The sequence below is a fragment of the Girardinichthys multiradiatus genome, chromosome 8 (assembly GCF_021462225.1).
Source record: "Girardinichthys multiradiatus isolate DD_20200921_A chromosome 8, DD_fGirMul_XY1, whole genome shotgun sequence".
NCBI lineage: Eukaryota > Metazoa > Chordata > Actinopteri > Cyprinodontiformes > Goodeidae > Girardinichthys > Girardinichthys multiradiatus.
In genome coordinates, this window is record NC_061801.1 from 26,062,330 (window position 1) to 26,206,508 (window position 144,179).

Consider the following 144,179-nt stretch of genomic DNA (forward strand, 5'->3'; position numbering starts at 1 on the left):
CCACATGTAGCCTGTTAGAGCAGTGTCTGTTACTCCTGCTGCAGTAGTAGCCAGTATAACTGCAGCTGTAGTTGATGAAACCATGATTGTAGAATATATTGGAATTCTTTCACAATTTTAAAGGGAAAGTAATGTAAAAATCTGTTTTGTTGAGGCTACGTTTAAACAGAAGCCAAAAAATACAAGAGGTATTAAGTAAATAAATAAATAAATAAATAGCTTGTCTACAGGCCAACCTGTGTTAAGAGGGTTGCTGAGACTCAGCAGTGCAAACTTGAATATGGGACTGAACAGAAATCAATTAATGTAAACTAGAGGTATAATATGAGATTTATTGCTATCCAGTAATTAAACTAGATCCGTTGCTGCCATGTTGTTGCTTGGCTAACAAGCAGAGGGTGCAACCAGCCATTGTGTAAGTCTGACTGCAGGTAGGCAGGAGAACATTCTGAAAAGAAAAAAAAAACAACAAAAAAACTGTTTTAATAGCAAGTTCTCCAATATTCATTTAGAGACAACAAACACATTGATAAAAGATGTTTTTAAACGTGGAATACGACAGCATGAAAAACCAGAAGCGACTGCTTTGACCGGAAGATCGTCAGCTGCGTGCTTTCCAGAAAGCTAAAAAGGAAGCCATATGAAGGAAATGGCGCACCAAGAGTCGCGGATCAATAACGAGCTTTAATATATCTCAGACGCTGCATCAAACATATTACTTACTGACCCGCGATCGGAGGAGTCGCATTTAATAAAGAGGCGTAGAGATAATAGGCGACGTTATCTTAAAGGAGGAACGACTTTACTACGTGTACACGTGTAAATTCACACCGATCAAGGAACACGGCCCCCCTTCTGTTCGTGAGGCTCTAACACTGTAACCTACAGTGAGGGACATCGTGTAGGCTTTAACTTGTGACCGCCATACTTGCTGCTGTCGATAAAATAAATTTTCGTTGTCCAAGTTAATTTTAGACGGGTTGTTTTTTTTTTTCCGTATAAGGGGGATGTAACCGGATGTGAGTCAGTATGGGCTACTCCAGTTGCAGATGCTGTACCACCATCGTCTCAGTGGATCTTCTACATCTTGACCCAATTTAATGTTCTACCAAGAGAGTCTCAAATATGAAATATGTGTTAATATATATATACACATATTGCTAATGTTGGTCTCGAGAAAAGTCACTTTTGTCTAAAACTGTCCGTTAATACGGAATTTTATGTAAAGGTATACGCCCCGCATCCTATTTCTGGTTAAAAAAATGTAATTTCGTTAGCTAAAAATGTATATATTTAGCTTGCAATAAGCGAATTACTTTACCCCGTTAACAACTAGCTTGTTTATAATGACAACATAGTTCGAGCGGTCCTTAGCTAGAGGCTAACATCGACAGTTGGTATACATAGCTTAAACAAAGTGTCGTGCCAATAAACCAAAAAAGGTCTTGAAGTGCTGCCAACTGACATTAAAGTAGTAAACTCACCACACGTTACAGCAGTCAGTCCAGAAGAAAATACTTCCTTTTAGCCGGTAAGCTAATTAGCGCGCGCGAACACAAACGGTTACTTGCGATAGCGCGCGCGGGATAATGAAAAAGTGATTATTAAATATCCCTTCAAAAGCTGTAGTTAAAAAAAAAAATTCGCGTCACAAAATATCTTCACAATGCTCAAATAGGATATAAGGTATAATAGGATACGCTTTCAAAATTCCAGAAACGTTTCCGTCTGAATGGAGGTTTCTCTACCGCATGTATGAAACTCGCTCATGCCGGTTCAGCGAGACAACGGGGGTTCCTTTTTTTATTACACCCTTCAGGAAGCTCCGCCCTTTCCAGCTCCTCATTCACGTGATCGGCGCATGTTGCCCTCCCTTCGCCCAGGCAGAGGAGTCTATTTTTCTGTTACAACACAATCAGGGTTGGGTCGTATTTCTTGGTAATTTCGACATTGTGCGGAATACACAGAAAAACACAGGAATTTTTTATAGGAAAAGTTAATCAAATGAACGTATATCTTTTCAACAAAGACCATTCTGCCTGAACTTGTTCTTACAAGGGGTAAAGCAGTAATCCTATGTGTGTGTGTGTGTGTGTGTGTGTGTGTGTGTGTGTGTCTGCCCAGTGGTAGTACATAAGAAATACATTATATGGTTTACAAGTTGCATAAGGTTATGTGTTTATATAGCTTATTCTAATTGAGAGTATCAAATCTTTAAGTTATGTAAGGAAATATCAGAGATTTAGGTACAAAAGTATGATATTGTAGCCTATCAGCATGACAAAACACGTAAACATATTATTTAAAAAGTAGTCACATTTCTTTAAACCTTTTAATAGTTTCTACAAAAGACTTGACACTGTGGTGGAGGTTCACCCTCCAGCAAGACAATGACTTATACATGCAGTCAAAGATAAAATACAATGGTTTAGTTTAAAACATATTAATGTGTTAGAATGGTGCAGTCAAAGCCTAGACCTAAAACAAATGAAAAATCAGTGGCAACCCTGGGAAATTCATGTTCACTATTGCCCTCCATCTAAAATGACCCAACTCAAGCTATTTTACAAGGAAGAACGGGCAAAAATGTAAGTCTCTTAATGTAAAGGGTGCATACACCAAATGACTTTCAGCTGTGATGCTAGGTAATAAAAAATGCAGTCAAGTTCAGTTTATTTTCCTGGTAAGTAAAACGTTTTTCTGTCTAAGGAAACCCTGGCTTAATAGCAGCCATTGCTCCTTTAGTGGCTTTATCTAGGAGAAGAGAAGCACAGCTAAACATATAAGCTCTGAGACAGTTCTATTGGACATGAACTATAGGATGAAAAACAGTACAGTTTTAAAAATGTTATAAAAACTAATAACATAAAAACTTATCATTTTCCTTTCATAGTTACCAGTATCTGCTGTTTTTATTGGTCTATCACATACGATTCCACTAATATACATGACATGAAAAACTCTATAAAAGGCACTGTACTGTAGCTATTTACATAAACATGTCACCACCACAAAATTTAAAATTTAAAGTAAAATAATGAAGAAATGCAAAAACCTTACCGGTAGACTAATTAAAAATTTATATTATGTTTATATTACCATACAAAAGGGTTGAGTATTTTATGATATCAAGGATGTGGTCCTGTTTCTTTTGGTTAGGTCTTTCCTTTTGTCGGCTAAAGCTACATGGAGCCAGAATGTTCTTCATTCAACATGATATAAAAAGCAATGTAAGCCCAAATTATTAAATATAATCAGAACTGGGTTCCAAGATTGTATGAGGCCCTATGCAAAATTGTGATTTGGAGTTCTTCTCGTGGGCACACCACCTCATGAGGGATTGGTGCTATGAGGATCAGGTGGCGGTCAAAGGCGGAGCCCTCAACAACCTGACCCCCGGACATTTACACTGGCTCTGGGGACGTGGAATGTTTCCTCACTGGGGGAAAAGAGCCTAAGCTTGCGTGGGAGGTTGAGAGATCCTGCCGATAAATAGTCGGATTCACCTCCACAAACAGCCGGGGCTCTGGAATCCAGCTTTTCAAGAAAAGCTGGACCGGACCCTCTTCTACTCTGGAGTAACCCGCGAGGAGAGGCAGAAGGCTGGGGTGAGTTTGCTTGTCGGCCCTCAGCTCAGCTGTCTCGCATTGGGGTTTACAACAGAGAATGAAAGGGTTGCATTCCTGAGCCTTCCAGTCGGGACTGTTGTTTTGGACCATAGACCAAGCAGTGGCACAGAGTACCTGGCATTCTTGGTGCTCCTGGGGGGCGGGGGTGCTGAGCAGTGCCCCTCTCTTGGATTCCGTCATACTGCTTGGGGGACTTCAATTCTCATGTGAGTTGCAACAGTGACACTTGGAGGGTGTAACCTAACAGGCACATCTTTGGACTGTGGGAGGAAGCTGGAGTACCCGGCGAGAACCCATGCATGCACGGGGAGAACATGCAAACTCCATGCAGAAAGACCCCCGGCTGGGAATCAAACCCAGGACCTTCTTGCTGCAAGGCAACAGTACTACCAACTGTGCAGCCCTGACCAGTTAGACTAAATTCTGAAAATAAACAAAAAATGAATCACAATCTGTTTTCAACAAAGTATGTAGTGGTGTAGGATGTGCTGTGCATGTCATAATGCAGGAGCAGATAGACAAAGGTGCAGACAGCAACTTTGTAGCTGCATGGTACGTAGAAGTTCAATAATTACAAAACTGATATCTTACAGAAGAGTGAACAGGACATGGAGCATAGGCGATAATATGGGCATGGAACGAGTAGACGAACCGTAGAATCCAGTGAAAAATAAACAGGGGTAAGGAGCATGAGGAATAGAGCAAACTAACAAGAGATCTCAAGAAAGAAACAATAAAAACCAACTAGTATATATATAGGGAGAGAGTGAGAGAATGACAGGACATAGAGGTGAGGGAACCAGGTGAAAATTAGAGAAGAATGAGAAGAATTAAAGCAGGGAGCTGAGTGAGAGAGAATAATAGCAGGGGCAAACAGGGAGGAACACAGCAAAGAAATCTTACAGAATTCATTAAATAAAACAAAGCAGGAGAACACACTAAGCACAAAAGAATGAACTGAGAGATAAACATCTAACAAAATAAGGAAATAGAGTCAAGAGCCGAAACCTAACAGCCATAAATCATGAGAGTGCGCACTTCTGCAATCAGGTGGCTGCACCTGGTATGTCCCCTTATAGATATGTTTGCTCTTTAGTTGATTTGTAAAGCATATGTGTATAATTAAAGGTAAAACAAGTTTTTAAATATCTGTGGTCTACTGTTTTTTAATGTCAAAACCTGGGAATTGTGTTTGTTTGTTTAGTCATGTTACAGAATATTCAGTGCATGTTTTAGGTAATATTGTATTTTAATTAGTTTCTCATAAAACTGTAATGCCAAAAAATTTTGACACAGCAGTAAACAAGGGATAAGTCCTTCCTGAACATTTCATTCTGAGAACTGAAGATAACATTGATGTGTTCTTTTCAGTTTTACTTTGAACTGAATAGTCTTCCCCGAATTTTCTTGCAGGAAGTGGAACGCCTATTTGGGAGACCATCCCTGCAGAGTTCGGGTCTAAACAGGTTACATCTAGACTGTGCCTTCTGCAAAGTCATATATACTTGAAAATCAAGATCCAGCACATAACACGTGAGAAAACAATTATATAATAGGCTAGGTGATTATTTTAATATGCAATAAAACATCATCTCCTTTGCATCATGCTGCAGATATGTCAGATGTTACTCCATCTTTCTGACATTTACAGTGTATTTCAAATAATCCAAAAGTGTTTTTTATCTATGTCATTACTTTAATAAGGACAATAAACGAGTCTGTGCTTCAGCAGATAAAACTCTGGGACAGCCGTTTACAATCGGGTTTCCATAAAAATAAAAAAATAAAAAAGTCAGGTTGAAACAAAACAGCAAAACAGTGTGAGCCGGTGATGTTGTGCACATTACAGAAGACTTGTCACTCATTGAAGTTCATCCAGTCGGAAATGATAACAACATTCACTCTAACAAAAGTTGTATTCTTTGGTCACTGCTGGTTTATGGTCAACAGAGATGCATTATGTTAGATAAAAGCATTGCTCAATAGGTAAAACAAAACACACAGGGCTGATTCATAGTTAAGGGGGAAAAGGTGCTTTGTGTTAGAGCTTTACTATTTGTCTACTTTTCCCATTTTTTAATCAACGTCACACCTTTAGGGATCATGGAAATTTCTGTCTGGGCAAAAGCGAGAGTTGTAATTGTAATTGTTGCCTGGCACCTGAATGGCAGGAGTGGTAATGACACTCTACAACTCGACTTTTACGGTTTTACAATGGAAATTTCCAGAACTTTGTCCATAACCTCTAAAGATATAATTTGTGTCTTCTTTGCCTCCCACTTTACCCAAACATAGCAATTAACAGATTTGAGAAACGTTCTTGTTTACTTTAACTAGAGGTCAGTGAGAAAAGCAAACTTTATGAAAACAAAGACAAAGACTCAGGTTTGTGTTTCTTAACTCTAACCTCACAATCTTATGATGCTGAAATCCACCACAGCTTTTTTGAGTAACAAACACATGATGTCAAGTAACTGTAAGGTCTAAAGACAAAGACAAGTCAGAAAAGTGTGCATTTGTATTCAGCCCCCTTTACTCTGATTACCTAATTAAATACCTAACTTTGTGAAAGACTGGTTTAGAACAAAGCATATTTGTGTGTTTGGAATGGTCTATTCAAAGTTCAGACCTAAAACCAATTAATAATCTGTGGCAAGACTTGAACATTGCTGCTCACAGATGCTCTTTATTCAACCATATTGAGCTTAAACTATTTTACAGGGAAATCCTGGGAGAAAACCTGTTAGAGGCTACAAAAGACTTGAGACTGGGGCAGAAGTACACCATCCAACAGGACGATCTTAAAGACCCTTTGATAGGATGAGTCCAGAACTAAACCCAGATGACAATCTGTGGCAATATAATTAATGTTCGCACACACTCTCCTTCCATTACATGGAGTTAGAGCTATATTACAAAGACAATTGGGCAAAAATATTTAAGTCTGCAAAGTTGGTAGGATAACTTTCTTCCAGCTACACAATAATATGATTATGTGGGTCTAGTGCATAAAATCCCAATAAGATAATTGGACTTATAATTGTAACTAATAAAACAAAACAAAAAAACTTCAGTAATTTTGCCTGGGTCTGTAAATACAGAATAAAGCCACAGTCAGTTTCTTGAGTTGGATCAAATTAATGTGTGCCATCCGAATACGATGAGCTGAATTGCAGGTTATCTACACTGCAGTTTAATTTTTTACTTAAAAATGGCTCTGTGACTTGTTTATTCTGACCTTGGCTGATCTAACTCTCACATTTACTGCGTAAGTGAAACTGCGACCTCTGGCGCACAACATATGGGGTTCCATTTGTGTCAACATTAAGTACATGTAATATGTGCAGATGTATGGAAGCAAATCGTTACCATATTTCAAATGAAAAAGCATTTTCAGAAATGCTTTTTCATTTTAAGAATGTGGCTGCGTTATTTGACCCATAAATAAAATTAGTAATCAATCATCCTATTTGCATTTTCTTCTTCACGACTGCACATTTTATGCCAAAATCAAAAAGAAAACAAAGCAGACTTTGCTTTTTCGTTTTCGTGGTCTGCCCGCAAAGTACTGCCCAGAACTCGAAAACGAAAAAGCATTCCGAGCTGCGGGCGCAGAAGAGTGACGTCAGCAGCCGCTCTTCCTCAGCTCCCTGCTGACCGAGCTACCCATCTTGTTCGGTGGGAGGCGCTGTGCACGTCTGCATTGCATTACATTGCAAACGTGCCGAGAAATTGATTGAATTGCAGCAGGGTCGAGCTCAATTTGTGGCAGTGGCAGGCAGAACTGGTAGTTCCGCCACAGCTCCACAGTTCCGGTGGGGTGGCAGCTTCCACCGGAACTGCCACAGCTTGCCGCACGGTGGCACGGGATTCCGCGAGGATGCCAGAAGGTGCCAGACCGGCCGTAAAAGCTTGCCAATGCGGTTGCCACTCTTTTTGTGGAAGCTGATGCTGATTATCGGCAAATGGGTTGTCATTATTGTTATAGCCTGTTACCTTTACATAATGATTTCATTATTGATTATTATTTAATAAACAGCTTTAGACCCATAACATAAGGTGATTGTATTTACTTGACATGGAAAATAAATAGCACTATGTGTATGTGTGACGTGTTGAAAGGATGACGATTTATTGCACAAACAGCCGGTTTATTATAGAGCATGAGCGGCTATTCTGAATTGTCACTCACAGAAAAATATAAATAAATGCTTAAAAACACGCTGGATGTCTTAGGCCATAAGGCTGCCACAAGGATGCCACAGCCTGCCACCGGAACTACCAGTTCTGCCTGCCACTGCCACAAATTGAGCTCGGCCCTGCTGCAATTCAATCAATTTCTCGGCACGTTTGCAATGTAATGCAATGCAGACGTGCACGGCGCCTCCCACCGAACAAGATGGGTAGCTCGGTCAGCAGGGAGCTGAGGAAGAGCGGCTGCTGACGTCACTCTTCTGCGCCCGCCGCTCGGAATGCTTTTTCGTTTTCGAGTTCTGGGCAGTACTTTGCGGGCAGACCACGAAAACGAAGAAGCAATGTCTGCTTTGTTTTCTTTTTGATTATGGAATAAAATGTGCAGTCATTAAGAAGAAAATGATTGATTACTAATTTTATTTATGGGTCAAATAACGCAGCCACATTCTTAAAATGAAAAAGCATTTCTGGAAATGCTTTTTCATTTTCAAATTTTACATTTCAAATTGAATTCTGGTATCTATTTGCTGGGGCATATTTTAAAAAATAAATCTCAAATGTCTTTTTCTTTTTCATTTTAATTAAGTGAAAGAATGAGCAGTCTTGAAGAAGAAAATTAAAATGCAAATAGGATGATTGATTACTAATTTCATTTACGAGCCAAACAATGCAGCCACATTCTTAAAATGAAAAAGCATTTCTGAAATGCTTTTTCATTTGAAATATGGTAACGATTTGCTTCCATACAGATGCAGTTGGTCTATGTTGTTGCTATGTGTCTTTGGTTGATGTCTATTGTCTTGATGTTTTTGCCACGTGTTGTTGCTGCATGGATATGTCTATGTTGCATATGTGTTTGATGCATATGTCTATGATGCATATGTGTTTGATGCATATGTCTATGTTGCATGTATTTGATGCTTATGTCCATCTTGCATATGTGTTTGATGAATATGTTGCACAAAGGTGTTGCATATGTGTATGTAAAGAGGCCAAACGACTGTACTCTGAGAAGCTCCAAAACCAGTTCTCAGCCAACGACTCTGCGTCTGTCTGGAAAGGGCTCAAGCAAATCACCAACTACAAGCCGAAAGCCCCCCACTCCATCTACGACCGACGCCTCGCCAATGATCTGAACGAGTTCTACTGCCGCTTTGAAAGACAAAGGGACAGTCCTGCAACCATCCCCCATGACACCCCCCAACAGCTGCAGCCACAATCCACCACCCCCACCTCCCCAACCTCAAGAGGGGCCTTGGCACCTCCAACCCCCACCCTGAAGTTCCCCCCTACCAGCCCCCTACCCACGCCGAGGACGGCTCTTTCCATCCAGGAGAGGGACGTCAACAAACGCTTCAGGAGACAGAACCCCCGGAAAGCTGCTAGTCCGGATTCTGTCTCACCAGCCAGCCTGAAGCACTGCGCTGATCAGCTGTCTCCAGTCTTCACAGACATTTTTAACACCTCACTGGAGACATGTCATGTGCCAGCCTGCTTCAAGTCCTCCACCATTGTCCCTGTTCCCAAGAAGCCAAGGACCACAGGGCTTAATGACTTCAGACCCGTCGCCCTGACCTCTGTGGTGATGAAGTCCTTTGAGCGCCTTGTGCTCTCACACCTAAAAGACATCACCGACCCCCTCCTGGACCCCCTGCAGTTTGCCTACAGAGCCAACAGGTCTGTAGATGATGCAGTCAACCTAGCCCTTCACTTCATCCTCCGGCACCTGGACTCCACAGGAACCTATGCCAGGATCCTGTTTGTGGATTTCAGCTCTGCCTTCAAGACCATCGTCCCAGTTCTGCTACAGGAGAAGCTCTCCCAGCTGAGTGTGCCCGACTCCACCTGCAGGTGGATCACTGACTTCCTGTCTGACAGGAAGCAGCGCGTGAGGCTGGGGAAGCACGTCTCTGCCTCCCTGACCATCAGCACTGGTTCCCCCCAAGGCTGTGCTCTCTCTCCTTTGCTCTTCTCCCTGTACACCAACAGCTGCACCTCCAGTCACCAGTCTGTCAAGCTTCTGAAGTTTGCGGACGACACCACCCTGATCGGACTCATCTCTGATGGTGACGAGTCTGCGTACAGATGGGAGGTGGACCATCTGTTGGACTGGTGCAGCCAGAACAACATTGAGCTCAACGCTCTAAAGACAGTGGAGATGGTTGTGGACTTCAGGCAGAACCCAGCCCCACCTGCCCCCATCACCCTCTGTGACTCCACAATTGACACTGTGGAATCTTTCCGCTTCCTGGGAACCATCATCTCCCAGGATCTCAAGTGGGGGCCAAACATCAGCTCCCTCATCAAGAAAGCCCAGCAGAAGATGTTCTTCCTGCGGCAGCTGAAGAAATTCAACCTGCCAAAGACTATGATGGTGCACTTCTACACAGCCATCATTGAGTCCATCCTCACCTCCTCCATCACCATCTGGTACGCCGCTGCTACAGCCAAGGATAAGGGCAGGCTGCAGCATGTCATTCGGTCTGCTGAGAAGATGATTGGCTGTAGTCTACTGTCGCTCCAGGAACTGTACACCTCCAGGACCCTGAAGCGGGCAGGGAAGATTCTGGCTGATCCCTCCCACCCCGGTCACAGACTCTTTGAGACTCTCCCCTCTGGCAGGAGGCTGCCGTCCATCCGGACCAAAACCTCACGCCACAAGAACAGTTTTTTCCCATCTGCCACCAGCCTGGTTAACAAAGCCCAGAAACCACCCTGACACTCTCCCTTTCCCCCACCCCACCCCTTTTTTGCTGACAGGACACCTGTAACCTGCAACTCTATGCGTTACATTAACGCTCAGCATGGACTCCTGCTTTACTTGCACTGCCATACTTGCACAATGATCACCTGCACTGTTGTATTGCTCTTGCATCTTATTCTGCTCTATATTTACTCTCACTCACTTAAAACTGTGCACATATATTTATATTATATTGTAGATATGTTTATACTGTTTAATTTGTACTGTATTGCACCGACTACGCCAAAACAAATTCCTTGTATGTCCAAAAACGTACTTGGCAATAAAGCTTTTCTGATTCTGATTCTGGTTCTGTAGCTGCTGCTGTGGTTATTACTCACTACAATCTTGCCAATTCATTTCCAGTTAACTAGAGTACACCTTGCATTTGTTTTATGACGCTGTTGCCCCCTGTTGTTGGTTGATGTAATTGTTTGCACGTCTGTAACTTCTGTGATCGGTCAGTGTCATTGCTCTCTGCTGTTGGTCCATGCTGTTGGTTGATGTTGTTGGTCCTTGTCGTTGGTCAGTGTTGTTGTTGCCTGTTCCCCTCGTCATTAATAACTGTTGAAGTACGCCATGTCTGATCTATGTATTTAGAAATTACAAAAATATCGTTTTTTCAATATCAGTGGTTTCAAAATCTTTATGTTTTGCCCTCGCTATATTTACTTCAGGCATTAAATAGGCCAGCACAGCGAGAAGATGGCGTTCTGGCGCAAATAGCCTCGGGATAATGATGGAGGGTCATTTTATAGGCCTAAAACTTTTAAATAACACCATAAATAACACCACACAGTGATAATTGCAGCATTAGTCTTCACATTACTGCTGGGACTCAGTAATGGAAATTGGTCTTCTTCATCCTTTCAAAATAAAATTTACTGATCTTTACAAAATTAAAGCCTCAACATTCCTTAGTTGGGGCTTGCCATAGCAATAGAGGGAGAGGAGTGAATGGGCTTGCTTCACTGCCTCCAATGCTATTGCAAAGAGTCACCTATTATTATCCACGTCTAAACTGGATTGTTTATTACGTATATTTATTAGGACCTGCCATGGCAATGCAAGGAGGCATGGAATACAATTGCAAAGCAATAGCAATACAAGTGAAACAAGAACAGATCTACGTGGATGTCTTTGCCTTCCACCCTGAAACCTGATGCAAGCTAAATCTAACAGCCCCTGAACCTGTGGTTCTGGTCGGAGAAGCACGCACCAAGAGGCAGGCCCCGTCTAAATTTCTTCAGAAAGGTTCTAGTTACTTTCTGATATTGTGAATATATTAAAAGGTGTGAATTGGCAAATTGAACTTAGCTGCTGGGCCCACTTTTGACCTCAAATAGCTTAACTGATAATTGCGCATTCCAAATGTGTGTTCAGTTGAAGCCTCTTGATGGAAAAAAACAGATCAAATTTCCTTTGAACATGGTGTGGTTGTAAGTGCCAGAGGTCAGCGGATGGCCCCTGGTGACAGATGTTACATGGTGCAAACAGTAAAAATAACACAATGTCTTATAGGATGTATGTTTTGTAATCCCAAGGAGCTTTTTGGCTTTATTCCCATTGTTATACATATCAAAAAAGACTATTCTTTTCACCTCTGTAGACTTCATTTTTGTCAAAAGTATTCTTCATACATCCATTTTCTTCTGCTTTATCCGGAGTCGGGTTGCGGAGGCAGCAGTCTGAGCAAGGATGCCTAGACGTCCCTCTCCCCAGACACCTCCTCCAGCTCCTCCTGGGGGATCCCGAGATGTTCCCAGACCAACTGAGAGACACAGTCCCTCCAGTGTGTTCTAGGTGAAGAGTATTACAGCAATTTCTAAAACATTACAAGCTACTTTTGTCAAACCTCCAATGGAAATATGAGAAGGTTGGAAATGTGAGCAATAAGCAGTACCCTTTTCTTCTGAAGTAATTTAAGCTATTGGAGTAGTAATAAAACGTAGATTTTCTTATTTTTTTTTTTTTTTTTGGGATGTATCCAAAAGTTTTATCTGAGTTAAGGTAGTTACTTCCCACTGTGGGCTAATCCGAATGTCACAATAAACTTTGTGTTGATGTGTGGTAAAGATGTTTGACTTTTCTGTGCTTTGGCTGAAGATTTATTGCATCTTTTTCTTCTTCATTGATAATACAAAAGTTTAATTTTGTCTATAAAATCATGCCTGTTTTGTTTTACAGGAACAATTTGGATTTAAAATGTACTGTCATATTTAGCTAAATATCACATTGACTGTATTAATCAAAGTGAAGGGGAAATTTACTTTGTGCCTGTCATGACCCCTGGCCCTTATGCTACTCAAACATTTGAATGTATGAAATCAGATCTGATTTAGCCCAAAACTTTGTAGTGACTACCCAGAGCCTCTGATTAAAGACACGAGTGGCATTTTCATAATTTTTAATCTTAGAGTCTTCCAAGGATAACTGTGTATTTTCAATCAATATTAAAATAAGTGGCTTTCATAAAAAACGGGAAGAAAAGGTTAGCATCCATTGGCCTATTAAGCCCCCTAGTGTCAGAATAAATTTGCAATTGGTTGAACTATGATTAAACAATCCAGTGGTCCAGACACTAGATACTGGAGTTAGATTTTAAGCCGGGTCGGGTCCCGCCTTGATGTCACGCAAGACAGTCGGGTCGGATCAGGCTCAAAGTTTAGTCTATTTAGGTGTAGTGGATACAAAATGTGGTTAAACGTAGTATGACATAGAGGACTCGTATTTTAGTTGTTGTCTACTCTTTTGGGAAAAGAGAGGGACAAATAGCACATCTGTCTGCTCTGCCCTGACCTCCACGACACGCACGTCTGGGCAGGACCTGCCCTGGGCCAGTGCTCGCTGTGGAATGAATAAAACCCGACGTGAACAAACATTTTATTAAAGGTATTACTGCTACAGTCAAGTCAGTCCGTGCGGGGCACCACTGCACTCTGAAGGAACGCTCGGTTACACCGCTATCAGTCGGTGGTGGGCACCGCACGGACTGACTGCATCCAGTAGCATTAATAACTTCAATAAAATATTTATCCACAGTGTGTTTCCTTCGGGCTCGCGCCCATAATTAAAGTCAGCTGATCGAGCTCGGTTCGGGCTTTTTACGCCCGTGGGCCCGGCCTGGGTCGGGTCGGGCTGGATTCACTGAGCTCGATCTATACTCCTGAGTACTGCTAATGTGGGCACACATTTATACACATTAACTAGACTGAACTCCATGGTGTTATTTAAAAGTTTTAGGCCTATAAAATGACCCTCCATCATTATCCCGAGGCTATTTGCGCCAGAACGCCACCGTCTTGCTGTGCTGGCCTAGTCAATGCCTGAAGTAAATATAGCGAGGGCAAAATATAAAGATTTTGAAACCACTGATATTGAAAAACCGATATTTTTGTAATATCTAAATACATAGATCAGACATGGCGTACTTCAACAGTTATTAATAACGAGGGGAACAGGCAACAACAACACTGACCAACAGCATGGACCAACAGCAGAGAGCAATGACATTGACCAATCACAGAAGTTACAGACGTGCAAACAACTACATCAACCAACAACAGGGGGCAACAGCGTCATAAATCAAATGCAAGGTGTACTCTAGTTAACTGGAAATGAATTGGCAAGATTGCAGTGAGTAATAACCACAGCAGCAGCTACAGACATACACATATGCAACACCTTTGTGCAACATATTAATCAAACACATATGCAAGATGGACACAAGCATCAAACACATGCAACATAGACATATGCATCATAGACATATGCATCATAGACATATGCATCAAACACATATGCATCATAGACATATGCATCATAGACATATGCATCAAACACATATGCATCATAGACATATCCATGCAGCAACAACACGTGGCAAAAACATCAAGACAATAGACATCAACTAAAGACACATAGCAACAACATAGACCAACAGCATCTGCACATATTACATGTACTTAATGTTGACACAAATGGAACTCCATAAATGGAACCGCATATGATTAGGCCATTCTAACACATGAAAATGCTTTACATTTTGGCTCATCGTGCTGATGAAAGGTGAACCTCTGCCCTTGTCTAAAGTCTTTCGAAGTCTCTAACTGGTTTTCTTTCAGGATTTTCCTGTATTCAGCTCCAACCATCTTCCTCGTGTTTATGGTCAGCTTCCTTGTCTCTGCTGTAGAAAATCATTCCTACAGCTTGATGCGGCTACCACTGGGTTGCATGTGGCTATAATGAGCTCTGGAGGATGTGCAGTTTTAGTTTTCATCCATGTATAACATGTTGCATGTAGGCCAAAAAGTTTAACTTTGGTCCCATGTGACCAGAGCACCTTCTTTCACGTTTGATGTGTTCTCTACCTGATCTATGGTAAACTTCAAATGGAATTTCTCATGGTTTTCTTTCAACAATGACTTTCTTCTTGCTACTCTTCCACAGAGGCCAGATTGGTGGAGTTCCAGGCTAAAAGCTGTTCTTGCCCACCTGAGCGTTGGATCTCCACAGTACTTCCACAGTTACCATAATAGAATTACAGTGACAAAATTAGCTTACAATCGTTACATATTGACATAACAAAATTGTTTTCACAATAAAAAAAAAACTAGCTTTAGATCTTTATAAAGCTGTAATGAGACAAACTAATTATTAACAAATAAGCTTGAAACGCATAATGTAGAAATATTTTGAAATCGTTATTTGACAAAACAAGGCTAACCTGAGAGCTCTTTACAAGATACTGAACTACTTAACAAACTGGAGATTGGAGAAAAAAATTTCTTGACAAAACCAGACTTTTTTTTTTAAATCTGCAGATACTTTAATGAAAATTAACAAATCCGTAATGAGTAACAAACAAGTTTAGGATTACATTATCGCCACAAAATGAAATTAGTACATGACAGTAAAATCTTGAAAACGTATCTTTAATACAAACAACCTTACATCTTGATATCTGAAATAAATGAGATTATGAAAACATGATCTTGGCAAAACAAGCCTGAGGTCTTGTTATCTCTAGATTATGAGAGAAAGAAGCTTTTATTGTAACAAATAAACTGAAGATCTCATTGTTTTGAGAAGATGTAATACAATTTTGACTGTGACAAAACAAGCTTGAGATCTCATCTCAAGATAATGAACTAATCTAATGGTTACTAATACAAAACAAAATATCAAGATTATGAAAATATTATCTTGACAAAACAACCCTGAGGTCTTGTCTCCAGACAAGATGATTGGACTATTATTATCCCTACAAAACGAGCTTTAGGTTTCATTATTTTCATGTTAATTATAAAACTGTAAGATAAGAAGATAAACAATTGATTTAATAATTTCCTAACATTTGGGTATTTAATTAGTGCCACAAAATGCAATGACAGCACATAATAAATAAATAAATAAATAATGAAAATTGAACAATTGTCTGCATGTGTTAGACGCATTTTTTAGAAGCGAATGTTTGCGTGTTTTCCTTCGTTATTCTTTTTGTTGTTTTGATTATGACTATATGGATCAATATGTCTCTAACAAAGTTGAATAAAAACTCTGACCGAACCCTGCAGGGTTATTTAGCACGAGAATGTAAATGTTGCGTAAAGTTTCCGTTAAAATGATCAGTCACACGTATTTTTATTTCAGTTTGTTTTTTTTATTTTTTTGACGAACTTTGCTTTTTGAACGGCGCCACTGGAGGGAACCTTTCACTTCCTCTTTATAGCTAGTCATTTCTGCTTTTCGTAAACACTGATCCTGGATCAGGTTTTACATTTTAGCTTCCGTTTTTGGGTTTTTTTTTAAACCGGGGGTTCGCGGGACAACCTGGGACAAGAAAACTGATCCAGGTTCAGTAAAGGATCTGATAGAGTAAACCTTCTTCTAGGGAAAAGGGACGTACACGCATGCTGGCGCGTAAACTCTTAAGATATAACAGGCATCCATCTGGACCACTTAGAAAAGCCACACGCTGCAAACGTCCGCTTAGGAAGGCGGGCCTTACCAGTGGGCGTGAAAGACACGATAGGAAGAGGTCAAATGAGCTGGGAGAGTTTGGAAAGCGTGAGGCTGTTATCAGAAGAAATAAACAGATTGATGGAGGTCTGGTATAATTATTTACTTTATGTTGCAGGTTTTAAGGTTTCAGTTCGGATATAAAAGTGGCGTCGCAGGGGTTTGTTGCGCAATAGTTGGTAAGCAAGCCTGCTAGCTAATGCTAACGATACATGTAGCGTGCTCGGAAGGATCGACAGCCACACAGTTGCTACCAGAGTAAAGTTATGACCGTTATTAACTGAAACGCTGCTTTTTTATTTACACAGAAATACTCTATAGTGGTTCTTTTCAAGGCGTTAGGTTTGTTTAAAAAAAATAAAAAATTAGCTTGGTATCGTAGCTGCTGCGACGTCCTGCCCCTGGTATTTATCTCTGGGACCTTGCGACACGGTCACAGCTGTCAGTCATGTTTCACTCTGTGCCCCGACGTCCCATCTGCGAGGTCGGAGTGAATACAATGCGGCTCCAGAGCAGCAGGTCGCTATGGCGTGCAGTGGACGAGGGCAGGGAGAAGCTTCAGAGGTTCCCGTGGCTAGGCAGGAACGTCGGCCTGCTGCTGTCCTGGCTCCAGAGAGCAGGTGTTGGGACCTACAGGGCCCCGGGTCTGAAGAAGAAGGGACTGCTGTCCATATTTGCAGACCACTGTGGCTTTGTGACCGGCCAAAGGCTCCGGCGTGCCTTCCAAGTGGGTGAGCTGTACTCCAACCTGTACTCTGAGCGGACCAGGTGGACCCTGGTTGGCAATATTTGGCGCAGATTTCAGAATAAGCACGCCCCCACAGGGAAGCTTGTGGCGGCTCTGGCTGGGGTCTTCATGTGGGAGAGCGAGAAGATTCAGGATGAGGAGATCCGCAGGTGAGAATCCCGTTTTTTACCTCACACATAGGTGTGTGTGTATATATATATATATATATATATATATATATATATATATATATATACATACATATATTAGTGCCGACATTTGGGATAATTAATAGAATTAGACCGACTAGCCAACAGAGAAATATTGTCAAACTAATCAGTCAAGTTAATTTAGGAAAAAATCTTAAAGCAGCAGTCATTTTTCTGGTGCATTTGGCATGATGTTTTCATTGTATAGCCTTCAATAAGAATAGCATTGGATTTGCACAATAGTGTAAAATAAAACGCTGTAACATGACCTGCTTGCTTTTATTTAAAACAGAAAAGCAACTATTAGCTGAGATGATCTAATGTGCTTATAACTGAGGTTATTAAAGTTATCTGTGAAATTTAATTGTTTATCTTGATATTAATACATTGACTATAGCAAAATCTTCAGGAAATATAGTATGTAGTAGTAGTTTTCAGTTGCTTATTGTGCAGAATATTCTGCTTTTTATAGAATAACACAAGTATACCAAGCTGATATTAGCTGCCTAATTAATCAGGCTGTAGTAGAGCTGCACATAATATAAAATCAAAGTTGTCACTGGAGTCCTTGGACAGGTGGGAGGTTATTATATCTCAAGTTTTTGCATTCATGCTGTTGATGCCAACAATATGTTTGGCCTGTGGATGGACTTTTGCTGCCCACACCTGATTTAGATCCTAGTGACCTCAGTGTTATAGCTCACAGTAATGGTGGAGACATCTTCCTCATGGATAAGGGAAGACTGTGGAAACGCATGCAGAGTCCAGCAACAGGTGGAGGAGGGACGGTCCAGCTCTTCCTCTGCCATCTCAATAATAGGACTTTAAACTGAAGGAACTGTATGACAGAAACTTTTTACCAGTTTAAAATTGTAACTTATTGTAACCTTAGTATACATTGATACTTGTAACTGGCCCAGGCCTACTTTCATAAAAACAATAATTGCGTGTGTTGGATTGATTTGTTTGTGATCTGTTGTGCCAGTTATGACTTGTGCACTAATCCTGTGCTGTCGCTGGCATCTCTTTAAAGATGTGGACTCGAGCTGGAGGCCATTGAAGGTGTGAAAGGCCTATGCACACCCTCGGGTAACATGGCCAGACAACAGGAAGGTGACTGGGAAGTTGTGGTGGAGAAGAAGGATTTCAGAGTGTGGAAGAGGCCGATTCCAAACAGCCACCTCTATGAATACAGAGGTCAGCACACTTGCTATCTGACACCAAGTTTCTGTAGCAGAGCAATCCTTGAGTTGGCATTTTTGAACATAAAACCTGCTTTGTTCATGTTTGTAACTGCAGTATTGGGTTCCTACAATGATGTCACACCAAGACAGTTCTTCAATGTACAGGTAAACCCTCATTAATCCCATTATGTTCCACTTAGTCTGTGTCACATTTAAAAGAGCAATTGACTGAAACTACTACTTGGAAGCTGGTAAACAATAACAACGGCATGGCAGTCTGCTTTTACATTGTTACGTGCTGTAAATATTCTTTTACATATTCAAAAAATAATAAATGCTAAGTCTGGAAAAGTGGTGTTCATTTTGGAGAAGTAAGGAAAAAAGACAAGTATGAAAAATGTTTGCATTTCCAGACATAATTCCTCATTCCATAATCTAAAAGAAAAGCATAGGAATTTCTAAAAGTACATTTTACATTGTTTTATATTTAAGTGAAGATAACCCCACAGATAAAGGCACACTAATTCAGAATTTAAAAGGACGGTTTCACTGTGTCTTCGCCCTCTGGAGCCTCTTGGATCAGGGTTTTAAAATGTTTTGGATTCCAGAAAAAATCTGACATTGCAGATCACTAGCTGTGCTTAGAATAATCTCTATTTTATTTATTCTCTATTCTATTGTTTTGCAACTGAACAAGAAAGTTGTTTGGTACGCTTCACATGGTAATATAGCGATGCTGGTGTATTTTGATGGAATAATGTAGTTGCACCTTGTTGAGGACTTTCATAACCCTGTTTCTCTCCCTGTATGTGCAGCACAGAAACATTGTAAACCGTAACTGCTTGAGCTATATTTACTCACACTTTCCCCCAGTTGGACACAGAGTACAGGAAGAAGTGGGATTCATTGGTTATCAAGCTTGAGGTGGTTGAAAGAGATGCCAACACAGGCTCTGAAGTTGTCCACTGGGCGACGCACTTTCCGGTGAGTTTGGTGTTCATGTCGACATGCATGAGGCCTTTAGAGTGTTTGTTCTCTATCAGAAACAAAGATACAATCCCGATTTTCTGTTTAGCAAAAAACATGACCACACTAGTTGTTTCTGTAATATATTTTCTTCAATCTCCCCTCAGTATCCAATGTATTCAAGGGACTATGTTTATGTGCGGCGATATGATGTTGACTTGGAAAATAATATGATGATCTTGGTGTCAAGGTGGGTTTAGTTGTAAATTAGATTTTTATTTTGTAAATTTACAGACGTAAACAAACTAAAGGATGTGTGTATCTCATAACTTATGTGTTATATATGTTGCTGTTTTGGGCAGAGCTGTGCAGCATCCTAGAGTCCCAGAGACTCAGGAATTTGTGAGGGTCCACTCATACCAGTCAAAGATGGTCATTCGCCCCCATAAGTCCTTTGATGAGGTTTGTGACCAGTTTCTAGTTATTCAGATATTTTAAGTTTACAAAAAAGTTTTGTATTGAGTTGGTGTTTTTCTTCACAGAATGGGTTCGATTACTTGCTGACTTACAGTGATGATCCACAGACGGTTTTTCCTCGTTACTGTGTGAGCTGGATGGTGTCAAGTGGTGAGCTCTTTTTTACTGGCCTAAACTTATCATGGTTTGTGCATTTATTTAACTGTTGTTGGCCTTATTCAAACATTCACTTAAATTATACTAAATATAAAACATTCGTTCTGTAAAATTTCTTAAGGGTTCCTACAGTCTTGAAAAGTAGCTTTTACTTTTAGGGGTTTCCAGGATAAGTATGTAGAAAATCAAACAGAGTATTTTCCCAGACTCTTCTCTTTTCTGTTTCCTGAAAATAATTATTTCTAAAAATACTATTTTTAAAAGTATTGTTATTCAGACCGATTAAGCCTAATACCTGTAAGGAAAGGAAAAGAGAACAGTCCCAACCTGCTGATTCAGTTTGATCAAGTTTCCACCATCACCCCCACCCCTGCCAAGATCTCAAGTAGACTCATTATTTTAAGTAACACAACTCAGATTGCCAGCACCCCCTAATATAACTTCTAACTTGATATGATTCTATTAATCCATTGTTGACAAAATATGTTTAAACATAAAAAAATAAAATAAATGGAGACTGAATGTGAAATATGTGAGGTAAGAAAACTGTACAATTGTTATCAAATAAATAATAGAATTACAGTGACAAAATTAGCTTACAATCGTTACATATTGACATAACAAAATTGTTTTCACAATAAAAAAAAACCTAGCTTTAGATCTTTATAAAGCTGTAATGAGACAAACTAATTATTAACAAATAAGCTTGAAACGCATAATGTAGAAATATTTTGAAATCGTTATTTGACAAAACAAGGCTAACCTGAGAGCTCTTTACAAGATACTGAACTACTTAACAAACTGGAGATTGGAGAAAAATATTTCTTGACAAAACCAGACTTTTTTTTTAATCTGCAGATACTTTAATGGAAATTAACAAATCCGTAATGAGTAACAAACAAGTTTAGGATTACATTATCGCCACAAAATGAAATTAGTACATGACAGTAAAATCTTGAAAACGTATCTTTAATACAAACAACCTTACATCTTGATATCTGAAATAAATGAGATTATGAAAACATGATCTTGGCAAAACAAGCCTGAGGTCTTGTTATCTCTAGATTATGAGAGAAAGAAGCTTTTATTGTAACAAATAAACTGAAGATCTCATTGTTTTGAGAAGATGTAATACAATTTTGACTGTGACAAAACAAGCTTGAGATCTCATCTCAAGATAATGAACTAATCTAATGGTTACTAATACAAAACAAAATATCAAGATTATGAAAATATTATCTTGACAAAACAACCCTGAGGTCTTGTCTCCAGACAAGATGATTGGACTATTATTATCCCTACAAAACGAGCTTTAGGTTTCATTATTTTCATGTTAATTATAAAACTGTAAGATAAGAAGATAAACAATTAATTTAATAATTTCCTAACATTTGGGTATTTAATTAGTGCCACAAAATGCAATGACAGCACATTTATACAGTGTTATATCTTCCATGGCTGGCTGTGGCTCGTGTGATTTAAAAATGGGTTTGTGCAACTTTTAAAGCTTTTAATGTTTTGAGAACATTAACACCAAACCCCAAAGATTATTTTGAAAAAGCACCAAATCATATTTTACATTGGTTCTTCTATATCAGAAACGTTCTAAAAATTTTGGAAAATTTGAACTTGGAAAATTTGGGAATTGAAAATCTGGAGAAACCCAATCTATGTTTATCAACTGTTTTTTTGCTTTGTTTGTTCTTTCATTTTTCACATTTCTGGTGACACTTTTTTAGTTGCATATTTATCCTATTTTCCTGAGTAACATTGCTCCTGAACTCCCTGCCAGGTATGCCGGATTTTCTGGAGAAGCTGCATACTGCTGCATTGCGGGCCAAGAACTTGGAGGTTGGGATTCACGACTACACCGGCGTCATCAAATCCAGCGACTCCAACCGTCAGCCGAGCCAGGAGCGCCTAGGTGGAGAAAACACACATACCAGTGGTCCTGGTCACATCTACGCTTGAGATGGTTATCGTCTAGGAGTAAACTTTGGCTTTTAACTTCACTTGAGTCAGAAGCCCTTCAACAAAACCTTTAGGGTACTGGTACAAATTCAGTTTGCAGTCTAATCTGCAGACACATGTCAGTCTGTAGATGCCGTTATGCTGTTTGTGAATGAGACAGCCAGAACACGATGGACGGCATTACTATCCTTGTGGAGACTAAGTATAGACTGATGACGGCGGCAGTTTTGTTAGCCAGCCGATGTTGTGTGTTTGTGTCCTGTCATGGTTTAGCAATGGTGCATCTTCTTGGCTGGATCGGTGAGATCCAGCCACGTTTCCTGTTTGTGATGATGCTATTGATAAAGCACCGTTTCTCCAATTCTTTTTATTATTTTTTTTCAATACTCCATGAATACTTGTTTGACTCAACTTCGACACAGGAGGGTGACTTTGACTGAAGCGTGGTCGACTTTATCACTGAAATGCAAGGCCTTGGCCAAACAAACCCACTGCCTGATAAAGAACTGTAACTGCTGTGGGGAATGCTTTAGAAGAGGTTCCTACATTTCATGGATGAGGAGGATGTTTATTTGCAGCACAATAGGTTTATATGACTGGATAAAAGATCATTACATGTTTAAAAAAAAGGGGGCTTTTCTTTACATTTGGAAAAAACAAGAGTTTGTAGTCATCAAAGTGATTAAAGCTGCCAGCCTTCTGAAGATATTGCGGTCTTTCAGCATTAGAGGCATAGTGTCTTACAATAACCGTATAAATCCTCATTAGCAAAGGTACTAATGTGCTTCTAGCGAGGACGTTGTACAGAAAAACACACAAAGCAGTGCCCAGCGTAGACCGTGCCACTTGAGAACCCGTTTGGATTCGTATTTAAGTTGTCTCATTTCAGATCTTGTTTTTTGTGTTAATCCGTTTAGTTTGTTTGCACCCCTTGAGTTTCAAGCTTTTTTCTTTTACTCTAGATCTAGCACGCATATCATTATTTTTGTGCAAAAAGCTTCATAACGTCCAACTTCTCGGTTTCAATTGATTTTCTTTGTTTTTATCTAAGTCCTACTGAAACACCATGGATGCATTTATAATGAGCTGAATGCAGAATCTATAATGAATGTACAAAGCGAGCCACATGCTGTGGATAGAAACCTTGCCTAAAACTGTTTACAGCCTGTTAAACTGGCACCAACATCCTAACAAACTGGTGTTTAACAAAGCCCTCCATCTTGTACTAAATTGTAATGTTACAATTTGTGTTGTTGATACATCTGTTTCAGTGTCATTATGGTCTGCTCCTTTTTTGTCAAAGACTCCGATCCCAATAACGTTTATGCCACTCCTGTGGTGAAGCATGTTCTGCTTTTTTAAAAAAAAAAAGAATTGGTTGTGTAATATATGAAAAATTTGATGTATGGCAATTGAAATCCTTGTTTCAGATACTGTTTTTCATAGTCAAAACTGAAAATCATAACCCAATAAAACATTTTTGCTATTGTGAAATGTGTGTGAACATTTTTACAGCTTTAAAGCCTGTTTTGTATGTCGCCCCTAATTGTACAATTTTTTTCCTCCTGTTTTTAGTCTATTTTGTGCAAGAAAAGTTGTTTAAATGAACTTCCCGTATGTAACTGAGGAGCTCTTCCTTTAAAAACCCAGGTGGTTTTTGAAAATAACCTCAATTTTAAATCCGACTAACCAGATCAAGTGGACGTCTTTGTGTCTATTTTACCATCTTTAGCTTGAGAGCAGTTTGGATAAGTCATCCTGCCAGAGAAAAGGACGTCCTCCATCGTCTCTGTTAAACCAATGTAGTCCAATCTAATGGGATAATGTCTGTCTGGGTGAAAGGTCAGACGCCTCATGATTTTACTGAAAGCAGGAGCCGAACTGATCGGCTGCTGATAAATAACGTCAAATTCACCCTCCAAAAGTTTTCATACCTTCTACTACATTTAAATGATCATTTCTTTAGTTTAATTATTAAAAACTGAAAGTCAGGAAAGTTTGTTGAAGATAACTGTGTTATTGTTATGAAAAAAATATATTCAAAATTAAGTTGAATACATTTTTGTTTGGATATAATACTTTAAAATAACAGTTTACAACGCAAGTTTAGTTAAAATGATTTGAATAATAAAGAAATTATGTATTGGTCACAAAATGTATCTCAAATTAAATGATTGTCCAATAAAAAAGAGCTGGTATATTATACTTCATTCTGAATTTAATTCAAAAACTATGCACACACACGTTTTATGATTTTGTTATTGCTATACCTGCAAAGTTACAGGAGGGTAAATACAGCTTATGTAAAGAGCAATTAAGGTTTACAAACTGAGCAAGAATGAGTCTGATACCAGAAAATACTAAGAAAAATGTGCAGAGAATGAAGGGTGGGGTTATGCTGCAGCCTAGGAAGTGAATCTGAGGAAGAGTTTGGAGGAGGGTTTGAAAAGAAACACAAAGTTTAATCCTGTTTCAGCGTAATAAATGTATAAAAACATGTAGAATATAGTACATATATCAAACAGCATCATAATATTAAAACTGATTTCCATGCTAAGGCGATGTTTGGACTGTACTCTTCTGGCTAATTATTGTACTGTGCATTAAATTTGATTGGTTATATATGTCACAAAGAGTTATGTGAAATATTTAGATATATTATATACATATTTTGATTAGGTATGGTTAAAGCATGATAAAACAGTTTATAAACATGTATACAGTAATATGAAAAATTCTATTTGTTGTGAGCTTTTTTTGCTTAATATCATTTGTTTCTTATATGTTTTAAATGAAGATTTCATTCATTCACTCATGAAGCAGTCAGGGTAATCATTTTGGGGTCACGAATATTTCAAATCTTCATTCATTGTGCGCACATACAGACATATTTTAATCTATTAATCTCTTTGGAAAGACTTTTTAAAATAAATTTCAAACATTTTTGTACATTTTATCAAGGCAGAACAAAGTATACATTAACATTTAGGAGAATACTTTCTAATTTTCCCATAGCATTTGTTCTGTACACTATAAACGTAAAGTAAAAGTCAGTTCTGACTTGTGCACCGGTGGCTTGTCGAGCAGAAGAAAAGGAGACCATCTTGTATTCATCTGAGTAGCATCTGCATGTGTCCTGTTTTTTGGATCTCTAAAACTGCTGCAGTTTTATTGATTTTCTTTTCTCTTTTTTGATAAAGATATTTTGACAAATCAGACAAGCAAGTCAATTAATAAAGGTAACACAGTTATGATTGAAATCCCTAATGGATAAAGTCGCTGCCTTGGTTCTTAGTCCCCACTTTTGGCTCAGTGTTAGTGTCGTTGGTCAGCAATGTGTTTGAGTAACCGTTGAAATGTTCTCAATTTGACCACCGCTTCCTTTAGAAGAAGAAATAAGAATAACAAGACAGCAAATATAGCTGAGGAATTATAATTCAACAAAGTACATGAAGTTTTAATGATGTAAATTTTTTATTCTGGTAAAAATTGATGATGAACCTTTGAAACACTTCCATGTTACAGATTTATTACAGAATATTTCTCCACAAAACAATCTGCCATAGTGCAAGGGTGGTGATTCATTACTGTAATATTCAAGATGAGTTTTAAACTACAACACAAAATGTGTGTAGTTCTTATTTAGGACACAAAGTAAAAAAGAGAGGGCAAAATATGAATTGCTTATAATAGGACACATAAGGAAAGGAGGAGTCTGGTTTTTACAAATGAAATTTATTGATTCAGTGCACCATTTCTGATTAGACAGCAATGACTGAATTTAAATAAGTAGCTGAGCTCCAAATAGAGCAGAATAATGTAATTTCTTCATCATTGCAGGGATATAAACTGATACTGAACACTATGTTTCAGGTTTGTGCAGCAGTGTTGCATGGTTTGATTTACACATGTGTGACGCATCTGCAGTCCCGACAGGCGACACATTGTTTTTAATGTATGACCTCTACAGACTGAAGTTATTGGGCAGAGTTAAAAGCCACTGAGCACTTACTGTAATTGATTATTTCCAGAAACAGGACATATTGTGGCCACCCAGCTTGTAGATAATGACAGCTTTATCTGAATGAATGCTTGGAGCTGAACGACCCTTGTCACCCTTCTCTCTTCCCCCCTCCCAAAGTTTAGCACTTTATTCTGGTGAAAAGAATCACACACACAGAGCCTTTAGTTTCAATTTATTAGTCACACTTTTACATTTGTATGTGCATTATAAAGTAATACAGAGACAGTTTGATTAAGATCAAAATCAAAAATTTGCAATTATTATCACATCTTCATTCACATTCACCTTAAACAAATGCAGAACTGCAAATGTGCAAAATGTTTTGATACCTTTGCTTGGGAGAAGACTGTAGATTGTGCTCACAAGCCTCCAAGGTGCTTGGCACAACCATGGACAGAGGATGCACTGCATGGTTAGATCAAGCACAATGGAGTCTTGGGCAAAGATAAGAAAAAGCAAGGCATATCGCCCAAGTCTTACTCTGCAGATTGCCGCCAAGGGTCAGGAAAGAATCTTCTATTTAAATGCTAGAAAAGCTTGAAAAACATATTAGATTTTTCATTGTTTTTTAGAAACCTCTTCTGTGAACATAAGAAGCTAAAATCCTGAAAGAAATTCTAGGTAGTGAGTTTTCTTTTGGTACTTATAGAAGAATAGTCCAGTTCAGTTCAGCACTTTGGCTAGGTAATAGTCAAAAAACCCCTACAGTTATAGAGTTAGGGTCCTATCTCGAGGTTTGACTGGCTAAAACCTTTGGTTATACTTAGATTCTGCAGTTAAAAACATCAGCAGAATAATAAAATAAAGATTAGTCATAGGTTGTGCTCACTGCGGAAAAAAAAAGGGCAACACCCCTCCTGCGCACAAACTGCGTCAAACCCCACCCTCTCTCCCTTCTCGCCAAAATGTTAGGGACATGTCTGAACAAAAAGAAATGTGAAAATTCGCCAACAAATTTTTAAAAAATGCTTGAGAAATGCAAAAAATATTCCCATTATAATTTGTGCAACAGGACTAAGATTCACTAGCTTGTAAGTCAACTAGGTATTTCCCCACTGATCAATGCAAACTGAGTTTGGGTGATCTTACTAAGACTCATCGCGTCTCAGAGAGCCCAGACCCTCGAATTTAGCTTGTAATTGACTCTAAAAGAGCTTCGGTGGCCCACTGACCTCAAGAATTATATCAATATCTCTGCACTCCATCTGTGGACATTGACCATCTCCTCAACGCAAAGACACAACCCGTCTTACATCTTTGTCCTAACTTTGTTATCGGCCAGCGAGTGCAATGTCAAGAGTCAAGATACCATCAAGCTAAGGGAGTTGTTTCCCCAAAAGGTTCCTCAATCTTGTTACCTTCTCCTGAGTCTCTTTCAGCTCCCCGGGGGATGTCTTACTCAAATGAGAAATCGTGGTGAGATAATCAACTTAGAGTTCAGGCAACTGAACCACTTTGTGTGATGAAATGATGCCATAATGAATATCAATGCAGCAAGGAAAAACTCGCAATTCGTAGCGACCAAACGGCGTACGAGTTGAAGTGGTTTGTGTGAGAAACGGTGGGTGATAGCGGTGGACGTTTTTCAGGATGAGCATTTTTCATTGATATGACGTAAAGCTGATGGGATGGTTTTAATGTGCTGATGATTATGACACGATTATGCTTTCTTACCTTGCATTTCCAAGTTTTCAGAAGGGTCATTCTGACAGAAACCTTTCAGGAACTGCTACCAAATCATCTATAAACCTTGATTTTGAACATAAATGTTAGAAAAGAAAAACCATATGTTAAATGCCCTTCTTACTGAAGGTCAAAGCAACCACCCTAATCACCTATCCAGGATTCACTCTAAATAAAATTTAACTTTGGATTTTCAAGACAACTTCTTTCCGAGTAACCAACCTTTGTATCGCTTGGCCTCAGGTTGCTGTTTGGTGATGAAGACGTCTGGATGATCTGAGTAGTGTCTTGGGGTCTTCCAGCTTGCTCTACTGGTGAAAGACTGTCCTGACTGCGTCCTCATCAGCCTTCAAGTCCCCATCTCCTGTGCCCCTCCTTCAATCTAGGAGGGGTTGGCGACATTCTCTTGGGATAGGTGCTATGGCAATGAAGACTTGGTCAATCTGGGATTGGATAAGGGGTTGGTGGAGTTTGGGGTAGGTGGGGGTGGCCGGTTCCGCATTTCATAAATATTAATACAGAGTCCGCCCTCTCTAAATGGGTGGATTCTTAATTTTGTTAGAGGGGGAAGTGCTTTATTCACTTAATGGCTTTTATTAGTGCCCAGTCCTCAACTCTTTCATTAGCTAAAGTGCTGCTATAATTTACAGGGGAAAAGGGGGGGTGGGGTACAAATGGTGTCTGGGGAGGGCTGATCCTGCTGTTGCTGGACAGTAGACATCACGTTCAACCACTGCAGCCTTTACTAAAAAGCAGCTGGTTACTTAGATTCAGTCTTGCTAAAATTGCCATTTTTTTGTACATTGACTTTGAAACATCTTGAATCCTTGTTTCTCAACATTGCTTTGCAACAATTAACAAGTATATAACATTTGGAAAATTAGATGGTTTAAAAGTTGGCAAAAACATTCTCGTAAAACAAAGTCTTCTTGCAATTTATTTCCAGAAAATTTTATATTTCACCCTTCTAGTGTGTAAAGATAAATCCGGGCTGCAAATATGCCTCCAATTGCTTTTGTTTGATGCATTGTTCCCCACATAAAAAGTGTTGCTAAGTTTACATAGCCATTCTTGTTTTTAGTTTTTAGCCTTAAAAAGTTCAGACTAAATAATTTTCTTTCAGCGTTATTTGTTTGAATGTATTTATTCATGACCATGTACAGGAACGTTGTTACAAGAGATGCACCACACCAGACTTAGCCACTGGATAATTTCCATCTGAAGACCTTAAGGCAGATAAAACAATTTGTGTAAACAATGTCACTCAATGCGACATGAATGCAAAGTTGAAAATACTACTCATGCTGCTAGTATAAATTCATCACATACATTTACTCATTCTAATTTAGTTTTCCATTTAAACAGCAAATTAAAATTTATTAAAATGTAAAACATAAAAAATATAACAGTAAACTAATATCTGCTGCGTTGCCAGCACTGCTTGCCTTTGCACCCATTGACTTTATCCACAGAAACGTGGCTTCTCCACCCTCCACGGTGCATGCAGCATACCAACAGCAGTCCCTACCAGAGCACCAACGTCTGATAATAAAAGCTTTATTTTGCTCTCTGGAGTTTTGTTACTTGCAAACAGCTTGCATCTGATGACCCCCAGAACGCATCTGAGCGAATGAACTCATTAACCTGAGTGGCCGTACCCAACAGGAGTGGGGAGCAGGACTACCAGTCTGAATAACTGGCTTCATCATCACTGTCACATAAATCACTTGTGCTTTCAAACAAGTTTTTTTTTACTCCCTCTTCAGCCAAAACTGCAATGTTCGCAGTGACAAGAGTTCTTCATTACATTGTAGAGGCTTTAGCCTCAAATTAAATGATTTGATAATTTAAACTATAATACACATAAAAATGGAACAGTATCAGAAGAAATGACACAAATTCATTTATACACTTACATTTTTATTGTACAGCTTTATGTTCTTAATGCAAGCCTTAACCAACATTCAATATGAACTATTAATGGTGTTGTAAAGGTACTGTGGGTTCTCTCAAGTGTGACGCATTGATGTCACTATTTTAACAACACAGCAAACAAGTTGACCACATGACAGAGGTGTTGTAATGGACACATCTGGCGATATTTGCTGAGCCATACAGTGATTCGAGACCTAGTTCACTTTTTCACCAACTGGATAACATCTTCATCTTCCATAACATGGTCCTTCCCCACTTTCTGTGGGTTGTGTTTCACAGACGAGCCCCACACAAGCGCGCTGGAAGAAAAATGAAAACCATTTATTCTTTGCTAAAATCATCAATTTACTACAGAGTGACTAACGTAATGAAATAGCACTATTTAGGTAAAAAATAAAAAAATCCATCTAACTGCATGTGTCACTGTTGACCCATCCACTCCCTTGAGGATGTTAAATGCTCTGAAGCACTAACACACAGAATGATTGATGACTCTGGCTCACCCATTAGGAGATGCTGGTAAAACATCATTCTGTGTACAAAACTAATCACATGTCCTAAAATAACCAGAAAAACACTAATTAAAAAATGGGTTTTATTTAAGTTAGGAATGCACCAACACCATTTTTTTCAGATCTATAATCCAAGTACTCATATTTGAATGTATCAAGAAAACACTACAAATCTGAGTATAACAATTTCTGCAGAGAGTAACTCAGTGCAGCTGCAGGGTGTGGCAAAAGCTATCCAAGTGGGCTGAATCTGCAGGAGTTTTTCAAATTAATTTTAATTTGGATTTTATTTGTCTGAAAAAATAAAAATCAACAGACACCTGCACGGTTTAAGTGATAGTGCTGCTGAAACAACAGAGTGAACAGAAGGTGTACAAATGCAATGCAGGTGAAGAGTTTGATCAAGAGTGCCTGCAACTGCTTTGGATAAATCCTGAAGCTGCTCTGCATGTAAAATGCCTCTGCAGGATCATCATTAATCTAACTGTGCTGTTGTACAGATGCCAGATACTGGGCTGACTCCAGCAGCAATAATATGACTGCTCGAAACTGTGAAGAATAAAACTCCCTTAAAATAAAGGGAGGCAACTGCCACGTGCATTTTGACTTATTTTATTTTAAAATTAATTGTAAAAATATTTTTAAGCTCTGTTTATGTTTACTTTAATTCTATTTTGGGGTTTCAATTATTTATTCTAAGATTATTTATGCTGTTTCAGTTAAATTTTTCATTTTATCTATATTTGCTCATCTAAACCTAAATGCATTTCTAACTTAAATTTGACATTCACACGTTTTATTGTTTTCTTTTTTTATCTTCTGGTGTTTCCTCAATATGATCAAAGGTCCGGTTCCATTTCCCTTTATCACAATATTTTTATTGGAGCACGGTCCAGTTAATATATAGTATAACATAAATGCAAGGCAATGCTCCTTATGATTTGTGTTCATTTACTGAAATACATTTTCAGCTTATCTGAAATATCCACCGTTTCTGAAATTTGTGCTCTCCGGAAAATTCTACAATATTTATGAAACACATAAAATTAGGTGTAAAAATCTGAAGTACTTACTACTTTAATTCCTTGATGAGATTTTTGTGAATCTTTAAGCAGAAATCCTCGACTGAAGTTCGTCCGTCAGGGAGCACAACAGGAGACGTGTAATCAGGTAGCTGGCCTTTGGGTTTGGTGTAGCTGTAAATCAGAACATTATGCTGGTCCGATTTAAAGGCATCAATATGCAAACATTTTATTATGCCTGCTTTAGTCAGAATCACTACAGAAATATTAGCAGAACAAATCAATCCACTCTTACATGCGAACGAGTTTTAAGTAGTCCCACATCTTCTCCAGTAGGTCATCAAAGTTCCAGCGGTGGTGGGCAGAGATTGGGACGCAGTGGGGCACCTTATAGATGACGTCCAGCTCCTCGATGGAGATCTGGTCGATTTTGTTTAGCACGTATATACACGGGATGTAGACCCTGATGAGAAATGATGGGAGCCTGAAAGTACTTGCTTGTGAAATTAAATTTGACCAAATTTCACGAGGGAAAAAAAAGTATGGCTTTACTAACTGCATTCTGCCTTCCACTTAAGACATGAACTGAAGCAGAGTTTAAAGTAATATTTTAGCTAACCGCAAGACATAACACATCACACTGTGTCACTGACAATTTAATAAAGCTGAGCTAAAATGCAAAAGCACAGCAAAACATAAAATGTACAAATCCTCCTTTAGCAGTACCAACTTATTGTTCTCACACACTATGGAGTTACCTGATCCTGCTCTTATTTACAACAATGCTTTAGTTAATTTAGGTTTGCAGGTACTGGTGATATTATATTTCAGGACCACCACAGCTTTTAGAAGTTACTACATTCAATAACCCACTGGAAAACCTTTACTCTTCTTCATTTTAAGAAAATATCTTTAGATTAACCACTTTGGAACACTGTAATAACTGTATCAACCTTTTCTGGCTAAGTTTCATCCTATTTTGCAAATTAGCTCAAAAAGAGCGTGAAGATTTAACACATCAGAGGTTTAAGTGGAACTGCGCTGCTGTAGACATATTGGAGGACATGAGATTTCAGAGAGCAACAAGCCACACCCAGAGAGAAGAACTATAGAGTGCTCGCTTCGGCAGCTTACCGATTTCCCTCCACCACATCGATGAGGTCATCAGCTGTGACGTCGCTCCGCAGGGTGATGTCGGCGTTGTGGATCTTATACTCCGACAGGATGCTCTTAACCGTTTCGGCATCGAGCTCACTCTGTGTACACTGATGACACAGATAAAAAAGACGGGTATTATGGCATGCAGAAAGATGCAGGAAAAAAAAAAACCTTTTAGGCCTTTAAAAAACCTTTTAAAATGTGCACTGATGAATACTTTTTGCCAATGTAAATCATCCATCAAGAGCACCATAAATACCCCTTAAAGCATGACCCAGAGCCAGTGCCTTTTATGATACTAATATTATTGTTTCTCCTATTTATTATAGTGGTGACCCATTTTACATGGTAAATGGTGTTCTTTTATAAAGTTTATTTTAAAATCTTCATACTCCACAGAGTGATTTACTATGCATTCGTTATCTACCATTTCATGCCAACATTCATGAAGGATTTATGACTATATACACCTCATATGTTATATGCAGTGCTTTTTAATAAAGATATATCAAGTTAAAGGATGTTCTTGATGAAAACCTTTAAAAATAGAAAAAAAGCACAAACGCAACCACCCAATTCAGCGACTCAAACTGAGGTGTATGCATGAGATTTTCAGGTCTGTGTCAGTCCTGCAGTGCAGTGTGAGATGTACTGTAGCAGTAAAGTTGATGCCTCCTTTGTCCTTCTTCTTGAAGCCAATGTTTGGCGGTTGCTTGTTAAGTCGGATGCCAAAGCCCTCCAGCTCGTGTTCTATTAGCTTCTTATGAACAAGAGGCTTTAACACATCGAGAACTATCAGGATTAGATTGCAGGTTCGAGCCACTGAGAGAGAAAAGGAGAAAAGAAAAGAACAGTTTGTGCTGTAGATAAGGAAATACTTTTGTGTTTTCAGTGGATCCAGGTAAAAATATGAAACAAAACATCATCGCTTATATTTTGTATTAGTTTTAAACAGCAGAAACAGTTGAGTGTTTGCCAAAGTTCACCCTGATGGCCATTATTAAATGCTACACTCAATTATAGAGGTATGACAAGAAACAATAATAAAACCGAGCTAACAACAGGTCTTGTTTTATAGTATAAATACACACTCTACATGACAGCTAATCCAGGGTTCCTACACATTTTCAAGTCAAATTTTCATATTCTTCCAAACCTAAATTTTCCATTTGTTAATCTATTTTAGCCTACTTTAAAGTCCACTTTGAATTCATGGCAGGAAGTTCTACAGGAATCATGGTTTTAATATGAAATCTACAAAAATCTAAAACTGGAAGGAGAGATGACAGATGGATGGATGGATGGTTGGATACCACTTTTAGACAATAAGATAGATAATAAAGTCTATATTTACTTTTGCTATACTTATTTAGAACTTAAAAATCAGTTATCAACTTTCATACTTTTCCAGACTGCGTAGGAACATAAAACATGCATGTGCATGCATCTAAATCAACATGGGGAAACATAAATGGCAACACAATTATTCTCATGTTTCTTTAAGGTTTTCCACCAATATCAAAAACCCCAACAGTACCTGCGATGACCTGCCTGCCTCTGCCCTTGCCATCCTTGGCTCCCTCAATGATTCCAGGTAGATCCAAAAGCTATAATAAAAGAATTTAAGTAAAGGAAATGTTCAACTCACATGGACTTCTGCATATTTCCCCCGAATGTGAGGAAAGTAGAAATTTTTTGTACCTGAATTTTGGCACCTTTATACCGAATCACTCCAGGCACTGTTGTAAGGGTGGTGAACTCATACGCTGCAACTTCTGAGTACACACCTGCAAGGTTACTTAGCAGGGTGGACTTTCCTACAGATGGAAAACCAACAAAGCCCACTCTTGCGTCACCGGTTTTTGCCACATCAAAACCTGAAAGTCAGAGAAAACATCAACAATTGAGCTAAGGTTTATAAAAATATAACTATATCTTGATGTTTAAAAGGTAAGCAATTTTATACAGAAGAAAACGAGCCCAAATTGCACTAAAACCACAGTATTGAGATGCTACCTTCTCCTGGTCCACCCCCACTGCCTCCTTTTGGCGTGATCAGTTCCCTCCTCAGCTTTGCTAGACGTGCTTTGAGCAGACCCAAGTGGTGAGCTGTGGCCTTGTTCTTCTGCGTCCTGGCCATCTACAGGAAGAGGAGACACCAGTTTGTATATAAACAGTGATCACCATCAAAAGGACGTTTATTATGTCTTGGACCCAAGCACAAAATCCAAAACAATTCACAGAGATGGCTTAAACTGTGCGAGTTATTTCCTGGTATGAGAACTGCAGTTATTTCAGTGGTTTTTTTTCCCATTAAATGCTGCATTACTATAAAGCACCAAGCTGGGAAAAGAGAGGATGAAGGTATACTTATAAAGGATCATGTAAATATGGTCAAATTTTATCAATAAAAGTAAGTGCATTGCAACACATGCTACAACACAGCAACTTTTTTATTATTACAAAACTCAGCTACAAACAGTTCTTTATTCTGGGTTTCTAATAGTTTCACTAAGTTGCGTTAAGGATCAGTATGATTTAAATTTAAGACATAAACTTAAGAAAAAAAAGTAATTTATAGGCCTCTTAAGTAATCTAAATATAAGCATAATCCACATTGAGGTCTGAAGTGCCGATTCTGATTTAGCAGATTTGTTTCTGATTGTAACACATTAAAGAGCTGGATGCCCGAGAACATGTATATATTTCCATCTGTATCCCAGATGAAACATGAAAAAAAAAAAAACAATATTAATATTGTGTGGGCAAAACATGCTGCTTAAAATTGAACAAAATTGTACTGCTGTTAACACACTTAGATTTTTATTATATAATAATCTCAAATTTATAATTTATTTAAAAGAATTTTTTTATTATCAAGAAATAAAAATAACCAATATAATTTAACAAAATAAACAAAAGGTTTAAATTAAAATATGTAACTGTTCGCCAAGAGTTATGCTACCTTGATAGTTGCTATAGTTTAACGTTGCTTATTATCTGTTTTGCATTACTAGACCAATGCAGTCATTTTCACCTCAGTTTACCTGAAGTTAGTTCACATGTAATGATCAATACTGCCTGCAGAGTCTGCTTTCTCAAACATCGACAGTTATTTTTGAATATCAATATCAGTAGTATTGCGCTGCTTAATTTATAATATATCTATAAGTAAAATATATAAATGATCTAGTGAAAAAAGCCGGGTTGCCAAAAACTGTTCTAGGTGCTAGACTATATAGCTGCTAGCGCTAACAGCTACCCGTTAGCTAAAACGTGACTAACTCAACCGTTCTCAACTAGCATTTTTTTTTTACCTTACCTCATTTTCTATCTCCGCTATTTTGGCGAGTATACTCATTATGACTATGTATCCGCTTCACAATTCACTCTAAATAAAATAATTGTAGAAATTTCACAAATTATTTGGCAACGTTTAGCCGTTTAGCATGCACACGCCACAGAAATGCCGCTGTACGACAGTTCACAGAAAATCTCGCGATGTCAAAGACCACAATCGGTTTCGCGCCCGGCGTTTTGACTCACAGGCCACTGCTTCTGGGCTTATCTGTTTCATCATAAAAGGCAACCTAATTTTGGTTAATTTTGGCCATGTAAGCTCTGCATTAGAGCTGCAGCCACTGCTTGCTAATATGTCAAATATATTAACTATCCGTAACAAGTGCTATTTAAAATATTCATCTAACAGCTAACACCTTACTTTTTTCGCCTTATTGTTCATAAGCTTTGCATTACAAGTTCTTCTAGCGGTTTCATTTATAATTTATTGAATTAACAAGGGGGATTGTCCAAAATGCCATTCCATCTCTTATAAGAACAGTATCTCTGTGAAGAATGCTGTACATAGGCCCTCAGAATGCAAAACATTGCCATACTGCTGGTGATGTTTATCTTTGTCTGTCATGATTTGTCTATAATTTTTTGCAGACTCTGACATTTTTCACATTTTGTTTTGCTGAAAACACTAACCTCAATATATTTTATTGAGCTTATATATTATATACATCAGATTGTGTGCAATTAATTTATAGTTTGTGATTCACTTAGTTACTGAAATAAATAAACGTTTTAATAATATTTTAATTTATTGAATGTGACTGTATGTTTGGTATCATTGTCTGCTGGAAGGTCAACATCTGTCTTAATTTTTTTTTTTTTACCTCTAATAGAGTTTCTCTTCAGGATTGCCCTGTGTTTAGCTCCATCCATCTTCTCAACAACTCTGTTCAGCTTGCCTTTCCTTGCGAAGGAATAGCATCCCTGCAACATGATGCTGACCCTTTGACCATTGTGATGGAGTGTTCAAAATGATTACAATGTTAGTTTGATGCCACATATAGTGTCTTGCTTGTAAGCCAAACAAGTTTTGTTACCATCTGACCAGAGGACGTTCTTCCACACGTTTGCTGCATCCCATAACTGACTTCTGTAAACTACAAATGGGACTTCTGACTTCTATTTAAAAATGACTTACTTCTTGCAACTCTGCCATAAAGGCCAGATTTGTATTTGTTAATCTTCAGAGTTACCATGGCCGTCTAGGGTCCCATAGAACAGCTTAATTTAAACTGAGATTTTAAAGACAACCTATTTACTAAAGAGGTGAATTCTGAAGGAAAGTGTTATATAGGGCGTATCAGAGTAAAGGGGTCTTAATGCACATGCACATCAACAAACTTCTAAAACTGTGTATCATTTTCCTTCAATTTCACAATTATGCAGTACTTTGTGTCACATTCAATCCCAATAAAATACAATGAGATTTGTGGCTGATATGTGACAAAATGTGAAAAAGTTCAAGGGGTGTGCATACTTTTTGCAAGGCAGTATATTTGCTACAATGTATTTGCTACAGTATTTATATTACCAGATAAATAGGAGTCCAACATGTTAACGAGGAGACAAAGAGCCCTGAATTAATTCAGAAGAAATTAAATGTGAGTTAAGGTCATGCCACAAAATCCGATGTGGATTTAAGTTCAAACTTTGACTAGGCCACTCAAAAACGTTCATCTGGTTTATTTTGAGCCATTCATAGGTTGACTTGCAGGTGTGCTCAGGATCATTGTCCTCCTGAATAACCCATGTGCAGCTGAGCTAAAGAACCCAAACTGATGGCCACAAATTCTCTGCATTAGTTGTTATGGGTTCTGTTGTGAGCTCCTGGATGAGTCAGTGATGTGGTCTTGAAGTTATTTTGGAAGGTCACTCCTGGGAAGGTTTTCTAGTGTTCCACATTTTTACAATATGTGGATAATGGCTCTGTGGTATGGTGTGATCCCAAAGCCTTAGAAATGGCTTTGTAACCTTTTTTCAGAGTGGCAGATTTCAATAACTTTCTCATCTGTTCTTGAATTTCTTTAGAACCCGGCACGATGTGCTCCTTTTTTTGCAACATCTTGTCTACTTCATGTTATCGGAAATGTTCTATTCATTTTCTTGATTCTACAGGTCAAGATATTTTCACAAAGGGTGCAAGGTTAGTTTGAATAGTTTTGCTTCTTTAATAAAGTACATAAGAAATCGAACAAATTTGTCAGGGGACAAATATTTTTTCATGGCACTGCAAGCATTTAAACATACAATCCATCTTTTTAAGTCGTCCATCATGTCACACACGGAAAAAGAACACAGGGCTATCTAATTGGGTATTTTTTTTATTTGCTTTAAAATTTAAGTTGCATACAACAGAATCTCTTATTGGTTTCTACGTTGTTAATGTTTGTGGACTGCACATCTGGTTGGTTTATATTTGATTGCTGGCTGAGCTGCTGATATTATGAGAGACCATTAGGTCTTCAATGGGGCCCTTTGCTGAAGTTATGCCTAATTAGTTAATTTCTTTCCACCCCTTTATATGTTCTTGAAAAAACTCAGATTATCTCCATCTCAAGATTTCCAACCATATTCCAATTATGCTGTTTCTAACTCTTCACCTTTTTTCCTGTCATTTATTTATTGTAAGAGGTGTGCTTGTAAATATATAAAAATATGTATTTTTTTTTCAGCTTCAAAAGATAGATAGGGTTTACAATTGTTGTTAGGCATATCTCGTTACCCAGCTTGGAAGACGCAGAGCATAAATAACGCAGGAGAGAAGGACAGGAGTTGAGACACAGCAAGACGTGTGGAATTACTTCATTTATGATCATTCAGCGCATTTCTTTAGACATCTACAGGTCTAAGTGAATGCACTTTATCAGGAACAAAAATAACAAAAAAACAAACAAAAAAAAGAAACAAAATGGGGCTTTGTTGGATTAGACAACACTACAAATTGAGAACTGACAACAATAAACCCATGCCCAAACTACTTCTTTTAATGGGTTACACATGTTTAGATCATATGTCAGCCAGGATTGAAATGCATTCATTAAAATTTAAGTGCAAGTACAGATTTTTGATGCATTCAGTTGAGTTGAGGAGTACATTATGTGCAATGTTAACCCCCCTCAAAAATAGTCATTCTACAGGGGGCACTCTGCAAAGGAAAACCACTATAGTTGATGCTGATTTCTAACCTAAAAGATACGTGTTTCTTTCCTCATTTTAAGCTTTTAACGTTATCTCTGAGCGACATTGTGTTGGGAGTGAATTTGACCTGCAATCTAGTGTCACTTGACTATTTCGTCATACCACCAACATGCTTTCTGTCTGGTTTCTCAGTAGTTTCTCAGTTTGCAGCTGAGTCAAGCCAGCAGAAGTGCTAAGTTCATGAGAAGCACTACTTTAGTGCAATAGTTTCACGCCTGGTAATCTTGACATCTAGAGCTGACTTTCTCTGCATAGAGACGGAGTAGAGTTGCTCTCAGAGCCCCGCTCGAGAGGCCTTTTATCACTAAGGGAAGGGCCATTATTTGAGGTCTATCACCAGAGCATGGATAACATCATCTTTTGAGGTAATAAAAATAAGAACAGCATGAAGTTATCTGTTAAAATGCATCGTCCCCAGAAAGTCAGATTCTGTCATCAGAATTTGGATAATGCTTATTGAAACTATAAGGCTTTACAGTAAATGCAACTTGGCCATATGATGGCAAACGTCTTGAGGGGAGGCATTCCCTGTTTGGACTCTAGCTGCTCTCCGAGGAGGTTGGTGGCGCCGTGGAGGATGACCTCCTCCGTGACACCGACTGTGAGCGTTCAGGGCTGTGTTTGTCATAAGGCTGGAGTTGCACCTCCAGGAAGTCCCTGTGCTGCTGGTTGATGACCTGGCTGATGAGTCCAGGAAGAGCTTGCAAGTTAGTCAGTAGGGTTTCCAGCTTTGTTTCCAGCAAGGCAATCCTCTTCTCCATGTCCTCCCCTCTTTCGTTTAGGTCTGACACCATGTCATACATGATGTTCTGTGTCTGCATTGGGAGAGAGGAAACACACTTGATGCAATCAGTCTTTAAATGTTCATTTTTGACTGCTAAAAATCTAGATAAAAAGACATATTTTACATTTATTTAAACATGTAGTGTATGTTCATTCTGTAAAAAAGAGGAAAGAAAAAGTTATTAAAGTAACTTAAAAGTAATTGAAATATATACTTTTAATGGTGCATTTATTTCCAATTTACGGAATGCACTTAAAAATATCTGAAAAAAGTCCATTCGCATAGTTAAAAAAACAAAGTCAAGGCAAGACAGAAAGTAATATTTCAGTTTTTCCACATTGCAAATATGAGATTTCAAGTCTTACATGTCTTCATGTCTTACATTTTTGGTATAAGGAGAAAGCTGAAAAATGTGGAACTCAAATTAAAAAATTGAAAACGAAATGTAATTACTGTCTAATTAAATTACAACAAAGTAAAAAACAAAAAAACAAATGCAGCGGACAAAGATCGAAGTTCGTTTTACTCTTATTATTTTTAGTTTTATCCCATTTATTTTCTTTTAGGAAACCATTGATTACCCTGAACCAAACACCTGGTTCATCTACACCCAGTCATCTATTGGAAAAGCACTTTCTTGATAGATTCCACGCTCTATAATTTATCTAAAGTCATTCAAAACTCAAAGTGCAAAAGTTTAACAGTAACAACTTTTAAATATCTGTCATGGAAGCTGACTTCTGCCCTCACTGAATTTTAAGCAGAGGAAAAATGAATGGAAGCTCGGAGCAGAAACACAAAGGTGTTTTTTTTATTTTATGGTTAGTTACACTGCAAAAGCCGAAATGAAATACATCATATTAACAGATTTCTAATAAACTGAGCTGGATGTATCCCAAAGTAACATTTCACAGTCACACAGCAGCAACATGCCTCACTTCTTGCATTCATCCATTTCCTATACCGGGATAAATGCTGCAGGGTTTGCAGGCGTTAGTGAATTCTTCTAGCTCTCAATAGGTCAGAGGTGAGGCACACCCTGGACAGGTTGCCAATTCTCCACATGGCACCTTGTTCCTTCCAAGTTAAAACCTGTTAATGATGCATATTGCTGAACAATGGTGTTTGTTTTTTGATTTGTGTCAGAACACAAACACTGTAACAAATTCTAACCTAGTCTGTTGAAAACTCTTAACAATAACATGCTTAACCCCTTCATCTCAACATATACAGAAAGTATAACTCTGTGATTTAGAGTTTATTACAGTTAAAGTAACAGAAGCCGACTTTAAACTTAGATGATTAACACAATGCTTAGAAAACTCAACCAATCAGAAATAGTTAGCAGACTCCCTTCACAAAGCTCCACTCCGAATTTTGATCCTACACATAACTACATCACCATCTCCTACAAACCACAACTAGTTAAATGGACAAATCTGGCTCATGTGTTTTAAGGACAGACTTAAAAGTACAGAAAACATAGTACAGTAAAAAATTTAATAATTGGGCAAAGTGTAATGTTTTTCTGCCTTAAAATTCAAGTTTGTCTCTATTTTAAATTGTACCGTTTTAATTTAAAATAGTGCAAACTCCACATGTATTGGTACATTAGGTGAAGATGTGTTGCAAAAGTAATTGAACATATATAAATTCAGCTTTTACAGCAATAGTATAAGATAGAAAATAGAAAAACACTTTACCTTTAGTGCATTTATTTACTGGGTGAATCCCATTCTATAGAACTTAGGTCTGGGGACTGAAATGGCCATGGAAGAGGGTTTATTCTGTATTTGGTGAACCATCTCTGGGCTTATTTGGCCATATGTTTTCAATCAGTAACCTGAATAGGGATCCAAAAATTACCCATTTTTTATTTTCTGGTAGAGTCCACAGATTTTTATTTAAATCTCTATATTTCAAATAGTTCATGATGCTATGCAATCTAACAATGTTCCAAGGGTTTTGGGAGAAACACAGGCCCAGAGCACCACAGATCCTCCACTTTACTTTACAGTGGGCATGAGGTGCTTTTCCAGATATTCATCCTTTGTTTCACATCAGACACACCTGCAGTGTTTGATGCCAAAAAACACAATGAGTTCTTTACTATTGGTTTTGAAGGCCTTACTGTACTCAATTAATTTCTCTGTGCTCATTAAGTGTCAGTTAGTTCTTGCTTTCTTTGTATTTAGTTCTTCTTAGTTTGTTTATTGTTCTTTCACATTAACCGTAGTGTGCTTGTTGTCAGATTTTATTTTAGGTATTGTTATGATAAAACCCAAAGAGAAAACATTAAAAAAGCAGTTTAAGATGCTTTTAAATAGTCAGTCAGTCATTTTCTACTGCTTATTCCATAGTGGGTCGCAGGGGAGCTGGTGCCTATCTCCAGCAGTCTATGGGCAGGAGGCAGGATACACCTGGACAGGTCGCCAGTCCATCGCAGGGAAACATACAAACAACCATGCACGCACTCATACACCTAAGGACAATTTAGAGAGACCAATTAACCTAACAGGCATGTGTTTGGACTGTGGGAGGAAGCCGGAGTACCCGGTGAGAACCCACGCATGCACGGGGAGAACATGCAAACTCCATGCAGAAAGACCCCAGGCTGGGAATCAAACCCAGGACCTTCTTGCTGCAAGGCAACAGTGCTAACAACTGCGCCACCGTGCTTTTAAACAATACAATTCAAATGTTGCTTGAGCTTGATATCCATAACATTGCACAACCCACGAGGGACCATTTTTGTAAAGAGTTAGCATGAAATCATATTGCTGTGCAAAACAAAACATATTAATCATTGACCTTAAGGACGCCGGCAATGTGCCTGCTGATGTTGCCTTCTGCTCTTTTTGCAGTTTGTCCCTCCTGAGCTTTTAGTCTTTTATATTCGTCAGCTGCAGATGTAGAAACTCTTGTCATATTTCACTCTTGCTTTAGGAGTGAAGGTGCCAGAGGGTGGTTTCTGAGGCATTATTCAGTGTTATACTAATAATCTTTGGCAGGCTAAAGGCAAAGTCATCCATCACTTACCATGTCCTCTTCTGGTTTAAGGCAGGGATGGTGGAAAAGGTTGTTTATCTATTCCAGTGTTGACTAAAGACACATTGACACTTGTAAGTCTGTCAACAACAATAATTTCACTTCCATTACATCTATGAATCCATGAATACTTAACATGCAAAGATCTCTGAATGAATCACCAAACACTGTTCTACAAAAGTGTTCATATCCATTAAACTTTTCCAGATATTTTTATCTTACAACCACAACTCAAATGTATTATTATTTGGTTAAATGCAACAGACTAACACAAAGCATTGCATATATTGAAATGTCTGGAAAGGTTATATGATTTTTAAAGGTTTTTACAAATAAAAATCTCAAATGCATGTCATGCTTTTGTATTGAGCCCCCCTCAATCAATGGAACCAACTTGAATATGGCTTTCGGGGTATGATTACAGGTACAAGTATTTTAGGGTATGTCTACCAGTTTTGCATATCTAGAGAATAAAATTTTCCCACTTCTTTGTAAAACAGCAAATGATGTGCTTTGATTTCATTGTAGCGTTGCCTGTATTTTATCCTCCAGTATCAATTCTTTAGCAGCCTCAAACAAGTGTTTACTTTCTGGATCCCCCTGTACTTAGTTTCACCCCTCTACTCATAAACTCTGACCAGCTTTTCTGTCCCTGCTGAAGCAAAGCACAGCATGTTGTCGCCACCAGGGAGATTTGTATTTTAGTCTCTCCAGAGCACTTTCATCCGCATGTTTGGTGTGTGCCCTGCATAACAAACAGGACTCCTTGTGTGCTTCTTTCAACAGGGTTTTCTTCTTGACGCTCTTTCATAAAGGCCATATTTGTGGAGCACACGACCTGTCAAGAGATCCTCCCACTATAGCTGTGGATCTCCGCAGCTCTTCCAGTGCTACAGTGGGTGTCTCGGCTGCTTCACTGATTAATGCTCCCCTTGCCTGCCCTGGTCAGTTTAGGTAGATGAAGGTTTTTACTTGGGCCATGTGCCTTTGGTTTTTGGATAATGGATTGAGCAGTCCTCCATGAAATGCTAAAAGCTTGGGATATTGTATCAGAACCTAGCCCTGTTTTAAATTTCTCCACACCTTTATCCCCGACCTGTCTGCTATGTTCCTTGGTCTTCACGATGCTGTTTGTTTACTAGTGTTCTGAGGAAAATGGAAACCTCTGAGGCCTGAGACCTCTGAGTACAAAGAGAGGGCCTCTATTTCATTAATAGGTAAATTCGAAAGGCAGCTGGTTGAAATGCGTTTTATTTAGGGACTCATGGTACCTAAGGGGTTTTAATACAAATACAGTACAGACCAAAAGTTTGGACACACCTTCTCATTCAAAGAGTTTTCTTTATTTTCATGACTATGAATATTGTAGCTTCACACTGAAGCCATCAAAACTATGAATTAATACATGTGGAATCATATACTGAACAAAAAAGTGTGAAACAACTGAAAATATGTCTTATATTATAGGTTCTTCAAAGTAGCCACCTTTTGCTTTGATTACTGCTCCACACACTCTTGGCATTCTGTTGATGAGCTTCAAGAGGTAGTCACCTGAAATGGTTTTCCAACAGTCTTGAAGGAGTTCCCAGAGATGCTTAGCACTTGTTGGCCCTTTTGCCTTCACTCTGTGGTCCAGCTCACCCCAAACCATCTTGATTGGGTTCAGGTCCGGTGACTGTGGAGGCCAGGTCATCTGGCACAGCACCCCATCACTCTCCTTGGTCAAATAGCCCTTACACAGCCTGGAGGTGTGTTTGGGGTCATTGTCCTGTTGAAAAATAAATGATAGTCCAACTAAACGCAAACAGGATGGAATAGCATGCCACTGCAAGATGCTGTGGTAGCCATGCTGGTTCAGTTTGTCTTCAATTTTGAATAAATCTCCAACAGTGTCACCAGCAAAGCACCCCCACACCATCACACCTCCTCCTCCATGCTTCACGGTGGGAACCAGGCATGTAGAGTCCATCTGTTCACCTCTTCTGTGCCGCACAAAGACACGGTGGTTGGAACCAAAGATCTCAAACTTGGACTCATCAGACCAAAGCACAGATTTCCACTGGTCTAATGTCCATTCCTTGTGTTCTTTAGCCCAAACAAGTCTCTTCTGCTTGTTACCTGTCCTCAGCAGTGGTTTCCTAGCAGCTATTTTACCATGAAGGCCTGATTCACACAGTCTCCTCTTAACAGTTGTTCTAGAGATGTGTCTGCTGCTAGAACTCTGTGTGGCATTGACCTGTTCTCTAATCTGAGCTGCTGTTAACCTGCGATTTCTGAGGCTGGTGACTCGGATGAACTTATCGTCTGCAGCAGAGGTGACTCTTGGTCTTCCTTTCCTGGGGCGGTCCTCATGTGAGCCAGTTTCTTTGTAGCGCTTGATGGTTTTTGCGACTGCACTTGGGGACACTTTCAAAGTTTTCCCAATTGTTCGGACTGAATGACCTTCATTTCTTAAAGTAATGATGGCCACTCATTTTTCTTTACTTAGCTGCTTTTTTCTTGCCATAATACAAATTCTAACAGTCTATTCAGTAGGACTATCAGCTGTGTACTGTATCCACCTCCTGCACAACACAACTGATGGTCCCAACCCCCATTTATAAGGCTTGAAATCCCACTTATTAAACCTGACAGGTCACACCTGTGAAGTGAAAACCATTTCAGGTGACTACCTCTTGAAGCTCATCAACAGAATGCCAAGAGTGTTTGGAGCAGTAATCAAAGCAAAAGGTGGCTACTTTGAAGAACCTAGAATATAAGACATATTTTCAGTTGTTTCACACTTTTTTGTTCAGTATATAATTCCACATGTGTTAATTCATAGTTTTGATGCCTTCAGTGTGAAGCTACAGTATTCATAAATAAAGACAACTCTTTGAATGAGAAGGTGTGTCCAAACGTTTGGTCTGTACTGTACATGCCACACGTTTTAGATTAGTAATTGTCAAAAATGTGGAAAAACATGTATCATTTTCCTTCCACTTCACAATTACGTGCTATGTTATTATTGTCTATACCTTAAAATCAGCAGCTCTATAGCTGTACAGTATAGTACAGAACTGAACCAACTCAGGCCTACCTGTAAATTATGAGAAAAGAAAGAACCAAAATGATTTCAAACAATCTGGCCCAGCAATTTGTGCAGGAGGAAATGTAATTAATACAGCAGCAAAAAAGTCATTAAGGAAGGATTAACTAAAAAGCCACAAGCTGACATCATGAACCCAGAAGGAAAATGAGGTAACCAGAGACTGGATTAGACACACATAACAGAGGCTGTAAAGGCAACAATGAATTAAAGAAATGCATTGTGATCTGATGATTTTTACAGTGCACTGCGGTGGCAATTCATCTTCAAACAGCTGCACATGTTCAGCTAAATCAAACCTTGGAACAAAGAGGTTTCATTGCCCTCTTGTGGTTGTGGCCTCTTATGACAACAGCTCCCCATGCCATCTCCCAAGTCTGACTGCTGTTTTACAGCATGCGGTGATTAGGCGATATTAACAAAAGCTGTCCGTGACATGCTGGCTTGAGCCCAACTTGACTGTGTTGTGCTTTTGAATGTCAAAGTCGTCTCCTTTTCTCTCCTTTTCCCCTCCTGCCTTTATTTCAGGCTGAATCATCAGATCACAGTGCGTCTCCCCTCCCGGGTTAGTGTTTGTGCTGTGTTAGGCTGGCACCCTGCCTGCCTGCTCTCTCCCAGAGGGTTGTCCACTTGTGGTTAGTGACTCTAAGGGCGAACGAAATAAAAAAATTACACTGGATTAAAAAAATTCATATTTCTTGGAGGGCATGTCCTGGGAAAGATATATTAAACTGTAAAATAAAGAGGGGTTATTATTCCATACCCAAACACTCTCAGGTGAGTGCAGCAAAAAGCAGAACATAGATGTGAAGCCTGTCTGTTTATTTGACACCTGTAGACTTTGTCTACAAAAAGACACCAACTCAGTGAGCGAAACAGCATGCATTGATCCCACTCACAGGAGTTAAACAAACCTTATTTTCAGTGTAACATGCTATCTTACCTTAGCAAGGTCCACTAGTGAGTTTGCTTGGTCATTCAGCTTGCGTTGCTCCATTTTAACACTTCTCAATCTGAACACAAGACCATTCAGAACCCGGTAAATCAACGCTGTCAGAAATTTTTAGGTTGTGCACACACAAGGGCATACACACGGAGAGCACTCCTGAGACATGCACAGGATGTGTGTAGAGAATGAAAGGATCAAAGGGAGGGGGAAAAAGGAAGGGAAGGGAGGACAATCTGTTTGGCTGAACTGCATGCAAGTGGGAAGGAGGCCACGGAGGGGGGAGAGCGAGATCAGCTCTGTATCCTTGACCAATGTTTTAACCATACAACAGGGAGGAGGGGATCTCAGAGTGTCTACGTTGTTTAAAAAAGCACTCATGTCCTGGTTGACGTAGGCAATTTGTAAAAAACACAGAGGCCTTCTGTCATTTCTTTCTGAGTAAATCAACACCTTCTATGCTCATGGATGTAAACAGAGGACATGCAGTGTTCTCTATAGGTAATCAAATGCTTTGAGTGTTTGCTCATTTCTACACATTACAGCCACAAACTTTAGCATATTTTCATGGGATTTTATGAGATAAACCAACACAAAGTGGTGCATATTTGTGAAGTGGAGAAAAAAAATATACATAGCTTTTCAGATTTGATCTAACCCCATGAGTTAATATTTGTTTAATCCCCTTTTGCTGCATTTTCAGGTGCAAATTTTTATTGCAGTCCCAAAAGTTAAGGTTTGGTCTGGTCTGACATTTCCTGTGTCACCTACATGACTTTTGGCAAAGAAAAATACAGACTGCTCATAGCTTTATTCAAACAAAGGCTTCTTTTTCTCCTTCTTCTACAATAGGCCATATTTGTGGAGTGCACAGGTATGTGCACCAGTTTGTTCTGTCAATAGACTCTCCTTCCTGAGCTGTGCTTCATGCAGCTCCTCCAGCATTACCAATGACCTCTTAGAGGCCACTGCCTGGCCAGTTTAGGGAGACAGTCATGTCTTGGTAGGCTTGCAGTTGTTACATAATCTTTCCATTATCAGATAATGCACTGAACAGCACTTTCTTAAAAGTTAAAACACTGGAATATTGTTTAATAACCTAATCCTGCTTTAAACCACAATTTAATTATGCTAATAGTGTCCTCAAACAAACATTTGAGGACACTATTGAACAAATTAAACACAGGTCGACTATATTTGCTAATTAAGTGACTTCTGATGGTAGTTGGTAGCATTAGATTTTAATAAGGGGCATCACAATATGGCTGCATGGTAGCGCTGTTGGTAGCACAGTTGCCTTGCAGCGAGAACATCTTGGGTTCTCCCCGTGAATGTGTTGGGTCTCTCCGGGTACTCCGACACCCTCCCACAGTCTAAAAACATGACTGTTGGGTCACTTGGTCTCTCTAAATTGCCTTTAGGTGTGAGTGGGTGTTTGTATGGTTGTTTGTCCTGTGTGTGTCTGTGTTGCTCTGTGATGGACTGGCGACCAGGGTGTATCCCACCTGCACTTCTTTTCAAACCCTTGGTAGTAATTTCCCTTTCCTGAGACTTTTAAATATTAATCAAACTGCAACCTAAGCTATTTTTTACCATAGAAAAAAAAAACAACTTAATAGTAAATAAGTTAATTTATTCACTGCAGACATATTGCCTGAGGATTCAAATTGCCTGTTTATTTAAGCCCCTGAAGTCTCTTTTCACTTATTTTCTCAGGGGGCTCAAAATTTGCAACCTTTACCTGCAGTGTGTCAACTTAACATGGATTCAAGACAAATAATTTCCTCTTTTTGGTCTAAATCATACTCATTTTCTAAACTACAGTAAGCAGACAAACATATTACTTTTTAGATTACAATGTGTCCATGTCTGAAATATTGATTTATTAATCTCTTAATAACTGCAACATTACTGCAGGCTGAGTGACTATTAAGGTGCATGAAACCCAAATGTAAAATAGGAACTACATGGACGAAAAGGTCTTATTATGAGCTAAAATCGGTCCATTCTTTTGCAGTGCAGGTAAATCTTAATGTATTTCTGGTGATAGACCGACGTGCAGCAAATATAATACGTTTGACCAGCAGAGGGTGCCACAGGAGTCATAAAGAAACCTGCAAAGGGGAGTTAAAATCCTCCCAACTGAGTCCAGAAGCATTCATACTGTCGCTTTAATCATTTAAGAAAATAAATTAAATGCAAAAGGAGGTGGTTTCAGTGAGGTTTTAACAAATGTTATTTGTGTTAAATTGAAATATAGATTTCACAGTCATATGGAGAGCTCTAAGAAAAAAGCAGCCTGAGGTCAGAATGAAGAAATTTTAAATTCAGTGTTTTCTTCCCACCTCGGTCAATCAGTCCTCTCAGGGCGTTCTCCTTTCGAACGAGGACTCTAAAGCTGCTTGCTATTCATCAGGGGAAAACGGCTACGGTAAGCTTTTCAACTCCACACTAAATCTTTCAAGGCAATCTCAGTTATTGCTGCTGCCCTGACTCTCTTTATCTGTCATGACCGCCATTTCTGAGCAAAGACATTTGATCAGAATTTCCTATGGAATAAAAACACATTTCTTCACTTGTGTAGATTCGGAACTTAAATCTGAATTGGATGTAATTGTTATGATCATAGATTACAATAAACAATTGTTTGCCAAAACAATCTTTTTTAACAATGCATTTGAAAAGATACACAGACTGTACAAAATGTTTAACTATCTTTCATTTCTTATTTTGCCTCTAAGCAACCAGACATCTCTTAAAAAGGTCTTGATTAGCTGTTCCCCAGTTTTTCCAAAGGTCTTTTTAAAGTTTCTTTTGGACTTCTGCAGTTTTTTCACATATGTTCTGTCCACCCTTCTTACCTGACTCTCCCCATTATGGTGCAGTGTATTTTAAAAATAAGGAACGTTTATTTACAGCATAGTGTCTGAAAGTCATGTCTTTAGGAAATATGAAAAAAAAAACTGGAAAGTCCTCACACGCGACACGAGAGATGCATCACCCATTCTCCTGACCACGCTTTGTTTCAAACTTATGGGTCGTTGGGAATGGGCTTGCTGCTAATGTCATTCTGACTTTTCTGTCAAGCTGTGATTTTTCTGATCACAGCTTGTGATCACAGATTTTTGTGAAACCAAAAATCTCCAAGTGACCAGAATTGGACAATTTTCAGCACTAAATGATGACTGGCCAGTCAGAAAACCAAAAATCAGTTTTCTTTCTATCCAGTGAATGCACAATATCGAAGCATTAGCATCAAGTGTCGCTGACCACAAGCACAGGTGTGGACATCGCTACTGAGAGAAGAAGACTTGAATTTAACTATTTTCAAAATAGGTGAGGTGTCCTTAAAATGAAGTCAAAGAAAGAACAGAAATGTAAGATGCTATTTAAAATTAAATGTTGTTTTACCACATATTGAGACATTTTGAGGCTGTGCGAGAACAAGAGTAAGCGAGACTTTCAGTAGATAACAGGAAGGCTAAACAGAGAACCAAAAGGCTGACTAGTTTTATCTTTTTAAGCTTTCAGCCATTTTTGGTCAATGAAAATGTTGGATTTGGAAACGGCAATTAAAAAAAAAAATTTAAGTTAAAGTAGGATCTAAATTGTCTAAAGAATACAAATAGTTGCAAAAATGCTAGCAGTGATAAATGATAATATAGGAAGGTGAAGATGGCTAAAAACAACTAAGTAATCATTTTGACTTTGCAAATAATAAAATGCTTTTTTTTACTGCGACGACCCTCTGAAGACTTGAAAAATACTTCAAACTTTGTTCTTATATTGTCATATAGTTCTTAAATAGAAAATCGGTATCAGTAGATTTAAAGCTTTACGAAATCTGCTGATTGAAGATCGGCCACAAAATTCTGATCAGTGCATCCCTTAAAGATTCCCTTTAAAATAATTTATTTGCTAAGTCATCTGTTGTGAAGACATAAACTGCTTAGTCTCTTTAGTTTAGGAAGATTTTTATTCCTCAGTGATTCGTATGTCAGAGTTAACTAACTTTAAAAGCAAAACATCCCTCAGAAAGGTATAAAGTCCATCTTCAGAGAAAAAACACAGAATGACCTTCAGAAAGCCTGAAGAGATGTTGATAAAGACCACTTTGGAAGATTTCAAAAAAGCTCAGCTCCTTAAGTAAAACATGCAGTATTATTTTGCACCTGTAAAAAATATGTTCAAAGTTTAAATCTCAAATTTTCTATATTCTCTTTAAACACTGTATATAATTTCCAAAGATGGTGGTCATATGAAGCAGTTATTTAATCATTAGCAGTAGCCTTGGTTTTTATTTGATCCAAGGTGTCTCTGTTGACAGTGTCACGCTGGCGGTCACTGTTGCAAGTCACTTCAACACAAATGAGTTTGACCTTCCCCACAAGTCGCTTTCTGGGTCTTCAGTTCAATAATCTCTGAACTAACAAGCACTCGATATCCTGCTTTCTGCTTTTATTCCCACTTCAACCTTGAGGATGAAAATAGATGGTAATCCCTTAGGTGGGGTAATAGTTGCACACGGACACCCAGCTGCTTTGGCCTAAAACCTGGTGTAAGACATTTGTCTGTATACTGACCATGTCTTATCCAAACGACCTCAGCAGCATTTAGACACTCTCTGCTGCAAACACTCCTAATTACCCTTGCATGACTGATGAATGTCCTTGTTACTGTGCTGTTTAACAGCCTGGGTATATGCCACTGTGTCATCAAACAGAGAAATGGAGGAAAATGCAGCTGCAAATGCCGTAAGAGGAGTAATAATGGTTCCACTCGCCGAAAGATGACCCCCCCCCCCCCCGAAGCCCTGCTCTATATGAGCACGACTGCTCCGCTGCATGTAGCAAGTCTTCAAGGGATTTCATAAATTACAAAACAGCAGATCTGCCTTGATGGGGAGCGCTAGCCATCATCCTTCGGTATGTGAAAGCACAGTTGATTTTGAGTTTAATCAGTGGCTTTCTGATTAAAGGTCAAAGGCTCATCACATCCATGCAGAAATGGAAAGAAAAACACCCTCCTTCACTGATAATTGAAATTCACGTGACATGGATCTGTGGATGTGTTCAGAATATGCAACAAACATCTTAGAAAGATGTATGTCTTTGTGTTTCAATTCTGTTTGCCATCTGAGAAAAGAGATTTTTACTATTAGTCCTGTGCTGCACATTAAATAACACTGATAACTTCATGATTGATTCATATGATGCAAAAGGCATCCGTTTGGAGGCATGAATTTCACTTATCAAATGAGGGAGTGCCATTTTTTAGTAGCATCATCAGGTTCAAGGACAAGCTCTCGTTGGCATGCACACAACAGGTCTCTATCTACATTAAAGGCGAAGACTTACTTTCGAGCTCTATTGCATTGTGTCGACACAAACAGAAAAAAAAGGAAACATGAAGTAGACAGATGAATTTTAATCACATCAGATAAACATATTCAGATGAAAAAAATTATCTGATAGTACAAGTTTGGTTGATCAACTCTTACGGTGTCACCTCAACTCTGAACAGCAATGTTTTACTGATTTACAGATCTGCTCATCATTGACATGAACATTATATTAATTTGAGGCTTTTAATGATGCATTTGAACAGTTCTTTCTCAAAGTCCAATGAATGTACCACATACAACTTCAATGAATTTTAACAAGAATTTTGTGTGAGTTGAATTTATTGTGGGTTTTCTCCAATCTCCACAATGTCAATATTGCATGTACATGCTCAAATATGAACACACACCACCTTTATTTGCTTAATTAGGCTTTTTGTAACCTTCAACAAGGATATTTAAGTTGGTTACTTTCTAGCATGCACAGTATATAAATAACCCCATAGCATGATGCTACTAGCACCATGCCTGTTCTTTGGTTTAAGATTTCAATCTAACAACTCTTCTGCTCAGAATTATTTGGGTTCATTTCAATTGATTTGTCGCCTTGAACAGCCTAATCTTCAGATTTCAAAATCAACAACTCAAAGCTCAACTAAAGGTTTCCTGGACCAAAGTTTTACAGATAGAGAAGACAAAGATTAAGCTGTTTGGTGACAATGACAACAAGTAAGTAAGAACGAGTCATGGCAAGGCTTTCAGACGTAAGGAACACTGAACCAACTGTCAAGCATGGTTACGGCAGCATCATGCTGCGGGACTGTTTTTCTGCAGGTTTTACTGGTGCATTGCAGAAAGTGGGTGCAATAAGGAAGCTTCAGTTTCTTTTAATTTAATTTCCTTTTAACAGCTAGATAGATGAAGCCAGAACAAAACTGGATGTTCCAATCAGCAAATGATCCCAAGCCTTAAAACTGGTTTTGGATTGGATAAGACAGACATACATTAAACATCTGGAAGCTCTTTTCAGGTATCATGCTTTAACAGTGGGTCTAGGGCCACTTGTTAAGGGACATTTCTCCAAACATTAATGTGTGTGTCTGTATGTATTTCAGCCTGGATGTATAACTTTGACCCTGTTTGGGTTAGAAAATATCCATGAAAAATTCAAGCTCATCCATCTGTTTAATCTTTTTAAAAATATTTAATTTGTTGTTTGATTCACTGTTTGTTTCACTTCACTCTGAAAGAGAGCAGTTCAAATAAATTAATAAAAACAAGAAATGTATATGAGATTCATGTCAATAATGACAAGATGTCTACATCCTGAAAACAGAGCCTCTTTTCTTCATGTTTGGACTGTTTTCTGGTTGCTGCAGCTGTGCTCATACTCTAAATCTCATCTTATTTTTCCCTTACAGTACTGATCTTGCTAGTTTTGCAGTAGAGTAAATAAGATCAACCTTCCCTATTGCATTCACGTTCCTAGAAACATTCCTAAGGCAATATGAGACAAAGGCAGTGCCATAAAGCATCTATGGCTCAATTTAGCAGCAGTTTACAGCTCATATTTGTTGCTTTCAGTGATGATAACTTTAGGAAAAAACTGTGATGACAGCCTACTTGATTTGTAGGCATTTTCTACAGAAAATTGTTTGGGTGCTTCTTTTCTATTATATATCTCATTGAAGCCTTTGCATATAATACAAAACATGTACGCTACAAAAATTGCTTCAAACCCCAATACAAGCTTTTGAATCCTCTAAATCAAAACCACAAAGGGGAAAAATATTTAGAAGACAAAGTTGTACCACAACATGCTGAGTACCTGTTTTTAAACTCAGAGCTGGATGCTGTATGTGGCTTTTCCCCACTGGATGTTGTTTATTATAGATTAAGTTACACCTCTTGGCAATTCCCATTACAGGAATTCCTAACCCTAACCCTGGAGAACAGGAGGTGGACGTGAGACACTGTCATCACCGCTGCAAATTGCATGAATATAACATCACAGCCACTGGAGATCAAGAATTAAATAACCAGAAACTTTGTTGATCTGGATGCAGTTTGCAGCAGGACAAATAGCAGTAGGCACTTTGAGTATAACTTTGCCTCCCTGTCTTGTAATAAAGTACCCTAATGTCTTTAAAACACAAATGCATGTTGAAAGAATTCATGGACAAACCCAAGTTGCACACAGGATACTACAGAGTTTATGGTTATAAACACAAGTAGAAGCACAGAAAAAAAACAACAATTGTGCTCACAGAGAATGCTTTTTTAATGTTTAGGCCTATTCTAACAAAATCTCTGTAGGTATTTCTCTTGATAAAGCTCTGCGCTGATTTCCAAGGGCCGCAGATAAAGGACACAAAGCAGAAGTGTCGGTGAGCACTGTAGCGTGAGGAAAAACAACAGTGAGGTGAGGCTAAAATCAATACTGTTTTGGAATAAGTTGGAAGTCCTTGGGGACCTACTAAAGGACTAGCTGACAGGTAGGCGCCTGACCGGCCACCAGAGAAGCAGAAACACCAAGTGTCAACCCTGAAGTCAGCCTGACATCGGCCTCAATGGGAAAGAGATACATGAGAGTCAATCGGACAGCACAGGGCCAGCAAAAGACGAATCAATATCGCTCGGTTTAAACTACAGAATATTTTAAGGGCAACACAGCTTTACCTGTTGAGTTTCTTTCATAATGAGCATTCATACTAATGAAATATAACAGCTGGATTAAATTACATGCATGATCAAAACCAGCACATTAAAACCTTTCTAGCATGCTCTGAGTGAAACATTGTTCTTTGATATGTTTTGCTACAGGTGTCAAACAATTCAGATTTCAGGTTTTGTGGGATATTAAATGAACATCCTGCTGCAAAATAAGTGAGTTTAGGAGCGCAGGACCTACTGGTGAATGGCTTGAAGGAATTTTCTCTGATGCTTCCTGACTCTTGCATGGTCCATCTTCCTCACCAGTTTGGTGTTCTTGTAGATGAGCCACGTCTCCCTGAGAACATTCGCAGCTGTGTTTTTCACCTGCAAACGCAAAAATAAAACAAGGGTTGAAACCAAACAGGGGAGGAACATCTCAGATATTGAGTGAGGAGTGCCAACGTACTCTTTTTGTTAACTGGGTATCCATCATGAAATTGTGAACATGTTTTTCAGCTTTGGTTAATTCCAGTTTCTTCGCCACCACAGCCACCACCAAGGCAGTGCAACCAGCACCCTGAAAGGACACAAATAGACAAGCTGGACTATATCTTTTCACCTTTTGTTGTGGAAAATGAATCTAGAGACCTGAGAACATGTTATGGCAAATACACTCTCCACTGAATTTAGAGGCAGGGCCATTCTATGCCTTCATAAATGCAAATATCTGCTTGTTTCTGCTACAATCAGCCATCTGACTAAGTCAGATACCTTTGTTAAACCAGTTATACTGATAACCCTTGTAACTGCTTTCTCAAGCAGTGTAAATGTTAATCTGTACCATTTCTTTGGGGTGATCAGGTTACTCTCCTGTAAAGAAACGTCCCTTTTTTGTGTGTAAGGCAGACTCTCTCTCACAATCTATGTGTGAAGCAGACACCCTCTGTTAGTAAACCCTAAGCAATCTGAGGACCGGGCACCGAAGCAAGGGACCAAGATCCAAAAAAATCCAAATGATCCTGAGAGAGCCAAAACGCCAGCCCTGGAAGCGATTGACCCCCAAGACCCGACTTCCAACCCTAGCCCGGACCCCAACCAGATGGCCCACTCCTTCTACCAGCCTCCAACCACAGACGGCAAACAGCGAACGGGGGTGTACAAAGACCCCAAGCCTACCTTGGCCCGTTCAAATGTGGTGTTGATGCGTAGGTGTAGAGCACATTTAAATACCTTTGTTTATTTTATAATTGCACTACTGAAATAAACTGGATTAAATTGAATGAGGTATTCTGAGACTTTCCTCCCAGACAAAAAGAAACATATTGAAATTGTGAGAAAATTACACATTTAAAACAACAATAAAAAACACTATAAAGGACATTAGCATCCAGTATACACTGACCATAATGCCCGTCAAGAGGCAGACTCCTTTTCCACAGTATGTGTGTGGGACCATATCCCCATATCCAATAGTCAGAAACGTGATTGAGATCAACCACATGGCTCCAAGAAAATTGCTGGTTATGTCCTGGTTATCATGGTACCTGTAAAGGACAATAACAGGTTTACCTTACACCTAATGTTTTATTTTCACTTTTACCTTTCAAATTTTAAGAGAGATTTAGTGTGTTGGTCTGTCTATGATATATAAATCAGTCTCATCTGGTGCTCAGAGACAGCATGTTTAGTAGTGTTTAGTCTATTTTTATGCCTCCATCAATCTTTGATGCAGTGAAGCACAGCATAACATGACAAACTGATCCAGGCACCTCTCACAAGCTCTCACTGTCCATGCAGCAATGATCCAGAGCGAGATGGTGAAGACCAGCAGCACAGTGCCAGGACAGATGGTCATGAGGGTCTTCATCACAAAGCGAGTGTTGAAGTTAATCTTGTTGAGGGCACCGATGCTGCGGGAGGAGGCATCGGTAAAGAGCTTGCTGTGCAGCAGCATGACCCGAGCGATAAGGTACAGCCTCAGAAACATGGGGATGGACAGAATGATGTCCACGTCTGCGTCTGTCTTGGATGGGATGTAGGAGTATGCCAGGCGCGCCGTCCAGGTGAAGGTGTAGTTCCCTGGAATGGGGTGTATGGCGCACACAAGGATTTCCAGGCATATGAAGAAGATGCGCTCATATGTCATGGCTATCCTCCAGTCATCGGCTGCATTGTCCACCATAAAGAGCTGAAGATAAAGAAGGAAAAATGTGAGTGATGAAGCCTTAAAAGCACCTAACTATTTCAGGTAAACATTAATTTAGAAAAATATCTGGTGGTTGCTGAACTAAAAAGTAACTTAGGTCAATAGCAACAATAATTTCATTTAAGCAAAAGTGTGGAACGTAGGGAATGTTGACAAAAAACATTTGAACATTCAAACCCAATCTCAATTTGTTTTTTCCTGTTTATCTACAAACTAGCAATCGCACTGCAGCACAGCTAGCTGCAACAAGAAGGTAGAAAAGTAGTAGATTTTTACTCAAAGTCGTGGGCTTGTTTAAGACAAGGTTACTGAGTTTTGCCATTACTTTTTAGGCACATACATATTGAAGTGTGTTTAGTAATTTTTTTGTGTTGGTCTTTCTGAGGATGTTGCTTTATTATTGGCTTTTTCAGAATCAGATAAATAACTGATTCTTTTTTTTACGGCACCTATTGTTATTCACCTGGTCAAAACTATCCACTTTAATGTGGCCCGAACTGCAGCACGCACCCCCACAATATATACATCAAAACGTCCGGCTCGGTCCCGGGAGGTGTGCTATTACTTTTCTTGGCGTTTGGAGTTACCATGGCGACGTAATTAACAAAAAACCACCCCTCCCAAAATCCCATAGGAATGAATGGAGTCAGGGGAGGAAGAAATCCTCAAAATTCACTGTTTTGGAGGCTTTGCTGTATCGCCATACTTTCACCTAGAAACACAGTTTAACTTTCAGTTTGTAGAGAAATCCGCGGGCTTTTCAGAAGTGAAAACGGTTTGTTGATAACTGCTACGGTTTCTCTACAATTAGACTCCAAGCGACACAAAGTTTGCCAGAAAATCCCACCCCTAGAGTGGAGATGGCAATTAACTAGAGTGTAGAAACTGAGGATTTTTTTCAGGAAAAATGATTTTTAACTCGCCGTCATGGCCACAAATTTCGCTCTAAAGTCACCATTTTCGGTCAGTTTGTAGGGCCGGGCCTCTGCTTTCACACAATAACTTAAAAATTGTTCTAGGTCTCACGGTTTTCTGTCAAACTCCCTCTCTTTGCTGATTGGCTGATTCATTCCTGCCTCTGTGTCTCACACTCAGACACATACCCACACACACATACATGGATTACTATCTTTCTGAGGACTTTGCATTGACTTCCAGTTTTTAGGCTCATAATGCCATACATAATGATTTTTAAATAGCAAGCAGGTTCTATATAACTAATGGAAGTAACCCAGACCTGAAAGGACAACCATGATATCTTTCTGAGGACTTTGCATTGACTTCCATTGATTTTCATTCATTTCTATATATTAAACCTGACCTGACCCCTAACCCTTTGACCATCTTCATAGGAGGCAAGTACATGGCGGCCATGTTGTGTGGGGAACTTAAACAGCATGTACTGCTGTTCCAACATCCACACAACAGTGATTAACCCTAAAGGGCAATTTCTTTCATCAACCCTCCATGCTTACTAATGATTATTTAAAGCTTATAATAACATACACAATGGTTTTAGAATAGCAAGCATGTTCTATATAACTAATAGAAATAACCCAGACCTGAAAGGACAACCATGCTTGATTTTCAAAATAAGACAAAACATGCTCTACAAAATAAAAGCCTTTAAACAATAGATGATTGCAGGAGTGGGCTTCACAATACTGTTGGAGCTCCCCCAGTGATGGGAATGGGACTATGCTGGTCCTTTGAAACAGGCTTACTGAAACTTCCAAAATAAAAGCCCACACCTTCCATAGTTACTATGGATTTTGTGAGCTGACAAGTGCATAGAAAATAATTTTTAAATAGCAAGCGGGTTCTATTTAACCAATGCAACTAACCCAGACCTGAATGTACAACCATGCTGGACTTTCAAAATAAGAGAAAACATGCTCTACAAAATAAAAGCCTTTAAACAATAGATGATTGCAGGAGTGGGCTTCACACTAATGTTGGATCTCACCCAGTGTTGGAAATGGGACTATGTTGGCCATTTAAAATAAGGCTTACTGAAAATTTCAAAAATAAAAGCCTCAGTCTTCCAGAGTTACGAATAATATTTTAAGCTGATAATAGCATAGAAAATAGCATAGACAATGAATTTCAATAAAAATATCAAGCTCCGGTCCGAGAAGCACGCACCAAGAGGCAGGCCCCGTCTAAATTTCTTCCGAAATTTTCTGGTTGTAATATTACAACCCTACTACAGCTGAAAAAAGGTTGTATTTTAAGTTTGGGTTTCTGGTTTCTGGCACTTTGTAAGTTTGTAGTTGCTTGTATAACAACTTCAACTCTTCTGGGATGGCTGTCCGAAAGGATTAGGAGTGTGTTGATGGTAATTTTTTACCATTCCTCCAGCAGCACATATGTGAGGTCAGACACTGATGTGGAAACAAAAGGCCTGGCTCACATTCTTCTCTCTAATTCATCCAAAAGGTGTTCTATTTGATTAGTTATAAAGTATTTGCACACGAAACTCACTCATCAATGTTTTCATGGACCTTGCTTTATGTCACTGGTGTGCAGTCATGGAAGAGGAAGGGGTCATACCTAAAATGTTCCCGCAGAGATAGGAGTATGAAATGATCCAAAATGTCTGCATACCCTGTAGCATCAAGAGTTCCTTTCACAGGAACTAAGGGCAGAGCGCAACTCCTTATGAGAAGACCATACAATAATTGCCTCTGCACCAAAGTTTACACTTGACACAAAGCATTTAGGAGAATGATGTTCTCCAGGCAACTGCCAAGCTCAGATTGGCCCATTAGCTTGCCAGACAGAGGCATGATTTGTCAGTCCAGAGAACCCAATGGGTTTAGAGTTGAGTAGCGGTGTGTTTTACATAACTTCATCTGACTTTTTTCACTGGTGTAATACTTGGATTCAGCTGCTCGGCCATGGAAACCAATTTAATGATGCTCTCTGTGTACCGTTCATAAGCTAATTTGAAGGCTACATAAAGTCTGGAGGTCTCTAGCTACTGACTCTACAGAAAGTTGCCAACTCCTACACACTATGCACCTCAACATCTGTTGAACCTGCTTTGTGGGTGAGTTGCTGTCATTTCTAATTGCTTCTACTCTGTTATGATAATGACAGTTGACTGTGGAATATTTAGTGGCAAGGAAATGCCACGACTTTATTTATTGTATACCTGAATTCAACAGTTTTGATAGGTCAGTGAATACTTTTGGCAATGTAGCGTACTTTGACATGTACTTAGCCTCATAAAATTAATACTTTTATATCTGTTCCAAGACTGTCATGGGACAAACTTTGTAGAGGTATTGCTTAACCTTTTCCCTACAAATCTACTGCTGCCCCAACATCCAAATCTTCCCTTTAATAGACCAATCCCTTTCCCTCCCTCAGCCCTAAACAGGATAAACTGGTATAGAAGATGGATGGATCCTGGATACGCTTGAAGCTTTGATGAACTTCATGATGTGATCTTTGTATGTTTTGTAAAAACATTGCTTTTTTTAGGGGGAACTAAAATGCCTAGTTCGATTATGTTTTTTTTTTTAAATGAAAAATTTTAATGTAATAAGAAGAACATCTCAGTTAAATATAACTATTGGAAGCTCTGCTTCTTTCCATTGCCAACTCCTTTAAAACAAACTAAAAGCTCTAGCATGAAGCGCTTCATTTGCAGCATGCACTAAACACTTTCTGCCTAAAGGCGTCTTTCTGATTAGAACATCTGCCACCTCCACATCAGCATAAGGTTGTGATCGCCTGGCCGCTCTGACCAGAAGGTAGACAGTTTCACAGGGGAGTGTGAACGGTTTTCAGCAGCTATCATTACTCTTCTCCTCCCTCTATCATACAAGGCAGCTTCATCACATGGTCACCTCTGCTGCTGCAGCTCAAACCTCATCTTCACGTCTTCAATCCAAACTACGGTGATCTTCTGTGAAGGCTTCCATCACCTCCTCTTCCACATGATCCCACATGGTTGAGGACAGACTGTCTCAATCTTCCTCATCTTAGAGAGGTTTCTGTTCGCTGGTTTGGGTTGCAAATTAAGTGCTATCGAGCCTTATTAACTTCCTTTCTCTCACTGTCTCTTCAACACACAACACAGCTGCTCTTGCCCCATCCACTTAATCATATCAAGGTCCTCTGACTGCACCACCCGTCACTAGTGGCAGTAGATATTTAAAAAATATTAGCTGTCAGCAAATATGAGCGTACATTTTAGGCGTCAGTTTTTTTAGCGGTCAGCTTTCTAAAAGAGAAAAGAAAAGAAGAACTGCACCATAACATTATATCAGAAACCTGGCCAATGTGCTTGGTTGTGATATGCACATCCAGTACAAATCTTCTGCTTACAGTGCAAAAGTCGGCTGAACTTTTAGCTCAACCTTAATAAAGCTTTGCAGCCTGTACAAAATGTTTGGCTATAGGATGTGGGGGGAGGGGGAATATTTTGCTTGCTAAAAGCCAGGTGGACTGATTTTTTTGAGTGAGCATGGATCAAATGTAAGGTGTATTCAAGAGCAAATCTTTTCCACCTGTTTTTCTTCTACATTCTCCTGCATATCTGATAAAGCCTACTTGTAATAAAGTTCTAGTAAAATGCAACATATTTCAAACCCGTCTCACTTTAAAATGTGCAGCAACAACTTTTACATTAACACCTGTAAAAAAAAACCTCAGTATTTTGTCTGGACAAATCTTTTTCCCTTACATGTATGTATGTGGATTGCTGTTATGTTTTATCTTTTTCACCATTAGAAAAAGCTTTGTACATTGTTCTTTATTTAAATAAATAAAAACATCTGAGAGTAAAACTTTTTAAAACTTCACTTTAATCAATGCATGTGAGCTGAAAAAAAGAGTGAATAACAAAAGAAGCAAATTTAAAATTCAAGCAAAAAACTTTTTAAATGTGACTAAAAGGTATTTTGATTGAATTACATTTACTCCATGTTCAGTACTTGTAGCTAACATATTTAAAACAAATTTATTTAGTTTATTAATGTAATCATTGATACACCTGTTGGAGCATTTTGTAACCTCTCTTTTTAGGTTTAGGTGTACTTGATTAGGTGTAGGAATAAAATGAAATTAGGGTTTAAATAGAACCCTTCGCAATGTTCAGTAACACAGTGAACTGCGAACGGTTGCAGCTTTATCACATTTTAAAGCACACTTGAGCAAAAACAATTATGTTTTTAATATAAATTCTAAATCTCCATCTTTTTTAGCCTTACCTAAACGTTTTGCACATCTATGCAGCAATGGGGCAGCCCACTTATTTCTGTGGTTCCAGGTAGGGGTGATCAGTATTTGTAATCTAAATGACCACTTCCATCACTTCCAATAAATTTAATTTGTCTAGATGCAAAACCTCCATAATGTTTTGAATAAGTAAGTTATTAAGTTTTATAAATACTTTATCTGCTAAATGTCAAAACACCCTTGGAACATCTGTAGGTTGTTCAAAATGCTGCTTTCAGCCTTCTGATCAAGTCAGAGGTATAACATGTTTTCACATGTATTATATTATCTTTTTTGTACTCGTTGTCTCCCACTATACCCGGAACTGGGTCGTGGGGGCAGCAGACTTAGTAGTATATTATCTTTTTGATTACGTTAATTGTCCCTAATATTCAGCTGAATCAAAGTGGCAGATCGTGACTTGGCATTTAGCTGACAATCTTCCATTTAGTTCACTTTGGGTATTCTTTTTATAGAAGCTTAGAAACGTCCTACTCTTGAAGGGCTAATGGGATCAGTGACCTAGAGGGGAAATTTTGCTTGGATATAAAATAGAATTAATAAAAAAAAAATGTCATATGTCACATTCAAAAGAACTAAAGCTCCTGTTTAATGTGTTCATCTCAAGAACAAAGAAAAGCACACGGAGAATCAATAAAACCATACGCCACCACTTCTTTTGCAGACATAGATGAATGCTCTGCATAGTTTGACACAGTTTTCAAAGACACTCAGAAAACTGCAGCTTTTCAACTGCTTCAGATTAACAGACAGAATTTGGCACAAGCTGCATGCCTGCCTGTCAGTTACACTGCAAAAAGCTTATTTGCCAGAAATATAAAGTCACAACAGGCTGGAACATTATGAACAAAGCAGAGAAAGCAACAATAAACAATAAACACGTCCCTGAGCAAACAGAACAACTGTCCCACAAAGCCTCTGCAGCTCGTTTACATTTATATGAAACCTGCAATGAGTCTCCCTCCAAACCAAGAAAACACACATTAAAAATTCAAGGGTAGTTGTTCATTTCAAATGATTGACACTGAGCTTCTTGAACAGACTGACATCTGTTGGAGAAGTGCGTAACTCTAACCACAGCTTGCCCTTGTTTGGCTTTCCAACTTAGTGTAATGTAGACAATGAAACACAAGCTGGGACTGCACTCGACTACAGTTTCTCACTGAAAGAACTGAGACTCCTCATGCATTTGAGTGTATTGTTTGTACAAAGCACAAGCCACATTTTATTGTACATATTAGCCAACAAACCTGCCCTGTCAAAAGCAATTACGAAGTTTGTTAACCTTAAAACTGCGTAATTAAACATTTAGGGTAAGTTGCATGAGGAAAGCCTACTTGGTTTGTAAAAGCAATTATAGTAATGGATGACCTGAAATACAACACCCCCAAGAGTCCTTTACATCAGATGAGAAAATATGCCCCGTTTGCAGCAGAAGTTATGACAGACAGATAGAGGAAAATGCTAATTACACTGTGTGTGTTATAGAAATTTGCTGAATTATTTAAATGATTTTAAATGAAAACTTTCTTAATTAAATGATAAATTACAGTGTCTTGCAAAGGCCTTCCTACCCTTTGAACCTTTTTTATATTTTGTCACAATACAACCGGAAACTTCAATGTATTTAATTAGGGTTTTATGCAATACAGACCAATTCAAAGTAGCGTATAAATTTGAAATGGAAGAAAAATACATTGTCACCTAAGGAGCGCAATAATCAGAGATGCAACCATGAGGTCCATGGTATCTATGGAGGAGCTGCAAAGATCCACAGCTCAGGTGGGCAAATCTGCACAGGACAGTTATTGGTCATGCACTTCACAGATATGACCCTTATGAAATAGTGGCAAGAAGAAAGCCCTTGTTGAAAAAAACGCCACAGGAAGTTTGTAGTTTGTTTCATCTGGACAGGCATGGCCTCCACAGCAAATATATGTAAGAAGGTGCTCTGGTCAAAAGAGAAACTTTGGCCTGCATGCACAACACTATGCATGAGGAAAACTAACACTGCACACCCCGCTAAACATACTACCTCAACAATGAAACCATGCTGGTGGCAGCATCATGCATTTACTAAAGCTTGGATAGGGATGCTAGTTAGAGTTGAGAATGATGCCAAAAGAAAATCTTTTAAGGACTGCAAAATACTTGAGGCTGGGGGTGGAGGTTCACCTTCAAGCAGGACAACAAACCCGAACATAAAGCATATGCACGTGTTTGTCCGGACCTACTGTATGTTTATTAATAGCTAGCGGAAATCTGATATTTCTTGTCAGTTTTTTGCTTCGATGAGTGAGATTTTAGGACCTCATCAAACAATTGTTAGAGATTTAAAGAGATCAGAAATTAAGCCAAAAATGATCTGACTAGGTTGATTTGGGTCAAATTAAAATAAAGCTGAACCTATCCCTCTCTTTTATTCAAAATGTTAAACAGTCAGTCATTTTCTACCACTTATTCCATAGTGGGTCGTGGGGAAGCTGGTGCCTATCTCCAGCAGTCTATGGGCGAGAGGCAGGATACACCCTGGACAGGTCGCCAGTCCATCGCAGAGCAACACACAAACAACCAAGCACACACTCATAATTTAGAGTGACCAATTAACCTAACAGGCATGTCTTTGGACTGTGGGAGGAAGCCAGAGTACCCGGTGAGAACACACACATGCACGGGGAGAACATGCAAACTCCATGCAGAAAGACCCCTGGCTGGGAATTGAACCCAGGACCTTCTTGCTGCAAGGCAACAGTGCTACCAACTGTACCACCATGCAGCCTAACACTTTTGTTAAAAAGAAATTATAGATAAATCCATAATTCAATACAAATCTTCACAACAGTAGCAATCATAAATCTACTATTTTTCTTTTTTTTACCTAAAAAGGGTTAATAGTTAAGCCCTTCAAAATCCACCAGCTTTAGCAAACTGCATCAAAAAACACAGGTAATGGATTTATTTTCTGATACAACTTGTATAGAAGTGAGGAACAGGATCCTCAGAGTGTGAAGGAACCTGATGGATACTATAAATAATGACATGTTAACATTTTCCCCTTTCCCTAAACCTTCAGTTGAATTGAAGAACATTTTGAAATGTTAGAATGATTCATGGCTACATTCAAATTTGAATTGGTGTGTTGTTAGAGGTTGTTTGCAGAATTTGCAAAATCGTTATTTATGTTTAGATATAACCAGTTGTTCGTTATCAAGTGCAGCAGGTCCCAATGTTGGGGTTGGCGTATAGGACACAAAATACATGTTGATTACGATCTTTATATGCATATTCTGCAGAGATTGACAACAAGAGGGCCAAAACAGTAACATATTGCACAGTGCTTTATGAGAGGTCTGTGTTCTCATTAATGCCTACATTATTTGGCTTTTAGAAATAGTTTATATACTTCAGCCAGAAATAATCAAGTCACAAGTTTATCATTGTTATTCTCAAAGTTTTATAAGCTTATTGATCCAATGAGCTAAATGCAAAATTCATCATGCTATACTGCTGAAAATGAAATACCATCTACCAAGGTTTACATCTGTCATTCAATCTTTCTTTCACAGTGTTTGTGGCTGATTTTTAGACCTCACATATTTGTTAGTATTGTTTTATCATGTATATATATATATATATATGTATATATATATATATATATATATATATATATATATATATATATATATACTGAGAAGACACTTTGCACATCAATGTAAATCATTATTTTCTTTCTTGATCAGTTTCAGGTTTGGTTTAGGCAATAAAACTACTTGATAAAAATGAGGGAAAGGGGAATCTTTTACTATTTTATATTTAATCACAGTGTAAATTGAGAAATTAAGACACCATGTGCTTCTCAGACTCAATGTACTTTGTGTACATATATATTTAGTTGTTGGCGGGGTATCTGATTAAACCATAATGTTGTTGGGTCGTTGCTCTAAACCATACAATAGTTTTATAGCAGTTGTGCATACAGGATGTGCAGTATCCATAGTTTTTTGATGTTGAGTTGTGATGCTGATATTGCCAACATTGTTGATATTTCTGAAGAAAACAACTGTGGCAGTTAGACTTAACTAAAGATACGATAATGTAACAGGTAAAAGAAGTACATCTAAAAAAATCTGAATAATGGGAAAAAGTTATATAATTTTTGTCACTTATTTTAGGAAGCAAAACTCAGACGTTATATAACTTCATTACAGAGAGAAATATTTCAAGCCTTTATTTCTTGTAATTCAGTGTCAAGAAATTTAAATATTTCATAAGATCAATAAAAAAATTTAAACAGAAATGCCAGGCTTCTGAAAAGTATGTTCATTTCCATGCACTAAATACTTGGATGGGGCTCCTTCAGCATGAATTACTGCATCAATGTGGCGTGGCATGGAGGGGATCAACCCGTGGTTCTGCTGAGGTGTAGTGGAAGCACAGGTGGCTTTGATAGTGGCCTTCTGGTCATCTGCAGTCTTGGGTCTGGTGTCTCTCACCTTCTTCTTGACAATACTCCATAGATTCTCTGTGGGGTTCAGGTCAGGCCAGTTTGGTGATCAATCAGGCACAGTAACACCATGGTCATTTAACCAGCTTTTAGTGGTGTGAAGTCTTGCTGGAAAATAAAATCAGCATCTCCATAAAGCTTGTCAGCAGGAGGAAGGAGGAAGTGCTGTAAAATTTCCTAGTCTAGACTGTGGACTGCAGAAACCCTAGTGGACCAACGCCACCAGATGAGATAGTACTCCAAATCACCACTGACTGTGGAAACTTAACACTGAACTTCAAGCAACGTGGATTCTGTGTTCTTCATTCTTCCTCCAGATTCTGGGACCTTGATTTCCAAATGAAATGTAAACTTTACTTTGATCTGAAAAGAAGACGTTGGACCACTGAGCAACAGTCCAGTTCTTCGTCTCCTTAGCCCAGGTAAGATGCTTCTGACATTGTCTCCAGTTTTACCAATCGTACCACTCTGTCCAATAATTTGGCAATGAGAAACCTTTAACAGCCATCAGGGAACAATCCAGGTGATACTGACTGCCAGTATCGAAATACAAGTAGGAATGCTTTCTAAATACTGACATGTTTCAGCTGGTTTCTTGGCTTTCTCTACCTTGCTGCACATCCTTTTCTTCATCTGTTCCATAGTTCCCTGTCTCATGAAAGATTTTTTTACCCAAAACTTAATTTGTTGACTAATGTACTTTGACATTTTTGTATATGTGGATTATGTGGTTTGTTATCAACATCTGATGTGAATTTTGTGTTAATAGCCCCATTAGCAATGTTTAAACAGAGACAAATTTAGACACATTCAATATTTATTTTATCCAATGTATGTGGAAAACACACATGCATAGTAAGTAATATTTACTTATATTCAGTTACCTTTGTACAGACCTTTAAGGCAAGGTGGATACACAATAGTATGATGGGGGTATCAGGTTAGCATTTTTGCATAAAATGCATTAAAGGATGGCAACAGTCATCACATCATATGCCTTAGTTCAGCCTTTTGCTGTTTTTTTCTTTGGTTTTTGGTCCCTAAAATACAGTATAAATAAAGAAATTAATTTGACATTTGCTGAACTTGAAGATAATTCTGGGTTGCAGCATCTTCATTTTACTTGATGCCCTTTCACCATTAATTATCTATAACTTTAATCCTTCACATAATTTGAGTAAGTCATTTTAATTTAATCCCCCATAGGACCGTCATGGCCTGAGAAACTGACCAAATCCAAGTCTTATTTGTTGTGTAAAGTTAGGCATCTTAACACAGGTATCTGTTATTATTGATATTCTTTTAGAGAAATTTTGATGCTGATAAGACAATCTGTTTTGAAAGAAGTAATAAACTTCTGCTGGTCTGGTAGAAATGCTTAAAAACAAAAGGACATCTGGTCACATCATAACTGCAGTGGATGGGCATATTGTGTTAAATCTACCTAGGTGTGCTAAATAAAACTACAAGTCTCCTCTCAACTGACCATAGTGTTAAAAGGTTGTTCTCGCTACATCTACTTCTGTCATATTTCTGTCAGATCAATCTGCTCGCTCACCACTGTGACAGGCGCTGCCCCAGGCTGTCTGTGAAAGGGAACAAAGCAAAATCTGAACTCCGCTGTTACTTTTCAGGTCATGTCAGGTCATCTAAAGAATCTACTTTTCAGAAATTTGACACAGCATTGTAGGTGCCTGGAAGCATATCTTTTTAAGCCCATAAAAGACGAGAAGAAGAAAAATATAAAATTAACGGCTAAAACTAACTGGATGCATAAGTAATAAGTAAGAAAAACACAAAATAAAAATAAAAATAAGTGAAACCTTTACTCAGGAATGATTATGGAGTTGAACCAAATTTTGATCAATAGGCCCTTCCCTTCAAAACAGATTTTTCTTGTATAAATGCTCCCATGAGACTGACTTGAGGACAGATTTTGAAGCATATCCACTACTATAAAAAGTCAGTGCAACACAAATGTCACAACAATAACACAAAAATATGGTTACTTAATTTTACACTACAGTCAGCAGATGATCTGTCTGCACTGATGAACATTCACCACCTCAGCATGACAAATACTTGGAGATGACACATGGCGGGAGGCTAATTCTAATTATTTGAACTAATAATTAAACAACCACTTGAGGACACTCATAAACTGTGTATAGAGAATTGAACGTTCAGCCCGAGATGGGGATGTGATCATTAGGTTTGGAAAAACGAGATATTAGCAACTGGGCCCCGACCTTGTCATACATTCTGACTTATACACCATTCATCCCAGGACACACAATATACAAAACATGGACACATCATGAGCAACAGATACAATTCTCAGATGTGAGAGGACATTGGGTTTTACAAAAAGCTCTTAGTTTTTTCCTGTTTGGACCTACATAAGAAGCCTTTTTAGATATGCTAGTATAAATAGGAAGGTAAGAAACAGTGTGAGCAGCTTAACTCGAAGCTTTAATTCTCAAGCAGCCTTTCTTGAAAGGAGAAAGCATTGTTTACAATATTTTCAATTTTCCAAATATTACTGCCTCATATTGACAATAGGGTAAAAGAGCACTCAGAGTAATCCCTGTTTATGTGCGACAAAGCTCAAAGAGCAAGCAGCCAGTACATCAGTTCTTACTGAAGACACATTCATTCATCCATGGCTTCTCTGAAATAGTCAGCTTGTTTTCTGATAGACTCAAAATGCAGTTTAATCATTGAGAGTGCATGCCCCGTTTCTCATCACCGTAGAGCTTTATTCATGTCAGGTTGATATACAGCACAGTTTAATATGTCTTAAGCTTTATTCCCTCCATGAACCTGGAGCTGTCTAGGAGAACTTCAGGCAAAACACCGGTTAGTTTAGTTACTGGTTTCACAACTCTTAATAAAACTAATGGAGTGCGACTCAATATTTAATCTGTGTAATGTGGAGATGGAAACATATATCTTGTCATTGAGAATTAAATCACTCAGTCTCATTAGTAAATTATGTTGAGAGGTTCAGTCCAATTAGGCATTAATGCAATGCTTTATTTATGGTATCAAAGCAAGCTACTAAGAGGCCATTTTGCCAAATAAATCTGAGGCTGCTGCAGATTCAGTTTTCTTTTGTTTCTTGAGATTAACTCCCAAACTTACATTCAGAATGCATTTATTCAAGCAAATGTTCCAGAGTCAGAGTTCATAAATCTGCCTGTCTTTCAGAGAGCACCGGCTGCAGTCTAGTTGTACACATTAATAATCCAAAATCATCTGAATGTTTAAAGTCACATGCAGTAAACACCATCAATAAATAATTGTTAGGATTGGCATGTCTGGGTGTCTCTGCTGCTGAAAGCTTAGACACTCAGTGAGAATGCTGAGGTCACCAGCCAGCGGTGGTTATCTGACTCTCGTCTGGACTCTCAGGTAGAAGATAGATTTCACTTTGACAAATGCAGAACGCCTCCTGCAAGTTGCACAATATTTCATAAGGCAGCACTAAGAGGCGGGAGGTGATTCGACAACAGCTGTCCAGTTCAGCTTGATTTGCTGGTGGTAGTTCGGACACTGCTATGTTATCTTGCTAGTGGACTGTAAAGTGTAACACTGTGTGAGTGTCAGCAATGACTTTTAGCAAAAACAGAACAGGCCCCAAATGCTCTTAGCGTAAGTTTAGGAAAACTCAGCTAAACTGTCACTACGAGGTGAAGAGAGACATCGTGTCCTCAACACAGATACCCCCGAGCAAAGATGTCCTTGATGTGAGTTTGTGTCTGCTCAGAAAAAGACTCAGCTCATCAACTGTCAGGCAGCAAAAAGAGGATCCTGGCTCGCAGCTTGTATCAGGTTCAGGCAATGAGAAGTCAAAGTCAGGACAGAGCTACAGACTCATATTCATGCTTTGCTGCAAATGCACCAAACTCACTTAGAAGTCAGGAAACAGCTTGTATAAATCCTGAACTGTCAAAAAGATAAAATTTGATCTGGATCAGAAAATTGACATGATAAGATGAAAAATGAAATAAATTAATGTATCTATGGTAATTTTCCTGAAATAACCATAGATGCCTGCACACAATTTAAATATACACAGCAAAACATATCTTAAACCTTTAAATACATTCATATTCAGCAGCATAATCTTATGCTGAAAATGTAGAAAAATCTAGCCTCTCATTTGGACACATTTACTCTTAACAAGTATTTACCACCTTACAGATTTATTTTGCTTTTGTTTTTTGGCCACACTTAAATGTTTTAGATCATTAAACACAGTTTATATTAGATAAAGATAAAAAGATAATAAACACAAAGTGTTACTTTTGTTTATGAAACAATATTTTGTGAATCCCAGGCCTGATTACTGCCAAACCTGTAAAGTCAAGAAATCATTTAAATGGAACCTGTCAGACACCATGAAGTAGGCAAGAAAATATCTCATAAAGCAACACATCATGCCTTCATCTAAAGAAATTCAAGAACAGATGAAAAAACAGACATCTATCAGAATGACAAAGGTTACAAAACCATTTCTAAGCAATATGGACAAAACGAGGCACAGAGCCATTATCCACAAGTGGTGAAACCTTCTCAGGAGTTGTCGGCCTATCAAAGTTACTCCAAGAATGCCACAATGACTCATCCAGAAGGTCACAAAAGAACCCAGAACAACTCCTTAGCACTGCAGACCTCACTTGCTTTAGTAAATATCAGTGTTCATGATTCAACAATAACAAACAAACTGGGCAAACATGGTATCTATTGAAAAACTTCAAGGCCAAAACAACTGCAGACCAAAAAGAAGACAGAAGGCCCATCTAATATTCGCCAAAAAGCATCTTGTTGATCCCCAAGACGCTGGTGTAAAAGTATACTGTGGACTACCGTGACAGAAGTCAAACTTTTTAAAACATGTGCAACTTAACTTATATAAAACTAACACAAAATTTCAAAAAAAGAACATCACACAGATGGTCAAACAAGGTGGTAGTTTAGTGGTCTGGAGCTGCTGTGCTGCTTCAGGACCATTGCCATGATTGATGGTACCATGAATTGTTCTGTCTACCACAAAGCCCCAGTGGTAAATATCCATCCACTCATCTTCCATGGGAAGAAAATGCACACTCCATGCAGAAAGACCTCCAGCCGGGAGTCAAACGCGGGACCTTCTTGCTGCAAGGCAACAGTGCTACCTACTGCGCCACTGTGCAGTCAAATATCATGACACTGTATTTTGTAAGTACAAAAAATGAATGTAAAGACATAATCGTTTTAAACAGAATCACCAGAAGCCCATTTATTGGGACCTCTCCCAAGAACAACCACGTTTGCCTACAACACATAACTGAGTCGGGCTGAGCTTGGTAGGTACTAGTGGAAAAGGGGATATAGTTGTATCTTAGGAGAAGATTGGAACATGTAAATCTGACCAAACAACATGGTTCCAGTTAAAGTCCCATTATCATTTATCATTACTCCATGTTAATGTTTGCGATGGAAAGTCAGAAAAAGCTTTTTTCTTGCATAATTGCCAAACAACTAGTTGGCATTTAAATAGCATCTGATGGCTTTTATTGAGATTTGATGACTCCAAAATTGTTTTACTTCCCTTTCCGTCCTCTTCAATGTGTGTTTTAACAAGACAAACTGGAATCCTCTAACAGCCAATGGCTAAAAGAAATGGGCCTGTTTAAAGTGACTGTTAATAATAACAATTGTGCCACCAGTGATTTTTTTTAAAAACAATTATTTTTTTTAATGGGATTTTTTCCCCCACTAAATAGAGGTACACAAATGAAAAGATAGATTCTTCAAAATGTTATAGTGTGAAGCTATGCAACTGCAATTAAAGCTTGTTTATTCTCGTGATTTGTATTTATCAAGAGTGTCAATAAATGTGGCCCACACTATACTACTGATTTATTTTTATAATATCACTGCTTCAGTAGGTCACCCATTTCTGACAGAGCAAGCAGATGTATCCCTAAATAATGATAGCGACAGCTGGTCTTCAACCTCCATCCTGACTAACCCAACCTTGGGAGTTTTCGGCTACTTTGAGGGGGGAAGTGTTCATGCTGTGAAATTTTTTCCAGAGCCTGACAAGAAAATCACTTTTAAGATTGCTGGAAATGGTGAGGGGAAACATTTCATCATCCCGACTTGTACTCTACATCTGACAGGCATCTGTGAGTACACATGGATGTGCATGCATAATCTATTCCACTCCAGGAACAGGGCAAAAAAGTGCTTTTTAGAGGCAGAAATCTATTTTGCAACACTGCAAACATGTTGTCGCTTTTGTGGAGAGAAATTAAGTTGAGGGTCAAAAAAGGAAACATCGCATTAAAGTGGAGGATTGAGGCAAGGCTCCTGTGTGGAACTAGAGACTTGTGCTAAAGTTAAGATGACATTTCTGCATCTACTTTAAATTTTAGTTGGGTTTTAGTGTAGGCTCTTTAAATGTAATGGGTTTGTTTTGTAATATTAGTATCCATGGACTCATTAAGACGAAGAGTCTTAATATTTTTCCCAGATCAATTGATCAGAACAGTTCATTCTACACTTACACTTACTATACATTATATTTTTAATCTATATCTTTCGCCAGCAATAGCAACTTTTAACTATTCTCTAAACATCTTCCACAAGGTTTAGTGTGTTGATAGATGAGAAAAAAACAAACTTGCATCCACCACTGTAATTCATCCCAAAGGTGTTCAAGATGGTTGAGGTCAGGACAGTCAAATTTCTCCACAACAAACTTTACACACCTCCAGCCAGGCATAGATGTGATTGTAAAACCAGAATCCATTCATTTTGTGGTGTGACACAATACGTTTGGCAATATGGTGTATTTTGGATCAATGTCCTGATGGGAACTGTGTTCAAGCTTCAACCATCTAACACCAACTGTCACCTTTTAGATTAAAAGAAATTTGTTAGAACATCCAGAAATAACCCAAGAACCCTCAAGGCTGAAACCTACCACGAACTGGAAACCAGTATCTCTCTACAGTGAAGCCAATTTTACATTGTTAGGGATACGGAGGATGCTGACTTTAAATTGCAGCTGCTCATTTTGAAAGGCTAAAAGGAGTATATTATGGTCGGATTAGACAAAAAACTGTTTTTAGCAACAATGACAAGAATAATGTTTGAAAGGGTCGATGTGAGGCTTTCAAACCTGAGAATAAGGTAACTGTGGAGCATGGTTGTGGTAGCTTTGGTTGTTGGCCTGTTTTACTGCCAGTGCTATTGGTATGTTGCAGAAAGTGGACGTGTTGAAAAGGAAACAGGACTACCTATAAACTCTTCAACATTATATAAAATCTCTAGCCTGCAGGTTGGACAGACATGGGTGTTCCAACAGGACACAACCTTAATCTTGTTAAAAAGTCCTTCATTTATTCATGTCTTAATAATCAGTGCTAATTTTAATTGTAGGACCCCTAACTCTGGACTTTTACTTATTTGACTAAATCTACCATAAAACTGCATATAAAAGCTGCAAATGTAGGTTTTTCTTCAATGTTCTTCAACTATAATTTTGTCACATCTCCTGTTCTAAGAAGCCGGAGACCAAAGCTTTAAAATGAAACACACACAAGCAAGTCTGTTTACATATGTGTCATGATCAAGACTAATTTGGGATTAAGTCATCCAGGTATCCGTATGCGTGTGTGTCTGTGTGTGTGTCAGCACATATGTTAGTCTGTAGGAAATGGGTATTGACAGAGTAGCAACTACAGGCTCAAAAGAGCCCGAAGCGAGGAAGGAAAGGCACAGCTGGTGTGGTGGAAGTCGCAGCATAAACACTGTGAGCAGGATTTATACAGCAAAAGGAACTGGATGATAGTTAGATCCCAAGGGAGCTCAATGAATTGCAAGACAGAGCTTCCTATCAAGTCTTACATTTACAAGACCCCAAGACAAGAAGTAGTGAGTTAGACATGATAATGTGTCCTGATTCGTCTCCGGAGGACAGCTATTGAGAATTTGCATTGAAAACTGAGCTGCAGTAATCAACTCTGTGGCAAACAATTGCTGCAATTATTTTTTTTTTGGGTCAGCACATGAAAAAAAAAAAGTATTTGTGAAGGGAGAGCTATCTGGTGTGAAACATGCTTTGGTTCTTGATGTGACTGTCGAAGGAGCTGGGATCAAAGCGGTTTGAACAGCCTTCCTGTGGGGTAAATATGCAGTGGCTGACAATAAACGCAGGTTGAAAGGAGCTTGTTTTGAAGCTAAAATGTGCATTTCAGCATTACTGAGATAGCAGGGGAGAAAAGGAGGGCTTTGGTGTCATTTTTATTCTAAAAAGAAAAACTGAATAAATCCATTTAGTTAATCAAATGTATTTTGATAAAAAGGATTTGTAATCAAACACACACACACAGCTGAAACCAGATTATTTACATACACTGTAGAAAACCCCATTAAACCATTTATTTCTCCCTGTATTACTTTTAACCATACTAAACATTTACTGTTTTATGTCAGCTGGGATTGCCAAAATCATTTATATTTTCTAAATGCAAAAATAATGAGTGAGATTTTTTCTTCAAGAATTCTGTAATTACGTTACTCTAATTCAGGGGTTTAGATACATTTTCTTGGTATTTAGTAGAATTGTCAAACATTTTCTGTAACTTTCCAAAGCCTTCTCACAATAGTTTTCCTGGAATGTCGGCCCATTCCACCTGCAGAACTGGAGTAACTGAATCAGGTTTGTATGTCATCTTGCGTTTCAGCTCTGCTTACACATATTCTGATCAGAGCTTAGATAAGGCCACTCAAAACATTGACTTTGTTGTCCTTAAGCCACATTGTTACTACTTTGGCGACATGCAGAGGGTCATTGTCCATTTAGGCGAACCCATTTATGCCCAAGGTTTAACTTCTTGGCTGACGTCTTGAGATGTTGCTTCAGTATTTCTATATAATGTTCCTTCTTCATGATGCAATCTTTTCTGTTAAGCCAACCAGTTCCTCAGGCAGCAAAACAGCCATGAAACATTTTGCTGTAACTCTGCAATTGTTTGAATGCATAATAGCTTTAAAGTATGTAAACTTTTGATTTTGAAAAAGTAACAATAAATTCTTAAAACAATTACTTCTCATATATTTCTGGCATTTAGAAATGGAAATAATCCTAACTGACCTAAAACAAGAAAGGTGTGGTGTGATTTAAAGTCAGGTTGAGAAAAAAGTTAGGTCTATTTATACAGTGTATATAAATATCGAGTTTCAACTATATGTAACACAATTTAGTGCTAAAGAAAACTGGTTCCAAAACAGCAACAGTGAATGTTTGCAAAAAGCACAACTAATTTCACTCACTACTTGTAAACTCACTAAATGGAAACCTGTTGGGTACAGAATGCATGTTCACATGATAATTAAATGTCATGGTCTTCTGCTAAGCTGAGAATGAATTGCGAAGGTAATGTGTACAGAAGGGAAACCAAGATGCCATCTTGATCTAGCAACACTCTTCACCTTATTCGGGAGATCCCATGCGTTTCCGAAGCCATAAGTCACTTTAGTGAATTGTGAGTCTGTTCTATGGTCCTCTGAGTGGGATTTACCTGAAAATCCTCCATAAAGGATAACTTAATAGACATCCTGACCAGATGTCTCAACCACATTAGCTGGCTCCTTTTAATGCACAGGAGCAGCAGCTCTAATCCAAGCTGCCCTGGTTGATGGAGGTCCGAACCCTATCTCTAAGGCTGAGTCCAGCCACTCAATGGAGGAAACTCACTTCAGCTGCTAATATGTAAGATTTTGTTCTTTCAGAAATTATCCTTCACTCACAACCAGAGGTGTGGGTCAGAATATCAATGGACCCCTAAGTCAACAGCTTTGCTTTTTGGCTCTGCTCATCCATTACCACAATAGATTGAACTAGAGCCCATATCACAGCAGACGAAAGGTAGCAACCCCCCCTTTTCAGGTTGAGAACCATGGCTGAATCTCATGGCTGCAAACTGCTCCAGTACATGATAAAAATCATGTCTTGAAGATGCAAACAGAACCAAATCCTCTGCAAAAAGAAAAGATCAACCCCAGATGTTCCTAAATCAGACAAAATTATACATTGGGGGGCATGGCGCTGGTGGTGTAGCGGTTAAGTGTGCAACCATGTGCAGAGGCTGGGGTCCTTGATGCGGCTGTCCCGGGTTAGAGTCCCTGACCTGGCAACCTTTGCTGAATGTCTCCCCCTCTCTTTGCCCTGTTTCCTACTGTTGAAAAAATGCTGCCAAAAAAATTCTGCATTGAGAGCTAGTCCATGAACCACAGAAAGGATCAGTGACTGAAGAGAACCCTAAGGTCCACACCGGGAACAAGCTTGACTTTGTGCCGAGAAAGTGGACACAGATACTGCTTTGGTTATACAAGACCACATAGGCTTTACCGGCATTCTTTGCTTCCCCTAAATGCCTCAAGGAACCTCTGAGGATCCAGAAAACACGCATCGGACCGGACAACTAACCTATAACACCCTCAGCAAAAGCATCATTATTTCTCTAGAAAGTAAAGGTTGAAAAACAAAACTATCACAATATTTTCTATTATCTGGATGTATTTTTGTATGTGGCAATTCATACCTTGTTCAAGCTAAATGTGAAGAGGCTAAAGAGGTAAAAATAAATGGTGAAATTCTGGACAAGCTATCATCTTTCACATAATTTTTAGCATCTACTTGGACCAGCCTGTAGGGAAAATCAAACGACTGTGTAGTGAAATAAAATGTGGAAGTGATGTCGGTGCTTTGCTGTCATCCTTTATGAAGAAAGATTCACAGCTGAAAGCAGTGCCACGATGCAGTGATTGAGGCTCCCATGGGATTTGCAAGCACTAAATTTACCAACGAGGCTGACACTTTCCACTGATAATGTGACTTTAGATCAAAAGATAGTAAGAAAGGTACATTTTTTTTTATCCAAGCAAAAAACAGAAAAGAATGAGTGTTCTATTAATATTGTAGAGAAGCTTAAACCGGACAGAAACGAGTAGGATCAACGTATAGTCATTGAGGTATTTCACAATGTACCATTTTGTTTATGCGTAAGAAAATGCATTAACATGATTAAACATGATGCTGTTTAAAGAACTGCTTACATTGCGTTTCGTTTCAAGTTAGGTTTTCCTTTTGATTTAATTTAATAAAAAAAAAAGAGAAGCATCTTTCAGATATATGAAACCTTTCAGTCGGCACACATCCGCTCTGCAGAAAATAACACAATTAATTTCATAGGCATGAACCTGGAGAAGACAAGCAGGCAGAGCACAACACAACGCTGTTCCAAGGCAAGATTAAAAAAACTTGTGTGTTGGAGCAACTCGGTACAGACTACTCAGGCCTAGCTGGAAAAAAACTATTTCACCATTGTCAAGCAGGTTCAATGTGTGAAAAAACTTTTAAAGAAAATATTTACACAGAAAAAGAAAAGTAACACTTAATTTTTTGCGATATACTTTGCTTTAGTATAGTTGGGGAAAAAAAACTTCATGTGCTCCCAGCTCTTGCATGAATGCCCCCCCTGGGCGAAACCAGGCTTCTGTTCAATCCCAAGCACACACAATTCCCTGCATCAGCAGCACCTCCAGCTTTAATGCATTTAGTCTTCCCAAAATACCCCCCAAAAATGACTTCTGCACAAAACAGAAAGTTTTAATTATATGAGCAATCAGAGCCACGTAAAGTAAAATAATATTGATTTGTGCGTTATAATAAGGATTTTTCTTATTTAGTAAGCTAGCTTTCAAAATGTTATCACTAACAATTGGTAATGTGCCTGGCAGCCATGTGTCTTAACAAATATGGTCTGATTTGCAGGATGAAGATGTTTTTGCCTTTATATTGACACTGGACAGGTTCTGTGCTCTTAGGTGTCTGAGAAAATATTTATATAGTTAGGTTGATTAGAATCTTCAAAAAGCTTGAGAATGTTTGCAGAAACAAACTCACAGTAGAGCAGAATTTCAAGAAGAGGTTTTAGCCAGCCACATGCAGATGACAGGCAAAACAAATGAGTTCCCTATGAGTCTTCAGACCATTACAGATATTTATCTGCAATAAATCTCCGTCAGAAGTTTGGTTAACCAAGTTTTTCACATTTCAAAGACTTTGTGGATCAGTGGACCTGCATTGCTATATTTCTGGTCTTGTAATACAGGTGGCTAAGCAGAGACCTCTCCAACATGTGCAACATTTGCACTTTTCGCAATGATGTAGAGCTGTTTTCTACCTCAGAACATCTCCAACAGGAAGTTTGCTGAGAGTATAAACTCGGTTCAAACTCAGTTTAAGTTGCAGAGAAGCTGTGTGATTCGAAGATTTAGTGATTATATGCCAGTCGTTTTAGCAACTATGCTTCTGAGAGTTACAATGCTAATGCAATGAGATCAATTCTTGCTTCATCGTGTGAATTAGTAGTTTAAATGAGCAGTTTTCATCGTTGATTAGCTTTTCAACATCTATATTTGGGCTGTTACGATACAAGATGAGGCAACATTTTAACAACATTTTTGAGAAAACTTATAATCCCCTATTTTGTGTGTACAAATAGAGTAAAGGCTTCACAAATCAAAAATATATGGATGGACAAAATGACAGACATGATCATTAGATATAAGGCCGACAATGTCAAAAAAGCATTGAAAGCTTCCTTTTCTTGGCAACATTAGCCAGTCAATGGCGATATTCTCTTACATAGAGAACAAAATATGGTGGGGTTTCACTTCCTATGACGGATTAAGCAATATAGCCTCAAAACTGAATCACAATTTTCCAAAAAACGTTTGTGGTAACATCAAATATGGGGTTTTCTGTCAATTAGTGTGTACCCATTGATCTCTGAACAATTTCGTTTTGTTTCTACATTAAACTGTAACATTTTGTAGGATACTTTGCATTCTTAGCAGTCTGAAACCACTTTCATTTTACCAAAGAGGCTGGAGGCTACCTCCATGCTCTAAGGACAGACCTGGTGAAGACTAGACTAAAACATGCACTGGAATCAAGCGGAGGATCTGTAGAACGGTAAGAGATGTTACTGTTGTGCTTTTTCTTCTGGGTTTTAAAGGTGTAAAAGACGTGTTCCTGCCAGAAACTGGACTGAAGTGTTGACAGAAATTATGTGACATGCTGAGATAGGTAAATGTGGTTTGCTGCTTTCCTTTTACTATTGCAATATGACATTTTTATTCATGTAAAAAAACTAAATCTATATTATTATTATTGATAGTATGAGTGTGACAGTCCTACTTCCCATCTCCCTAATGACTGCTCATGAAAGCAAGCAACAGAAAAGATGATTTGAGTGTAAACAATAACTCTGCCACTCCCTGATGGGATGTTGCCCTGGATGGTGAGCCATATCACCCATATCAAAATCACAACTGAAATCATTTCTGGAAGTGCAGCAAACCACACTTGTTTATGATATCTCTTATTATATATTGTAACAAGGGTTTGATCTTTATGCTAAAACATTAAATAAAAAGATAGAAGGGGAATAAATATAAAAAGCGTACAACATTACCTGTATCTCTCTCGCATGGTATATGATAATCAGCCCCAGGAGAATGATTGTAGAAAGGCTTATCAGGCATTTTAGAGCTAATGAATACAGGGATTCCTGCAAAAGAGTAAGAATACTAAAGCCAAACAAGACTAAACATGTGGACATAATATGCACAATTCTGAAAATGCAGAGAATGTCCTTAATTCAGAAATGCAATTAATTAGGACATTACAGTGTCCTATCACAATCATTAGGGTTCTCCTTCATGGCTGGACAGCAGAGGGCCAGTTGGACTATTTGTTGGGACGCTGCACTATGCAGAAAGACCGCAGACTTTTCTTCCACACTTCTGGAAGAAGTTGTTTAATATAAACGAGTTGCATCCACAGTGACAGAGCAGAGCAGTGACTAAATTACTCCAGCGGGACATGAAGTTTGAGTAAATACGCACCTTTCCATAGGCTCCCCATGAGAGTTCAGTCTCTATAACCATAACAACGATCCCAAACATCCCAAAGATTAAAGCATAGTCACTGAGACGCTTCCTCTTCTCAAACAAGGCCCGCCGGTGCCCCAGCTTCTCCCCAATGTTCTGGTTCTTCTTTTTACCCGATTTGCCGCTGCTGTGGCCGCAGCCTCCCCCTCCGTCCCCCGATGCGTAAGGCATCACCGTGGCGGAATTGTTCTCCGGCTTGGATACTAGAGTGTCCGACGCATCTGCGGCGGAGATGGGCTGCAGAGGCTGGGACTCGGAATCGAACTCGTGTATGTTTCTGCGGGACGAGCTCAAGTGGCTCAGCGGCCGCATGACGCCGCCGTTGTATCTGCAGCTGCTCATGGCTATTTCATTGTAGGAGTTGCTGTCTTTGTGGCTGCTCCCCAGGTTGCCCCGCTGCCGATATTGCTGCTGCTGGTGGTGGTGAGGATGATGATGCCTGGATGAACTACCATGACTAGAAGGTGTGAAGTCGCAGGCGGTGCTGTGCTGGCAGCCTTGCCTCGAAGACGTCTCTGAAGGTGTCCTCAAAGTTCCCACAGTGGTCGGCGACGTCCCGCGAAAGACGAGGCTTTTTCTCGCATCACAGGTGGTGCAGCTATTGCAGGTGCAACATTGGTCGTGCTGCCTGCCGACGCGCTGCTGCTGCTGCTGCTGCTCCAGTCCGCAGTAATAGTGCTGGTACTTACAACGGTGGAGCTGCTGCTGCTCCGGGAAGAAGTCGTTGTGCAGCTGGAAGGGGGTTTCCATGTCAGTGCTGCCGTTCACAGCAGCAGTCAGGCACCACAGAGCACCCGACAAAGGGCGTTTTGGTCCTCCTTATAGGAGGACAGAGCCGCTGCATGAGCAGATCCATTTCGGCTCTGAGAGAATGTGAGAGATGGACCTCCGATTGGGCAGAAGGGGGACCAAAACAACTGTCTCGACGTCATGAAAAAGGTTGGGACGTGAAGTCCTGTGTAATTTATTCGGGATCAATACAAACAAGTGAATTACTGCTTTCGATTTAACTTCAGGTATTTTAGAAACTTGCGCCACAAAAGGGTTAACATTTTATGTTGATAAGTACATTTATTTTCTTATTAAGTTTGATTTTTTATCATTTTTAAATATAAACTTTTACTTATTTTAACAAAAAAACAACAACAAACAAAAAAAAAAAACAACAACCTAGTATTATTATTAGCAGGCCTAGTAGTAGTAGTATCATTCTTATTATTATTAAATGTCCCTCCATCCAAATACCGTCACACACACCATCACAAAGTATTTCTATAAGTCCACCTTTATTCTGATACCTCTAAATAAAGTGCAATGCAACCAATTGCATTTTGAAGTCACGTCGTAGTTAAAATAGTGCACATATGTATGTTTTTTAAGTGTCATTCCTAACAGCTCAAGCACAGATTATGTTGCATCTGGTTGCCTTGCATAGTTGGGGCACAAATGGAGGGAATCAGGATACTACCTCTATTGCAAAATTGACTTTAAAAAGTATGACAGACCATATCTGGTCCAGGCATGAACAGGACAACAGGAGAGGGTCAAAAGGATATGGTGTAGAGTGTGTATGAAAACGTTTGGGGCGCAAGCAGTCTCAGTATAAAGACAGCTATTCTGACTGAGCCGATGCTATTTTGTAAAAAACAGACAAAGAATCACTTTAAATGTCTGTGAACAAAGCTGGTAGAAATCAAAACTCAAACTATTTGATGCTGCATTTGATGTGAAAGGTGGTTTTACAGAGTAACGACTCAGGAAGGATTTATACATGGTGGTGGCAATATCATGCTGTGGGGACCATTTTCTTCAGCACGGTCGGAGAAGCTGGTCAGAACTTGTGGAAAGATGGAAAGATCTGAGTACAGGGCAGTCCTTGAAGAACACTGGTGAGAGGCTGCAGAAGAATTAAGACTGGAGTGGGGGTTCATCTTTCAGCAGAAAAGACACCTGACATATGAAACAGAGCTGCAAGGGAGTGCTTTGGATCAAAGCATACTATTAGAATGGCCCAGTTGAAATCCAGACCTAAATCCGATTATCAGCGGAGAAGCCTTGATGTTCACAGATACACAGATTCATCCAGTCTGGCTGAATTTGAGCTATTTCACAAAGAAGAATGGGCCAACATTTATGCAACGCTGGTAGAGCCATGGCTTAAAAGATTTGGAGCTGTAGTTGCAGCTCCTTTAGCTTCCACTTTACAATAATGCACACTTATATGTTTATCTATCACATGGAATCTCAACAAAATACATAAATGTTTGTGGCTTCAACATGACAAAATGTGAAAAACTAGGAATCCTTTTGCAAGGCAGTGTACACAACTCTTGCAGCTTAAAACTATGATTTCATTCTGCTCACTGGCCGCTGTGGCAATTCTGGTCCGTATATAGCACCCATATGACCAGGGTTTGTGTGTGCAGTCAGACTGGTGGCTGTGTTATTATGGAGAAGGAGAGTTATATCCCCCCAAGGAATTACAGCCAACTACCCGCGATTGAGGAGCTGGTGAGGCATAAAAAAGAGCCTGAGCTCAAATCATCCACGCCTCTTGAAATTACAACAGCAACAAATTAGGTATCAGAGCCTATATGGTGGAGAAATGGTTTTCTTCATCTCTATTGCTACATTAAAAATTGTTTTAAAAAAAATAAGGCGTTCATTGTTTCAGCTGCAATCATTTACTGATCATCATTTTAGAAACAAACTTTACAAAATAATATCTATACGCTGGCACAAGCTGACACAAGGGTGTGAAAATACAAGCATGCCGTCATTTTAAGCATTTGCTAAAACAAAAGGAAATGGGAGCTGTCCGTAGTGCTACTAATCAGCCAAAAAAAGTAACTTTCACTACCGTAGACGGCTCTACTCGTTCATTGATCACAAGGAGCCCCTCAATAAAACAACCCCTCTGCACAGGATCGCAATGCGCACTTACACCTGATTGGCTGGAGACGCACACCACGTGATACCCCCACCGTCCTCTGGCTGAAGCTTGCCTCTTTTCTCTATGTGGAGTGAATGAATGAAAACAGACTTCTACTTATTAATTCAAGCCACATGATCTACCAATCATCCATCTATCTATCTATCTATCTATCTATCTATCTATCTATCTATCTATCTATCTATCTATCTATCTATCTATCTATCTATCTATCTATCTATCTATCTATCTATCTATCTATCTATCTATCTATCTATCTATCTATCTATCTATCTATTAAGCAAGCAGCAAGGTATGATTTTTTTCTAAACCAGAATAAAAACAAAAATGAATTCATATCTGTACAATTCAGGTAGAAATTTATGATTATGTCGCTAAAGTGTAGATTTATCATCGTCAGTTTGTTTGGGGTTGGTTATTTCTCCCCCTAGTGGTGGGACCGACTAAAAACTGATTCGATTGTTCAAACAGTGTAAGAGAAAAACTCACAAGTATTACAGTGCACAGAACAATATTTGAATTGATTTCAATAAAATTCCACAGAACAGTAATTTTGCAAACAGCAAAACACTATGGTTTACCTTCTAAAGTGAAATAACATGATCAGAATCCTTAGTCTGTGTCTCAAAAACAATTTTTTATGTCAGGGAACAAGTCAGTCCCAAGTGCACAAAATGTGGTTCCTGGATGAGATATTCAAGGGTTAAGGCCTTTAATCAATTTAACATTTGTACGCCCTAAGAATGAAAAATACACCACCGACTGTGGAGGACAGAAGAACATAATTCAATGTTTGTACTGGTATATCGTAACAGATTGATGAAATTCTACACAATGTGTATAAGAAAGGATATACATAATATTAATAAAAGCATATATATGAGTTATCAAACATATAAGCTTCATCTAAATCTTCAATTTAGACCCAATCCCAAGCAAATTATTTAAGGAAGTGTTCCCTTAAATTACCACCAACATTTTAGATATACAGGTCCTTCTCAAAAAATTAGCATATTGTGATAAAGTTCATTATTTTCTATAATGTCATGATGAAAATGTAACATTCATATATTTTAGATTCATTGCACACTAACTGAAATATTTCAGGTCTTTTATTGTCTTAATACGGATGATTTTGGCATACAGCTCATGAAAACCCAAAATTCCTATCTCACAAAATTAGCATATTTCATCCGACCAATAAAAGAAAAGTGTTTTTAATACAAAAAACATCAACCTTCAAATAATCATGTACAGTTATGCACTCAATACTTGGTCGGGAATCCTTTTGCAGAAATGACTGCTTCAATGCGGCGTGACATGGAGGCAATCAGCCTGTGGCACTGCTGAGGTCTTATGGAGGCCCAGGATGCTTCGATAGCGGCCTTTAGCTCATCCAGAGTGTTGGGTCTTGAGTCTCTCAACGTTCTCTTCACAATATCCCACAGATTCTCTATGGGGTTCCGGTCAGGAGAGTTGGCAGGCCAATTGAGCACAGTGATACCATGGTCAGTAAACCATTTACCAGTGGTTTTGGCACTGTGAGCAGGTGCCAGGTCGTGCTGCAAAATGAAATCTTCATCTCCATAAAGCTTTTCAGCAGATGGAAGCATGAAGTGCTCCAAAATCTCCTGATAGCTAGCTGCATTGACCCTGCCCTTGATAAAACACAGTGGACCAACACCAGCAGCTGACACGGCACCCCAGACCATCACTGACTGTGGGTACTTGACACTGGACTTCTGGACTTCTGGCATTTTGGCATTTCCTTCTCCCCAGTCTTCCTCCAGACTCTGGAACCTTGATTTCCGAATGACATGCAGAATTTGCTTTCATCCGAAAAAAGTACTTTGGACCACTGAGCAACAGTCCAGTGCTGCTTCTCTGTAGCCCAGGTCTGGGGAATGCGGCACCTGTAGCCCATTTCCTGCACACGCCTGTGCACGGTGGCTCTGGATGTTTCTACTCCAGACTCAGTCCACTGCTTCCGCAGGTCCCCCAAAGTCTGGAATCGGCCCTTCTCCACAATCTTCCGCAGGGTCTGGTCACCTCTTATTGTTGTGCAGCGTTTTCTGCCACACTTTTTCCTTCCCACAGACTTCCCACTGAGGTGCCTTGATACAGCACTCTGGGAACAGCCTATTCATTCAGAAATTTCTTTCTGTGTCTTACCCTCTTGCTTGAGGGTGTCAATAGTGGCCTTCTGGACAGCAGTCAGGTCGGCAGTCTTACCCATGATTGGGGTTTTGAGTGATGAACCAGGCTGGGAGTTTTAAAGGCCTCAGGAATCTTTTGCAGGTGTTTAGAGTTAACTCGTTGATTCAGATGATTAGGTTCATAGCTCGTTTAGAGACCCTTTTAATAATATGCTAATTTTGTGAGATAGGAATTTTAGGTTTTCATGAGCTGTATGCCAAAATCATCCGTATTAAGACAATAAAAGACCTGAAATATTTCAGTTAGTGTGCAATGAATCTAAAATATATGAATGTTACATTTTCATCATTACATTATGGAAAATAATGAACTTTATCACAATATGCTAATTTTTTGAGAAGGACCTGTATTTAATCTATGCTTAGTAAAGTGATATGTATCAGTAGGTAGCTGTAATTAAACCTTTACTTACGAAACCTTCTCTCAATCAATATGACTTAATAAATTACAGAACTATATGTAATCTCCATTTTTTATCTAATATTGTTGAGAAAATAGTTGCCAATCAAATGTGTGAGCATTTCCACAGCAGTGATCTGTCTGAAGAGTTTCAGTCAGGGTTCAGAGCTCATCATAGCACAAAAAACAGCACTGGTGAAAGTCACTAACTAAATTCTCATGTCCTCAAACAACAGACTTGTGTCTGTACTTGTTCTGTTAGATCTCAGTGCTGCATTTGAAACAGTCAATCCCAATATCCTCTTAGAAAGGTTGGATCATGCTGTAGGGATCAGGGGAACAGCACTAGGCTGGTTTAAATCTTATTTGTCTGACAGATTTCAGTTTGCTCATGTAAATAATAAATCATCTTCCAACTCCATGTGGTGAACCACAGGGTTCAGTGCTTGGGCCTGTTCTTCTTACTATATACAGTCATATTCAATAAAATAGAATATGGGTTCCGATAAGGCTTGTTCATCAGATTAAAAGCACCCTTTGAAAATAACAACTATTAAGCAGCTATTAAACATATTGTTCATTAAACCCATGTTTCTGTGTTAAAAATAAATGTATTTATTGGCCTAATGCAATATTATAATCTTAAATGCAGTGTTTTTATTAGCTGCAAGCAGAAAATCCTTGCAATAAACAGAAGTAAAGACTTGAAAACATCAGTCTGTGAGTAATTAATCTATATAAAGTGTTTCACTTAGTGATTGAGTTAGTTTAATAAATAAACTTTTCAATTATATTCTAATTTCTTGAATATGACTGTATATGCTTCCACTTGGTAAAATTATCACAGTATATGATACATTTTTAGTGTTATGTTGATGATTATTTATCCATAAATCCTGATGAATTCAACCAGTCAATAGACTACAGGCATGACTTGAATGCATAAAAACATGGATGACTTCAAATGTTCTGCTTTTAAATTCAGACAACACAGAATTTGTCATCTTTGGACCAGAGTCTTTGAAAAAACTGCTTAATTAATTAATGTGGACTGCATTAAATTGACCTTTGGTAATAAAGTTAAAAAAAAACTTATTTTTGACCAGGACATGTCAGTTAGGGCATCAATTAGAAATATCCTATCCAGGAGTGACGCTGAAAAACTAGTCCATGCATCTGTTACTTCAAGGCTGGACTATTGTAATTCTTTACTATCAGGATGTCCACAAAATGCAGTTAAAAGCCTTCAGCTGATTCAAAATGCTGCAGCAAGAGTTCTGATTAAAATTAGAAAGAGAGATAATATTTCTCCTATTTTAGCTTCCCTTCATTGGCTCCTTGTTAAATCCAGAATAGAATTTAAAATTCTCCTCCTCACATATAAAGCCCTTAATGATCTAGCTCCATCATACATCAGAGATCTGATTGTTCCATATGTTCCTAACAGAGCACTTCGTTCTCACACTGCAGGTTTACTGGTGGTTCCTAGAGTCTCTAGAAGTAGAATGGGAGGCAGATCCTTTAGTTATCAGGCTCCTTTCCTGTGGAACCAGCTCCCAGTTTTAGTCTGTGAGGCAGACACTCTGTCTACTTTTAAGGCTAGGCTTAAAACTTTCCTATCCTGAGCTATCTCTGTAGTTATGCTGCTATAGGCTTAGACTACTAGAGACATAATGACCACTTTTCCCTCACTGTGCTACATTCTACTACTCTCCAATTTTACTTTATTTGATGTTATTTCAGCTTTTAACTCAATGTTCTCTCTGTTTTTTTCTCTTCCTTGAAGCATAATCTGACCTGGCTTTCTGTCTAGTTATGACACCTGATGGGAGGGGGGCATAGACTGAGTTACTGCTGCCAACAACTTAATGTTCTCCTTCTTTCAGTGTTTAACCCTGTTTCTGTCCTAGACATAGCTACTGGCTGAGACTTCCATGTATGTAAGTGTGTGAGCTCTCTTTTATCCTATAGAGTTTAAAACTGTATCTTAGCTTATCTGCTTAGCTGTGCTGCTCTCCTAGATGAAGCCACTAAAGGAGCAACTACTGCCATTAACTCTTGACCTTTCTCTAACATACAAAGTACTCCTGCATCAGTGCTTCTGTGTTATTTTGTATGCTCTGCCTTCTAACACCCCCAATCAGTCATGGCAGATGGCCGCTCACACTGAGCCATGTTCTGCTGGAGGTTTCTTTCTGTTAAAGGGGAGTTTGTCTTTCCGTTGTCATTACATGAATGCTCGGCATGAGAGATTGCTTCAAACTCAGCGAAACCATGCAAGTGACTGTCTCTACAAGCTCATCCAGGAGGAATGAATGCTGCAGGTCAATGACTTGTTGCTGGGTTTACTTGGATAGAAAACTATTAAATAAACTGAATTTGAGTGCATTGTTAGATAACTAGGACCAATTTGGAATATATGTACTTGACTTGGAATCTGTATGATTCGATTAATTTGACTTTTTTTATTGTAAAGTGCCTTTAGACAATATGTGTTATGAATTGGGACTACGGTACATACTATAAATAAATTGAATTTCATTGAATTATATTAAACACTTTTAAATGCAATGATCTGAATAATGAAAACTTTGAATGTGTATGTAATAAACTAAGAGGCAGTTCAATACATATTGATTATCCTAGGAATTGAGAAAAAAGCAATAATTATCAATAATTATTGTTGCATTCTTCATTGGTCCAGCTGTAACAGACACATAAGAGTGACAAATGAGGAAAGGTGAAGTGCTTGGGGTTTTATTTGTTCTACTTTCCTATGAAGGACAGTACACTTCAATCATTTGTCTGAGGTGCACTTTCAGGAAAAAGATAATTGCAAATTTTGGCAAAGTTGTTCTGCTTCTGTGATCAAACATTTTCAGTCATGGTTGCTGTCCTCTCTTCAAATATGGACATAGTGGGACAAGATAAGTCACTGGCTGTCATCAGCATCTTGAAGTTACACTGCTCAAAGGAACCCAATGAAAACACATCAGATTTCAATTTGAGAACCAACCATGCTTGGATAACCATACTGATATGGCATTGGTAATGTGTTAGGGAGAAAAGGATGCAACATCATTTTAATGAAAATGACAATTATCAACCTATAGATGGCTTAATCTGAAATTACAGAGAAATTTAAAGTGAAAAACTGTTGCGGCAGGCTAGTTCAATTTACTGCAGTAAACTACTCCAATGACAATGCAGCAAATCAGAATGGTACTCAGTAGTTTAAATGGCAACCACATATTTGTATACATGCCTGACGACATCGATGCGTGCTCCTTTTGAGATGAAGGATAGTGTCCCGGGGTTTCTCCTTCCAGATCTTGACCAGGGCATCACTGAGCTCCTGGATAGTCTGAGGCGCAACCTGGTAGCGTTGAATTGACCTAAACATGATGTCCCAGAGAGGTTCTATTGGATTTAGGTAAGGGGAACATGGTATTACTTCCTTCATTATCCAGACACTGCCTGCATACTTTTGCCAGTGAGGTCAGAAGGGTCACATGAGGAACCCAGGACCCACTGCACCAGCAAAGGGTCCACCAATGGGTGAAATGATTTTATCCTGATACCTAATGGCTGCAAGGTGCGATCGATTATCCTGCACAGGTCTCTGCGTCCCTCCATGGATATACCATTTTTTTGAGCCGTGTATATACTTTGGCCTTTCAAAAATGTAACCTATAATGGAATTTGCAGCAACATGCAGCAAATGTTTCTTGTATTCTTGTTCATTTGTAGCCAGAAACCCAAAATACTACAAACCGTGACAGTTGATGACCAGCTTAATGCCATGAATACTTGAACAGGGTTATCACAGTAAATGTAATTTATTCTGCAAACGGCAGCTGTACCTTAAGGGCAAAATTCAATTTATGCATCTGTTAATTCAGTCTGACATCTCTAGCATGACTCAGATTCGAACGGCTGCAAACACATCTGATTCAGAGATCTACTTGAAATAAATATGGAAAAAGCAGCATCAAAGTATAATAATTGAGAAATTGGGGATTTGCAAAAGTTCTTGGGAGGAAGCAAGGTTATTTAATATAGTAGATGTTTGTGTGTTCGTGTATGCATGATTAAATGATTTTATCCACATGCTTTTTGCTTCCTCGCACATCTGTTTGGGTTTGATTTTCATGAATTCTCTCCAGTTAAATTTTTACATCCAAAAGTTGTTTGAAAGTTTGAAAGCTTATGAACAAAACTTTTGCTCATGTTTGTGGTTTTAACCATGTTTCATTAAAATCTGCAAAGCAGTGACTTAAAGTATACATGTAACCAGAAAGCTTTAACAATTACACACCTTGCTGTGGTGTGTAGCACCATTAGTGCATGTTAAGATTTGAATTACAAAAATAGATGACAGACAAAATAATTAGGAACTTTGTTAAGCAGCTGACCATAAAGTGTCGAATGTAAGCAAGTGTGAAAATAAGATAATAAAAAAAAATTGAAAACTTTTTTAAAATTGGAAATGTTTAATTAATTACCCCATTTGGACTGTTTTTCTGTGTATTTTTCACCACAAATCCAAAGTCAACTGCACCCATTGTTCCTGAAGATACCTGAACATCATTTATTCAGCTGGAGGTTATATGGAGACAGGATACCTGACCTGTGTTAAACGCTCACCCTTCCATAGTAGTCTGCACCTGTTTGTACTCCTGTTCTTCCTTTAACATTCCTGATACCTGAGTCAACAGAGCTTTCAGGCATGCCGCATTGAACACAAGAGTAATTTACGCTGAGCCAAAGATTTTTAACTACCTGCCGGTGGCTGGTGTCTCCGCCCGCTGGTGTATTAGTGGTTGTTGGTATCCGGGGCTGGGTGCTTTGGTGTGTGCTGACTCACTCCTGGTGGCTTCTTGCTGGGGCATGGACCCCTAGGCTCTGTTGGACCTCTGCTTGGGGAGTGATGTGTCCCTGGGACTCGGGTCTCTGGGTCCATGGCTGGATCCATGGCGGGTGGGGCCTGTGGGCTTGTCGCTGCAGCTCCCCGGGCTTCTGCACTGCGGCTGCTGGGTGGTTCCCCTGGGACTCTCCCCTGCTCTTCTCTGGGGGGGTTGCGGTTGTCCCGGCAGTGGTTCTCCTGGGGTTCCTGTGCTCTGGGGGAGCTTTGGATGTCTGTGGCTCGGATCTCCTCCGTTTCTGTCCCAGGTCCAGGGGGGCAGGACTGTGGCTCCTCACACTCGCTAATGCATATTTTTATGGAGAAACCTCATATACACAAGCGCGCTCACACTTACACCCACAGGTGTTTAGACTCAGGTGTTAACAGATACACAAATGTTCTACATTGAGACGCATTGACCACTAAATACATCTTGCATTCATTAGTACCATATACGTTTTTGGTAAAAAAAACTGTTAATATGAATGTTTCTGCAGGTGTAGAAGCAAGCAGGGTGTTATCTTGTATTCTCTTCACCCTTCTTTCTCTCCTCCATTCTTTTCTCCTTCTCTTCCTTTTCCTTTTTGCCCCACCTCTCTCTCTTTCGTGCTCCTTTTTTATTTTTGTCTCCGTGTCCGTAACAATTGAAATAATCCGAAAGCATTTTCTAATAAAGTTTCTTTTATAAATATCAAGCAGAGCTTTAAAGGGTTAGCTGTAATGCTCCAATTGTGAAAGTAAATCTTGTGGACTTTTTCTTGACATTCAGAAAACAATTCTAAGCGCTACTTTGCCGGACAGGACACGGTTAAAAAAAACCCAAAAACATGGTGTCACCGCAAGCAAGATTTGACCCTCTGTTTTCCAGTTTATTCCAGGAAGTAGAATGATATATTAATGCTTTGCTGATTTGTTTGTATATTCTGTTTTTTTGTGAGATGGAGAATGAGCTGCTGGCTTGCATGCACTTGCAGAAACTCACAAGCTAATTGGGCTGTCTGTCTTTTTATTTCACAAACAACAGTGTTTTATGGCTGGATAATGCTTAACTGTTAATGCAAAATGAGAAGTGCGCTTTCTGATTGAGTTTTAAAATTTCACAACAAAAAAGCAAGAAGATTTATTGACTACTTTACCCATCAATTTCTGTAAAAGTCTTCACATAAGTTTGTTGTGTTTTCTTGCTGTCGCAGTGAGTCTGCTGTCACTTGCAATAAGGACAGATCTATAGTGACTGGAACTTTGAGTACTACTTTTTTTGTTTTTTTTGTTTGATACTTTTGTGTGTGGGCTGCACGGTGGTGCAGTTGGTAGCACTGTTGCCTTGCAGCAAGAAGGTCCTGGGTTTGATTCCTGACTGGGGGTCTTTCTGCATGGAGTTTGCATGTTCTCCCCGTGCATGCGTGGGTTCTCACTGGGTACTCCGGCTTCCTCCCACAGTCCAAAGACATGCCTGTTAGGTTAATTGGTCACTCTGAATTGTCCTTAGGTGTATGAATGAGTGTGTGCATGGTTGTTTGTGTGTTGCCCTGCGATGGACCGGTGACCTGTCCAGGGTGTACCCCGCCTCTCGCCCATGGACTGCTGGAGATGGGCACCAGCTCCCCCGTGACCCACTATGGAATAAGCGGTAGAAAATGACTGACTGACTGACTGACTGACTTTTGTGTGTTACGTGAAAACATAATGAGGCTAATGATAAATGTAATAATTGTGTTTCAAGAATAACTTGACTGCATGAAGTTGGAAGTCTGCATCTAAAGAAATCTGCAACATGTGCATAAATATTTCAGATGATGACATTATGTTGTTCTAATGTACGGTGGCCGGGGTACGGTGGCCGGGGGGTGCAAAACACTTTTACAAGTACCGAAACAAATTTACATTTCAGAAAACACTTTTACATTTCAGATAACAAATTTACATTTGAGAAAACACTTTTACATTTCAGAAAATCAACCGGAAAGGGAATGTACAAAACGCCGAGGCTGACCCGGAAGTCAGCCTCAGGGCTGCATCCTTCGAAGGCCGTATTTGTAGGCCGATTACGTTACAGCGCGGCGACGAAGGCTGTCCCAATTCATGAATCATTCCGAGCAAATGCTGCCGACAAATGTGTCCTTATTTTGCCCGATTTGAAGGATGGGTCGTGAGTATCCTTCGCGGCCCATCATTTCCCATCATTCATTGCGGGTCGAAGCGGATTGGTCAAGCAGGGGAAGCCATGGTGGACCATAGCAACAAAAGCTGTGAGTAAATTGTGGAAAATTACACTTTCTGTGACACAAATTAACTTCTACAATGTTTTTAGTGCGGGAATATAACTATGTAGACGTGAAATATCTGCTTGATTTATCTAGACATCGCTTAATTTCAAATGTGCTCCGACGTGTTCGGAGTTTTCCGTTCCCGGCGTAGTAACCGGCTCGCCTCGCCAGCCCTACCGGCGGTGAGGTGAGCTAGCCCGGTAGAGATCTGACCAGACTCCCGGCACTAAGCTCCCGCTGGCAGTCATCACAGTGAACGTTTAACACAAGTGATTTCTAACAGTTTATGTTATTATTTTAATTGTTACTGAAAATCGATTTAACATTTCAGGTGATATTAAGGTTAACCAGAATAAATGGACAGTTTTATGTAATCTAACTGTATCGCTGGAGAGTGTGATTGAGAATAAATAAGCTTTTCAATATTAAATTTTAATGAAGAAATGTGCTACATGTTTTAAAAGTTTATTTATAATTCAGCTAGCATTATAATTTCTGATTCCAGGTAAACCCGACGAGGAATACACCTCCAAATGTAAGTGAATCTCAGTAAAGAAGTGAAAAGTTAGAAAGAGCTTGTTTTAGACATTTGCATAGAAATATTTTCTTCAAATTAAGACAAATGTGAAATTAAAAAAGGCTTTATTTTTGCTCTGATATTAAGCAAGATATTTTGTTTTAGGTACAAAGCAGCAGACGGGCCAGTTTATTAAGCTCAGGGGTGAGAACCACCACCTTTTTACTGGAGCTAAAAACTCAGCCACTGTGGCTTGGAGGTACAATAACAACATTCTTTGCAGTCAGCTTCTGTCCAGTTTCAATAACTCCTATCTTTCTAACTTTCATAAATATCCATCCAGTGATTAACATACTTCTTTCGGTTTAGGACAATTCTGGAGAAGATGGACCAACAGGGGAAGGTCACTCCCTTTCCAGGCCAAAACAATGTGGGACAATTTGAAAAAAAAAAAAAGAAATATAAAGTATGTTCAGAAGTTCTCATGTCACACACAAATAAAAAATATTTCTAAAAGTCTTATTGGTTTCTCTGTTTTGTCAACTCTTTTTTTCTTCCTTCTAACTTTAGGATTGTAAGTATCCAGGGTCAGGAGAGGGAGTCAGTGAAAAGCCCACTGCTGCTACTTGGCCCTGGTTTGTCTTTATGGATGAGGTGTTGGGTCAGAGGTCTTCCACAACACCTCCTGTCCTGATTGCCTCCATCCCTGAGGACACTCCAGGGCCAAGCATAGCGGTGGGCAACCAGATGGAGAAGGAAGACAGTGAGCCAGCAGGAAGGGGTCAGAAAAGAAAGAGGGACAGAGATGATGGAGTTGATCAGGGAGGACATAAGGGCACAGAGAATGGACAGACTGTTTTCCAAAGAATGGCACCAAAATAAGGTGCTACATAAGAAATTTTAAGTTTTGTTCAGATTGTTTCTTAAAGTTTTAAGGTGTTCTAATAAATTTCAAAATTGTTTTTGTCACTAATGTTATTTACATTTGATCTAACAATACATCAACTTCATTTAAAGTTATAAACAGAATTTATTATGAAAAATACAAACAGCACTTTAAACAGAATGGGGGAAGAAAACATTCAAACAGATCAAGATTACAAGACAAAAGGCATAAAATAAAACTATGTACAAGTATTTCCAACGGCGACAGCAGGATCACCCTGAGTGACCGGTTCCTGGAAAAACCTCTTCAACAGAACAAAAAGGCAGATGTCTTTCTGAACAGAAAGTCTGGCGGTGTGGCTAAATCTCTTGACAAGGTCAGAGACTTGGATGGGATGCTGCAACTGAGACCTGTGGTTAGTCTTTCTGGATAGTGAGCGAAGCATCACACAGGTGGTCTGCAGATGTTTGTGATTCCTCTTTCCGCTGTCCACGTCATCGTCCATCAAGTGGGTTTAAAGGGCTGGCTGAATTGACGGCTGCCACATCACTAAGAGGTAATCGGAAAAATGCAGAATTAGAAGATGGTGCTCACAAAATATTACAATTAGTTATACCCCTCAAAAATTAATCACATCTATAATATTATACTTGGCTGCACACAGTAGTCATGTTCTGGTGGTACCTCCTCCAGGGCAGACACCTCAGCTGAAAGCCAGTCCCGCCAGAGAGCAACGCTGCCTCAGTCCAAACCTCACCCTCATCCTCTTCTACAACCTCCTCTGGGTCATCCTCTGGGGCCTTGACATCCTCAGCACCAAGGCAGATGTTGTGGAGGATGGCGCATGCTGTTATGACCTGAAAACTATTTAAAAGAGGGTGCATATGTGTGTATATATTATGTATAATGTATATATAAAATGGATCTAGGTCAAAACCTACGTGAGGTACAAAGGTCTCGTACACCTCCAGCGCTTGCAGGAAGATGGCCCTGAATCTGGTTTTCATCATTCCAAAAACACGCTCTATTATAGAGCGTGTTTTTGTTTTCTGAAATGTAAATTTGTTTCGCATCATGTTAAATTGTTTTCTGAAATGTAAATTTGTTTTCTGAAATGTAAATTTGTTTCGCATCATGTTAAATTGTTTTCTGAAATGTAAATTTGTTTCGCATCATGTTAAATTGTTTTCTGAAATGTAAAATTGTTTTCTGAAATGTAAATTTGTTTTCTGAAATGTAAAGTTGTTTTGGTACTTGTGAAAGTGTTTTGCACCCCACCGGCCACCGTACTAATGAGACTTTATTTTGTGTGCCATGGTGAGAAAATAAGATATAAAAAATAAAAAAATGACCTCTTTATCAAATTGTGTCATTCCAAGGGTAAATGAAAAGATAAAAAACTAAAAAGCTTTTAATCTATTGTTCTTGCAATATTTGAAAACAATTACAACAATTACACAAAAGAGGTAACCACAATAAGTGGCAGTTATTACATAAATGGTGCCTTGGGTGAGCCCCTCCTTCTCCAAAACAAAAACAAACAACCCACAAGGTTTTGATCGTCTCATTCTAAGGTGGATGATAGCATTGAAAATGAAAATTTTTGTGTTTTCAAAAGTAGAATGAAGGTTTCATGAATCTCAAACCTTGGTTTAAAGAAGCTGTGTTCACTGTGGGTCTCTGTGTCCTGGGCTTGGCTGGCCTGAGTTCTCCTGGACTGCTCCCACCCAGGGAGGCCACCGCTCTGTGGGGACTCCACCCTGCCGGCTTTTGGGGATTTCTGACCTCGGTCAACACTGTATTGGGGTGAGCGTGGGCAGGACAAGAGCAAGCCAACTAGGAAGCTGGGCCCCAGGGGGATTTGTGTTGGGCTCCCATTCACTCCTCTCTAACATTGGCAACACAAGACACATCAGTTGGGTCCTGAGATATAGGACGATGGAGCTTGCAGGCATGGGGGAGCACCATGCAGTGCCCTCCCCTCTCGCCTTATCCTGTTCTTCAATTTTAATACACTACAGACACTTAGGGCTTCAGGGTTGGAGATACTCTGCTAAGCCACAACCCCAATTTTAATGCCCTTTAGACATTCACATCTGCATTCATCGAAACATTTCACATTACCATAGCCACACATGCAAACACCATGGGATGGAGGGGCTGGGCTCGGGGGGAACAGTTTGGTCCTTTTTTGCTACCGTCCTGTCGCCTGCGCTGGATTGGTGGGGACTGGAGATGTGGGGATTGCACTGGGCTCTGAAGGGCATCGTTCCCTCTTGCCATCCCAGGGGCTTACTCACCAGGTGAGAATGGTAATGTGCCCTTCCTACCTTAGTCCTTCCAAGTTATGGCTGCCGGGTGGGCTGACACTTGCTCAGTTTGTTGGGGGCAGGTGCTCGGTGGTCTTTCTGTCGGGGCTTGCTGGAGGCCCTAGGCCTCGACCTGTCAGGCCTCGGCCTAGGCCTCGACCTGACAGGTCAGGTCCCTGAATGCAGCACCAACAAAAACCCACCCCCCCCGCCCAGGTGGACTTGCCATGAGTGGCCGTGAATGGCGGTGTGGCTAGGTTGAGGGGGGCTTGGTTCCCCATGTCTCATCCTGTGCTTCTTTGGCCCGGGGGCTGCTGCTCCTGTGCTTCACTGACAACCTTCCTCTGTGAAGGGCATTTGGCTTCCCAGGGCTGATGGTTGAGTATGTCTGCCTGAGGCTGCTGCGGCCTTCCAGAGCTGAGTCCACCTGTCCTTTGTCGCTCTTGGGTGCTGTGTGTTATATGTCTTCTAGGGTTTTCATCACTCTAATAAATGAACAACTCCAGGTGACAAACTCATTCAAATACAAGCGCTTAACACAAACATATTTCTACACATATGCTCACCCACCACTGCAAACACCAGTGCACCGACACACATATAATCCAAATGGTTGAAGATCATACAAACACAGGTAACTATTACATGAATGTGGCCTGCCTATTTTGATGCCTGATCCAGTCTTGATTTAATAAAGTTTATCACACAGTGTTTTTACAAAAGGGGTAGATAAATATGTAAGGTATTGATCTGGGCACTCTGACTGTTAAGTGTTCATCAGAGAGACATCCAGGGGAAGAAACTGTCTCTGTAGTGGCTGTTTTTTTGCAAATAACGCTCTGTAGTGCAGACTTGAAGGTAAAAGTCTAAAACCTTTGTGCCCAGGATATGTGGGATCTGCAGAGATGTTAGCTGCTGCACTTTTTCTGACCCTAGACCTGTGCAAGTCCTGGATGAAGGGAAGGTCAGTCTTGATGATTCTCTCTCTCTCTCTCTCATTTGCAACCTTACGGAGTTTCACAGACAGGTCCGCTGAGGTGCTGTCATTTGTGTACAAGTGGAAGAGGACTGGGGAGAGACACACCCCTGGGGGACACCACTGCTGATGGTTCTTGTGTGGGAGAAGAGGCTCACCAGCCCTATTTGCCTTTGCTGCATTCAGGAACCTGATGATCCACTGACAAGTAGTGGCCAGCACTGTGAGCTAGGAAAGCTTCTAGTGGAGGATGTCTGGGTGGATGTTTGAAGACAGAGCTGAAATCCATAAACAGGATGGCGTCCGTCCCTAGGTGGAGAGATGATGCAGGAAGAGGTGTAGCCCCAGGCGGACTGCACAAAATAACATATTGATATTTTTACGTTCTTTATAAATATAAACACCTCAGCTTTCAATCTATAAATTAGAGCGGAGGTGTTTGTTGTGGTGATAAGACACTGTTTTAATTTAAATTTAAATGTCTTTATTCCTGTACACCAAAATGAGAGGAAATAACAGGGGGGAAGGAGAAGTTGTATACCCTAAAACGTCCCTTCACATCAGGCTAAGGAGAAGACACAGCATGTGCGTGCGGACGTGAACAGGTCCTTGTAAAGTGAACCCTTGACTAATTCATTATTCATTGTGATCAAGCATTGTATGACTCTCCGTCTGCTTGAAAGGACCTTACAAATTTGACTAGACTCCTTGAGTGTCTGCTTCTACTGCCAAGCCTTAATTTGAAGACCCTAAGTTCAGCCCCATGAAACAGTCCATACTTGGTCATTTGTTAACATAATCCCATGAGGAACCCAGGTGCTGCACTGCTTATCTATTTCTGATAACTCTACAGATTTAAGACGTAACATATGCATGGCATTTTTACCAGGTTTGACTAATTCAGGTTGGACTTAAATGATAAGTCACAGCAAAATGTACCAGGTTGTCTATGTACATACTTTTTTACATTTCTTAAATATAAAGACAAATTGAAACATCAAATTAAAAAATATAAGTAAGGGTTTATTCTTATTTAGTCAGTCTGAGACTCAATTAAAGTTTTTGGTACAAAATCTTGTGCAAGTAGGAAATATTTTGCAGCCTTTTTTGTGTTGTGAGGTAAAGATTACAAAAACCAAATTTCATTGGATGCTGCAATGAAGAATAACAAAAGCTCAGAGAGTAGCCTTTACCCATTGTTTGTAATGTTTCAAACCGTTCGTGATCTTGTGATTTACTTTCTACTTTTATGAAGCCTTGGGTTTGACAAGACAGACAGTCTTTTAAAGATTAAGAGAATAAATGTGGCATTTGCACGATGGTTTACACGATTTATTTGGAGCTTAAGATTTGCCTTTGAGCTTCTGGAGCCAGAAATAATACGCAGAGAATGAGTGCAACCATCAAGGACAAAGAAAAACAGAATGGAGGACAACATCCTCTATCAAGTTTTAGATATTAATACATAAATGATCTGACCATAAGGCTCTAAAATCTTACAAGTATAACCTAAAGTGTACAGAAACACACAGCAAAAACTAATTTAATATTTGATTATTTATTTAAAACATTAATAGAATTAACATGTCATCTTTTGCACTTTTAAGAAGGAGTAAGTTGAAGTATAAACTTAAATATTCCTACCCTGTCCTATCCTATTTGCAGCTTTAGAATAATATTGTGTTTTCTTATTGCAAAACACTCTTACTGTCCTGGAAAAGAATGGCATCCTATTCTTCATCCTATTTTTAAAAGTGTACTTTGTGTTTTTTAAACTGGTTTGTGTTTCTTCTTGACTATTCCATAGATTTCTCCCTAATAAAATTTTATTCTTTTTAAGTATATACCTATCTCTATGTAAGATAGGTATATACTTAAGTACATCTCGTAGTAGATGCTTTTAAAACTTGTGCTTACTTTTTAGTGTGTGTAAAACTTTAGTGTGCCACTGTCTCAGCCAGGACGTATTTGTAAAATAGATTTTTAATCACCATAGGTGTTTCTTGATTAAATAACAGTGAATTAAAAATAATATCAAAGGAAATGAATACAAATTCTGTATTTTTTATGTGCAAGTAACATTTAGAAACAAAAGGTTTCTTTTTTTTAAATTACCGGTTTCATGATAATAGGAACCCCAGCAGTTAACACTTCAACTGCTTTTTGTTCGCTCTTTGTTCCAAAATGTTGTAAATTCATCCACTTGCGACATAGTGTTCCTATTTATAACCAGTATCTGTGTCCGTAATCCTCCTCAAACAAGATGAAGTGCATCTCTCCAATTAATTTGCTGATTCTTGTTCTCTGACTCTAAAATATTCAACTTGCTCACCCAAGTTTTCTTCTCTGTGCCTAATCAAACGCCTGGGGGGAATTGATGGAAACTGGCTGGTTTTTGCAGAGTTCATCTGGATCAAATGAATCAGTCTTAATAGCTCAAAATAAGATGTAAATTAATTAAATTGTATCCCTCCACAAGTATGGTTCTTTCTTGGGTACCATTTGTAGAAGCCTGAAGGCACCACATTCCTTTTTTAACAAATTTAGGTGAACTGCAAAGGATTTACTTTAAAAACAGGGCTCCTACATGTGAATAACTGTAAAAACAAACTAATTTAATCAGTTTTCTCTGTTTTACCAGATGTTGCAAACACAAACAGTCCAACAGAAACTGTACCAAACAGGGGCGTTTTTAGGGTCTCAAAACATTGGGGGCTTTAGCCCAAATCCAAAATATAAAAATTTCAATAAGACAATTTATAGGTAATTTAAAATTAAAATAATATAGGACATATTGTACCAGTTCGCTGTCTCAGCAGGTTTTAGACTGAATGTAAATTATTGTGAATCAAACAAAAAAGGTTTGCAATAATTTTACTTTTTATTTTTGTTAGAAGCTGAATGAAGGACAAGGAGAAACAGAGTTTAGGCCTGATGAAAAACAATTTTGCTGAAGCAAATAATGACACATTTTGAGACAAAAGTTTTTCTTAAACTCAGAGATGTTTACTTTGGGCCAGATAAATGTGCTTCTTTTGTCATCTACATAAATTACCTTTTTAAAAGTGACATTCTCATCAAAGTGTTCCACTCCTGAGGCTCCATTGTCTTTATTCTTATATTTCAAAAAAGGAAAGTGGTATAAAGTTGATTTTCCTAAATCTTAGTCAAATGGTAAAATCCTAAAACACATTTATTTTATTATGACAAGAGCTTTCGAAACATTTCATTAAAATTGTTCCATCATTTATGAACCTGTTCTTTTTTATTGCCATCTTTTCAGCCCTTCATTCCACTTCTGAAGAAATTTGGCATGCCAAAAATAATAAATGAAACATTTTACAACACACTTGTCTGTTGTTCTGCACTGAGCATGTGAGACATTAATGCATTTCTTACTATTAAACACTTTCTGAGAGAAAAGGGTGTTAAGTTGTGGTGTTTAAAATATAGCATAGAGCCTCATCCTGGACCTTATCAGTACTAATATTACAGTTATTAATAACTGTATACATATGGTATGTATGCCTCACCTTCAGTAAAACTGTACCCTTGTTTAATTAGTTTACTTTATATAATATTACATGTGTAAATCAGAAAAATAAAATAGTTAACTAATCAATGTTTCACCTGTGTTTAATTGCTATGATTTATTTCTTAATTATACTGCATGTTTAAACCCAGAGCTTTATGTTTAAAATCAGCACAGAAGATATGAAAGAGAAGAGGGAAGCTTCCTTTTGTACTTTCTACTACGTCTTATTGGAACCAGGAGATATTTTCCTGGTTTATTGAGCAACACTTTTTTCTGTCCCTGTCCAGGGTGTACCCTGCCTCTCGCTGGAGATAGGCACCAGCGACCCACTATGGAAAAAGCGGTAGAAAATGACTGACTGACTTTTTTCTGTCTACATGTAGAACTAGACTATAAGACCGGCTGCAGCCATGAGATCAATGTGATGATCCAAAGGACCTTTAAATGTGTTCAGCTACGTTAGGATTTAATGCTTTTATGTTGACTGAAGTAAAGGACCAGATATTTTCACATTATAATGCAAATCCGGTTAGAAGCTCACAGAGAAGGTTGCTGCTGTTTTCTATCACAGCTAGACCATTTAACTTCACCTGTAGCTCAGGCAAAAGTCCCTCATCATGACCCTGAAGATGCTCATTAGAGTGAACCTCCACCTCATGTCTTGCTGGGTGAATCAGTGATTAGCTGTAACTTACAATTAGCCCATTCTGAGTCAGCATTCAGGTTTTACCGCTATCTTCGCCTGGTTTATACCGCTCGGCGTCCACCTGTTCCTGAACACACACGCAACAGCCTCCCTCTCTTCGGTTGGCTCAATGAACACTGTTTGAGGCGCTCAGTGTAACTTTTCAGGTAATGAAGGAGGCAGGTCGACCTGGAGTAAACTGCTGTTCTGGACTTCTCCAGAATGGAGTCCGTCTTTGGCTGTGCGCGTAGTTGCGCATTCGTGGTGCTGCGAGTGCGCAAATAGTTATTTTTTGTCTTCTCCTTTTTACTCATTGTCAGGTTAGGTGGAGCGGGACGTGATTATATGGAACACGATTGAAAAAATCTGATTGTTTTTAGATAAAAATGTAAAGTCCAATAACATTTTGTGGTTGCATCTTTTTAATACTTCTAAATTTCTTCTATCAAGAAGTCCAGTGGTATTCAAATAACCTCCGGGGCAGAAGTCCCGGAAGCCCAGGTCTAACTACCAAATGTACCAAATCTTATGTGTGTGCGTTTTTCAGTACTTTGACTGCCTGCACATGAACACATTGAATGAGCAAAGGCTTCGGTCATCACCAAACATTACCAGACTGGTGAGAACTTATTTTATTTATCAAAGCTAAGAGCACTCTGATGGCTCTCTATGGCAGGTTAGATATTGACTACTGGCTGCAACTCATCAGTTCAAAAACTTGAAATCATTCCGTTATTCTTTCCTTAATATAGCTTTGTAAGTAACTTCACAGGTTTTTGAATTTGGTCTTATTGCTTGTCACCTAAAGTTGACCCAATTTTCAGCCAAATGTCACACATCTGCAGACCTGGTGTGCAGATGTGTGACATTTGGCTGAAAATTGGGCCTGACACAGAGGGTTTTTTTTTTATTCTGTGACTGTTATCAGAATTTGATTCGGGTGTTAAACTGGGACAAGCACCAAGTTTGGATAAATCTGCAAAGAGCTCCCGGCTGCTATTCTTAATCTTTAAGCTCTGAAAAATACACTCTCTGTTCTCGCCATAGGGTAAGATGAGCAGCTCCAATTTACCACTGCCAGCAGCACTGCTTAACACACTGGATCTCTTAAGCGCAAAGTCTAAAACCACGTTTTGCTTGGCCTATTTCTGTCCCAAACACGGTGTACTCGTGGCTGCTCAAAGCAACACCCCAGGATCTCTCTGTTCTCAGTTAAGAAACAGCTCATCACACAAACCTTAAAGATTTCAATCTAAATGTTTTAGTTAAAAAAATGTTTTAATGATCCCAGCAGAAAGGCAGGACAACTTTACAGCCACTTCGGTGAATCTCTTGGATTTACTGAGACAATAAATAACTTTATACTTTTTTAAAAATAGTTTTACAGTAATAATTAACAATCTCCACTTGGCATCTTTGTGAACACAAACTTAGGTTGCAAAACACAAATACCATGCCATGAAGAAGTATTTCTATTTATTTTTTATCAAACTGAAATGTTTCAGAGGAAACAACTTTTAAAATCAGGGAAAGAAAAAACAATAAATACAAAATGCAGTATTCAAATGATGATTTAGTTTATTAAGTGTAAAAGTTACCCAAGCCAACTTGGTCCTATAGTGATTGCCTCAAATTGTGCCACTCCTGGTGGCAACAACCGCCATTAGGTTTGTGATAACTTGCAGTGAGGTTTTTGCATTAATAGGTTGATTTTTGCCTACTTTTTTATTGCAGAATGGGTGTAACTCAGCCACATTAGATGATTTTTGAGCAGGAACAGACTGTTAAAGGTTAGGTCACAGCATCTCAATCAGATTTACGTCTGAACTTTGATTAGGCCACTCCACAGCCATTGTTTTCCTTTCCAAGGTGGACTTGCTGGTGTTCTGCAGATAATTTCCTGGCTGAATAAACTAAGTGTTAATCTCATTAACTGATGGGTGAACTGAGTACCCTGTAGGACTTCATTAAGCAGAATTCAATGGTTCTACTCAATGTAATTGGTTTCATACATTATGTTTTGATGGGAAATGTGTGGCAGGCATTTGTGTTTATTTCGGTAAGCATTGGAATTGACCCATTATGTCCTTTTTAATTTTGAATTATGAACACTGACCTTAAATGAGGCAAGTGAGGCCTGATGTTGTTTTGGGTTCTTTTGTGGCCTCCTGGATGAGTGGTTGATGCACTCTTGAAAAAATGTTGGTAGATAATGACTTGCTCTGATTGGCTGGAGTTTGAAAGCCTTTGTCATCTTTTTCTATACTAACAGATGTCAGTGACTCTGTTTCTCATCTGTTCTTGAATTTCTTTAGATCGTTGCATAATATATAGTTTTTGAGATGTTTTAGCTTATTTCATGTTTCCAGACAGGCTCTGTTGAGGTGATTTCTTGATTCCTTAAGCCTGGCAGTAGTCAGGTTTGGGCACAGCTTATGAAATTGAACTCAGCTTTCCTAAAAATGTGGTTAATCACAGTAAGTCCGTGATTACCATGGGGGATGATTACTTTTTCACATAGCACTGTGTTGGTTTGGAAAACCTTTTTCTATTGAAAATTAAATTATTTGGAGACTACATTTTGTTTTTACATTAGTTATCTTAGCTTGATATTAAAATATACTAGATGAAACATTAATGTGACAAACAGCAAAAACGGAATGAATCTGTTAATGAAGTGAATGCATTTGCACACAAGTGGAGTAGCAAAGCTTTTCTGCTTTGTCACTGTACATCACATTTCTTCCTTGGCCTCCAAACAAAGTTAATCATTTCACCACTCTGTTACAAATGCAGGTGGAACACCAAGACACAAAAGAACAGCATGCAACCATGCCGCAACACCTAACTCTCCTCGTAAGTAATTTATAAAACCTGTTTTTCACACCTGGGACTGAGGTTTGGATATTACATTAAATCTCAGTGCTGTTGTTGGTGTAGCAAAAAAGACAACAAATAGAAGCTGTGGGAAATGTGGAAATTGTCGGGGTTCTGGGCTTAGTGTGTGTGTTGTGTTTGTTTGGGACTTTGTTTTCAGTTTCCAGATGGTTCCAGAGTTTCTCAGGTGTGCTGGGTGACAGGTGCGACTGATCTGGTGATTGCTTTGAGGAGTATTTAAGCAGGAGGCTGCCAGCACTTTGATGCCAGAGTGTTTGCCTGCAGTGGTAACAAACTCAGCCACTACTAAGCTATGCTTCGTTCCTTGTCTCTATGCTGACTTTGTGTGTGATCTTTCGCAGGCATAAACCTGAACCTTTGATTATCTTCGTTGTACACTGTTTTCGGCTCCAGAGGTTTCTGGACGATCAAGTTTACCTACATTTGGTGGATTTTGTTTGGATTTCGTTTCCAAGGATTAAGCTGGCAGCTTCCTGTTATTCTCCGACTCCAGAACCAAGGCAGAAGCGTACCCTGTCCACCCTCCAACGCAAGTACCTGAACAAAGAACTATTCCTGAACTCACCAGTACTCACTCTTCAGCTCAAGCAAAACCATCTGGATTACCTCGCTTCGCACACCTGGGTTCCGACTCCCTCTACCCCTGGCGACCTGACGGCATTTGTTTAGTAAGCCATTTTCCTGATTACAGAAATTACCTTACGTTATTTTTCGCAACATATCAGTTCCCTGTTTCACCAGTTCTCTTCCCCTCTTTTCATACAGTTGGCGAATTTACCCGTTCATGTCCCTGACTCACTGTTGTAAATAAACACCTTTCACTATTCAGTTATTTCCTCTGAGTGTTCTCTGTATGTGGTTCAGATCTATTCCGAAAATGACAGAACACTCTGGCCAACAAGACCCAGCAGAACCACTACGAAGAACCCTATCTGAACACGCTAACCAGATCCATTTTCATTACTCCTCTCTTCGTTCCCTTACAGAGCAACAGTGCCAAACAAATCTACAGTTAGTACAGATAACCTCCATGCTTCAGCAAAGCTTAAATACTCAGTCCGCCACACGTGTAGATGGCGCTGCAGCACCACCCTCCCAACAGCTTCCTCATGTCCGTGACATCACCTCACCTAACCCGGAAAGATTTTCTGGAGAGGTTGGTAATTGTATGGGATTTTTGCTTCAATGTGGTCTAGTATTCAACCGTTCCTCACATTCCTTACCCCATGATGATGTGAAAATCTTGTATGTTATTGGTTTATTGACAGGCAAGGCCTTACAGTGGGCAGAGGCCCGTTTCTCAGATTGCAGAGACTTTGGTTGTACTTTTGAAGAGTTCGTTAAAGAGTTTAAGCAGACATTCTCACCTGTTATTGACAAAACTAGTACTGGTCGACAGTTGAGGGCTTTAAAGCAGCATAATAAACCCTTTACTGAGTTTTCCGTTGAGTTTCGTACTTTGGATGCTGCTTCCGGTTGGAATAATGAGGCTTTGAAGTCAACCATTTTTCATGCTTTAGACGACTCCTTAAAGGATGAGTTAGTCCTGATTGATGACCCCCCTACACTAGACGAAGCTATTTCTCAAGCTATTAGAATTGACAATGGGATAAGGGAAGGAAAGAGGTCCAGAGCTGAGAGGTTTAATTATAAACCACAGTTTACAACTAGCTCTCCACACACAGCTAAGACTCTGCTTCAACGATCAGGATCTGACCCTGAGCCATTGCTGGTGGGTCGCACACATTTAACTTTTGAAGAGAGACTGAGACGCAGAATAACTAAGCGATGTTTTTACTGAGGTTCACCTGACCATTTTATAGCATCTTGTCCTATTTGTCCTGGGCAGCCAAAAGGCAAGGTCCACTAACTATGAAGGGGGGGTTGGTGGACCATTCACAGAAATACAAAGCTCCCAGATTCAGCTTACCAGCTACAATTACATTCAATCAACACACTTTGACTCTGTCCGCCATGTTGGATTCAGGCTGTGAACAAAACTTAATAGATACTGAGATAGTTGTCAGAGCTGGCATTGAGGTGGAACCACTTACTTCACCTCGTTCTGTCCTAGCCCTAGACGGAAAGAAATTGCAGCAGATAACTCGGCGAACAAAACCGCTTGAACTACTACTGTCAGGTAACTATAGGGAAGAGATATCTTTTTTCATGTTCCCAGTATCTCAAGGTTCTATAGTTCTAGGCTTCCCTTGGTTATAGAAACATAACCCTCACTTAGATTGGTCTCAGTGTCGCATCGAGTCCTGGCCCACTAGTTGTCACTCAGACCTTATGGCTGCACAATCGAACTTCTTCCTGGTGCCCCCCTGCCTTCTAGCAGGCTGTATAATATCTCACATCCTGAAAGGAAGTCTATGGAAAATTACATTAATGACTCTTTGGCTGCAGGTATTATTCTGCCTTCCTCCTCACCTCTTGGGGCAGGATTTTTCTTGGTTGGTAAAAAGGATGGCTCATTACGACCCTGTATTGACTATAGAGGTTTAAATCAAATCACGGTTAAAAATAAATACCCACTTCCTCTCATTACCTCCGCCTTTGAACCGGTTCATGGTGCAACCATATTTTCCAAATTAGACCTTGGAAATGCTTATCATCTTGTCAGGATCCGCCAGGGGGACGAGTGGAAGACTGCCTTCAAGACACCATTGGGCCATTTCGACCTGGTCATGCCTTTTGGACTATGCAATGCTCCTGCTGTGTTCCAGGCTTTAGTCAATGACGTTCTCAAAGATTTTTTGAATATTTTTGTTTTCGTGTATCTTGATGACATTCTGATTTACTCCAAGGACATTGAGGAGCATCGCAAACATGTTCGCCAGGTACTCCAGCGTCTCTCGGAGAACCGCCTATTTGTTAAGGCTAAAAAGTGTGCATTTCACCAGCCGTCTGTCACATTTTTGGGCTACATCCTTGAGGGTGGACAGGTACGTTCTGATCCAGAGAAGATGAGAGCTGTTCTCGAATGGCCTGTACCAGACTCATGAAAAGCATTACAGTGTTTTCTTCGATTTGCTAATTTCTACAGATGATTCATCAAGGACAACAGTCTGACAGCTGCACCCCTTACTGCAATAACATCTTCCAAGATCTTGTTTTCCTGGTCGCCTGAAGCTGAAGCAGCTTTCCAGGCTTTAAAAAAGAAGTTCTCGCAAGCCCCTATCTTAGTTCACCCCGACTCTTCTAAACAGTTCATTTTGGAAGTCGATGCTTCTGACACCGGAGTAGGGGCCGTTTTGTTTCAGAACTCTGAGGATGGAAGACTTCATCCTTGTGCTTTTTTTTTCTCGCAGGTTAAGCAACACAGAAAGAAACTATGATGTGGGCGACAGAGAATTACTGGCCATAAAGCTGGCCCTTGAGGAATGGCGCCACTGGCTTGAGGGGGCCAAGCATCCTGTTCAAGTTTGGACTGATCATAAAAACTTGTCCTACCTCCAATCAGCAAAAAGACTCAATCCACGACAATCTCAGTGGTCTTTATTTTTCTCTCGTTTTTATTTGTGTATCTCTTTCAGGCCAGGACCCAAGAACACTAAGCCTGATTCCCTCTCCAGACAGTTTGCCACAGACGATTTGGTAAAGGAACTAGCTCCCTTTCTGCCGTCCAATTGGACAGTAGGGGCTCTCAGACGGGAGATTGAGGGAATTATTAACAGGGCTCAACAGCAGGAACCCGACCCTGGCACAGGACCACCAAAACCGCATTTATGTTCATCTCATGTACGTGTAAAGCTCATTGATTGGCTTCACACAGCCAAGTTCTCGGCTCATCCTGGTGTGAGTAGAACCACTGCTTTGGTTCAGAGAAGGTTTTGATGGCCATCCATACATAAAGATGTTAAAGATTTCGTTCAGGCCTGCGCCATCTGTGCCAGAAACGAGTCCAGTAACCAGCCACCTGCAGGTCTTCTCCAACCCCTCAGCATCCCTAATCGACCATGGTCCCACATTGCTTTAGACTTCGTTACGGGACTGCCTCTCTCATCAGGTATGACTACAGTTCTCACGATCGTTGATCGTTTTTCTAAATCATGCCATCTCATTCCTCTTAGAAAACTTCCATCAGCACTTCAAACAGCAAGACTCCTCACCAAGCACGTTTTCCGTCTCCATGGGATTCCCCAGGACATTCTATCTGACTGTGGCCCACAGTTCATCTCTCAGGTTTGGAAACAGTTTTGTTTAGCCTTGGGAGCAAAGGTTTCACTGACTTCAGGTTATCATCCTCAGTCCAACGGTTGAACGGAAAGATTGAACCAACAATTGGAATCCACCCTACGTTGCCTCACATCCACAAATCCTACAGATTGGTGCTCATACCTACCTTGGGTTGAGTATGCTCTCAATTCTCACATATCATCTGCTACTGGACGCTCACCTTTCGAAGCATCTCTTGGGTATCAGCCACCTCTGTTTTCGGCCGACAAGAAGGAGATCACAGTTTCATCAGTTCATCAACATATTTGCCGCTGCCGAACCATCTGGAACTCAACCGTTTGAGCCCTTCATCGAACTGCTGACCAGAACAAGCGTTTCGCTGACCGAAGACGCTGACCTGCACCCGAGTATCAGCCTGGTCAGAAAGTATGGTTATCGGCATGAGACATGCCACTTAAGTCTATGTCTAGGAAACTTTGGCCCCGTTTCATCGGCCCATACGAGATCGAGACTGTGATCAGCCCCTCTGCAGTTCACCTTCGCCTACCAGCAAGTCTTTGCATTCACCCTACATTCCACGTGTCTCAGATTAAGCCAGTGGTCTCCAGTGATTCGTGCCCTCTAATCAAACCCCCACCACCCACCCTGGACCGTCAGGGGCACCCAGTCTACGCGGTCCAATGGATCGTGGACTCTCGTCGGCAGGGCCGTGGTTGGCATTACCTCATCGATTGGGAGGGTTACGGTCCTGAGGATCGCTCTTGGATGTCCCGGTCATTCCTATGTGACTGGATGTGATCCTTAGGATTGCAGGCAGGTTGCGGTTCCTGGACTTAGGGGTGAAATGGGATAAATCTTGGAGAAAGTTGTTCGCTCGGATCTGGCAAAAGACCAGGAATTTGGCTGTTTGGATTGGCCTTTGAGAAGCACCAGCGAGACTCTCAAGGCTGACGGAAAATTAAGAGTCAGCCTAACCCAAATAATTAGTGTTTTTCTGAATCTGGCTCCCCTACACGGCCTTGATGGCTGGCTATCTTCAACTTCTCCTGGAAGTTATGTAAACATGACGCTCTGCTCCCTCTGCCCCCCTCCCTTCCCTGAGAACATCTGTGGACCTGCTCAGAACTTTGTGGCCGGTTGATGAACATTCCAACGAACCATCAAGGACAATGGCCTCTGTGACAGTGCTTCATGGACTTACTTGCACACACTCACAAGCACACACACACATGCTCAAGATAAACATATGCACCCCCTCACACCACCTTCACCGTTCCCGGCATGATGTTGTTTTGTCAACTGTTGCTTCTTTGTGCTGAGGTTTTTTGCAATCTCAAACTGTATCCTGCTAAGGATAAACTGTGAAATATGATTTTTTTCCCTTTACTTTCCTAATGTGGCCTCTTTTCTCATCTAGCAAGGCCAGCGCCTGTGAGTGGGCAGCAAAGCCTCGGTGACCCGTCTCCACTTGTCTTGTGTCATGATGTATGTTTGGATGGGTTGTACTGGTATTCTAATTTCCCCTCGGGGATCAATAAAGTATCTTTGAATTGAATTGAATATGTGACCCGTCTCTGATCGAGAACTACTGAGCTTCCCTGCCGTCCACTTCTTCTGGGCCGCCTGGCGGCGGCCGTTAAGGGGGAATGATGTCAGGGTTCTGGGTTTAGTGTGTGTGTGTATGTTGTGTTTGTTTGTGACTTTGTTTTCAGTTTCCAGATGGTTCCAGAGTTTCTCAGGTGTGCTGGGTGTCAGGTGCGACTGATCTGGTGATTGCTTCGAGGAGTATTTAAGCAGGAGGCTGCCAGCACTTTGATGCCAGAGTGTTTGCCTGCAGTGGTAACAAACTCAGCCACTACTAAGCTATGCTTCGTTCCTTGTCTCTATGCTGACTTTGTGTGTGATCTTTCGCAGGCATAAACCTGAACCTTTGATTATCTTCGTTGTACACTGTTTTCGGCTCCAGAGGTTTCTGGACGATCAAGTTTACCTACATTTGGTGGATTTTGTTTGGATTTCGTTTCCAAGGATTAAGCTGGCAGCTTCCTGTTATTCTCAAACTCCAGAACCAAGGCAGAAGCGTACCCTGTCCACCCTCCAACGCAAGTACCTGAACAAAGAACTATTCCTGAACTCACCAGTACTCACTTTTCAGCTCAAGCAAAACCATCTGGATTACCCCGCTTCGCACACCTGGGTCCTGACTCCCTCTGCCCCTGGCGACCTGACGGCATTTGTTTAGTAAGCCATTTTCCTGATTACAGAAATTACCTTACGTTATTTTTCGCAACATATCAGTTCCCTGTTTCACCAGTTCTCTTCCCCTCTTTTCATACAGTTGGCGAATTTACCCGTTCATGTCCCTGACTCACTGTTGTAAATAAACACCTTTCACTATTCAGTTATTTCCTCTGAGTGTTCTCTGTATGTGGGTCAGATCTATTCCGAAAATGACAGAAATAATGAGGCTCAATTTATTAATTCAACAAAACACATTTTATTGTTGCAGTCATTCATTTTCATTGAAGAATAGTCTTTTTCTGGTAGTCAATCTAGCAGAATATTGTGTTATAATACCAGTCGTTACAGTTTTCTCTTTCTACTGTTATTCAACAGTATTTTCTTTTTCAGTACCAGTAATTCTGAGGTCTGATCTGATAAAATGTTATGTTATTGTTACAGCCCTTGTTGCTTTTACAGTTCTTACAGGAATTCTGTTACATTACATTCATTTTCTTTTTTTTGCAAGTATTTCTAAACCCTGTCTGCCAGAATATTATAAGGTGTTTTCCACACTTGCTTGCCCTTACTGATTTTACCCTTTTTACTGTTAATAGTAAAAAAAACAGTTTCTTTTTTTTTCTTCTAAAATGATTCCTATGATTTTCATTTTACAATGACCCATCTGCTGGAATGCCTTTTTATGATTATTTTACCCTTACCGTTTTTTATTCAGTTAAATGTGGAAAACAACTTTTTTTCAACAGTTATTTTTTAGTTAACTAGTTTTTTCTGGTGCCAAATCTGCCAGTATTTTTTACGTTTGTTCTCACAGTTTAGTTATTTTGTTTTTTTGGGGGGGGGTTTGAGTTTATTAATTGTAGAAAAGTACAGGTTTTTTTTAATAATACATATTTTGTGTTATTATACATTTTTTGTGGCACCACATCTGCAGAAATGTAACATTTATTGTGTAACAATAAAAAGTAAATAATAATAAAGCTTTTAAAAATTAATTAAATTTATGATTTGATGATCTAACACAACTTTGCCAAAATGATCATAACGGTCCAGTTTTTGTTTGGTGTGTTTGTATCTGCAGCTAGACTGTCCCGTCCTCATTGCTGCCATTTTCATCTGCAGCATCGGGGGGACATTTCAATATGGGTTCAGTGTTTCTGTGATGACATCCCCCTCTTTTGTGAGTATAAAAATTAAAACAAAAAGTAATAATTTTTTTGTTATATGTGACAGTTTAAATCAATGCTATCTGATGATTTTTTTATGCATGCTGTCAGAGCTACAGGGGTTGGACAATGAAACTGAAACACCTGTCATTTTAGTGTGGGAGGTTTCATGGCTAAATTGGACCAGCCTGGTAGCCAGTCTTTATTGATTGCACATTGCACCAGTAAGAGCAGGGTGTGAAGGTTCAATTAGCAGGGTAAGAGCACAGTTTTGCTCAAAATATTGAAATGCACACAACATTATGTGTGACATACCAGAGTTCAAAAGAGGACAAATTGTTGGTGCACATCTTGCTGGCGCATCTGTGACCAAGACAGCAAGTCTTTGTGATGTATCAAGAGCCACGGTATCCAGGGTAATGTCAGCATACCACCAAGAAGGACGAACCACATCCAACAGGATTAACTGTGGACACAAGAGGAAGCTGTCTGAAAGGGATGTTCGGGTGCTAACCCGGATTGTATCCAAAAAACATAAAACCACGGCTGCCCAAATCATGGCAGAATTAAATGTGCACCTCAACTCTCCTGTTTCCACCAGAACTGTCGGTCGGGAGCTCCACAGGGTCAATATACACGGCCGGGCTGCTATAGCCAAACCTTTGGTCACTCATGCCAATGCTGAACGTCGGTTTCAATGGTGCAAGGAGCGCAAATCTTGGGCTGTGGACAATGTGAAACATGTATTGTTCTCTGATGAGTCCACCTTTACTGTTTTCCCCACCTCCGGGAGAGTTACGGTGTGGAGAAGCCCCAAAGAAGCGTACCACCCAGACTGTTGCATGCCCAGAGTGAAGCATGGGGGTGGATTAGTGATGGTTTGGGCTGCCATATCATGGCATTCCCTTGGCCCAATACTTGTGCTAGATGGGCGCGTCACTGCCAAGGACTACCGAACCATTCTTGAGGACCATGTGCATCCAATGGTTCAAACATTGTATCCTGAAGGCGGTGCCGTGTATCAGGATGACAATGCACCAATACACACAGCAAGACTGGTGAAAGATTGGTTTGATGAACATGAAAGTGAAGTTGAACATCTCCCATGGCCTGCACAGTCACCAGATCTAAATATTATTGAGCCGCTTTGGGGTGTTTTGGAGGAGCGAGTCAGGAAACGTTTTCCTCCACCAGTATCATGTAGTGACCTGGCCACTATCCTGCAAGAAGAATGGCTTAAAATCCCTCTGACCACTGTGCAGGACTTGTATATGTCATTCCCAAGACAAATTGATGCAAAAGGAGGCCCTACACCATACTAATAAATTATTGTGGTCAAAAACCAGGTGTTTCAGTTTCATTGTCCAACCCCTGTAGACATACTGATAAACTCAAAGAAGGTATGCAATGAAGACACAAGCGAGTCAAAGCTATCTTTGGCTGGCCAGGTAGAGACAGTCCTTTTTCTGAGGAGCTGCCCTGTGTCACAACCTTTTATTAAAGAAAGAAAAAAAAAAACACTCATGTTACAGCATCGTGGGTGTGGCTACACACCGTTTCACAAATACAAGTCCTACTGCATAAAACTGGTTTTGGCCAGATGCTGATACAGCACACACGTCCACATCTGGGATCCAAGGACACGTAGATTGGCTGGGGTGCGAACAGCCTGCTTCCCAAACTCCTCCGCACACACACAAATTCCTGCTCAGTCTGCATAGCAACCACCCAAATGCAACTATAAAACATGATGACAATTCTGTTAATAGTTCATAAAATTACTTCAAAGATAAATGTAAAACGTTTTCAAACCACTTCCATCAAAGTTCACCAAACTAATTAAATGAAAATGTATTTTAATGGTAAATCATAAAGCTGAAGAATCTTTTTAAACTAAGCAATGATAATTCATGTACAAATCTTCCAACACATGCAAATATGAATTATTGTGTATTTTCCTGCTGCAGTTCATAAAGGAGCTGGTGAATAAAAGTTGTGTACACAGATATGACCGAATCTTAAAGGAGTGGGAGGTCTCTCTTATCTGGTCCTTCACTGTGTCCATTTTCTGCATCGGGGGGTTACTGGGATCACTGATGGCAGGTTCCCTCAGTTCAAGATTTGGCAGGTTGGTGTGCATTTACAGCATCTTTCAGTGTATTGATTTGGTGCGGTTGATGGTGCAGAAATGACCTGCGTTTGCCTGTTCCCCAGAAAGCACTGCCTTCTGTTAAACAATTTTTTGGCTATATTTGGGGCCATATTGATGCTCTTGAGCCGAACAGCCAATTCTTTTGAGATGATAATGGTGGGAAGATTTCTTTATGGCCTCAATGCAGGTAATCCCCCTCCGACTTCTGCTTTTGTTCCCCCATGTATTCCTCCGTTGCAACAGGTTCTATTGGTTTATATTTGTGTTCAGGGGTTGGTCTTTCAGCTCAAGCGATGTATCTCACTGAGTCTGCTCCTAAGCGGCTAAGAGCGATGGTGGGCGTCACCATTGCGACCTCTTTATCTTTTGGGAAGTTCCTTGGTCAGCTGCTGGGGATCAGGTGAGCTGAACTGTCATTATTCCTACTGACTCGAGTAGATGAAAGATCCACCCTGAGGTGTTACAGGGTCAAATGAAAAATCCCATATAAATCTCTGGACATTTCTTTGTCTATTCTAATGAAACTGGGCTTCATGGAAATACAGCATTGTAAAAAGTCCTGAGTCATTCCTTGTTATTTTATATCAACTATCTACTTGTCAACATCTTTTCAATTTTTATAGTTTTTCTTTTCGTTTTTTTCTTATCTACTTTTGGACTGTGGTGTTTTTTTTTTTTTATGTGTGACCAAATGTACCTTTTATTGTGATATGTAGGACGTTTATGTAGGAAATATGACAGACTGATATCCCAGAAGAGTTTTTCCACCCGCCGATGAGTTCTAAAGTTATAAGAAAAAGTCAATTTATTGAGTCATTAAAAAAATGTTTTCTTACATCTTTTTTTCTTCCTGAGAAAGTACCTGAGCATCTACAGAGGAATGTTTTTTGTTTGTTAGGCCATTTACATTTGAACTAGCAACAAGATATAACAGGCTTCTTTCTATTGGTTTCTTTCTTGTCTTAATTTCCCTGTTATTTATGACCCTAAGTGTTGACATTCATTCCTTTGTGTTTTAGTTTATAAGTCTGCTCTTGTTTTCTTTGTTCAGTAAGACTTTCTCTAGGCTTTTATTTATCTCCACTTGGCTCATCGATGTCTATTAGTCCCCTCCCCTTAGTTCCTCTGCCTTCCTCTGCCTCAGCTGATCCACATCATCACCTGATTGGTATCACCTGATTGGTCTCACCTGCTTGCCATACCTTTCTGCACACTTTCCTCTTCATAAAAGCACTCTGGTTGTCATACTCATTGTTAATTTCTTCTGTTATCCTGACTCATACTCTGTTCCTCCATTGCCCGCCTATACCTAATGTCCAGCTCTCCTTGTGCCACTACTTTTGTAAGTTTTCCTAACTGACAGCCATGACACTTAACACATGAACCAGTGTTGTGTCCACACACAACAGCACAAAAGACAACTTAGCAGAAAAAATCTTTTAAACCTAATTTTCCGTTATGTTTTTACTCGCATGGTGGCATAAAGACCCACTTTCTTCCTTTTCTTCCTGTTATTGTAGATAGTTCTGTGAAAATATACCAATAAGCATTTTTTGATGTTGATCCAGCCCAATTTAAAAGATTACAAGAAAGTTTGATTCTGAGAAAGCAAAATATAAAGAATCTGTAAGATGTCTTTTTTTTTTCTACCTTAATTAAAATCAATTTATTTCCTTGCGGCTCAGTCTAAAAAATTATTATTGTTTGTGCCATAATCTCCAGAACATTTGAAGCTTGCCTTTAATGAATCAAATATTTCTCCCAGGGATGATGCAGACAAAGAATTTATCAGAATCTGTGTTTACATTCAACATGTTGAATTTACATCAGTACATATAGTCCTAACAAATAGACACCAAAGCAGGAGTCAGCAACGCTTACAATCCAGGCATTTGAGCCCTTGGTTGTGCAATTTGTCCAGAGCTACAAAAGCTGCAAAAAAAAAAAACGTATGAAAAAAGATTGCTTATTAATTTATTTAAATGTTGACTGAAGAATTTGCCTGTTTTATGGTTAAAGAACAGCAGTTTTATTTGTGTTTTTTAGATAAAAAAAAAAAGAAAAACTCATTCTAAGGAAAAACAGTGACAAACATTTTTGAACACTTTCTTAATGTGTTCCGCTCTCTGAATACAACAGTGTTTTAAAATGCATATTACTGTGTTCTAGCCATAATGAACAGAAAGAAAAAGTTCAGTTCTGCAGTTTCAAGGATTTTGGATGTATTTTGAGTTTTTGGGTTGAACTTTTTTAATAAATATTGCAATGGTTGAATCTGTGGTATTTGGTTATTTTTTTAAAGCTTAGATTCAAATAACTTAAGAACCTCATAAAGTCCTGATCATTCATACTAAAAACCTGGAGAGGAGTTGTACCATGATGTTTTTATCATGACTATGTATGATCACTTTATCTTTTTAGGTGTATGTTAAAGTTTAGACCAACATCTTAATTATAATAAAATTTTAGAAACCAGCCTCATTATTGTTGACTGTTGAATAAGTCAATTTCATATACAATGCTACCCTGATTCCCCTAACTGAATTATTATAACTGATTGAAAGAATGGTCTGCATTCAACTGGCTTGTTAATGATTCTTAGGACATTTTAAATTAAACCAGGGTGTGCTTGATGGCCTGACTGTTGCATCATTTCAAAGTCAGTTTCTCTCTTATACAGAGAGTTGCTTGGCACAGAGAAGAATTGGCACTGGCTGCTTGGTTTCAATGGTTTCACTGCATTATTCCAGCTCTGCACTCTGCCGTTCCTACCAGAGTCTCCAAGATACCTGTTGCTGGAAAGAGGGAATGTCCAGGCCTCTGAGAATGGTTTGATATGCCATTTCTTAGCCTTAGATTATCCAGTGTACAATAAAATTTAGCTTTATTGTGTTACTGTTTGGTACCAGCTGCACCTAAATTCAATGTTTTCTTATGCACGCTTAGCTTTTAGGAAATTATGGGGCAAAAATGACTACAACAAGGAAGTTGTGGAGATGCTGGAAGAGAAAGCAGCGCTGCAGAGCGTCCGAAGCTGCTCGGTGTTGGAGTTAATTCAGAACCGAACAGTTCGCTGGCAGCTCCTCACCATTGTTATCGCCTTCACTGCACTGCAGCTCTGTGGTCTCAATGCTGTGAGTTATATTCTGTTTAATGTAGTTAGCCATGATTTACTCAGCTTACAGTGCATTGTTTCAAATACGAGTCTTTTTCTGATGAGCAGAATTGATGATCTGTGTTTGTATGGAAATCCAAAGCATGAAATTGTTTATTGTACTGACTTTAGCCAACCAGCTTAAAAGACCAAAGTAGAGATGCACCAATCAGATTTAATGATTTCAATCTCCAGTCGCCAGTGTTGTAAAACTCTGACTTGGGGATTTTAGCTGATTTAGTTTTCTTTTTAAGTAAAAACCAAATTTATTTTACTTCTTGTGGAAATTTAAATCTAAACTGTCTTAACAATTACATGTTTATAGTAAAATAATGCGATCGTTTCTCAATAAAAGCCTAAAGTTGTAGAGCTGTTTGTCTCTGCATCAGTGACAATCCACAAAGGCGGTCACGTCATGGGGCAGGAGCATCTATAAATAAAAGCCACTTAAAACCCATTTACTCTCTTAGAAGGTGGATTATGGCTCACTAAACCTTTTCCTATCTTTTCTTTTGCACTTCTGACATAATCTTATAAGATGTTTTTCAACAAAATCCTTCTGAAATAAATGACCACTATGTCCAACCTAATATTTGAGAAGAAAATGTTCACATTTGCAGTTGTTTTAAGTTGTTAAATCATTTGTTCTGAATACAAGCCTTCATCATAAAGGGTTTTTAATTATTTACATTAGGGCTAATGGTGGCATCACTCTGGGTATTTAAGAGAGAGAGAGTAGTTGGCGTTACACATATCTGCTGTTTTTGACAGCCCTGCTGGGCGTGTTAATTGTTTGAGGGGATGCAGGATTGGCTGGAATGTGGCAGAAAAGTTAATTGAGAACACCCGCGTTTGGACTTTTAAGTTTATTTAAACATCTGGGAGCTGTGCAGTGGCTCCCCTCTTATCCCTTCTCTTATCTGCACTTGTCCTTCAGGGCCAGAGTAGCTTGGTTTGCATCTGGTTGCATTTCAGGTTGTTCATTTAACTTAAAACATATCGGCTTATTCACATTGACATGACTGATTTTACTGACTTCACATAATGTTCTGATTAAATTACTTTCCATCCATCCCATCCATCCATCCATCCATCCATCCATCCATCCATCCATCCATCCATCCATCCATCCATCCATCCATCCATCCATCCATCCATCCATCCATCCATCCATCCATCCATCCATCCATCCATCCATCCATCCATCCATCCATCCATCCATCCATCCATCCATCCATCCATCCATCCATCCATCCATCCATCCATCCATCCATCCATCCATCCATCCATCCATCCATCCCAATTTCCACAGTTGCTTTTAAAATAATTTGTTTGGTCTTTCACATTTACCCCATGATAGAGATGATTGCAAGTTAAACAGGAATTCACTATTTCTGAGCTAATACAAAATTACTATAGACTTAAACTGTCATGTTGTGGGACGGACAGAATTGGAGTTAAAATAGAGCAATTTTGCTTCCCAACCTGCCTCGGTGGAAAACACTGTCTACTTTCTAGAAGCTTTTTACACATTGTGTGCTTCCTCTGACTTTATTATTAAACATACAAAAATAGGTAAATGAGTCATCCTCAGTCAATAACAACTTCCACTCCGATCAGTGAATTCACTGATCAGAAAAAGATCAGGTTTTTAGTTTAGCTGATCACTAATCAGTCATTTTGAGCTTATTAGCTAATTAGCCTTTTCTGGTTACGGCCTGATTTCACAGAGCATCTCTGTAAAGATCACATTTTTGTATTAAAGCTCATAAGTTGAAATATTTATTTTCAGGTGTATTTTTACTCTTTTGAAGTATTTCGAGCTGCAGGGATCCAAGAACAAAGGTTAGCATATGCTGCCTTGGGTACAGGCCTGTGTGAAGTCTCCACCTCCTTAGCCTGTGTAAGTCTGCTTTCACTGATATTTGCACATTATTTTTTAACTTTTCTATCCATTAAGTATAGCTACAAAATCCTGACAACCATTACTTTTATTCTACTATTGTTTGTGTTCTTAACTAATTTAAAGATTATGAAAAAAAAAAAAAACACGTTTATTTTCCTTTTACAATCTCAAAATCTTTCATTTTGGACTACTCTGAATATCTTTGTGTGTGTTGCTAGTGCCCCCATGTGGTCATTGAACTCCATGCAGTGACAGCTGAGCATTGCAATTAGCTGTAACACCTAATTTAAATTTGCAGTTCATGATAATTGAGAGCATCGGCAGAAAGGTCCTGCTGTTCAGAGGCTACATGGGAATGGCTGCAGCTCTGGGCCTCCTCTCTGTCACTGTTTACTTTCAGGTGAGCTTCTTAAAAACCACTTGATACCCAATGCATTTTTTTAAGTAATTTGTTGCTCTGTGTGACTTGACAACTAAACAAGGACTTACATGTTCTCTGCAGAAAACTGTCTGGTGGATGCCGTACTGCAGCATGGTTCTTGTTTTCCTCTTCATTTCTTTCTTTTCCAGTGGACCAGGTATGTTTATTTCACAATATGCTCAAGCAGATTTGACTCATTTCTGAAGGAACATCTTGCAGTAACACCTTCTACTACTGTTATTGGATCCTAAGCTGCGACAACAGTTTCTCTTCCGGGGGAGATCTTAACTCAGTCGTTTAAATCAGCTGGATACACACTTGGATGCACTGTTAACTGGACCTGCCTGTTTGTACTGGGGACGGTTTTCCCCATCTTAGTGGCGAGTATCTCAGCACCAAATTGTTCATTTTCTTAACCACAATCCAGATCAGTTGGCTTGTAAATTAACTCACAGTTTCATAATTTTCCAGGGGAATCTGGGTAATTTTTGCTTCCTTATATTTCTGGCTGTCTGCCTCATTTGTGGGCTTCATGTGAAATTTAACATGCCGGAGACCAAAGATCGAACAGCGCTGGAGATATCTGTTGAGTTTGAGAGGATGCATGCCAAAGATAAAGCCTCAGAGAAGAAAAAGGCATCTGAAATCAAAGTACAAGAGACCAAATTATGATAAAGGAAGAGGTTGGTAAGGCCTAAAACTACAAAAGTGCCAATATTTTAGGTTTATAAATCTGTGTTTTTTTCCCCCTAATAGATTTCAGTAAAAAAAGTAGATAGATGAGGGAAATATTGGCTAATGAAAATCAGACCACATGTTCAGAGTTATACAGAGTATTATGTTGTACTTTTACACTTAACAGTAAATGCATGTAGTGTGATGACGTTGCATGATTTCAGAATAAAGAAAGATATTGTTTAATTGTACATAATAAATAATACTTGTCATTGTGAATAAAATACCAGTTTTGTTCCTGCTCATAAATTAATTAAATTGACATGTTTTTTAAATTAATTTAATGGAAAAATCTGTTCAAATATTTTGGTCAGCTTAAAGTCATGCATAAACTAAGTCCACAACAGCTTTTAGAACCACCTTTGCAGCAATAACTTGAAGTAATCGTTTCCTGTGCGACTTTGAGTCTTTGACACGGCTATGGAGGAATGTTGGCCGGGTCTTCTTTTTAACATATCTTTAATTCTTTGAGGTCTAAACACATTAATTTTTGCAAAGTTCTCCTAAGACCCCATCACCATGTTTCAATTGGGTGTCACGTTTTGCTGACGTCTGACTGCTTTTATAGAGGTGGTCACTGTTGCTGATGACTTATCAAATAAGCTCATTTTGATTACCTTCTTTTCCTCTTAAATTAGATTAAAGGAGCAAGGGTGGAATTACATTTTTCCATGACTGCAAAGTATTTTTTTTACATGACAAGATATGAAAGACAATCCATATTTTAAAGTTATTATCTCAAGCCAATTGGGCCATACCCATCTTTTCAGTTAAGAATGATATCCTTGAGCTTATCAGTGAGCTCTGCATGTTTAAAGTCATGCTGATCCAATCAGCGCACAGTTTTCACTGAGAGAAATATTTCACACCACAGTTATGTTGTTCTTTTTATATGTAGAGCTGTTAAACTGGATTATTTATGAACTAATGTTTACTGATGATTTAGCTAATAAAATCCACCACTGTGAACAACCTCACAAATTTTATTATTAGTTGATGTTATTCTTCATGTGCTTCAGGAAAATCAAGGTCCCTGTCTGCTAGAACTTACAGCAGTATGAACATGACACATTCCTATATTTTCAGAATCTTAATGGGAAATAAAGAGCTTCCTCATTTCCTTAAGGCTTTAGTTCATTCTCTAGAATGAAACAATGGTTTTCTGAGGTTATTCGTTTATCAAAATAACTTATATAGAAATTTGAACTTTTAAATTATTCTTAAAAGCAGTTAAAAGGTGCAGGATAGTACAAAGTACTTTTAGAATTTAAAAGAACCTTATTAACCTGTCGTTCCTAATGGCTTTTTGTCATATGCAGAACAAAGACTTTGCAAAAGCGTTCACCTCTGGTGAACTTTTACACATTTTTTCACATTACAAACACAAACTTCAGCATATCTGATGTGGATTTTATGAGATAGTCCAACACAAAGTATAGCAAATACATGTTTTTCAGTCTTTTTACAAAGAAAAATCTGAAAAGTGTGGCATGCATTAGTATTCAGCCTTCTTTAGCAACTGAATAAAATCCAGTCCCAGAACTGCCTGTAGAAGTCACCTACAGAATAAACTGCGTCCAGCAGTGTGTAACGCAGCTGTTCCGTGAAGGTCTTAGAGGTTTGTTAGATAACATTAGTGAAGACAAAGAATCAGAATATCCATTATTGTCATTGTCACAAGTACAACACAACTGAGAAAAAAAACTATCTGGTCAATGCATGAGGAATAAATAATTTATGTAAAATAGAAAAAGCATTTGTTAGAAAGATAAAATAAAAAGACATGTATACACATTCATACTGAATGCACCTAAATATTATTGCATATCCCTTTACATTCTGGCAGACAGTTTAGGAACAAAGTAGTGGATAAGTTTAAAGTGTTGTTAGGTTGGAAAACAATATCCCAAGCTTACAGAGTTCAGTCCATCATCCAAAAATAAAAAGAGCATGATGCCACTGCAAACCTTCAAAGACATGCATGCACTTAAGTTGGCAGAGTTGACAAGGTTGACACTATTCAGGGAAACAGTTTCGAGGATTGTAGTAACTCTGGATACACAGCTTAGGTGACAGAATCTGTTGAAAAGACAACTAAGTCCCAGTTTGTCAATACTGCACATCACACTGAACACACTATCTCCATTGTGAAACATGGGGTTGGCAGCATCATGCTCCAGGGCTTTCCTTGAGTAGGGATAGAAAAGCTGGTCAGAGTTGATGGAAAGATGGATGGAGCTAAATTCAGGGCAAGCTGCTTAAGACTTAGAGAGTGAGCTTAAGGTTCACCTTCTAGCGGGTCAAAAGCTCCAAACCAGTGGCGGTTTTTGACATGGGCCACGTGAGCAGTTGCCCAGGGTGGAACTAGAAAGGGGGTACGTGAGAACCATATAAAAAAGCAAGTTTTCTATTGCTTTCATGTATGTGCAGTTAATGAGAAGTTGACTCCTCTGTGTCCTTAACATATGACCGGAGCTACAATGGAATGATTTAGATCAAAACATATTTATGTGTTGGAATGGTGCAGTCAAAGTCCAGACATTTATCCAATTGAGAATTGCTGGTAAGGTTTGCAAAGGGCAGTGTGACCCAGATTGAGCTACGTTTACAGTAAAATATTTAAAACATGTATGTTTCTAGGTACTATCAGACATTTTAAGGTGACTCTGCAAAGTATTGATTCCATGGTGGCTGAAAACAAATGCACACCACACTTTTAAGACTTTTTTAAAACGACATATTTTGAAGTTTGTGGTTTTAATGTGTCAACATGTAGAACAAGACAGAGCCAAACAGATCACAAATCAAAATATCTGAAATGTTTTGCTTTGATGGAACAAATTGAACTTTTCGGTCAGAGTTGTCGACAATCATATCGGGGAACTCCCTCCAACTTACGCACGCACACGCTGCCCTTGCACATGTGCGCGCCTCTGATAAGACAATCTTAACGCTCAGAGCTGAAAGTACCACAGGACGAAGGCGTGTGGCCAGGGGCGAGATGCTAGATGGGTGTGGAAAAACAGCACAAAGTCAGCTGCGTACGCAAACAGAAAACACCGGAGAGGGTCACGCCCACAGCTTTTGGGTAACTTTGGCCATTTAAAGCCTTCTGAGGAGAGTGAGCGCTGGAAGTGACCGCAGCTGAGGACGAGATGGACATGCTTCCCTGTGTGCCCCTTGTGCTGCAAATGGCGAAAATGGATTTTGAAAAAAGGTGAGTTCTGCTTCTGATACATTAAAACAGCTTAGCACAGCCATAACTCGTCTACAAAATTAGAATGTCTTTTTTTGTTTTTTTTTGTTTTGTGCAAATATGTAACTTTTAAATTCTTAAAATAATTTTGACTAACCTATTGTTTGAGGTGAAACTTACATCCTAAGACTAAATGATTAAGTCAGCAGATAGGAACTTCCTTTGCCCCCCACTCAGTAAGAGCCCCTGCAACATAAACAGTCCTCTCTGACTGTTTAAATCTGCCCAGTTCATCTCAGGAGAAACCTATAAAGCAAGATCCTGTAGGTAAACAAGTTACATCAACCATGCAGACCATGTATGGATTGTCAGGAGGGAGCTTTCAGGATCTGAGATACAGCATATAAGCTGGAAGCTTCAAATGAAGCCATTTGTAGTTGCATTACTGGCAGAGTAATGTAACATATACATTATTTTGGAAAAAGTTAACATTTTAAATAGTGGCCATGAAAGCACTGGGGCACTGATAACATCTGTTGTCTCCACACATTTAATACTCCCCACTGAAGTTCTAGAGCCTAAATTAGAAAAAGGTGATGAAAAAAAGCAGATGAAACAGAATCATGAAAAGCAAATTTGAACTTTAAGATTTGGACTGCAGCTTTTTTGTGAAATGTTATTGTGGCAGAACTCTTACACTGCTCATCACCCCAAACACACCATCCCCACTGTGAAACATGGTGGTGGCTGAATCATGCTGCGGGGATGCTTTTCTTCAACAGGGTGCAGGAAAACTGGTGAGAGTTGATGGGAAGAAGGATTTAGTTAACTACAGGGCAATCCTAAAATAAAACCTGTTAGAGGCTGGCACAGATTTGAGACTGCAGTGGAGGTTAACCTTCCAGCAGCACAATGACCCAAACCAAAAACCAAAAATAAGATGCTGTTGTTTAGATCAAAAACTGCAAAGCAAAGTTTGACTTTAGAAAGCAGAAAATTATTTCTGCTTGATTGATTGATGACTTGCTTCCTTATGAAACATTTTCACCAATACATTAGCTATTGGTTAAAATGGCATAGGTGATTGTGCATAGATAATAAGGTATGATCTTGCTTTGATCATGTGTTCATCATTTTTATTGTTTTCAATTGCAGGGTGTTTGTCAACAGGAGCCTGACACTGGAAAATATCAAGTGCTATGGCTTTGACATGGACTATACTCTTGCAAGTAAGTGAAGGAATAAGGCTAAAAATCATAAATCCAGAGTTACAGATTTACTGGTAGAGTACCAATCATGTATGTGCTTCTCTGCAGTGTATAAATCTCCTGACTATGAGAGCATGGGCTTTGAGTTGATAAGAGACAGAATGGTGTCAGTTGGATACCCTCATGAGATTCTTCGCTACACATATGACCCAAGCTTCCCCACTCGGTCAGTCTCGGTATCTAATGTTTTTTTATTAATTCAAAGTAAAAGTAAATTATCTGTTTGTATAAATCTCTATTTAAATTTTAATTCCTTCTTCTTTCCTCTTTTCTTGTCTCAGTGGAATAGTTCTTGACACCACATTGGGGAACCTGCTGAAGGTGGATTCTAATGGGAACATCTTAGTTTGCTGTCATGGTTTCTGCTTCCTTAGAGAGTAAGGTCAAAGTCGAGTTAAATAATAATTTTGGCATGTGGCTCTGTTGCATTGCATCTTTGCATCAGAAAGCATATAGATCACAGTATGCTGGTGTAGATTCTCAGTCATCCAGGACATGACAGTCCTAAGAAATGAGTAGAAGGCAACTGGACTCCCTATTTTGTTTCCTAATGATATTTCACCTCTTAGAACTAAGGAAGCCTTTCGGATGAGAGGTGAAAGGTCGTCAGATGCAAGAGAAGAAGTCCATTTGCCTTCTACTTGAGCTCTTACAATATAGATCTTAGTTGTAAACATGAGTAAAATAGATGTTTCCTGACACCAATTACACCAGAATAATTCAGAACAACATTGGATCAACATTAAGATAATTATTTAATAAATATAATTTGACACATTAATGAGAATCAATCAAACAATTAACTATTTTTCCATCAATAAACTAACAAACCAACCAAGTAGTCAATCAATCAACAAGTCAACCATTTAACCATCTAACCAACCATTTGGTCAACAAATTTACCCAATCAATTAGTCCACAAGTTAATCATTTAGCCAACCAACCAACCAACCAACCAACCAACCAACCAACCAGCCAACCAACCAACCAACCAACCAACCAACCAACCGACCGGGTCAACTAGTCAACAAACTACTTAATTGCCAGTTTAATCATCTAACAAACCAGCCAACCAACCAACCAACCAACCAACCAACCAACCAGCCAACCAACCAACCAACCAACCAACCAACCAACCAACCGACCGGGTCAACTAGTCAACAAACTACTTAATTGCCAGTTTAACCATCTAACAAACCAGCCAATCAACTATCCAATCAACGGTCCAACTAGCTAATAAATTAATTGACTAACCAACAAACAATTTAACCATTTAATCCCCAACCAATCAGTTAACCAGACTAACCAACAATCCAACCAACCAGTAAAAATCAACAAAATAATCTACAAATCTAACTAAGCCCTAATGTAGAATAACACTTTGTTTAACCACATTAGGAGACCGAGATTTTTCACAAAGTGTAATTTAAAACTAACCAAACAACAAAGCAACTAAAATAAAATAAAACAAAACAAAATAAGATAAAATAAAATAATAAATAGTACAGTAACATTAACTCATGTTATCTGGTTCACAGGGAAAACATTGAGTTCAGCTACCCGAATAAATTCATCCAAAGAGATGACACTGACCGGTTTCACATTCTTAACACCCTCTTCAATCTGTCAGGTATGGAATACATTCTTTGCATTTCTATGTGAATTCATAATGTCTAAAATCTAAAATAAAACATTAAGTCGTATGTATAAATTTGTCTTTATGTAATATAGACAATTAATTTCCTTTTATTTTCATTCTTCAGAGACATATCTTTATGCCTGTCTGGTGGATTTCTTTACCCGATGCTCCAGATACACAAGGTGAGTAAAGATGTTTATCAGCTTCTTGATGAATCTTTCATTTACTCTGCAAGCCTTAAATAAGTCTGTATAACCCTGTGACTGAACTTTTTTATTCTTCCAGCCTCCGGAAAGGTTTCCAGCATGGCGACTTGTTCATGTCCTACAGAAGCATGTTCCAGGATGTTCGAGATGCAATGGACTTTGTTCACGATACAGTAAGCCCTCAAATATCATAATGCACATTTTGTTATTGTATCTTAGCTCGCATTTTTAATAATGAACCCTAAAACGGGTGCTCTATAGGGAACCCTGAAAGAAAATACGATCAAGAATTTGGAAAAGTACGTTGTTAGAGATGTGAGTATACTGATCAGCTCATTCGTCTGAATGTGTTTGAGTTCTCTGAATAGATGAAATGCTAAAATAAAAAATGTTTCCACCACAGCCAAACATCCCTGTGCTCCTGACTCGAATTAAAGAGGTGGCAAAGATTTTCCTGGCTACTAATAGTGACTACAACTACACAGAGGTGAGCTCATAATGGCCTGTAGATGAGTCTGGAGAGTAAATAGGATTTTACTTTCTTACTCTAACATGTGTTCTTCACATCTCTTCTTACTTCAGGCCATCATGAAGTACCTGCTGGAAGGTAACACAATGGTAAGGTTATGTCATATGTTGTGGGGTTTTTTTTATGTGGCAATTTTCTTAAAAAGAATAGAATATTTATTCTATGTTTTCTGCAGCCTGGAACCCCCAAAAAACCCTGGCGCTCCTTCTTCGACCTTGTTGTCGTTGACACCAGAAAGCCACTGTTCTTCGCTGATGGCACTATGCTGAGACAAGTGGACACGGTATGAAAACTGTCTCCTGTTAGGGCTTTGATGAACTAATTTTGTGCATTGCTGCATATTAGTCATAGTGTGTTGTTTTATTCTGAACACACAGAACACAGGGAAGCTGCGCATTGGGACCTACACCGGCGACCTGCAGCACGGAACCGTTTATTCCGGAGGTGAGGACCGAATTGCGTGATTATTTACCTCATTTAGTAAAAAAAAAAAAAAAAAGGTTTTTAAGGAGTGCTAACTATTTTTGTGAATAAAAGGGTAAAATGTGTCCTCTTGAGTGGCTGCACATGATTAGAGGAAATGGTTCATATTCATTTAAAACCATTAATTACATTTGTGATGATTACAGATCAATTTTTTCAATTTTTGCGATGTATTTTTTTGGGCATTTAAGAACATTAAAATGTAAACGTATGGCTGATTTAGGATTTGATTTATTAGTTTTTTTTAGCATTTGAGACATGGAAATGAATATATTGAGCGAGACAATATAAAATCTCAGAACAAATGCTCATGCTACCAAGACACGGTTGTCCATTTTTGGCCTACTTCGTCAGGAGGAAAACTAACACTTCCCATCCCCATGAACACACCATCCCCACAGTGAAACATGGCAGTGGAAGCATCATGCTATGGGAGATGCTGTTCTACAAGAAAGCTGTTTCGAGTTAATGGAAAGATGGATGGAGCTATATACAGGGTAGTCCTAAAAGAAACCCTGTTAGAGGCTTCAACAGACTTGGGACTGAATATTGCTGGTCACAGACACGTTCCATCTAATCTGACTGAGCTTCAGCCTTTTTGAAAAGAAGAGTGAACAAATATATTTAATACTTTAGTTGACTGACTGAATCTTTACAGCCTGGAAACATGTTTAGATCTAATTAAGATCTAAGCTTCCGGACATGATCTTTTCTTCTAAAACTATTCTCTTACCCCTTTTTTACTTGATTTGCCTAAAAAAATCACTTCACTCATTTAATCAGTTTCTCATTAACTCATAATCTAATGTTAGATAAAACCTGTTCATAACAAAGTTCTCACAAGCCCCACAGATCAAGGTGACGTGATTATTACCTTAGATAAGCTGAAGGGGTGATTGCATCATTAGTGCTCTTCTCATGTGGAAATGCTTTGTTTAGCATAGAAAAATATACTACGTTAACGTGTTAAGAAGGTTATAAACTTCATTTGTGTTTGATTGTGTTAGATATAAATAAAATAAATAAATGTCAGAACAGGATATTCAGACCTCACATATAAGCCTATTTTAAAAGTAAAAGATTTCATCGCCATGTTGGTGATTAAATAAACATGTATGATACTTAATGACATATTTATTACTGTATATAGTCTACGTGTTCATATGCTATATGAAGATCTCTATTTGCCTCGGCATACCCAAAGCCTTTTGGAAGCTGCCGCTGCCAGCAGGGGGCAGAATCTGGATAGACAAGGAGTGTATTAGGATTAAATCTACTTTAATTTGTTTAACATTGTTTCTCAATGGTACATGTAAAATAATTTAAATACTTTCTTAAATTTTATGTATTTCTAATAATCAGCAAATATGGGAGCTGTAATAATCCAAAGAAATATGTTTAGCGTAATATCATCAGCTGTAAAACTAGTATAGTTAACAGTACACAATCCATCAAACAGGTACCACTTGACACAAAAATCAATATATAGAGACAGAGTCACAATAAAAAGAAACAAGATCTTAGTGGCCATAAAGGTGGCTGGAACTGGGCACTGAAAGAACATTTCGCACAGAGCCTCGTTTAAATAGTTATAAAATATTTTTTCTAACAGCCTCACTGTACAGTCTTGAACATACAGTACCCTCTCTTGCATGCCTGATACATTTTTTTTCTCTATGTGCAGGATCTTCTGACCTCATCTCTGATCTGCTGGATGTCAGAGGCAAGGACATCCTCTATGTTGGAGATCACATCTTCGGAGACATCCTCAAATCAAAGAAACGTCAAGGCTGGAAGACCTTTCTGGTCGTACCTGACCTCATCAAGGAGCTGCAAGTGTGGGAGGAAAGGAAAAGTGAGGGTCTTGTCTTTATTTACTATTAGAACAGTAATTGTGTTATTTTCACAGTTTTACTGATTTTTCTTGGGTTTTCAGATCTCTTTGAAGAGCTAAAACGTCTTGACCTCTTCCTAGCTGAACTGTACAGGTAAGTCTTCTTCTGTATTTGCCTAAAATTACCAGTACTTAACCATTAGTTGAAAGATCACCAGTGAACAACTACAATCTGATCAAAATATTACCAGCTACTCTAAGCAAATTAAACGGTTTATTTCTTATTTTACTGCTGGCACCTTGTTGTCCACATATCATCATTAAGGGCATCCTGTGTGCTGGACACGAGCAAGCATAGCCATTGAAATTTAGGGAAAATATCTTATCAATTAACATTCTCTGCAGTTTTTGCTCATTTTTGCACCTTTAATAATATTTGTAAGTATGTCATTCTGTTTTATTTAAAATTGTTCAAATATGATTGAACCTAATATATGTAATAAAAGAGTTTAGATAACAAAAACTCCTAAAGACAAGTGTAAAGGTGGAGACAAATTACCTGCTATATTCTATGCCATCACTGAGATTGAAAAGATTGCTAGCTTCTCTTACCTTGCACCTCCATGCACTTCTGTTTATTTTTGGCTTAAAAACCAAACACCAAATACGTTTTTGTCATTGACGTGAGACAAAAAAAACATATTTGTCACACTTGAGGCACTCACATCTTACGCACGATGTGCTGCGGTTATCTTTTGCCACCAGGGGGAGCCGCTGCACAGCTAACAATGTCGGTGCAGCTTGGTGACAGAGACCAAACGTTTTCAATTTATGATACAACCCTATGTAATTAATTAAATTGGCTAGTTTGATGTAATCTTGTTGCTTGGGTATAAAATTATTGTCCTGTTCTGATTAAAGGCATTTAGACAGCGGCAGCAAAAATTGTCCTGACATTGGCACAATCCAGACAAGAATAAAGGTAAGTTAAACACATGCTTTTAACTGAATTACTTGTTCCTGTCACCGTTTTTGTTGTTGTTGCTAATTGAATTGAGTCTCTTTAAAATTTTAATTAGCACCATTTAGGCACCAAGAAAGTTTATTTGTTAATCAACCCTGCTTTCTTGCAATAGGGTTGAAAGACAAAATTCATGTGAGCCAGAATAAACAGTCCTTCTGTTGGATTATTTTTCCCTGCATTTTTAAAATAACATTTATCAACCTTTTACATTAGAACAACAAGACAAGACAAACATTTAACTGCATTGAACTTCAGATATCACTGAAATAGCAAATAGAGTCTTCCTGTGTTCAATATAGTAAAAATCAGTAGAAATACAACTGTTCTCTGAACCTTCAGAGGTTTAAAAAGAGACAATATGACAAGCTTTGGGCATCTCACAGAACACAGTTAAATCCATCATTCATACATAGATCAATTTAAATGACAGCGGCAAAACCTGTTAGGCTGTTCACCTAAACTGGTTGCTCAGTCATGGAGGGTGTTAATCATAGAAGCCGCAAATTGACCCATGGTAACTCTGGAGGAGCTGCACAGATCCACAACTCAGGTGGGGAATCTGTCGACAGGACAAATATTTGTCATTCTCTCCAAGAAGAAATTCATTGTGGAGAGAGAACCATAGGGGACACAACAAATATGTGGAAAAAGGTGCTCTGGTCAGATAAGACTAAAAATGAACTGCAAAACTCAAAACATTACATGTGGTGGAAAACTAATACTGCACACCATTGCCCTGAACAAAAAATCCACATAATGAAGCATGGTGGTGGCAGTAACATGCTGTGGTTGATGTTTTTTTTCTTTCTTCAAGGCTCAGGGAAGCTGGTTAGATTTGAAAGGATGGAGGTTAATGCAGTTCAGTCCTGAAGGATGAAAAAAGCTCCTTCCAGCAGAGCATCGACCCTTAACATTTACCCAAAATCTACAATGGAAGGATTTACATTGAAGCATGTTCATGAGTTGGAATGGTCCAGTCAAAGTCCAAACCTAAATCAATTTGAAAATGTGTAGAACGACTTGTAGATAGCTGTACACAAAATGCTTTCCTCCCAATGCTGCTACACTTGTCACATTTATATTAGTAAAAATCTTTGAAAATCATGCATCAATTTCCTTCTACACTACTGTGTGTTAATCTACCACATAAAAACCCAGTGAAGAAGTTCAAGGGATATGAATACTTTTGCAAGGCACTGTATATCAGTCCCTTTGAGCAGTAATTGTTGAAGTCAAACCTTGTGCTGGTTGTGTGCTCCCAGGTACTGACCTACAGAATGGACATGTCCTACGGCCAGATGGGGAGCCTCCTGCGCAGCGGCAGCACGCAGACACTGTTTGCCAGCCAGCTGATTCGTTATGCAGATCTGTACTCCTCCACCTGCATCAACCTGCTGCACTACCCCTTCAATTACCTCTTCATGGCCCCCCCAGTCCTGGTCAGTGTTCCTCTCTCCTTAAAAAAATAGTGAACTTGTGTGAGTGCTGTAAGTGCCCTTTAAAAGCTTCCCATGGGGGCTGATTCTTTTTCAGATGCCCCATGAGGCAGCTTCTGCAGATGTTGCTTCAGCAGAGCAGAATGTGAACAACCACATGGTCACGACGAACAGAAACTAAGGTTTCCATTTTTATTAGGATTTAAAATCAAACAAACAAAATAGTCGTGTTTTTGTAACAAATCAAAAAGTCTTTTCCCTCTACAGATGGATCTTATGGTGTGTTTCTTCATGAGGCAGAACATAGTAAAGGTTGCGGTCGTCGCCAGCACACAGATGAAAAGAATCATCATGTCCTACACCTAGAGCGCCATCTACTGGAAAAATAATGCTGTGCCATAAAATGTTTACTCCTAACAGTTTAGGATTGTTGTTGTATAGGGTGTTTTACATCTAATGGTGCAGAATGCACTTTTAATCTAAGGTTTGTGTAATGGTTTTAAAAACACATTTTTATTTATTTATTGTTTGTCCAACTTCTGCTAAAGTCAATATATCACTGCTATTACTTGTGTTGTCTATTTATTAAACAACTTAAAGTCAACATATATTAGGGAAATTATATACGTTTCTGCTCTCACCATTTAAAGCTTTCAGTACAAAACCTAATGAGGCTGTTTCTTTAAGTTCAAGTTGTTAAAACTGTTTATTTCCTAAAGCCTTTTACTTTTACTGCATCTGGGAAAAGAAATATCAAAAATATAAACTTAATCTCAGTCAAAATGTTTCTAGTGGGCCAGTTGATTTGAATTTTCACCAGATATCATTAAGAACCCAAGGGATCCACACATATCCCTCAGTGAAATCTGGAAGTGAAACAAATCTCGTTTTACTATAAACCACCCATGACAAAGTGTTCCTCACAAGAAATCTGACAGAAGAGTAAAAAAAAAACTGTTTAAAAGAGTTGTACAAGTATCAAGTTCCACTTGATGAAATCTCTCTGAAGCTGGTCCTTGATGCCTGCCAGGTACAGTTCATCCATTAAAACAAAAGAATAATACAATAAACAATCTTGGCCTCTGTACACATTCACTGAACAAGACTCCACTGCTGAAGCAAGAGTATATTAAAGCTTATTTAAGGTTTGCTTTAAAACGTCTGAACAAGCTGTCTACCCCATTAGAAATATTTTTACTGATAAATATATCATGTTATTACTTATTAGTGCCATCATATTTTATTAGCAGTAATATACCAGTTGCTTTAATAGAATTAATACAAGACGTTTTTATTTTGGTCCCGAAATGTGTTTTTCATGATGGTGCTGCAGCGGGCTTTTTGTATGATGTTTACATGTTCTCCCTGTGCATGAGTGTGCATGTACTGTTAACTGGTCTGCCTAAATTGCTCCTATATGCGAGTGTGTGCATTGCACAGTTGTCTTTATGTTATCCTGTGATGGACTGACGCCTGTCAAGGTTGTACCCTGCCTCTCTCCAAGTGATCGCTGCATATACAGGTCCTTCTCAAAATATTAGCATATTGTGATAAAGTTCATTATTTTCCATAATGTCATGATGAAAATTTAACATTCATATATTTTAGATTCATTGCACACTAACTGAAATATTTCAGGTCTTTTATTGTCTTAATACGGATGATTTTGGCATACAGCTCATGAAAACCCAAAATTCCTATCTCACAAAATTAGCATATCATTAAAAGGGTCTCTAAACGAGCTATGAACCTAATCATCTGAATCAACGAGTTAACTCTAAACACCTGCAAAAGATTCCTGAGGCCTTTAAAACTCCCAGCCTGGTTCATCACTCAAAACCCCAATCATGGGTAAGACTGCCGACCTGACTGCTGTCCAGAAGGCCACTATTGACACCCTCAAGCAAGAGGGTAAGACACAGAAAGAAATTTCTGAACGAATAGGCTGTTCCCAGAGTGCTGTATCAAGGCACCTCAGTGGGAAGTCTGTGGGAAGGAAAAAGTGTGGCAGAAAACGCTGCACAACGAGAAGAGGTGACCGGACCCTGAGGAAGATTGTGGAGAAGGGCCGATTCCAGACCTTGGAGGACCTGCGGAAGCAGTGGACTGAGTCTGGAGTAGAAACATCCAGAGCCACCGTGCACAGGCGTGTGCAGGAAATGGGCTACAGGTGCCGCATTCCCCAGACCTGGGCTACAGAGAAGCAGCACTGGACTGTTGCTCAGTGGTCCAAAGTACTTTTTTCGGATGAAGGCAAATTCTGCATGTCATTCGGAAATCAAGGTGCCAGAGTCTGGAGGAAGACTGGGGAGAAGGAAATGCCAAAATGCCAGAAGTCCAGTGTCAAGTACCCACAGTCAGTGATGGTCTGGGGTGCCGTGTCAGCTGCTGGTGTTGGTCCACTGTGTTTTATCAAGGGCAGGGTCAATGCAGCTAGCTATCAGGAGATTTTGGAGCACTTCATGCTTCCATCTGCTGAAAAGCTTTATGGAGATGAAGATTTCATTTTTCAGCACGATCTGGCACCTGCTCACAGTGCCAAAACCACTGGTAAATGGTTTACTGACCATGGTATTACTGTGCTCAATTGGCCTGCCAACTCTCCTGACCTGAACCCCATAGAGAATCTGTGGGATATTGTGAAGAGAACGTTGAGAGACTCAAGACCCAACACTCTGGATGAGCTAAAGGCCGCTATCGAAGCATCCTGGGCTTAAGACCTCAGCAGTGCCACAGGCTGATTGCCTCCATGCCACGCCGCATTGAAGCAGTCATTTCTGCAAAAGGATTCCCAACCAAGTATTGAGTGCATAACTGTACATGATTATTTGAAGGTTGACGTTTTTTGTATTAAAAACACTTTTCTTTTATTGGTCGGATGAAATATGCTAATTTTGTGAGATAGGAATTTTGGGTTTTCATGAGCTGTATGCCAAAATCATCCGTATTAAGACAATAAAAGACCTGAAATATTTCAGTTAGTGTGCAATGAATCTAAAATATATGAATGTTAAATTTTCATCATGACATTATGGAAAATAATGAACTTTATCACAATATGCTAATATTTTGAGAAGGACCTGTAAGCACCAGGCCCCCTGTGATCCTGCGAGGATTAAGCACAAGGATGATCTGGCTTGCTGCAACTCTTCGATCACCCAGTAGATGGCACTTAATCACTTCTGCAGCATACCGAATGCTCATTTTAACAAAGATTATCTTCATAATTATTAACATTTTACATATTCGATACCGGCAAAAATATTAATATTAATTTTAAGTTGAGCATCAAATGTTGACGCAAATTTTGAGTTTTGTATTGAATGAGGCAGCGTAAACTGATGCTTTGCATTTACTCCAGTAAACTAATCCTGACAGACTGCAAGAAACCTTGGGATTGGCTAGACAGTCATCAACCAAAAAAACTGATCTAATCAGATGTAACATTTGCATAGCACATGAATTGGCTTACATACACACACTCATGTAGACCTGTGTGTACTTGTGGTACACACTCTGATTCACACACTCGCTTCTCGCTGCATGATGTCAGAGCTCATGTGTGATTATTATATGAGTCCAGTCCCCCCAACCCTCCTCACAGGAAATGATCCAGTCATCTTGCAGTACTGGAGTGTGCAGAGTGTCACACTCTTCCTGTTTTGCTCCTATACAACAGCCACTGCATGTTTTTTAGGTGATGCATGGATTTTGTTTTCCATTCCAGTCACATTATACTCTGAATCGATACGTTAGAATGAATACACAATATACATGTCCATGGGTGTGTCTTTTAAAATTTCTATATTTAATCAAACAGGAGAAGTGGTAACCCTCCTCCTTTTCTCAGAACCTCTTTCCTCATACACACACACACACACACACACATGCATAGATGATTTCATTTGTTGTATCAGGAGCTATTTTGAGTTTATTTGGATTTCCCTTCGCCATTGTCTGCTTGTCACCTGTATTTATTGTTGCTGGATCATTTGGTTAATTTTGTCCTGTTTTATTGTACTGCATGCAGAAATCCTAACTTTTCATCCCTCCTGACCTGTTTAGTCTGCTTTAATCACTTCTCTGCTTAGTTTTAGGATGGACACAAACAGAGATTGTGTTTTATGAAACAAAAGAAAAACAACTTTAATGCAGTTTTGATAATTTAGGGATTAAAGGTTATCAATAAGTGAATATGGAGCATTTTAATATGCAGCAAGTATCAGTTTGTGTCCTTTGGATGGTATTTAAACAAGACTTTAAGCTATTTAATTAGCTCTACTAGTCATGGGGTCAGTTAGTATGCTTGTTAATATAGACATGTCTCCTTTCCAACTAGCTAAAGGCTTAAGTGTTACAAATGTCACAACTCTACCCATCATGTTTTATTGGCTTTCAGATACAAATGCCTTAAAAATTCTGAAAACTGTCTGAAAGGGAAGACCGAAGTGATAAAATAAATAAGACAGTTTGCTCCCTGCCAACGCCACAAAGCTATCTTTCTGACACCATGTGTGCTCCTCTGAGCTGAGCAGCAGTGAGCAGATATGGTGTTGTACAGATACTTCACATATTCCCATGCACAGTGCTTTATCCAAACTTTTCTGTGTTCAGGTATCAATTACTGCAGCGCCAGATCACATAGACAGAAGATGAGACTGTTACCAACATTTATGATGACATAATGGTAGGAATAAACTATTTTTTGCAGATGATAATCTGAAGATTTAATGATAACAAAAAGTATCTCTACTTTTCAGAGAGCAAAAACTTAACTTTGGGCATTAAAAATACAGACAAAAAAAGCAGCATTGATATCATTGATTCATGATATTTGAATGTATTAGAGAAATGTTTTTTGTTTATACCCTCCTACATTACATAGACTTCATTTTGATGATTTCTTTTCACAAAAAATATGATTTTTCTTGACCTGGAAACAGTTTTGTGTTTATGAGCTTGAGTTTTTACACTAAGTAAATTATTTAAACGTTTGACTACTTTGATGTAAAACCTTTATTACATAGCTGCAATAAATCCAGATGCTTCTAGAGACGTTTTTACAGATTCTGCCAGGATTTGATCGCCTTACCCTCAAACTAAATAATAATGATGAATTAAAAAACTGTAATATAAAGAAAAACTCACAAAAAAGTTTAGGTCTGCTGCTAACAAAAATAAAAACAAAACTCACTATAATTGCTAATTCTATCCCTTTAAAAAACAAGATGCCTTTTAGGCCTTTGAATAAACTATTTAACTGTAAAAGTAAGAATCATTCTTAGACTTTACGTTTTTTAAATAAATTTTTCAAACTCATGTTTTTATTCAGAATTTTATATCTTCATGTAGTTACTTTAATATATATTCAACTCTCTTAAATGTGTTTTTCCAAGAAAAAACCCCACAAACGATGAATTGTATGATCTTTATTTGTCTTTATTCAAATAAGATAAGAAAAAAAAAACAGCTTTGGTTAAAACATGGATAAAACAACTAAAAAAAGAGTCCTTACAAATACATAAATATGCATAAGTAAAATAGTTTTTTATTTACAGCCATGTGAAATATATAGATTTCAATTTTGCTGGCATAAACATGCTCACAATGATTTAATCTTTTAAAATGAAGTACCTGAAAGCAGCCAACAAGCAAAAACACATTTACACCTAAATCCTAACAAACCCTTCCAGAGCAAACATTTTGAACTTCATGAGTTCACTTTTTATTTACAGAAATGCAGATGCTTCGTTCAGATCACTTAGCTGAACACATTCAAACTCAAAAGCAGCACATAGAAGAGCACACTTGCTGACATGTTGGGCTCCATTGCTGCTCCATGCAGTCAGATAACTGCAGAAGCACCACCGTCCCCCATTCCACACATTCCAGGATTTCCCAGCAAGCATTGCAAAGCAAGCCTAAACAAGTCACGTTCTTTACTCGGAGAGAATTTCACACAAGTGAAATGACTGAAGTTTTCCTTTTTGCTTTCTCCTTTCAGTGTGAACTTCTCCAAATTGAATTTCCCCAAGGAAATGTAACCTTTTACTGCAGCACGGCCATCAGAGGCCCCCCTGAATATGTCTGTTTTTAATAATGACTCGAGTGTCCTTCTCAAGGCAGCTTTTAACAGCAACCGGACTGCGGTTAAACGCGCCCACCCACTTTAACACTGGCACAGTCATCAAAACAAACAAACTTATTTGCTCTTTTACCAGAGGGTTCAAACAAGAGGCACACAGGAGCACTGACACCTAATCTCAACAGGGGGATAAAGAGAGAGAGAGAAAGAAAAGAGAAGGCAAAATGCAAAAAAGGGGGGGTGGAGGCTGAAATGGCCCTGCATTCCTGCTGAAGGGCCCCTCCCCCCGTCGACCTGCTGCCACCGAGGATGCTCAGAGCCATACATCGACCTCCAACCCCCCCTTCTGCTTCTTTTTCCTGTTCCATCTACTTATCAATACACACTGTTGCAGTGTTTGAAGTGACAACAAAGCAACAGTCACATGAAGAACAGCAGGAAAGGGGAGGTTCGTTGTTCAGAAAACTAGAATCCTGATTGTTTCCGATTATTTTAATTTCTTTTCACCTCTCTTTTTAAAGTACCTGGCAGATTTTCAGTAATTGTTTGAATTCAAACATGAGGACACTGAGTAAACAGTTTTAGGAGGCTCCTGCTCTCTGCGGCACCACCTGCCATCAGCCATCAGCTCCACTTCCTCACACACTGATTTTTTTTTTTAACGGGCCCCTTATTTTCAGCACTGAGGCCAAATGCTATGACAATACTATTGCACTGCTAGAATGGATGGTACAGTAGTGCAACATTGTCAAAGCAGCTGACCTCAGCATGTGTCTGCACATGGTCGTTCCTCACTGACAGACTCACAATTGTGTCATGTATGGAGTTTTTGAAAATAAAATAAAGCAAAGATGTTTAAATTGTCAAGGAATTGAAAACTATTGATTTGAATATTCTTGTGGTGGGAAATAAATGCATTAATTCTTCAAAGCCAGATACAAGAAACAATTGGCAGAAAATTCTGACTTTGTTTACTGAATGTTTTAAACAACTCTGAAACATCACCTGGTTTTCACTTTCTTGTATCAGAATCGACACATTAGGCTTTTGTTGTCATGTACAAATTGAAAAGGATTTTTTTCTCAAACCCTTTTTCATTTGTACAGAGAATGTGTAACATATATTTAGCAACAAATATATTAAATACAGCAAGTTTCTGGAGAAGAAGAATACAAGAGAACGAGGAAAGTACTAACTCTGATAAAGCTCATTATAACATTAAGACACCGTGTGCAGGTTCAGAAGAGAGGAAGAGGCACGGCCCTGCTTTTAAAAGAGGCAGATGTCCAAGAAACACTTGAATGATATGTTTGGTTAAGAGTTATAAGGTTAAGACGACTTTATAAGCTCCTTAAATAGGTTCAAAGTGTGCAAAGAAGAGGTTTGGGTCTCCTATCTTTTTAATCATCCAATGCCCTTTTAATATTGCACTGCTCATGTCAGCGTCCAGTAGTGCAACAGAAAAAGGGCAGTGGACAACAACCTGGATCCCACCAGCCTCCTCTTCACAAACAAGCTCTTGTGATTATATTTGTGCTGTTCAAAACATTTTCTGATGATGTGTGCATTTATCCCACTTTTGTGAATATTGGCCTTAATAAATGCCACCGTAACAATGCTTTAAAAAACCAGGCAAGTAGTGATATTACTTGTAAATATTTTTGATGAAGTTTTAATAACACATATTGAAAGCTTCTCTTCCTTTAAGGTCCAACCTAAAAATGTAAAAGTAAGTGCATCTGCGGGAGGCAAAAGTTAGGAAGTGACAGATTAACAATATCTCTTTTCACTGGTGGAGTTAAATGAACTTCCCCAAATTAAACAGCACTGGTCCCCCACACTCCACCCCTCTGCACCAACCCTGGGAGAAAGGGAATTTCCCAGCATGTGGGCCCATACGATTCTCTGCAGTGAATGACATGCATTCTAATTTTGGTGGAGAAACGGGGGGTTGGAGAACGGAATGAACGCAAAAAGGGGAGAGGGGTGCACACACTTTAACAGGTTCGGCAAGCCAACAAACAGATATATTTTAACCCAAACCATCACACACTTGCTTGCTTTGGTTCGGTGTTGCTTACATCTAGGTTAATAAATCACCGGAGCTCCTAGACAAGGACAACTTTACAAAAAAGTTGTGTAACAATCAGACAACTTTGAACGTTGAAATCAAAGTTACAAAACCTAAAGAGTGAATAGCATTGCACAGGAGGGTCACTGAAACTCTCCAGAACACAATGGCGCTTCCGCAGGTTGCAGAAAGCCCTCCAGGTGTTGGTGTTTTATGTTTTACCTGCAAGTAGAGGCTTTAACAAATCCGCCATACATCTGTGTGAGCGGCCTATCCGCCTCTCTTTCAGCGCAGCACCAGAGCCTACAACACATTACAGGCGACTTGTTAGATTGCACAACAGCATATATGGCCGCACACGCAGAAAAAACACGCGTGCCCCCCCCCCCCCCCCCCCCCCCCCCCCCCTTTCTCCGGAGAGCCATTACAATGCAATAAGAACCTAATAAGCTCTGTCCACGAATCCTGATCAAGTTTTTTTTAGAGATGAGCTTCCAGATGCGCAGCGCAACGTGGGTCGACTTAACTCTCGTTGCTGTTTCTGATCCCCCTCCCTCCTATAGCTCGTATATATAAATATATACAAAAAAAAAAAAACCCAACTTCCAAGTTTTTGTGCCGATGTCCTGACATTTTTACCCAAAAACGGCTACAACTTACAGTGGACATCATAACCCTCCTCCTCCGCCTCCAAAATCATGGATAGTACTGGCCAAAGGGAGGGACGATGCGTTATGGGCAGAAGAGAGCAGGAGGAAAAAAGTTGTCCATTAAAAAAAAAGAAGAAAAGAAAAGAAACCCTTCTCCGAAAGGCACACTTCACGGTGCGCTCCTTTGAGGATTGGCGCTGTCATCCTGGGAAAAAGCTGCGAGCGGACAGGGATCGCTCTGCGGAGGTGGGGAAGAGGGAAAGAGGGAAAAAAATCCTCTCTGCACAAGCACACGGCCTCTCAGATCCGGACTCCATCTTTGAATACTTGACATTCAGAGCCTGCCGGAGCAAATTCTTCGCTTGCATGCCTCCCGCTGATTGGCCGCTTCTTGCGCTAGTCTTTGCTCCGCGGCGCGTCATTGGCTCGCTTTAGGCGTGTTCGACACTTCCAGCAGGCTGGGTGATTGGCTGCGGGGGGGAGGGGGGGATGAGGGAGGGAAGCGTCACGCAGCACGACAAAATGCCTTGCTTAACGTGCCCCATTCACAAATTTCCCATCATGGACTCGCAGCTGCATATCTTGATAATTATCTGATTTACTTTGCGGCGGAAACATCTTTGCGCTCTTACTGACGCGACTGTTACTAAACTTGACTTCTTTGCATGCGTTAATTAAAATGAAAACTGCTAATATGAAGGTCTGGCTTTTAGACCTCAGAATTCAAATAATTAAAACACAGTAGCTAATTATACAGGGGCGTGTCCAGAAAGTTTTTGAAAGGCTGCCCTGATGGGAACCACTGATAATCTTTGGGTGACTAAACTAAAAACTATTACATAAACATAGGAGTTCAGTTATTATGTTGTAATCAACAGCAGCTTGTTAAAAGGCAAAGTAAAGATTATGTGTTTGGACAAAAGATTTAATTAAAATAGATTAAATAAATAAAATAGATAAATAGAATAACATTTTGCTCACTAAATGAGTTTGTTTTATGAAGCAGCTATAATTAAAAAAAGTTGAAAGGGAGCTGCTGAAGAGCATGCCCTTAAAACTTGAAATAAACAAACACCCAAAATGAAACATAGTTAATTATGCAGGGGTGCATCCAAGAAGGTTTTAAATTGGTAGCCCTGATGGGCGCTGCAGAGCCACATGAAAACAAAAAAATATATAGAATGTAAGGATTTTTTTATCACAGCTTCACAGAGGGATGTGCTTTCAAAAGTGAAGTCCAATCAAGGGTAAAGAAATAAGACTGACATGCATTAATAACATTTCTCACTCTTAGTGATTGTTGTTAGCAACAAATCTGGCTTCTGAAAAACATTTCTTAAAATATGGACTGAGCTACTGTGAGGATAAGAAGAATAAAGAAGATGACATCAGCTAATTAGGGGACCTCCAGAAAGTTTTCAAACTTTCAGGCTAGAAGCTGGCCCAGTGGGAGCAAAAATCATCTTGGGGTGACGCACTGGAATGAAAGCCACACTTGCAGTTCTTTATTGTTAAAAACAGCAACTCACTGGCATTGATTATCCCTTAATTTTTATAATTTCACAGTAAAAGAAAATGAAATTTACTGGCATCATTTTGAATAAAATGCAGTACTGACTGCTATAACTGATTACTGGTGGATTAATTAAATAAATGTATGTTTTTAGCTCAAGTAAAAAATGAAGAAAGACTCAAGTGGCCCATTTTATTTCAAGATGGAGTACTAGCTGTTATTTTTCCTGGTTAGTTAAAAGTACTGTAATTGAAATTAAAGTAGCCTTAAACGTTTCCAGAATGCACTGTAAATCCTGTCATATAATGTAAATAGATTATACAGTACAGATGGCTGAGAAGATTGTAGTTTTACTGTGAAAACCACAGCTAAAGTGACTTCAGCAGTGAACTGTTGTGAACACAGTAACGTGGCTGTTAAACCAATAGCAAAACATGTTTCAGGGCATATTACAATTTTAGGAGCTTTATTATACTATCAAATAGGGATACAAATTCAAAAGTAGAGTGCTTTAAAGGCAAAAAATGTATAGGCACATAAATAAAAATTGTTGCAACTCTTTGAAACTCTGCTCATAAATTTATATTTATAAAATATATGTATATATTACGCATGAATGACTTTTGTTGGGGGCATCCTGCCCCTGCAGACCCCCCTACTACCCCCCTTGAGGCGCCACTGTTTTTATAAAAAGTTATCTGGTTCTTAAATCCGACCTGCCTGCGATTCTCTT

General features: G+C 39.1%; 6 protein-coding genes and 1 long non-coding RNA gene across 14 annotated transcripts in view; 3 read left to right on the forward strand and 4 right to left on the reverse strand.

The window, feature by feature from the left end:
* Positions 1 to 1,789, reverse strand: part of slc20a1b (solute carrier family 20 member 1b) — a 13,705-nt gene extending 11,916 nt beyond the window's left edge. Inside the window, exons 1-2 of the mRNA XM_047372076.1 lie at positions 1,485 to 1,789; positions 1 to 448 (exon numbers count right to left, since the gene is read on the reverse strand). The exon at positions 1 to 448 is cut by the window's left edge and continues 265 nt beyond it. Coding sequence (XP_047228032.1) covers positions 1 to 84 — 84 coding nt within the window. The 5' untranslated portion in view covers positions 85 to 448; positions 1,485 to 1,789. The remainder of the gene's footprint in view (positions 449 to 1,484) is intronic.
* A 14,645-nt stretch (positions 1,790 to 16,434) lies between these two features.
* On the forward strand, positions 16,435 to 23,771 carry stard7 (StAR-related lipid transfer (START) domain containing 7). Its single transcript, XM_047373158.1, has 8 exons — positions 16,435 to 17,484; positions 18,557 to 18,720; positions 18,823 to 18,872; positions 19,581 to 19,691; positions 19,841 to 19,923; positions 20,036 to 20,135; positions 20,216 to 20,300; positions 22,099 to 23,771. Exons 1-8 carry the CDS (start codon positions 17,036 to 17,038, stop codon positions 22,275 to 22,277), a joined length of 1,221 nt encoding a protein of 406 aa, XP_047229114.1. The 5' UTR covers positions 16,435 to 17,035; the 3' UTR covers positions 22,278 to 23,771.
* A 6,112-nt stretch (positions 23,772 to 29,883) lies between these two features.
* Positions 29,884 to 36,108, reverse strand: drg1 (developmentally regulated GTP binding protein 1). Its single transcript, XM_047371782.1, has 9 exons — positions 35,934 to 36,108; positions 34,628 to 34,751; positions 34,313 to 34,488; positions 34,149 to 34,218; positions 33,264 to 33,433; positions 32,588 to 32,718; positions 31,749 to 31,916; positions 31,505 to 31,627; positions 29,884 to 30,218 (listed from the first exon to the last, which is right to left on the reverse strand). Exons 1-9 carry the CDS (start codon positions 35,970 to 35,972, stop codon positions 30,119 to 30,121), a joined length of 1,101 nt encoding a protein of 366 aa, XP_047227738.1. The 5' UTR covers positions 35,973 to 36,108; the 3' UTR covers positions 29,884 to 30,118.
* Positions 36,109 to 38,271: 2,163 nt separating this feature from the next.
* kcnn2 (potassium calcium-activated channel subfamily N member 2) lies at positions 38,272 to 82,146 on the reverse strand. Of its 6 annotated transcripts, XR_007039447.1 has the most exons (11): positions 80,963 to 82,146; positions 80,530 to 80,625; positions 56,798 to 57,216; positions 56,431 to 56,572; positions 55,495 to 55,605; positions 55,285 to 55,412; positions 52,390 to 52,398; positions 47,030 to 47,099; positions 46,386 to 46,731; positions 40,075 to 40,104; positions 39,895 to 39,981 (listed from the first exon to the last, which is right to left on the reverse strand). XR_007039447.1 is itself a non-coding variant. In XM_047373638.1 (10 exons), the coding sequence occupies exons 1-9, from the start codon at positions 81,755 to 81,757 to the stop codon at positions 40,081 to 40,083; spliced, it is 1,794 nt and encodes a 597-aa protein (XP_047229594.1). In that variant the 5' UTR covers positions 81,758 to 82,146; the 3' UTR covers positions 39,859 to 39,981; positions 40,075 to 40,080. The 6 variants fall into 6 exon arrangements, 5 of the variants coding, with proteins under 5 accessions (XP_047229591.1, XP_047229592.1, XP_047229593.1 ...); XM_047373638.1 differs by lacking the exon at positions 46,386 to 46,731 and having other exon boundaries at positions 39,859 to 39,981; XM_047373635.1 differs by lacking the exons at positions 40,075 to 40,104; positions 46,386 to 46,731 and having other exon boundaries at positions 38,272 to 39,981; positions 80,963 to 82,097.
* Positions 82,147 to 105,485: 23,339 nt separating this feature from the next.
* Positions 105,486 to 121,791, forward strand: slc2a11l (solute carrier family 2 member 11, like). Its single transcript, XM_047373280.1, has 12 exons — positions 105,486 to 105,513; positions 113,060 to 113,158; positions 115,112 to 115,272; positions 115,359 to 115,483; positions 115,567 to 115,696; positions 117,977 to 118,125; positions 118,243 to 118,430; positions 120,243 to 120,353; positions 120,655 to 120,756; positions 120,859 to 120,934; positions 121,030 to 121,157; positions 121,249 to 121,791. Exons 1-12 carry the CDS (start codon positions 105,490 to 105,492, stop codon positions 121,447 to 121,449), a joined length of 1,494 nt encoding a protein of 497 aa, XP_047229236.1. The 5' UTR covers positions 105,486 to 105,489; the 3' UTR covers positions 121,450 to 121,791.
* A 2,727-nt stretch (positions 121,792 to 124,518) lies between these two features.
* Positions 124,519 to 133,731, forward strand: nt5c2l1 (5'-nucleotidase, cytosolic II, like 1). Of its 3 annotated transcripts, none has more exons than XM_047371764.1 (18): positions 124,519 to 124,729; positions 125,864 to 125,937; positions 126,025 to 126,142; positions 126,258 to 126,353; positions 127,515 to 127,606; positions 127,740 to 127,797; positions 127,901 to 127,994; positions 128,083 to 128,136; positions 128,225 to 128,308; positions 128,404 to 128,439; positions 128,526 to 128,633; positions 128,728 to 128,794; positions 130,518 to 130,688; positions 130,743 to 130,821; positions 131,589 to 131,649; positions 132,954 to 133,130; positions 133,225 to 133,309; positions 133,379 to 133,731. In XM_047371764.1, the coding sequence occupies exons 1-17, from the start codon at positions 124,668 to 124,670 to the stop codon at positions 133,306 to 133,308; spliced, it is 1,515 nt and encodes a 504-aa protein (XP_047227720.1). In that variant the 5' UTR covers positions 124,519 to 124,667; the 3' UTR covers position 133,309; positions 133,379 to 133,731. The 3 variants fall into 3 exon arrangements, with proteins under 3 accessions (XP_047227720.1, XP_047227719.1, XP_047227721.1); XM_047371763.1 differs by having other exon boundaries at positions 124,521 to 124,729; positions 133,395 to 133,731; XM_047371765.1 differs by having other exon boundaries at positions 124,526 to 124,729; positions 130,770 to 130,821; positions 133,395 to 133,731.
* Positions 133,732 to 138,541: 4,810 nt separating this feature from the next.
* Positions 138,542 to 142,239, reverse strand: LOC124872680. The gene is made up of 2 exons (XR_007039346.1): positions 141,944 to 142,239; positions 138,542 to 141,586 (listed from the first exon to the last, which is right to left on the reverse strand). It is a non-coding gene; the product is annotated as an uncharacterized LOC124872680 (long non-coding RNA).
* Positions 142,240 to 144,179: the final 1,940 nt, after the last annotated feature.

Coding starts and splice junctions, on each gene's coding strand:
- stard7 (XM_047373158.1), top strand. CDS start 17,036: ATGTTTCACTCTGTGCCCCGACGTCCCATCTGCGAGGTCGGAGTGAAT. Junction 18,721..18,822: donor CCACCTCTATGAATACAGAG/GTCAGCACACTT, acceptor TTGTAACTGCAG/TATTGGGTTCCTACAATGAT. Junction 20,136..20,215: donor CCCATAAGTCCTTTGATGAG/GTTTGTGACCAG, acceptor TTTTCTTCACAG/AATGGGTTCGATTACTTGCT.
- drg1 (XM_047371782.1), bottom strand. CDS start 35,972: ATGAGTATACTCGCCAAAATAGCGGAGATAGAAAATGAG. Junction 34,219..34,312: donor ATAAAGGTGCCAAAATTCAG/GTACAAAAAATT, acceptor CTTTTATTATAG/CTTTTGGATCTACCTGGAAT. Junction 30,219..31,504: donor CTCATCAAGGAATTAAAGTA/GTAAGTACTTCA, acceptor TTTTTCTTCCAG/CGCGCTTGTGTGGGGCTCGT.
- kcnn2 (XM_047373635.1), bottom strand. CDS start 81,757: ATGGAAACCCCCTTCCAGCTGCACAACGACTTCTTCCCGGAGCAGCAG. Junction 56,573..56,797: donor ACAGTGAGAGCTTGTGAGAG/GTGCCTGGATCA, acceptor TGTCCTTTACAG/GTACCATGATAACCAGGACA. Junction 55,606..56,430: donor GCCTCTTGACGGGCATTATG/GTCAGTGTATAC, acceptor GTGTCCTTTCAG/GGTGCTGGTTGCACTGCCTT.
- slc2a11l (XM_047373280.1), top strand. CDS start 105,490: ATGCCGCAACACCTAACTCTCCTC. Junction 120,354..120,654: donor TCTCCACCTCCTTAGCCTGT/GTAAGTCTGCTT, acceptor TTAAATTTGCAG/TTCATGATAATTGAGAGCAT. Junction 120,935..121,029: donor TTTCTTTTCCAGTGGACCAG/GTATGTTTATTT, acceptor TTGGATCCTAAG/CTGCGACAACAGTTTCTCTT.
- nt5c2l1 (XM_047371764.1), top strand. CDS start 124,668: ATGGACATGCTTCCCTGTGTGCCCCTTGTGCTGCAAATGGCGAAAATG. Junction 128,309..128,403: donor GTGACTACAACTACACAGAG/GTGAGCTCATAA, acceptor TTCTTACTTCAG/GCCATCATGAAGTACCTGCT. Junction 128,795..130,517: donor CGGAACCGTTTATTCCGGAG/GTGAGGACCGAA, acceptor CTCTATGTGCAG/GATCTTCTGACCTCATCTCT.